The 144,179-nt window shown below is 41.8% G+C and overlaps 1 protein-coding gene across 4 annotated transcripts; it reads left to right on the top strand.

Moving 5' to 3' along the window:
- Positions 1-34,377: 34,377 nt before the first annotated feature.
- On the top strand, positions 34,378-130,630 carry LOC148028923 (putative methyltransferase PMT12). Of its 4 annotated transcripts, none has more exons than XR_015692344.1 (10): positions 34,378-35,228; positions 104,416-104,565; positions 104,640-104,910; positions 106,130-106,240; positions 106,338-106,497; positions 108,031-108,288; positions 108,883-109,005; positions 109,706-109,783; positions 129,620-129,948; positions 130,072-130,614. XR_015692344.1 is itself a non-coding variant. In XM_087687691.1 (10 exons), exons 1-10 carry the CDS (start codon positions 35,224-35,226, stop codon positions 129,825-129,827), a joined length of 1,500 nt encoding a protein of 499 aa, XP_087543817.1. In that variant the 5' UTR covers positions 35,095-35,223; the 3' UTR covers positions 129,828-130,622. The 4 variants fall into 4 exon arrangements, 3 of the variants coding, with proteins under 3 accessions (XP_087543815.1, XP_087543816.1, XP_087543817.1); XM_087687691.1 differs by adding an exon at positions 52,312-52,447 and having other exon boundaries at positions 35,095-35,228; positions 129,620-130,622; XM_087687689.1 differs by having other exon boundaries at positions 129,620-130,614.
- The last annotated feature ends 13,549 nt before the right edge of the window (positions 130,631-144,179 follow it).

The following is a 144,179-nucleotide window of genomic DNA, read 5'->3' as shown; positions in this document are numbered from 1 at the left end:
ATGTGAGAGAATATGTATTCCTGGGAGTCACTTTCTCTGGCCCAAGATTTTCATTGAGGGGGGTAGCTAAAGTGCAATTGGCACAAGGCTATGTAGCCCTAGGAGCCCTTGAGAGCCATTGTACTCATATACAATTTCAAGAACCTCGCATCAAACTATGATTGTTAATGCACTAGTCATAGCTACTCTTTTGTATGGAGTGAAGGTCTAGGGTTGTAGCCTATATCATAGACAATTGAGCTTGATCACTGACTAGACTAGCCCAAAGAGAGACCATTATGATGGTTATGACTGCATAGAGAGATCATTGACGATGATGATATCATGCATAATTAGGAGTAAGCCCTCCACCCCACTCCCTATCTCATCAAAGTAGAGTTGCGGGGAGCATCTATGATTGTGGAGGCACTCTTTAGAGTAGTGACTTTCTTACACATAATATGGGAGCTTCTATGCCACAAATATCTCAAATTGGCATTGACTTCCTCCAAATAGCTAGCAAAGGCAAGTGAGAGGGACTCTTGGTACTCTTAGATGGCCACTTGGATGAGCATACATGGACTAGACATCAATTAGCTCATGCCCTCTAACTATAGCTTGAACTATCCTACACTCCCTCTCAGTCCGCTAAATTCAATCATTAGGGCCGATGTCCTAAGAGTTGAGACAAGGAGAACTTGGATCTAGTTTTTGCTCCCTCTAGGACAAATATGGAGTTTTGCCAGAGCCACTTCCTACACCTTTCTTAGCATGGATTTATTGTTTGACCATAGTATATGGGCACATATCTCTCCCACATATATATGGGCCATTATCGAACAGATGCATGCCTCCTCCCATCAGTTGAAGATAGAGACATGCAAATGGACAAAGATTCTAGTGGAGGATAGGATATGCCAGCTCTATGATAGAGAGCTTGAGATAGAGGAGCACTACATATGTAGATATACAATGTACTATGACATATAGGGAAAGTAAGACTGCTTTTTTTGTGAGGGCTTTGAACCTCTTCATCATGTCATGGAGTATGAGGACCAAAGATGTCTAGGGCTTTTCCTCTTGGAGCTCCAAAAGTACTGCACAATACTAGTACGAGACAAGAGACCAACTCGCCCAAAGGAACCTAAGCAAAGAGTAGTGATAGATTTCTTTCATAGATCAGACTCCACATGCACTACAAGCTTAGCAACTATCTTGCCAGACTACCCTACTCCATGCCACAGAGTCACACTAGATAGGGCCATTGCACTTTGTCAAGCACAATGACCTTGACCGTGTGGCTAATGATTGAAGGGCCCATAGTATAGTCATATTAGAGCCATCATTACGAGACACAACAGCCTCGCCCCTTGATACATTAATAGGGCAACCCTACATCACATTTGGGATCATGTATTGATCTTGACACTTAGAGAGGAGCTATTATATCTAAACATTTTATATATATCAATTGTTTAGACATAAAGATCTTTAGATGTTAGCCTTACACTAAGATGCATTTTCTTTCACTTTCGTGTGATGTACTTTAGTTTTGTCTGATAGGTCACATTGGCCTTTTGTAGATGTTAATATATCTCTCTATCTTTCTTTCTTTATCTCTCTAAAGTGAACAAAAGATATGATCATGAAAAGGGGAAAGGTGAGTCTTTGAAAAATTATATGCATCTCTCTCTCTCTCTCTCTCTCTCTCTCTCTCTCTCTCTCTCTCTCTCTCTCTCTCTCTCTCTCTCTCTCTCTCTCTCTCTCTCTCTCTCTCTCTCTCTCTCTCTCTCTCTCTCTCTCTCTCTCTCTCTCTCTCTCTCTCTCTCTCTCTCTCTCTCTCTCTTCTTGGAGATAAAGAGAGATGAATCTACTTTTTAATTATACATATCAAATGATATGATATTTTAATGGTTGAACATGTGCATGTAATGTGCACATACTCTAAAAATATCCACAAATGCACATATATTCTTAAAAGAAGAGTTTAATTTTTTATTAAAATTGAACATATAGGATGAGATAATAATTCTAATGATTGACTTTTAATGGTTAGCATGTTTATGCAATATAAACATACTATAATATGATATACAAATGCACATGGACTACAAAAACACACGAACAATGCATGCATACACAAACATGTATGCACACACATGTGTGAAAACACATATGTTTTCACCAGTTTCGTGTCTTTTGAATTTCATTTGTGAGCCTGTGGGACTTGTCTATCAGTGTTTTTACTCAAATTCACTTTGTATATGATTAGATGTCAATTTGTTTGAAGTCAAGTTATACATAGATGTTGTTTGCCAAGTGGCATGGCCTTTCCTAATTAGTAAGTGGCCAAGTTAATGACCCTAGACAAGTAGCAATGGAGTTTTGGTCAATGTGATGAGCACTAGAGGCTATCTGCAATTTTTTATGTGATTGTTGGCCAATTTTCTAGGTGCCTATAGATCAAGAAAAATCCTTAGCAAGTTCGTGCTTTTTGATTGCTAAATCATTGGAAGAAAGCATGGCTAAACTAAGCTTGAAAGAGAGAAAACTTATTTGCTTGATTGATGCATGTGGAAGGACTAATTTGAGAGACTTTGGACTATTATGGACTGCTCTATTATGAGATATTAGGTTGTTTGCTACTATTCACTACTATCTTAGGAGGTTCTATGGTGATTTGGATTGATTCTATTACTTGTTGTGCTCTCGATTGTAGATGTTTTTGCAAATCGATTTGGGATTTCTATTTTCCACTAACGTAGCTAATTCAAAGCATGGATTTTATGCTAACAATATGGATCTTTGGAAGGGAAGAACATGGAATTTTTTAAAAATATGGGCTACTTTAGGTCAGATTTAATTTATGCATATTTGAAGTCATACTTTGGATTAGAAATGCATTGTTTTGAGCTTGGATTGAAGCATACCAAACTATAACTATATTGGATTGAATCAAATCAAGTTTTCTTTGAGCTATAATCTCAAAATTATTGTCTGAAAGTGATTGAATATGATGTATCAAAGCTCGAATATGATCAATACAAACTACAGTCGGGTTCTTGTCTATTCCTTATGTTCTAGCTCTTTTGATTGTTTCTTACCTTATTCTTCTATGGATTCTCTTGATTTTCTTCTAAAAGCTCGTCTTGCTATAACCCTAGTGGTTTTAGGCACCAAACATGACTAATCTCTTGACATCTTTGGTGAACTTGAAGTGAAAGGCCTACAAAAGAGTTTTGTGGGATGGGAGATGCTACATGTTCTTTGGATGATATGAGGCAATGTTTGCATACTTTTTACTTTCTATTCATAGCAACAGTAATAGGAGTTGGATTCTATTTCCAAGCGTGAATTTGTTGTCAATAAAGCTTTGCCAACTGTGGAAAGCTAGGTAAAATTGTTTGATGTGTCAAGAAGAGGATTTAGAGGTGAGAGAAGAGTGCAAAAGAGAGAGAATGAGTGAGAGAAGAGAGAAATACTAAAAAATAGGAGAGAGATGAGAGAAGCCATGAAAACTATGTATTAATAAATTGGTGAAAATTTACAAGTCTCAACACCTTATATACCTATGTCGGTGTGACATGGTATTATTTAATAGAACATACAAAAATAATGTCTCTTCCTAGCTTCTTACAATTCATCCCTTCCCAAGAGGTTTTTGCCCACAAAAACAAAATTGAAAAGTTATTATAATGCCTGAGAGTATGGGCATAATAGAGCACTACTCTATTTATAGTTGTATAAATGATAGGAAATGAATGAGAAAAATCGAATCATTGATTATTGGAATGAAGAAACAAATAGAAGTCTTTTCCATATACAACATATGGATGTCTTCAAAATAGAGTTTGAGCCTTCAACTCTTCAAGAAAAGATCCATGTAATTCCATTGAACTAGAATATGGGCATAATAGAGCACTACTCTATTTATAGTTGTGTAAATGATAGGAAATGAATGAGAAAAATCAAATCATTGACGATTGGAATGAAGAAACAAATAGAAGTCTTTGCCATATACAATATATGGATGTCTTCAAAATAGAGTTTGAGCCTTTAAATCTTCAAGAAAAGATCCATGTAATTCCATTGAACTAGACTGATTGAATTCACAACATTAAATTCTTCATGCTATCCATTAAACAATTGTAACATTGCATTTCTTCCATTGCACCAACATGGGCTCTTTATAAAGTAGGAAAAAGGTATTGCTTCCACCTCTCTACTATTCTTCAATTATCCTCCATTTTGCAGAAACTCCTACTCTATTACCTTTCTCCCTACAATTAGCGTTGTGGCACTCTCTGTCTTAAGCGTGATCTTTGCTTTGGTTCTCTTCCTCCTTCGCCTACGCCTTCTTTTGTCGATTGAGGCTGCATCTAGGTTACTAGGCCCAAGGCAATGATATGCCAGCCTACTTTGCATGTACTCTGATCATAACATGCAATGGGATAGGCGTAGCCTATCCATCAAAAGTTCCAACTCCGAATAGCCCCAGTGGTACTACTGGCATGATCACCAAACTAGAGGGTGGTTTTTGTCTAGGGCAATCGACAAATAGGTTGGTGATTCTACACCTCTAGGCATCTAAGGTCAACCTTCTCTTGATTGGTTTGCTCCCTCTCGAGACAGTGCCAAGAAATATGCCCTGGGTGACCACAACTCCAACATGCAATTGGCTCTTAGGTCTGCCTTCCTAAGCCTCTATCCCTACCTCTTTCTAGCACCATCACCGGCACTGGTCGATAGTCCATAAGAATAGGACTGCCCTCTTCATCATACGAGACGTAAGGGTTCACGTATGCTTCCTCATCATTTGACTTCTCCATGTAGTGGGTTGGGGTATAACTCAATGGTCACTAAGATTCATAATGTGTTTCATGTCAGTTAACTTAAATAGTTTTATGGCACCTAGATTGATACAGTAGATGTGTTGCCTCTCATTGATGAAGAAGGCCTCATAAAGTACATCTCTAAGGAGATCATAGGACATTGTGAGAAGAAGCTTTGCTCTAGATCTATCATTGAGTACTAGATTAAGTGGAGAGGACTACCACTTGAGAAAGCTTCTTGGAGGCTTGATTCTATTTTGGATGAGTTTTCCTATCTATGGGATGCTTTAGTGATTGAAATATAGATCTAGTTGGTGGGCCAGTTTGGTTGTAGAGAGGACATAGATAGTAGTCTATTCTAGAATATATTTTATTTTTTCCAATTTTCAACAAAGTGCCAATTACATAGGGTCACTATACTCTTTGAGAGCTTCATATTGATGTGTGGCATGCCCCGTTTGGACTACTTAATGAGAGGTTATGGTAGTTTTTGTCCAATAGGGCTTGTTCTTACAACAAGCTGTCTACTACCTACCTATATGGTCCATAAAATCTCATTAAGGATGTACTACTATATGAGACATTCTTCATCAATGGGAGACAGATCATCTACTATATCAATCTAGTTTGAGTTGATTTACATGAAACACATTATGAATCTTAGTTAAAGAGGGTAGTTCCACTCTATATACTAAGTCTCCTATGTGCTTTTGTATCTTGTATGGTCCATAAAATTTGTGAGCAAGCTTGTTGCTAGAGCCATATTTCAAGGTAGAATAGCGAGATTTAGGTACTTTCAACAAAACCAACTCTCCTTCTTGGAACTCCATAAGATGCCTCTTCTCAACAGTATACATCTTCATCTACCCTTGGGCTTTCCTAAGATTCACTTGACACTACTAAAGAAGGGTTTGCATCCTCTTTAAATTCTCTTTTGCATGAGGGTTTATCTTCTCACTTAAAAATTTTATGAACAGGGACACTTTATAAGCCGTACAAGGCCTCAAAGAGAGAAACTTCATTACTTGCATGGATAGAGTTGTTATGGGAAAACTCAACCAAGTGTAACCACAAGTCCCATGCATGCTATACATCATGACAAAAATGCCAAAGATAGGTCTCTAACCACTTATTAAACCTTTCTATCTAGCCATTAATCTACAGATGATAGGCTATAGAAGGAGTGAACTTAGTATCCATGGAGTCAAATATCACATGCCAAAAGTTACTCATGCACTTTGAATCCTTGCCATGCATAATCACTTGCAGTAATTCATGTAACTTAAACATTTTCTCAATGAACTGACCATCTATGATGTAGTGAGTTGTGTCTTTGTGGAAATAAAATGGGCTGCCCTGCTGAGTCTATCCACCACACATAGATAATGTTCCACCCCTTTTTAGTTGTAGGCAAGCTAATAATAAAATCCATGGTTATATGCATCCACTTTCCTTTAGGAATGGGCAACGGCTACAACAAACCACTTGGCTTATGAGTGACGTCCTTATTCTATTGGCATGGAATACACTTCATGACATTATCCTTCACATGTTTTCATAATCCCTTCCATTGAGAGATTTTGTTGATTTTATCACGCATCTTGAACACACCTATGTGTTTAGCTGTAGGCAAACAATGCATCTCTTGTATAATCTTTGGCTTGAATTAAGAAAAATAGGGAATAACAATCTTATCATTGAGCCAAATGAGGCCGTTCTTAAGCTGAAAATGTGAGTTATTTTCTATGAATCCTTGCAATAGCTTTTGAAATATGTAGATGAGATCTTCATCCAAAAGGTAAGCTTCTTGTAGCTCTTCAACCCAGTCATTATGTAGCTCAGTTTGTGGTTGAAACTTTATATGTCCACATCCTAGAAATAGAATCATCCACTATATTATCCTTTCCCTGTGTATACATAATATCAAAATCATAGTTTTGTAGGGTAGTTACCCACTTGCATTGTTTAGGAGTGAGGTTAGACTAAGTAAGAAAGTATTTAAGAACCATGTGATCATTGTTAACCTTGAATTGGTTGCCATACAAATAATGGTGCCACCTCTTGATCACATGGAGTATAGCCAATATCTCTTGGTCACACATATTCATAGCCAGCTCTTTATCCATGAGCTTGCAACTCTCAAAGACAACGACACCATGCTTCTATAGCAATATATCCCAGATGTTTTTGCCAGTAGCATCGCACTACTATATAGTAAACTTACTAAGATAGGAGCAGAAGTGAAAAGTTTTGTTCACTAATTGAAGCTTCTATCTACAATGACATCCCAAAAGAAAGCTTTCTTCTTCAATCTGTCAAAAAATAGAGTTGTTATAGTCACATAATGCTTTATAAATCTATGGTAGAATGATGATAGACCAAGAAATACTCTAAGAGATATAGTATTTGCAGGTGTTGGCCAATCTTTGACACTACTTCTTCTTAGGGTCAACCTAGATCCATTTCTCACTAACAATATGGCCTAAGTACTCCAACTCTATCTCCATGAATGAACACTTTATCTCCTTAGCAAAGAGTTTGTGGTGTCTTAACACATCAAATACCTTTCTCATATGTGAAAGATAGTTCTCCAATGTCTTGCTATAAATGAGTGTATCATCTAAGGATAGTAGAACAAATTTGAAGAGGAAATACTGTAATATTTTTCTCATCAGACTTTGGAAAGTGGCTGGTTAGCCCAAATGATATCACCAAGAAACGGTATAACCCACTATCTATCCTAAATGCTACTTTAATCTCGTTACCCTCTCACATGTGGATCTAATGGTATCCTAACCTCAAGTCAATCTGTGTAAAAAATTCAGCCCCCTTGAGCTCATCAAGCAAATCATCCACTCTAAGAAAGGGTATGTTTTCTTCACTATGATCTTGTTTAGATCTTTGTAAACTATACACATTCTAAAATATCCATTCTTCTTCTTTACTAACAAGATCAATAAAGTATACAATGAAGAACTAGACTCAATGAAACCCATCTCTAAAATCTCCTTGATTTACTTGGCTACTTCCTCACACTTGCATTTAGATAATCTATGGCTTATTAACCAACTTGGAGTGAAGCTCTAGGTCAATAGGGTAATCCACTACTCTCTTGGGCGATAGTATTGTAGGCACCTAAAACAAATCCATGTACTCCTTAATTAAAGCTTTCAATGCTCAATTATCACCGATTCCTTGGATTGATCTATTAGCTCTTTATTCAGTTGCAATACAAAAATTTGAGAGTACTTTTTGTACTCCTTCTTGAGTTGCTTAATGGCGATAAGCTGAAAATCTAACTTAGTATGAATTTCTTATAGACGGAGAGGTTGCCCATCAATGGCAAACTCCATGTACAATTGGAAAAAATCCAAAGTCATCAGCCAATCACACCCAAGTATTACGTCTGTGGGCCCTATTTCCAAGGTGATCAAGTTCACTTTTACTTCATAGTTTTCAAGCAACTGTATATGAACCTATGGACACATCTAGGTGCTAATTTCCTCCTTGCCATTGGATCTAGTTGAACTTTTATGAATTGCTATAAATCAATGGAAAGACAATTCAGCCTGTCAACAACTGACTTATTTATAAAACCATGTGTACTACCACTATCTATCAAGATAAACACATCTTTCCTATGAATGGTGTCATTCATATAAAGTGTATTAGGGCTTCTAAAACTTGTCCAAACATCAATGGAGATAGAATAAAGTATTGTGGTAGTAGTATGCAAATCAATCCCACTGAGATCAAATGGTAGATGCCCACTTGGGTCAAATAGAAAGCCGTCTAATGGGCCAAAGAATAATCATGTTCAATATCCTCACCATGATCCTCAAATTCAGCACATGCACCTTCAATTTGATCCTCAAAGTCTTCCTCATCAACATCTTCAAGCACAATCATGTTGTAATTTTTAGCCTTAGCATTCTTGTAGAGGTACATTTGGACGCATGGTCAACCATATACTTTTTACTGCACTTAAAATATAGACCCTTCTCTTTCCATACTCTAAAGAGATTCATAGATATAAACTTCCCACCATTGGATGAATTATTTTTGGGTCTATTGTCATCTTATTTAGGCTCAATTTTATGGCTAACTACTAGTTTTGAAGTGCTTTGCTACCTTGAACCACTAAATATAGGGTATATGGGGACTTTGGGGCTACCAATGAAGTGCTAAATCCACCAAAATTACCATCAAAGTTTCCCTATCTATTTATAGCCCTTTGTTTTCCAAAAGTGGCCTAAGTAGGGATACCTTTCTATACTTATGAGCATACCTCTCAACTAACTCTTGTAGCACCCTAGATAAGACTAGTAGGTAATGAGTACCACTTGTAATGACTTGTAGTAAAAGCCTTGTTTAAGCTTTGAAATAACTTGTACTGGCTATGATTAAGTGGGTATCAGGCCCAAAGTGACTCTTACAACCTTGTTTCATTGTAACAATCTCTTAGCATCATGTATAAGACCTAAAATAGTCTGTGGCACCTATTAATGAATAAAAATCATCCCCAAGTAATGGCCCAAGTTTCCTATTTTATTTACATGTATCTACCCCTACTCTTAAAGGCTAAAAGAACTTGAAATCCACATGTAATCCCTATAATCTTATCAATGAGTACCCATTACTGAGGTCTTCAAATCTTCAATAACTCCACTTGTAATACCTATCTGAGGAATAAAATGGTAGGACGAGCTCCCTACACGGGCTCCAAATCACCAAAATGTGGAAAAAGTTTCCCTTGGTGGATTAGTTGGTTGCACCCCTTCAAGATCTTTGATAATGAGGGCAAGTCACCTCTCTTTTTTCCCATTATTTCTCCTAGCATCTACATTTTTTCTTGGTGGAAATATCCATGGCAAGAGCATACTACTCTATAAAAACAAGGATGAAATGCATTTTTGAGATTGAGCTTTAACCTTTAATGAGATGCATGGATTGATCAATAAGAGAAACTTGAAAATGGAGAATGGGTTGAGGGTCATACCATTGCAAATCAATGACTTACTTATTGCAATGCTTATCCTTTTACAACTATTTCTTGGGCACAATAAGATCAAAGGCACAAATTAGGGTTATCCATCAAATCATGAAAGAATGGAGCTATGATTACAATTGGAATCAATTCAATGCTAAAAATTGATCTAAAAACTCTAATCAATCTAAAGAAATATTAGTCTCTAATTTATGGTTCATTGAAAGCCTGAATAAACTATTATCTCCCATTAACAATTGGATAGGCTTGAAAAAGTAGATAAATAGAGATTTCAAATATTAAAATAAAATGAATTACCTCTTTAAAGATTGAAGACGAGAAATGATTCAAAGAGAATCAAGTCTCAGCCACACCATCAAGTAAAACAAAATCCCTCATTTGGTCCATAATGCTCCATTGCCAATAATCTCCATGAATCAACCCCATCCAATGATTGTAGAGCATTAAAGCTTGAAGTAGAAGTACCTTCAGTCTTTTTGAAAGCTTAAAGGCAAGAAATTTGAGCTTTATGTGTAAAAGCACCAAAATGTTGCTCCATAATGCTTGCAATACCCAAATCCCCTTCAATGTTTGCAATCTTGATGCCAATGTTGGAGTACAATAACTGAAGGAAAGCCTTGAAGGTTATGAAGTACCAAAACTTGAAGAAATTGAAAACTTCAAGGTTCAAGCTATGGCCACCTTGTTGTACATTAAGGTTTTTGATGGTGGAGAAGATGAAGATCAAAGGCTAGAAGTTACTTAATCTTGCTAAGGATTCTTGCAACAAGTAAGTGTCCAACAATCGCTTGCTTCTCATGTAGGCTCTGCCGAGTGTTCTGCTTCATTATCATTGGTTGTTGTAATGCTCAGTAAAAGAGATGAGAAATACTTCCCCTAAGATCAAAGAAAGTGATATGACTTCAAGAGAGAAGGAGGTGAAGATCTTTGTCTATCCATCATGAAAGATTACAAAGAGCTTGAGAAGAGAGAGAAAGCCTCTTTTTTAAAAAGTAACTAAACTTCTAGCCTGACTAACTTGTATGACCTCCTACTTAGCCAAGGTACCTTCAAAATAGCTTGTTTCTTGGTCGTCGTCATCTCTCTCTCTCCCCTTTCTTTCCCCACTCTCTCTATGTGTTGTTTCTCTTTTATGTTGTGTTTTCAATAGAATTTGACTTATTTGGAGCAAGAGACAAAGGTGTTAATCTCTCTCTCTGTTTGGGCTTTTTTTTCTGTTCCTATCTTTTCAATACAACATGATGTTAGTTCTAACACTTGTTGTTTTATTATAGAGATCATTTTGGGTGACATTGCATAAGTACTCATCTCTCTCTTCCTCTCTCTTTCAATCTCTATGTTTCCTCTTTTCTACTGTTTTTTCAATATATCTTCATGTAAATACTAACTCTTACTATTGTATTTTGCAAAGATCAATTTGGGCAAGATTGGATAAGTGCTCATTTTTTTCTCTCTCCCGCGTACTCACACACTCTCTCTTTCTTCCTCTCTACATTATCCATTTTCTACTATCTTTACAATAGAGTTTGATGCTCATTCTAACTTAAGGTCAGTTGTTGTTGCTGCACTTAACACAAGGTAGAGCAGAGATTCTGTAGCTCAATTTACAGGTAAATCTGTCATATTTTGTGGTGCCAAAATTTATTCATTTAATTAGTGACTTTTATGTTTGATGGGATTGATGTTTTTTTATATCCATCATTTGAAATGGGTTTTGATCAGTAATGATTCAATCTTATCTTCAGCAAATCAACTTATAGGTAAAACAAGGCTTCGACAAGGCAACAAATCAGTTCGACGAGAGCTAAGATAGTAAGATAAACAATGTGTTCACTGTGAATGCAATTCATAATTTAAGAGAGAAAGAGAGAGTGTGCATCTATGTGAATGAGTCTTACAATTTAGGGTTATATAAAAGAGGGTTTCACTTTCTATCTTATTCATTGAGTTCTCACATCTCTTGTGTAGGAAAGATCGCTAGGTCTAAGGTAGTTGCAAATAAGCTTCTGCTCAAAGCTCCATGTCATGTTCAGCCCCTTGGAGCATCTACTAGCTCTCTGATGCATCCCCTTCTCAACCTAACCCAGCTTCCTCAAGCCGCCCTCACAAGGGTCCTCCTCAACATCCCCACAAGAAACACGAGTGGAAGCTAGGTACAGTGGCCCTGAGAGAAATCAGGAGGTATCAACGCTCTTTTGATCTTATCATTCCGAAGGTGAGCTTCTCGAGACTTGTTCGCAAGATTGTACAAAACCTCTACCGCACAGAAAGCAAGAGGTGGTTTTTGGCACAAGGTCAGGATAGACCCAATCATTTCACAAAAGAATTTCTTAATGCTCTACAGTGTGCTGCAGAGGCCTTTTTAGTTGACTTGATGACTGATGCTCAATGTTGTGCAATACATGTGAAGCACATCACTGTAACTCCCAAATACTTCCAACTTGTAATAAGAAATCTTCAAGCAGTGAAGGATGCATTCATTCCAATGGAACGAACACAGTTTGTAATGTTATCTTTTTTGGCATAGTGTTCTTCTCATGCATTGGATATATGACTATGTCCTAGTGCAAACAATTGTACGCGCCCTTAAAATATGAATTAAATTTTTACTCTTGTCTTTTTCTCTCAACTTTGACTGTGAATCTTCATTGTAATTTCAATTCTTACTTACAGTTTTGGCTAGCACTTTCAATTTTAATAGAAAAAACATGCAAAATTTTGCCCTTTCTTATTGCAGACTTTACTATTGATGTCACAATGTTGATTTCTCAATTATCAATCCATCCATAATTTTGATGTGGAATAACTTTTAAAATACTAAACTGTATTAGAATGCAATAAAACTTCACACACGCACTTGTTAGATGGCCAAGAGCCCTTTTTTTTTTTTAATGCCTGCTAGCATCTGTTTCATGGCTCCATATGCTAGACTTTGGACTAAGGGTCTGCAATCTGTTTCGTGGCTCCAGATGCTAGACTTTGGACCAAGGGTCTATATGCATTTTTTTTTCAAAAAATAATAATTTGGGCTTTTGCCCACCTATTGAGTGCGTGCGTGAAGTTTCGTCAGGAAAGTGGCTCCAGATGCTAGACTTCGGACCAGGGGTCTGCATGTTTTTTTTTTCAAAAAATAATAATTTGGGCTCTTGGCCACCTAACGAGTGTGCCTGTGAAGTTTCGTCACATTCTGATAAAAGATTATGGATTTACGATCACACAATGGACAGTGCATATGAAGCTGCATTAACACGGTTTTGGAATTTAAATGGGTTAAAAGTTTATTCTTCTTCTCATTTTCACATCTTGCTTTCTTTGCTTCATCCATTCTCACGCCCCCAACCTTTGTCTCTTCTCCATCTTGCCCTCCTCGAGCTTCTATGGCACGCATCAAAGCAAGCATGTCGCCGTTTTGGCCATGGGAAGACCTCACGCTAAGGCCCGCCACTTAGAACAAGGTGGAGCCTCCTCTAGTGCAGTAGCAAGTGCTCCCCATAGAGCACAACGACCACCATAGAAGAGAGGAGATGGAAACTGGGCACTGTTGCCCTTCGGGAGATAAGGAGAATCCAATGCCGATACGAGCTTCTTATCCTGAAAAGATCTTTTCATAAGGTTGTTCGAGAAGTCATGCAAAACTTGGAGTTGAAAGGGATGGATTTTGGGCGCAAGTGCGAGATGGCCCACTAGTAGGAAGGTGGACTGCTACAGCTATGGAGGCCCTACAAACAGCTACAGAGGGGTTTCTCATCGACTTGTTCGATGATACACAGCTAGCAGCCATCCATGCAAAGCATGTCACAATCACATATAAAGACATGAACTTTATTGTTCGGCTTCGACATGACAAGGGGACTCCTCCATAGGTTATGAGATTAATGATGCAAGGTTTTGTAATGAGTGTTATAGCACCATAGATCCTTGGAAGGCCAAAAAAAATTGTATACTCTACCACATTGAAATATTTATTTATATATACATAATATCTCATGCGATGTATACTGAATTCAAATAATTGAGTAAAGTTGTTTTGTTTTGTTTCTTGAAACGCACGACTCTTAATTTTTGTTTAACGTACGAACGCATCGAAAGTAGTAATACGTATGGATACGAGTTACGGTATTGCTTATGCACAATCGCAAGTGTAGTACTACGTTGTCATACCACTACGCGGACAAGGTGTGAAAAACTCTGGAGTGTATCATCATCTGACTTTCTTACTAATGTAGAGAGTCAATGTGATCTAAGTCGTTAGTGCTAGTGTCCGTGGCATGGATTGTCCAAAAATACTAGATTTTTGGATAATTTCAGTCTACTTTTTATATTATTTATTGTAAAATTTTTAAAAAGTTAGAAAAGCTTCTAGATTAGGATGGCATGCAAAAAGCAAGTTGCTTTTTCAGCCAGTTTTGGGATTTTTCATAAAAAAGAAAGATAGGTGAAATCGGGCAGCGTCGCTATCATAGTTGACAAGCTAAAAACTGCATTGTGAACTGGAAGAAGAAGAACGAGTGAACCGAGAGATTTCGGACTAGGTGTCTTGGGGTTTTTACCCCCCTTTCGAAGCCAACAGAGCCATTATATTTGGGATTCGAGCAGTAGAGAAAAAGTTGTTTTTTTATCCACGTTTTTTGTCTACAAGGAAGCTCCAGGAGATCTAATGCTTGGAGGCTGCTTCTGAGTAGTGTCAGACAAGGGATTTCAAGTTCTGTTGATACATATTGATTCGATTCATTGTGCTTTGTCTTTATCGTGTTTACCTCTTGTCTATTCATTTTCTCCTCTTCCATCTCCTATTTCTACTTCCTTCTACCTCTGATCCTTTGTAGATACGACCTTTCGACAAAAACCCCTCCGACGTTGGTGAACTTGACGTGAAAGGTTGTCAAGAGAAGGAAAGACAAGATGGGAGAACATTCGAACACAATCTCCAATTATGTTTTACACCAGTTGGTGTAGAATATGAATATGCTTATGCAGGTACAACAACACCAACTGGTGATGCAGGCTTCTGCTCAAATAGAAAGTGTTGTAATGAATGCTCTGCAAGCAGTTGAGCGTGAGATGAAGTTATTCAATGGTAGGAATGTATATGCATATGTACATACCTATGCTCAAAAGATAGAATTCTTTAGGGTGACTCAACTTGCATGGAGTCGATATTTTGTATGTGTTAATGTACATGAACTGAAAGTGTGAATTACTAAACTATACATGCACGATGCTGACTAGGTAGCTTTCAGGAAGACACTCAGGGAAGAATTTTACATTAAAGATACCAGTTTGATTACATGCAAGACTTTTCAGAAGTGGGTTTTACAACCCAATAAGGGTCTTGTGGCTACAGAATTGTTAAGAGAATTTGAAAGTCAATTTGAGCAGTTGGATCTTGCAGAACAACAAGCTCTTGCAAGTCAAAAAATTGAATTGTTTCTACAAGCAGCAGATCCTGAGCTTCAAGAGAAGCTTAATGATTTGCTAGAGAATCAAACTACAAAGATAAGTTTGAAAATAGAGTGGGGACATGTTAAGGAAGCTGTTACTGCACTTATGAAAAAGCATAGAAGAAGAGAAAGATTGCATGTCTCTAGATTACCCATTGTTACGGGCAAAACAGTTGAAGTATCCAGTAAGCCACTCACTTCTGTGGCTAACCCTATAGCTGTATCTATTATTGTTCCCTCTGTTAGGGAAGATGTCTTAGAGGAATTGGTCAAAGGCATGTGGGATCTTTAATTGAAGGTTGCAAAATTGGATGAAAAAGGACAAGAGAAAAGGGGACATGCAGTAGCCCCTAAGCCAGGAAAAATATGTATGTGGTGTGATAGTTTGCAGCATGAAAGAAAGGATTGTGCCACCTATCAGGAGGCCTTGACACGACAACTCATCTTTTGGAAAGATGTTAAGATCCATGCTCAAGAAATGGGATTGCCTCTTGCTTTGAATTTTGGAAAGGGAGGTATGCAGAAGTTGTTGGAAGACTTGGTTGTCCAAAATGCTTCTGCAGAGGTACATGCTTCTACTTTTGGTCTATAATTGGATAGAATGCATGGCCAAGTGATGGTTGGTCTAAAGGCTAAAATATGGACACATGCTTTACATGCAGCTGAAAATAGAAATGTTACTGATAGTGAAATATCTCGTGTAGGGCAAGACATTTGTGACATAACTGGTTGGGAATCACTGGTAGATGCATATTTAGTGTATGGCAAATGTACAAATCACGGATGTACTTGTGGAAGAGAAACGAAAGGGAGATCAAGATAATGCAAGGACATCTAAAAGAGTGACAAGAAGAAGTGTGAATCATCCTAAAGCTACAAATCAGCCATCTCCTGAGCATGTTATGGAAGAGGTCAGACGAGCAAAAACATGATAGGAAATAGGAGGGCAAAAAGAAGGGTAAACAACCAGGATATAAGTTGCAGTCTAACATTGAGACAGCCATAGATCTTAAGAAGGTTCTTGAAGAACGAATCCTAAACAATCGGGTGGAATTCACCTTAGGAGAGGTGCTTGGCATCGCCAAGCGAGAATTTCATGATAAGATCATTGACATAATTAAGAGGAAGTGTCAATTTCTTGGTGATACCACTAGTGCAATGCTGCAAATTGAAGAGGAAACTAGTTTGTTGGGTATTCGGGTTGAATATGAGCATGAAGTAAGTACTGGATTATCTATGCAAGATGCTACTAATCAGTGGACACCATGTGGAAAAGAGAAAAAGGTGGCTGAAAATGCATTGTCTTGTAGCAATATGCATGGTGGAGTAAGGTAGATGCAACAATATGGGGAAGAGACTTCACCATGAAAATAGGGGAACGTGAAACTCCTTGTGTTGCGCGTAATGCGCATATCAAGTATATGAGAGGCATGTCCCATATCTTTCATCTCAAAGCTCTTTTTCACGATGTACTCTCAGAGGCGCACAGTGGAATCGCTAGTGGGCACTTTAGCGGAGACACGACAGCCCACAAGGTGCTGCAGTCTCAGCTATGGTGGCCAACGTTGTTTCGTGATGCAGCACTATTCGTTAAGCATTGTGATGAGTGTCAGTGGACAAAGATCCTGATTCACAAGGATCAAATGGAGTTGACCCCAATCATTGCACGACAATCCTTTGAGAAATGGGGAATTGACTTCATAAGACCTATCAGCCCAACTACATAGTATTCACAAGCTAAATACATCATTGTGGCCACAGACTACCTAACGAAATGGGCAGAAGCAAAAGCGACACAAAAAAATAATGCTAGAACGACTGCCAAGTTCTTGTGGGAGCAGGTGATTTCACGATTTGGCTGCCCCATTGAACTAGTCAGTGACTAGGGCACACACTTCATCAATGAAGTAATAGCGCATCTTCTATCCACCTTTCTAATTATCCATCAAAAATCCTCTCCATACTACCCTCAAGCAAGAGGCCAGGCAGAATCCACGAATAAGATTCTTGTAAACGTCCTGACCAAAGTAATCTCTACTTTGCACAACGACTGGGATAACAAACTGATGGCAGCCTTGTGGGCTTACCATACAGCTTATAAAACAGCTATCAGCTAGACTCCCTTTAGGTTGACTTATAGAACTAAAGCAATTCTTCTTGTAGAGTTCTTTGTTCCTAGCCTGAGAATAGCACTTGAACAATGGGAAGGGAGGCATGGACACAACACCTGGTTGAGCTCAAACGTCTCTCAAAAACTCGTCTTCTAGCCACTCACGCACTCATATGTGAGAAGGCACGATGCAAGAGCTAGTTTGACAAGTATGTCAAGCAGCGCGATTTTGAATAGGGAGACTTAGTACTCCTATACTCAGTTAAGGGGCATAAGCAGAAAATGAAGTTTAGAGGTCTTGGACCTTTCAAAGTTTGTGCAATCAGCCAAACTGGCAACATTGAGCGCGAGACTCTAGACGACAAGGGCATAGGCTTCTTCAATGGTAGTCGTGTCAAGAAGTACTACCCTCCCGCGCATCCTCTGCATGAGCCACCAATGCTAGAACCCCCTATCAATGTACAAGTAGCCACAATCATGAAATGGATGATGAGGATGAGGAAGCCATAGAACCTGCATACTTACACATCACGATCACTGCCAAGCGAACATGCACTTTCAATGCCTTGATCAACGAGGGAGCAGACTTCAATGTCTTAACTCATGATCATTGGATCCAACTGGGCAAACCACCACTACAACCCACAAATTCCAAAGTAAGCCCATATGGGGGCCGCTCATACGCACTTCTCGACAAGTGCAGGGCCGCCGTTTCTATCAAGTTTGAGACTGTACAAATGATCTTCTACGTGTTGCCAAACGCTCAAGACGCAGGTACGGAATCGGTGCTAGGGCGAACCTTCAAAAAGCAAACTCACTACAATGTGGATTATGAATCGCAGCGTATCCACTCGCCATAGGCAACATTCGCATTGTTACAGCCTTCAATAAGGGCTACGCAACCTCGTCAAAGTTCACAAGACCACCGGTAGAAATGTTAGCAGCCAAGTCTAAGGAGAGGCATAGTGCTCGACCACCACCCACCGAATCCCTAGAATCGCCTCTCACAATAGCAAAGGCTAAGGTCCAATAGCCTAGGCCTCAATGGAGGCCCAAGCAACTGCAATTGCCGCGTAGGAATCGACACTCACATCCTCATAACACCAAAAACTCTAAACCTAGGAGGCCAAGGTGCAGTTACAGAGATCGACGCATGATCAAGCCAAGGTGGGTCCCTAAAACCCTCTTGCATGTGCAAGGCTACTATGAGGGAAATGCCTGGATATGGATCCCTAAGGCCCGTGTGGCCGGAGGAACTACTCGCACGCTGCCCTCAAGTTTGATCACACCAAGCCCCATAAAACCTCACAGCCAGAAGCCGCAGTGCTTTCAAGACCCATATCCATCAAGCTCATCTGCACATACGCCCAAGAAAGTCGAACAAGCCTATCGGCCCAAATGACAAACATTGTCACATGAGTCAACACCCGATAGAGCCGCTCAGACTTCCCTGATCCATACCGAAGGCAACAGTCTATCAGATGTCACTACTACTACCCCAGCCCTAATTCAAGAGGTCCAACCGCAATCTCAAGGACACCCGCAACCGCAACTATTTGTTGTCAAAAGCTCTAGTTCTATCAAACCCCAACCGCCAACAGGCCTTCGACCCCCTTATGAGCGGAAATCATTCTTAACACTGGCCGTCGATCTAGTTGAGGACATAGAGGAGGATGTGTTGATTGCATTAGATGATTCAATGCCACTTTCATGTCGTTAGCTCTGAGCTATGATCGCTTGGATTTAGGCCTACTGCAAGAGCCCTTTGCAAATGAAGTTCGAATGATGCCTTGTTCTTGGGAGACGTTTGAATTTGCATTCGCAAAAGCCTCTAACTCTGCTCTGCTGAATTGCCCACGAGTGAGTTATCCAAAGAGCAGGCCATCAAATAGTGCCTCACTTCTGCCATTACTGACCAAGAAATCACAGAATTATCAAAACTTGTTGATACAGAATCCCCGTTCTTAAGGCACTGGTACACTCTTCGATTGCAATGGGAAGTTGAAGGATGCCAAATAATGACCAATGCTTAGCAGTGCCGCGCAATCAAAACAGCAGAGTATGACCCCACTTACATCGTGCCAACCTCGTATAGAGTGTTAAAACCACTCTTCGTGGTGGCCGACCCATGGAGGAGCACATCAAAGGACACCCCTACCTCGATCGCTACTAACTGAGGAAGAGTTACATATTGCTAGCCGTGTCGACTCCGACAACTTCCTAACAGACGTTCTCACATACATCACACACGTAGGCAATTGACCCTTTGATTTAGACCGCGAACCTCAATTAGAGTACAATCCCAATTTCTATACTTGGCTCCTATGCAGGTAAATCTTAGACCGCATTGCAGAATGCCCATGACCTCCTAACTTTCAATCCTAGGAAGGATTCTTCTCAAGCTAGAAGGGGAGGGGGGTAAGATGAATCAAACCAAGACCAAGGAAAATCAAGCAAACGCATAAACACGCTTTTTTTTTAAAGTCAGATCTGAAGGGAAGAATCTACATTGGATTTAATGCTTTCATTCAATAAACACATAGAGTCTTTCTTTCCCAACAAATTATTATTTTGAAAGCACTAATGAAAACTTGGGTTCATGACAGGAATGAAAGATGCCGCAGCAAGACCATGCCCACTGGCTCCCGTTTACGGAGGAGGAAAGGATGCAATATCGCATCATCCTAGAAAACTGCGCCTACAACCAGCTCAAATTTCGAACCATCCATAACATAGAGGGTGTGGTGGCCAAGGAGGAAACAACCAAGAGAGTTGTCGAGTAGTGCAACCTCACAAAGTACCTTGAGAAGTTTGCACAAGAGACTGACCACACAAAGTGTGCAGAGTTCCTCAGGACATACAACCCAGACCAGGAGTGTGGCACCATGACGATGGGAATGGGAGAAAAGGCCAAGCAGGTGCAGGTACACTTAAATCCAGCCTTGGTGGAGAAGACATTGGGGTTGGAGCCGAATGTAGAGAAAAAGCATAAGAGAGATGTTTATGCCATGCTTAGGATGAAGAGGGAAGAAGTGTTGACCAATGACAGCATTAGCATCCAGGACATTCTTGATGCGGAAGCCCATCTACAAGAAAAGCTAGTGCATGCACTCTTCTCCAGCCGCTACAACTCCTTGATGCATCGAATTAGTGTGCCTGTGCTAGAGAATATGGCAGCTTGCACCTTGGACGAAGTCGACTGGAATGGCTATGTACGTAAGACCATTGACCAGGCAGCAAAAGTGCTATCTTTGGGCAGTAAACTAGCAAGTGGGGATTCCCCAGCATCCAAGACCACAGAAAGAAAGAAGGCCTCATCCAAAGCCTCAATTATTGGCTATGAAAGCATTTTGACTGCCCTCATTTAGAAGGCGGTAAAATAGGCTCAGGATGCAGAGGAAGGAGAAGGAGAAACACCTGAGAGATCGCCCCCTCACCAGGACAAAGAGGTATCCAGTGATAGAACTGAGAGTGAAAAAGAAGGGGAAAAACAAAAGAAACAGATAAGCAAGAAGACAACGAAGAAACCTGTTAAAAAGACGACACAAAAGAAGAAGCAGGATGAAGGCCGAAAAAAAGACAAGGATTTAGAGAGGGCAAAGAGGGAATCCCTCAAGGAGGCTGAAGAGGGGGAGAAGAAGAAAAAACAGGAAGCAAATAGATTGGGAGAAGAGTCTAGGAAAACAGAGAGAGAGAGGGAGAGAAGAGCTGCTGAAGAAGAGGAGGAGCTAAGAAGGAAGGAGGAGGAAGACTTGGCTGAAGTTACACGCCGGTTGATCAAACAACAAAGCAGAGAAGATGACCTAGGGGCTATGAGCCCGCCTAGAGAGGAGCAGCCCGGTTCCAGCACACAGATGCCAGAAATCGTACCGTCGGTCGTCACTAAGGGCAAAGGCAAGGCTCCCATCCACCCTATTCCGAGCCTCCTAGTACCTCTCACCGAAGCAACAACCCTCACCCCAAGCATCCCCACCAGCACAGATGTCTCAAACTTCATGGCGTGGATGCAGTACATTATTAACAAAGAACTGGCCCAAGGAAAGAGCACTGAGACCATAGCCACAGGGCTAAAAAGGCTGGCCACCACAGATGTCGAGTCAAGGCAGGATCCAAAGCACTAGAAAGTGGAGGCCTCGACCACTCCTAGCCACACAACAAAACAATGACACCACCTGGTAATTATGACAAGTACGTCGTTGAGCTACTCTCTCAATTGGAGAAGGCCAAGGAGGAAAGGACGATAGTTGTGGCTGAGTTGACGGCCGAAAGAGAGTCAGTGGCTGCATTATTTCAGCTCGAAAAGACCCGAGTAATAGCCATGCAGCAAAGGGAGATCTTTGATCGCAAACAGGAGTTGAAGGCTAAGGATGACAGGGAAGAGGGCTGGAGACAGCAGCTGGAGGATGAAACACAGGAACTCGTGAAGATGCAAAGAGAATACAAGCTCTTGATCATACAACTTGAAGAGTTGACTGCAAAAACCGAACAGATCGAAAAGCTTATGGCTGAGTTTACCACTAGGGACGAGGAAAGAAAGCAGGAGTTAGAGTAGCAGCAGAAAGAGATCGAAACCATGACCGACAAGGTGGACCAAGGAAAGAAAGTACAGGAAACCATGAGCAAAGAGCTAAAGGACCAAGAGCAGAAACTTATGTCCCTGGTCCAAAGGCAGGGAGAGAGCATGGAAGAGATAAAGAAGAGAGCCAAGGAACGGGCAGGGCAAAATGAAAGAAGGGTGAAGACACTGGCGCGACGCCTGGCTTTGGTAGAGAAAGAGAAGATCCTTGCAGAGAGCAAAGCAGAAGCCGCCCAGGTAGCCTTTAATACCTAGTAAGAAGGAGAGTCATTGGAGGTGGTTAAGAAGAAACTCAATATCACACACAGAGCTCTGCACACAGGGCTGCAGATGCCACCCTAACCTGCGGAGGTTAAGCTAAGCCTGGACGCAATGAGAGTACCTGTACTGGCCGACCTAACCCCCTAGGAAATTGACACAATAGGATTTGAAGAGGGAACACAACAAGGAGACCGGCAGGGGGATGAAACTGAACTTCAATTCGATATGGGAAGGTTTAGAGAAGAGGTGATCTCACAGCCCCCCTCAACGCATTCCCAAGAGCAACAACCGGTCGACACATCTGCGGAAAGATAGGCCACGCTCAAGCAAAGAAGGAAAAAATTAGCAGAAGAAACCCAAAAGCAGCTAAGAGCCAAGCCAGTTGTGCAATCGTCCGCGCCCCTCCCACCATGCCTTGATGACATTCCCGCAGGGTTCCACGCAAAACTATCAGTTTGGGAGCAACAGAAAAGAGAAAAAGAGCCATTCACTTTCAGCTTTCTCATGCCCAACAGCCTCCGGAGGGTCTTACCACTCAAGTAATGGAGGAGGTGCTTGGGATTGGTAGCCGACTAGGACAGAAGTGGCTGAAAGGAAGGGAGAAGAACCCCACTCTTTGGGGAACTGAAGAAGCCGAGTTCTGGCAAACTAAAGTGTTTGAAGTGCCACATTCCGTGCATGGTTATAACTGCCAGTCCCTTGGAGGAGGCGGGTGTGTGACATCAGCATGCTCACCTGGATGGCTTTTTGCAACACCCTGCCCTACAAGAGGAACAACCCCACATTTATGGCGTATCCTTGTAGGGTAGGAGTGGATTTTGATGCCACCCTCCATGAGCGATATGATTTTTCCATTATCTACAACTCTAATGTTGTCTCTTTTGAGCACGCCCTCATCTTCAACTCGGAAAGCTTGGATGACTCCATGACTCGCTTCCTTGCCGACTTCTCTTACCCTGATCCAGCTTTCATAACTACATGTAATTACCTTAGACTTCTTAAATTATTCCTTAAGCAGGACCCGACTCCACAAGAACGTGGCCTGCCTCCCCTCTTCTTTGATCCTAATGCCATCAACAGTTGTGCCATGGCGCGCCTGATGATGAGAGCTAGCCTCCTCCCTTTTTTTTGCCTAGGCCACATTCGCATGAATCTTAAGGGATACATGCAGAGCTTGCAATTCTTGAGCAAATCCATCCGACCCCCTTCTCCACCTAATTCAGACGATGAGAATTAGGCACTGGATGTCATCACACTAGTGTAATACTTATTTTATTTATTTATTTATTTATTTATTTATTTATTTATTTATTTATTTAAGGGGAGAAGCAAAAGAAGAAAAAGAAAGCATGAAAGGAAAAGTAAAAGGAACATCACACAAGGACATGGAAAAAATGACTCGCTTAAAGAAGCACTTAGCACCACATAAAACACGATCACTACATCTAGGGGTCCTCAAGTTAGACGTGCCCAGTGGCTTCGGTCGGCCAGCTTTGCTCCTAACCCCCTAGCCCTTTTTGATCCCCCACTTCACGCTTAGGGCCCATCAAGGGCAGGACATACCTAGGGAGGTAACACTCGCCTATGGTTAGACCTGTCACCCTAAGCTACTTGCACTGCACCTCCCTTTGCACGAATGGGGTCCTGAAGTCTGGGACGTCACCCAGGCTTGCTTGTGATTGGATCCACCTCCCCATTCCACTAGCATGAGCACGATGCACCACACGATAAGGTAGACACTCCCCTTAGGTAGCGCACCGCACATTCTCCTTTCAGGCATTACAAAAGGTGACAAACCACCAACTTCGGAGGCCCCCATCATCCACTTGACATCCAATTGGCTTTGCCGACAAACATCCAGAAGCACCCGAGTCTACATGTGGCCCTACCCTCACCCAAACAATTTTCCAACTACCTACCATTCTCCAATAGCAGCCAAAAGTGCCATGGGACTAGCACCCGTCTCAGAGGGAGGTAATGTTAACCCCAAGTCGAGATGGCGGAGAAAGATGGTGGAGAAATGAATGAAAAAGTGAAAAAAATATGAAAAAATAGCAAAAACATGCAGGCGGTCTCTAAAGATAAGTTGGGGGAAAAAAGTGTAATTTTAAATGAAATGCACCTCAAAAAGCTCTAAAGACTCTTGTAAAAGAGCGTTGGACTCCCTCCTGTGCCAATTGTAAAATATTAGACGGGTGTAGGCTCGAGACATAAGGCTAGAAGAGGGAAATAGAGAAAGGACCTTGCCACAGTGACCGGTCATGTAAAAAGGGATGGGTGCCCAGGAGAATTTAGGGTTTTGTATATAAAGTTCAAAAAGTAAATGAGAGCTCATTCTTTTGGTGCATGGCTAACAAGAGTTCTCTTCTTCTTCTCTTCTTCTCTTCTGCTTGCTTGTGTGCGCTCTTGAAAGAGGGAGTGTGAGAGTGTGGGAGTGAGGGATCAAGAGGGTGAAGCTCTTCACCGTCTCCTCTCCTCTTTTTCTCTCCTTGCTTGTGTGCACTCTTGAGAGAGGGAGTGTGAGAGTGTGAGGGAGTGAGTGTGTGGGAGTGTGGGATCAAGAGGGTGAAGCTCTTCACCATCTCCTCTTCTCTTTTTCTCTCCTCTTTTCTTCTCTTTTCGCGTGTGCGTGGCTATGGAGGATGGAGCTTGGAGATGGAGGAGGCTTGAGGATGCTTGAGCTAGCATCTAGGATCGTGGAGCTACCGGTGTATGTGAGAGAGGAGGCAACTCATTTCGGCATCAAGGTAAGCCCGTTACACTCGTAGGATCGACGGTGCGTCGGCTAGGTGAGAGATAGCCATTAGAGCTTGCTTGGAACGCTTGAAGCAATAAGCGGTCCGTGGGTCTTAGCGGTTGAGCAAAAGCTCCCACACTCTTCTTCCTTCATTTCCAAGTATTGCAACACATCTGATAGAAGCAAGTATTGTACACCATCTACTTCAATGGGCATCAAGGAGGCAAGGTTGGGTTTGTCAACTTGTGGCTATTCTGAAAAAGATGGCACCATGAGAGCCAACCCTTTCTCTGCCACCAAACCTAATGTTTCTCTTCAACATTTATGAGCTCTTCAATTAGTTCTTCTCCCATGTATGTGACAGCAACAACCTGTGGAGCTGTATCTTCATCACTCTCCTCCTCTAGGGGTGTATCCAATGAAAAGAGGTAAATTGCTAATGCGCAATCACACTCCACAAGATCCAAAGGTGTTGTACTTGGTGCACTGCCCATGGGAACAGTGCATACTCTATGCAAAGAATCCATGTGGGCTAGACACCTATTCACCACTTTTTGGTGATTCTTCACTGCCTGAAATACCATGAGCTGTTCTAGAGGCACCCAAGTCATGTCGGATCCCTCCATGGAGCATATGCAGGTAGCAATGGTGCTCACAAAGTCTTCTAAAACATGAAGATGGGGATCTTGTGATGAGAGCACACTTTCAAGGTTGAAGTTCTTAGAGAAAACTTGAAATATCCCATCACCCTGACTGGAAAAGATAGTCTCATGGATCCATTAATCAAAGTGTGTGCGAGCATCCATTGTAGTAGGTAGGAGGGATGTGGTGGATATAAAGAGATGAAGAGAGAAAGTGTGAAATGAAACAATGAAACAAGAACTAAACTAGTTCTACCTTAAAAACCTTAAGGTTTAAACCATTTAGGGTTGTTCGCATATGATATTTAGTTATGGCTTTACTTACGTCTTTGTAAATTTTACATGCATATGTAAATGTGTTGATGTGAAAAGTGTATAACAAGTGTATGATTTTGCATGAATACCATAATTTTGAAATATTGCAAGTTTGCAAGCGATAATATTCTATTGGCCAAAAGAATCCAAAAATTTATAGGTGTTGGATATTACAACTTGTGGTGTTGGGATTTTTAGGGAGACTCTACAATTTCTAAAATATGTGGAGCCACACACTTATCCACTGGTAACAGTATCCTCAGCTCAACTTCGAATTTTCCTACCATCTAGTTTAAAATAGAAGCTAACATGTGGATTTCACATTAACATTGTAATTTCTTAGCACATTATACTCAAGGGCCAATCATCCTCCATTTGCAACAATTGGGGCTTGCGGTCCTCACAAATGACAATAACATCCACAGCTACACTTTTACGCATGTCTTGATCAAGGCACAACCATTTACCCTTGAGCATCCTCCATCTGTGATACTTGAACACTAGGCATAAAGTCTGTTGTGTGACAAAGTACCTATAATTGGAAAGGAAAGTTAGCCAATTTATCCCAAAGTAAGATAATAGTCAACTAAGAGAGAAAAATTTTACTTGAAAGCCATGTCCCTTGTTGTAACTCGACACTCCATTGTGTCAGGACTGTGAGTCATTTTTTATGTCCAAGTTTTGCCTAGAATCCTTGTTACATAATCCTCTAATGCACTTTTTTTTTTCCACTCACAGCAATCCGAAGGGTATACTTCTATAAATACGAGACAAGTAGTTATATAGATATCATGAAATTTCTCATTCTTAATGAGCTGCAAATACTTACTATTTGTAATGGTTCATTGAAAGGGCATAGTGGGTGCAATATGTATTTGTTTTTGCATGAATACATGTTGTACAAACGCTTCTAGGTGAGAATCAGCATTCCTTTGTCTGAGAGCTAAAATTTTACCCTTCCAGTGCTTTGATACATCTACAATTGCATATACTTTCACCCTGAAAGCTCCCTTCATATTTGGATGTATATGTACCCAAGACGAGCAATGATACATATTAGTGATCCAATTCCCTTCTTCATCATTTCTGTTACGTACTTCTATCGAGTGAATGCTTGTTCTTCTCTCAGGCAACATTATAACCTACGTATTAGATGTAAAGAAGTATGCATTAATCCCCAAATAATAATCATTTTAAGTCTGTCTAGTAATCACCAATATGCCATACAAATCAACATAGCATTAAGAGATGTTTACACTTTCGTAAACAGACACTAACATCGATATCAAAAGGCATGTGGATATGTACATCGACACAAAGTATAGACTCAATTTCAAGGCATCACCATTTACATGAAATATAATGAAAAGAATAGCACAAGAAAACTCAGAGAATTTTGCCAAAATACATTTTATTATAATGAATAGAAGTCTAATTTGACTCAATACATTGTATGAAATGTGGTATTATAGAGTAGTTGTTACAAGGATAGCAACCACATAGCATGCAAATCTTAATAGGCACATTGGATTGACACCTGAGATATTCTATGACTCAACACATTGTGCGTTATATGGATGATATGATACAAGAGTTTCATGGATCATTGCCAATTAGCATGGAGATCTGAATGGACACACAAGACCAATAAAGTAGAGGATTTTTGAACCATCAACTTCTAGTAGATCCATATCATCCAGCACAAAGGAATCACTCACCACAACAAAATAGTCGATCAAGAATTATGTGCTTCACCTAAACCTTGTACAATACCTACATGTACAAAAAAAATATCTATATGACACTTCATTAGCACTTTCATCTGCTCTCTTTTGGGAGAGTTTAGCTTCATTCGCTACTATAATCCTATATCACCAAGATAGCAATTTGATCATTGGATTGCTACCATTCACCCCCCCACCATGATTGGTTTTTCTTTGGTATGCACCACGCGCTATCCAATGTGAATTTTCCATCCCCGGTGTGGACTGAATTTCAATGCTTCCCTTTTCTGCAAAGTATGGTCCATGTGCCTCAAGGATATGCTACAAAGACACATATCACACATGAGTAAAACTATACTCAATAATTTATACAATTCATATAATTTTAAAATATTAACTTAGTACGCACCATATAATGTGTGATAAAGCTTTTGCCCCACTCTTCCACCATGTTTTCATAAAAGCTATGCATAGCATCGATAAATTCTTGCTTATCTTCATTGTTTCTTAGCTTTGACCAACCTTGTTTTTCCTCCATTACTTCGATCAGGAACTGCAAAATGTAACTTTTTCCACCCATCATAGTCCTACGGCCTACTAACCATGACATTCCCTTTCTCATTAATGGGTGCTGAGAGAAACTTTTTAGCCTTTGCTCCTCCAAAGCAAGGCTTGTTTGGCAAGTTACTAGATTTTGATGATCTCTTCTCATCTTTTTGAATCGTCACTTAATGCTTGTGTAGCCCAATTTCTAATAGCACTCGCTACACATTCATACACATTGCAATGGCTTCTTTTTATAGTTGCATCCTATAAGCAAAGCAAAGATATTCGTATACAAGTTTCTTCATGATTTTGACAAAAGCATGCAATGAACAAATGTGAATACGATCCAATGGAATATTGAAGATGGACTTCCAAGCGGAATCTTCTCTATTGCGCGTCGATGTGGCACTTGTCACCCTTTGCCAGTTCTTTGTTCCGTCCTTTCCTTCCACCCTCTCTGTCAAGCAATATAGGCATGGATTCTTTGTATTTGCACCATTGGAGATTCCACACATGCATTTTAAAGTTTTTAAGTCTCCTGCAATATGCCATTCAACCAGGTATTGACCATACCCTTCAACCGAGAGTATCTCACCATGTTCATGACGATCGATGATGCTTGAAATACTTGTGTGCATAAAGAACAGCTACAGCACCTCAAATGTTTCCTTAGGAACTTCAAATGTAGCGAGCCACCACACATGGCACTCAAATTAAACACTAAAGTTCCCTGGGTTGTTCTTGTCGAATTGTAAAGCTCTATTCATTAGAGTTACACTAACTCTTTCAAGCTTTACTCCTTTGGCGACCTCACTTTCATCTAATTTTGTAACAAACTGCAATTTAGCATTGCATTCCTCAATAGACATTGTAGTACATTACCATTGCCGACTGTACCTTGTACAAATCTAAATAGTAAGTGTTGAGTTTGGTGAACTTCACCTCATATGCATTTTTGGTCTCAACCTTTAGTGTTTCCATGCATTGAACATGCATGGGATCTCCTATTAGCTCCAAAACCTTTGTATTAAGTTGTCGTCGGGCCTTTATTAACTTTGAAGGTTAAGGAAGAGACACAATTCCATTTCTCTTCAACACACGACCAAACCCAACCTTCACACCTTTGAATATCTTTGAGTAAGTCGTTGTGTTAATACCGGCCCTATTACAAATGGATTGTGTATCCACAGTTGAGAACTCATTTGACACATCTTTTAATGTGCACTCAATCGCCTTTTCCTTCACAGCCTTAAACTTAGGATTACTCAAAGCATTTTCCAATGTACTACAATCTACTCATACATGATTCAACCTCACCCTCACCTAGGTTCTCATTCTAAGCTACCTTACATGCTTTGATATGTTGCTTCCACTAGCTGCTATTCACAATTAACTCATTGATTGGCTTCTTCTTTCGTTTGCACTCATGTGTTAGCTTGTTGTTGATCTTTCTCAGGTCATCCAATTGTGACGTTGCCTCCTCATATGAGATACCAATGTCATGGATAGTGTCTTGCATTGAAATAATTTGATTGTTTTGTTGAATTATAGTGTCATTCAGCTGTACCACTTGTCCTATGAGCTATTGTATGTGAAGTTGATGTGTATTGTTTACTGCAGCACAGAGGAACGGAAAATGGAGCAGAAGTGCGGGAAAAATGAAAGAAGGAGATAACCAAAAAGGCACAGGACAAAGGAAGGAAAAGGCGCCCTGGATGGAGGTCAGACCCTGAAAATTTGAATGACGGTGTCGCCTCGAGAAAAGAAAAGAGTCTCGAGGTAGAGCTCCGTAGCTCCCCTCCATGTATCGATCACATCATAACAAATTTTTATGGTTGCTTGGCAAGTTGTAAATAGTTTGAACGCCTAATCATTGAGTTGCCTAGTGTAACCAAGCAACCCATTTTCACCCTCGCACACATACTTTAGCAAATTTGTGATTATTGAGAAAGTTGGAGGTCTATTGTTTAAGGGGTCAATTGGGTAGATTCCCCCATCAACCCACAAGTCCACATGTTTCAATCCCGTTTGCCTATAACTCTGCAAAACTTGAGGGTTAACACTGGTACGTTGGATTCTTTTGAATAATGGGGCGTATTCAATCTCTACCTCAATATGCAGCTCCTTCTTTCATGTGTTCATTTTACTATTAATAGAAATGGGGAGCCTACTTGGTTGTCATAAGAGGTTGAGTGGAGATGCACAGAGAGAGGCACACAAAGGTGCCAAGGGAAAGGAGGGTGTAAGTAATTCACTCTATTAATGAAGGTTGCATAAACACAAAGAAGAGGTCACAATAGAGCCATGAGAGAGTATAGATATGGGGAAAAATAGCTCAGAGGGTAGGGATGTCCAAGACTTTTTGTATTTTAGACATTTCTATTTTACCTCCAAAAACATTTCCAAAAAACACAAAATTTGACTAGTTGGTTTTTTTTTTGACCAAAAACTAGAATATAAAAATCCCCAAAATATCTTTTAAAAAAATTTTGAAATTTTATTTTCCTTATTCTCGATTAAAAAATCAATTACCTCGTATCTACTAATCATTTTGCATTGAAAATGAAGCACCACACTCTCGTAACTAACTCCTTTTTGAATATAAAATTTGGTTGAAAAAGACTTCTTGAATGAGGAGAGAGAAGGAATCTGAGTATATCTTTGTAGATAATATAAAAAAAGCAAAACGAGATTGCAAAAAAATGGAGAGAGAAGAGGATTATTTTACTATTCTTCTCTCCTTTTTTCCTTGTTTTAAGGAGGAGAGCAGGGGGGGGGGGGGACTAAAAGGCCCATTTGTGAGTTCATTTTTTTCCTAGTGTGCTCTAATACCACTTGCCAAGATGAGGACTTAGAGATGAGAGAAGAGAGTGCAAAAGAGAGAGAAAAGAGGAGAGAGAAATACTAGAAATATAGGAGAGAGGTGAGAGAAGCCATGGAGACGGTGAGAGAGAAGGTAAGATAATGAGACGATAATCTGTATATAATGAGTTGGTGAAAATTTGCAAGTCTCAACACCTTATATATCTATGCCAATGTGACATGGTATTTTTTAATAAACCACACTAAAATAATATCTCTTTCTAGCTTGTTACATGATGGCAAATATATTTCAAGATATAGGAAAATTTATGGTGAAAAGTTGGATTTTTATGGGGTTTCTCTAGACAATATGAGACAATATTTTGTGTGATTTGTAGTGCATGAGCTGCAGCTACACATAAAGCAAAATTATCTGAAAGATGCTAGTTGGAATGAGTTCAAGAAAGCTTTAAAGGAGGAGTTTTGTATTGAAGATACATATTTGGTGACTTGCAAGACTTTCATGAAGTGGGTTATGAAACCCACTAAAGGTATTGCGACTATAGAGCTTTTGCATGAACTTCATCATAGATTTGGGTAATTGGATCCTGCAAAGTAGTAGGCTCTTGAAACTAAGAGTATAAAATTGTTCTTACAGGCCGTAAATCCTACCTTACGGTTAAGCTTAGAAAAACTTTTGGAAGATGAGACTACTAAGCTAGGTTTAAAGATTGAATGGCAAGATGTCAAGGATGATGTCTCTATGCTAGTTAAGAGATGGAGAAGACGTGCTAAGATGCATGTTGGACCTATGCTTTTGGCCACCATTAGTAAGGTTATAGAGCATGTCGAAAAACAACCTGCTTCTACCACTACTCCAGTTAAAGATAATGGAATGGATGAACTAGTTAAGGGTATGCATGATTTGCAATTGAAAATTTCAAATGATTTCAAGTTATTGCACCAAGAGCCCTGATGCAAAAACAATTTGTATGTCAATGTGTGACAATGCAGAACATTGAGTGCATGGATTGCGTGAATTACAAAGACGTGTTGAAAAAGAACTTGATTTTCTTTAGAGATGGCAAGATCCATTTGCATGAGATTGGTGTACCATTTACTCCCAGATTTGGAAAGGGTGGATGCAAAAGTTAATGGATGAGATGGTTATATGGAATGTATGTAGCAATGAAAGATGCTACTTTTAATATTCAAATTGAGAAAATTCATGGTTATGTTGTTGTTTTTTTGTGAGCAAGCTAAAGTTTGGTCACATGCAATGCATTGAAAAGGGCAATAGAGAAAAAGTAGGAACATGCAAAGTCTAAGGGGAAATAGTTAGGATACAAATTGCAATCAGGCATTGAAATTGTAATGCATTTGAAAAAGATTCTTAAGAAGTACATCCCAAAAAGCAAAGTTGAATTCACTCTTGGTGAGATTCTTGGCATTCCTAAGATAGAATTTCATGAGAAAATCATTAATATTATCAAGAGAAAGAGGTAGTTTGTTGGAGAGTCTATGCATACCATGATATAGGGTGAAGAAGAGCTTGGTTTATAAACTATTTAGACAATTCAGGAAGACAATGGAGGTGCTATAATTGAATTTGCTAAAACTGAAAATACCATTGTTGATGATGGAAAGCCGATTGAAATGTCTGAAAAAGTTGTATTTTACAGCAATTCACAAAGGGGAGTGAGATAGATGTACTATAGTAATGAGGAGGCTTTATGTATGATACCTAGAAGTCATTACATACACAATCATTGGGCTTGCGACTACAAAGACAATTGTCAAGATGGGGATCTTGGAACTCCTTATATTGCACTAATTGATCATGGTTCAAAAGATTAATGTCATGGTTCATAGCTTGTATGAGAACATCAAATGACCAATAGATGTTGATCGTGGATAGAGGATGAGGGCAACCAACAATTCTCTAGGGGATTTGTGTGCAACTTGCTCGAATGTTAAGGTTACTATAGGTGATGTTCAGGATATTTTTTGCGCGACTCATTTTCTTAACCCATTATTATTGGATAGACGTACATCATTGTTGTACGTATGGAGGCAAAAGTTTTACATGATATATCAATCTATGCACGGATCAAGAGTCAAGATGGTAAGAGGACTATTCAAAAATTTTTAAATTTTTATTAATCATGCCAATATCATGATACATTGAGAGATTATCCATTGCCCCACTGAATGTAAAATAATTCAAAGGGATTTCAATGAGAGGCATTGTAAAGCAGGACTATGATGGTGCTAATTGGGAAAAGCTCTCACCTCATATAGTAGGCTAAGGTGCTTTTCTTCAAGTTTTATTGGATTTTCACCAAGAAGTTCAGTATGCTTTCAGAGAGTTGAGAACATGAATAGGGCTACAAAGCAATATGTTTTTAAGGCTGAAAAAGATATAAGAAGGCATGGATTATTAACTGCAGATGAATGTATTTTTGGCATATATGATGGGTTGTCTTATGTGGATATATTGGCTGAACTTTTAGCCATGCTAAAATATGAGCAAAAATCTAAAAATGGAGTGATACAAGTGTGTCTGTTGGACATGTACTGTTATAGCTGACTTTATTATGCAAGAGAGCCCATGCTCAAATGACATGGCTAAAGCTAGGGTCAACAAGCCTCAACTAATCATATTGTTATGATGCACCATTCATTAATCACCTTACAATTGTAAGCACTTGCATCTTCTTAGCTTGTTCTAAAAAAGCTAGGTCTTATAGTGTAATTGCACTTTTAAATTTTGAAATTTGCCTCTAAATAAAAATTAAGGGGTGAGAAAACCTTCAAACTTTGAAGAAACCTTCAAAAATCCTCATTTTATCTACTAATTTTTCTTTCAAAGGTTTTTCACTTTTTGTGAGCGAGGTGTAGAGCTTGGGAGTTATGCCAATTGTGCGAAGTGCAAGCAACGAGCCTTAGCTAAAGCACTTGCATCTTCCTAGCTTGTTCTAAAAAAACTAGTCTTTTAGCATAATTGCACCTTTAAATTTTGAAAATTGCCTCTATACTTAAAATGAAGAGGTGAGAAAAACTTGAAACTTTCAAAGATTTTAGTATAAAAACCTTCAATATACACATTTTACGTCTTAAGTTTCCTTTGGGAGTTTTTTAAAAAGTTCTTTTTCAAGCATTGCTGTTATTGATTTGATTGAAATTGTGTAGTCTCTCTAGTGAAGCCACTTGAGGAAGAGCAGCAAGTGCTTTTTAGAGCCATTGCACCTTTAAATTTTACAATTTACATCTAAAACAAAATTTAAGAGATGGAGAGTTGGGGTATCAAAACCTTGAAATGCCAGCATTTTACTTCTTCAATTATTCAGTGAAATGTTTTTTTTTCACTTTGAACTTTTTGGACCAATGCTTGGTACAGAAGGAAAATTCCCACTCTAATTTCTTTGCTGAGGCCAGCTGAGAGGTAGAGCAGCTGGTGCTACTGCAGTGAGTGTCCACTAAGGAAGCTGCCGAGAGTAGCACCGAGTGTGTACTAAGGAAGCTGCCGAGATGGCTGCTTGAAAGAACACCCTCAGATCTTCTGAGCTTGTAGCACCATGGCTGCCACCCTGCCGACCATGAAGAAACTCAGAGAGGACCTCTCCCGGAGGCCCCTTCTTGTGAAAGTACTCGGTCTCCTCCTGCTCTCCTGCCTCTGTTTCTACGTGGGCAAGCGATGGGCTACCAGATACGAAGAGATAGTGGTCTACGGTGGCGCATCTCCTTCTTCTCCAAGCGAATCTCATGTATCAATTGTGGACCTCGGCGAGACATATGAATCAGCAGGGGGCAATGGGTCAGTGGTGGATCCCGGGAATCCAGCTCCAGATTCTGCCCCCGTGCCTCCCCCACCCCCTGAGATGCTTGTCTCACCCTCTGGGGTCTTGCAGGAAGATGGGTCCATCGTCACGATAGAGTTCCCAATGGATGAACCGGCTCCTACGATGGAGGGCGATGACGCCTCGGATCTTTCTTCTCAGAGCAGCTCCTCTGCCTCGCCCAGCGGAGGTTCAGGGAAGCCCAAAAAGTTGAAGTTCAAAGTTTGCCCCCCAAGCACGAAGGAGTACATCCCTTGCTTAGACAATGTGGCAGCCATCAAACAGCTTCCCTCGACAAAAAAGGGTGAGAAATGGGAGCGCCACTGCCCTCAGCAAGAAGGGGATCTGTTCAACTGCCTGATTCCTGCTCCACGGGGTTATCGATATCCGATTCGTTGGCCCAAAAGCAGAGATGAGGTATGCCCTTCTATTCACACCCTGTATGTGGCGCCAAGTATACTCTGTGTGTGTGGTATGGAGATAACCTCTAGTGTGCAAGGTACCCCAGCCATGAGCTAATTTTGCTTCCACATTTTTTTCCATCTTTGAGTTCTATGAAAATATCAGCATTCATTGTCATGATCTTTCCCCTTATGAGAGAACATCTATAGCCCACCTTTTGTTTTTGCATGTTTTCGTCAGGAGGGATATTTTTGGCATATACATTTGTTATCCTCTCCTTGAATATGAAGAAGACACAATCATCACAAGCTGCCCCTGTGCTCAAATATGTGGAGCATTGTGCTGTACATGTGCTTGAACAGAAAAATGCAGACTTGCTCAACCCCTGACAGGGCCAAATACAACATTGCCTATATGAAGTCAACTAACACCTAGCAACTCCTCTGACTTTTGCAATGATAATCAGCCTTCAAAAGTGCATTGAAAATCTTGCATATTACAAGAATGACTTAATAGGATAATAACAGGTCAAACCAGCTTCATAGCAGTAAAACACCACAGTTTTGGAATGTATTGGCCACTTGCACTAAGTTCAACTCTAGCAGTAACATCCATCCAATACCATAGTTGCATCACCTGGTTTTCCTTGTACCCTTGTATAGTCATAGGCCTTAATTTCATTGCCATTTTCATTTTCTATCACTTGATAATCATATCCTTTCATGCACATGATGTACATAGTGTTTTGGTCATTTTGGCCTATTCAAAGATGTCAATATAGTCTTCTCTCAATAGACACATGCAAAAGAGAGAATAACAAGAGATCCCTCCAGCAAACCTTCCAAACAAGCGGAAGAAAAATTGGGCGTGCAATTGCCGAGAAAGACCATCCAAAATACTTGAGCTTTTGGGGAAAACCAAAGTAGATGCGGAAGTGTCTCATTTACACATTAGTATCGATGGCAATAGGAGACAATACCATGCTTTCCCAATTTTGTGACATAGGAAACACTTCAATAATGCATCTTAGATTCAATTTGAACTAGCCAAAAGATTTATCTAGGTGCCACAAATCATTACCATGCTTATCAATCTAAGGTGAAGGTAAATACTTGTGTATAATTTCATGGAGGAATTTGTTTCAAAGAGATAGGATGACATCCTAGGGTATTTTGGTTTAATTTCCAATTCACCATTTTGTCATTTTCAACCTTCAAAGGCACCGACAAATAAGTTGCAATGTATGAAATCTTTTTCCCAAATGGATTTGTGATGTATATGAGGTGCACGAGGGCAATATGCAACTAGAAAAGATAAACTCTTGGCTGTCCTCATTAACTACACATCACTCCAACTTATGAAGTTCTTGAATATTTTGCAAGGTAGCGATGACACTTTCCACCATTATATCCATCACAACTAGGCATGACAAAGTATATACAATCTTGCCAAACTATTACGAGGGCAACGAGAACTAAGCAAGGACAAGGATTATTGCTGCACAACTTACAAGGAATTAACTTGAAGAAGAAGAAGAAGAAGAATAACTTGATACTCTTTTGTAAGATAAAAAAATTACAACAATATACTTCTTGATATAAGATTGCTACAAGATAAGACCTCGATACAAGACAAGATCAAAGACAAGACAAGATAAGAACTAGAGATACACGGCTTGAATTGGAATTGGAGAGGACTTATTACAAGAATCTCACAACTGGTATTGGCAAGACTGAAGGGCTTGTAGCCCAAGGCCTTTATTTATACTAAGGTTGAGGAGGCTAAGGAGCAGCTTCTATTCATGACATCATTGATGACATACGCATTGTTGACTTAGTTGATGACATAAGTAATGTTGATGTAAGCATTGTTCTAGAATCTTCTAATGAATCTTCAAGAACCTTCTTAGAATCTTCTAAAAATCTCTAGAACTTTCTTAGAATTTTCTAGAACTTTCTTGAATTTGCTAAATGTTTCTAGAAGATGCTAAGTTTCTTGGTGTCCTTGACAATAGTGGGAGACGTAGCCCCACTTGACTTTCCAGGGGGAGTGAGGTAGCCATGGCTTGCTATAGTTTCTTAGCTAGGAGACCTTGGGCCTTAGTATGACACTCCTTATGTACATGGCCTGATCTTTGGGAGTGTGTGCAAAACCTTTTCTTTTCAGGGAGTTGTTGCTAGATGGGTTTGGTTTCTTTGGTATCTTTAGTTCTATCTAAAGAAGGGGTGTCACTCTTGGTTTGTTTTGCCTTCCCAACTTGAGTGTTCTTGCCACTTCTAGTGTTTCCTTTTGTAGAAGTGGATACTAGACTTCTCGTTGAATAGGAAAATGGCTTTTTTTGTGGACTTAGTCATGGAGCCTCCCGTTACGTAAGAACTGGCGTTCAAACTCATAGAAGGTTGGCAATTGGGGAAATAAAATGACGTGTTGCATAAAGTGGAAGTACTTAGAAGCAACTTGTTTAAGAAAAATGTAGCCTCATTGTCATCAGACTTCGGGGAGCCAATAGTGGCGAACTCAGTGAGTAATCGCCTATATTTGGCCAACTTGACTTTTAGATCATCCCCTTAATAGAAAACTCATGTAGCTCATAATCAAGATTGATGTGTTGGGTTTGATCTCTCACCATATAGTAGTCAAGGAAATGACTGCAATGATTAAAGGCTAGGGGAAAATGCTGTAATTGGGAATGGAACTTCGGAAGTAACCCTTGCATCAACTTGATATTTGTTGTAGCATGTTGAGCTCTCCATTGACAAATGTGGTTAGGGTGGGCCAGTTGACATGGGCTTTAAATCAACTACTAGGTCCCAAAGACCCTAAGATTCAAGCAGTTGTTGCCTAAGGTTAGACCAAGTAGTGAAATTCAACCCGTTAAAAAGAGTCTTATCCGTGAAGGCATTCTTGGCTACAACAACAAGAGTGGGTGTGTTGTTGAGGGAGGAATAATTGTTGAGTAGAAAATGCATTCCAAACTTAATTAGCTCTTAATTACACCAGCCCCAAAACTCAAAATTACCAAACTTTTATTAAAAAGAAATGTGATCCTAGAGAATGCCAATGTCTCATAAGCCAAACCCTAATTTGGGAGGACCCGTCCATCTATAAATACACAGGCTGCCCACCACTTAGTGTCAATCTTGTTTTTGTAGTTTGTAGGTGCCATCTCTTTGTTGTCCATAGCTCGTTCTTGGAGGATATCTTAGTTGAGCTGCTGCTCACTATTGTCCATCATTGGACCCTAGTTGTCTAATCCCTTAGCTATTGTTGGTGAGATTGTTTGAAGCTTGCTGTCATCACTAGAACAACTACGTTTATTATTGTAGATCATGTTCCAGCTTGCGTTTATCCTCTCCTTGCAGTCGCCAACTTTTGACGTCATCAACGAGCCATGTGTGTGCTATACTAGCACTACCTTCAATGTTAAATAGCAAGGCATCAAAAATCGATAGCTCGATGGTTGAGCGTGCAAGCTCATTTAACTCATCCCAATCTTCCTGTTCCATGTTTGCGGGTTTTGCCCCTTTGGTCTTAATCGGCTTTGCTTGCTTCTTCTGCAATAGGATATTTTAGCATTGTTTTTGCCAGACTGCAAAGTTATGTGCTCCTTCAAGCTTCTTAATGTGCATGAGATTACTGCTGTCACTATTGCCAGCCATGATTTTCAGCCCAAATGTGACCAAAAAATTCAGCAAATGCAGGCCCAAACTGTCACACAAGTGACCAAGGTACAAACAAGTACCAACCAGTAATAAATGACCACGTAGAAGCAGAAATTTCAGATCTATAAGTAAATTTTCAGAAACACCAAACCATGTGCTACAACATTCCACAACTGATTACAGCTGTTCCAAGGGCAAATACATCACATTACATGAGAAGTCCCAAATTTTGGCTGCAATTTCTGTTGTACATGCACCTACAAGCACAAAATTTCACACGCACGGTCAAAAACCCCAAAATTTTGTGCTCAAAGCATCAACCATACATCTGTACTGTCTCTGTCATGCATAGAACATGCCAATTTCACCAAGATAGAGAAATTTCAGTAAAACTCCTAAGTTTCACTAACCGATTTGTCCCAATTGCATTAATACATGTTCCCGAAAGCATAAAATGGGCAATATTAGCAAAATTTCACAAGATTTTGTGAAAGCCCCTAATTTTTGGGCCTAAATCTGCACAAATATGTGCACTGTGCTTGTGCGCGCAAACCCCTGTTAGGAAAGAGGGGTAAAAAAACTGATTTTCCCTTTTTGTTAAAAAAAAAAAGAAACGTGACCCGGGGGGGGGGGTCCGTTGACCCGCCTAGTCGCCGCTTGGTCGCCTGCTGGTTCGGTCGTCTCGTCAGCTACAGTCTTGTCTGGTCGACTGTCTGCCAACTGGTCATCACGCAGCTTTGTCGTGTGGTGTTGCACACCTGCTCCCCCACTCGACTGGTCATTGACTGTCCACTCCTCCAGTGAAGTCTGCGTCACGTTGGTCATCGCTAGCTCGTTTGACCTACCCACTGTGTAGTCTGAACTGGTCGATTGCCTCTCCTACATGCGACCCTGCCTGCGACTCTCCTGCACTTGTCAAGTGCTTCGTCTCGAGAAGCGTGTACTCCTTGCCACTCTGATATCAGTTTGTTGAGCTTCAGTGCAAGGATCGAGACACATAGTGCTTACTAGCAGTAGAGAGAGTGAGAGAGAGAGAATGCAGAGTAGTGAGGAGAGTGAACACAATTTTTGGGTACAATGACGAGTGTACCACTTTAGGTTTTAGATAGATATATATTTGAAAGTACAAGTGCTAAGGTTGTGTTCACACCCATGCATATATAAAAGGCACGAGGGCCCTTTATTCCCAACAAGTGGATGATCATTCGAGATACATGTGGGTTATTTCCTCAAGCATAAGTCCAATGCTTTCATATATTTCTGCGCTTGGATGTTGCTGGTTCATAATCAGACGGGTCATCGTATTGGTTGCACGAGGAATGATAGCGGTGGTGAGTTCATCTCCCACGAGTTTTCTGAGTTTCTACATCAACCTGGTATCTCTCGCTAACTTATCGCTACGAACTCCCCCTCTCAGAATGGAGTAGTAGAGTGTAGGAACCAAACAGAAATGGAAATGGCACGTGGATAACTTCTTTAGTTAATTCATACTAGGCCAGACTTAGCTTACTCAGTCAACATTCTTAGTCAGTATTTCATAGAAGCTAGGATGTCACATTGGATTGCATATCTTTGTGTGTTGCATTATTTACAGTGTACTTATTCTTATGGCCTTACTTATGGTTTTAGTTTATGTTTGCAGGGGTACATTGATTTTGATAGGGCAGGAGATCCTAACACTCTGCGTTCCCATGGCAGCTATCTCTTCACCTTGGTGGGCACGGCCTCCATTTCTTGGTCTAGCCGTAAGCAAGAGATGGTGGTAGCTTCCACGGCTAAGGTTGAGTATAGGGCTCTCTTTGATGGCACCACCGAGGCCATCTACGTGAGAAACTTATTGGCGGTACTTCACTTCCCTTGTGACTCTCCCACCGTTGTCTATTGCGACAACCAGAGTGCCATTGCCCTTGTGGGCAATCCGATCATCACACCATGGACGCGGCAATGGGAGTCTATTTCCACTGTTCTAGAGAGCAGGTTGAGCTAAGCACTATCCGCCTAGAGTTTGTGCCTTCATTAGACAATTTTGCAGACATTTTAACCAAAGTGGTCAACTGGCCGGTTCTTTAGTACCTTTTACCGAGGATTGGCTTGGATACACCCTCCCCTACTTCTTCAAATTGATAGGGAGAGGGTGCTTCCCTCTTGCTTTCCCTTCTAGTTTAAGAGGGGATGACTACTTCTCTTGATAGTGACAATGATGATGCTTACAATTTTTAGACATTCATTCATTTATTCTTTTGTATTGTACTTATGGACATTTGTAACTTCATCTGCGCTATCAGGATAACATGATTTTAAAAGGGCACTTAGGCAAGTGAATAATTCCCCTGTGAGGGCATTGTTTAAGTGGCACCATTGCATTGCATTTTGCGTTAAGTATGATATCTTGTACCTCCCTTTGCATTACCCCATGCATTGACATTTTGTTTATGTAAACATGCATCTTGCTGGGATAAAGGCTTGGTTTAACCCCCCGTGTATAGTACATGCACATTGTTCATGTGAATGCACCCTTACGTGTCCTAAGTATAAATACATCTTATTCTTTGTGTACCAACACATGGCTGGTACACTCTTATTGAATCGTACTTGACTCTACTCTCTCTCTCTCTCTCTCTCTCTCTCTCTAGCCAACACACTTACGCTTACTCCTCGAACTTCTATCTCTCTCAACTGAGCTCCCTAACAATTGGTATCAGAGCGTCAGGTTTTGCACGCTTCTCGATATCTGACGAGATCAACTAACGTGTTGACGAACAACATCAGATAGTTCGAGTCCCTAACGAACAACAGTAGATAGTTCGTGCTCCTGGCGTCTGGTGTGTGAGCCCTTGGCATCCAATGTGTTGGACAGTAGATGAGCAGGGCTAGGGGACTAGTCGGGTGCAGTTGACTATTGCACGACGCTGTTGTACGAACGACGACTGGCAGGCGACAACGAGCTGATGACGGGCAAGTGTAACTGGCGGATGGCGTGAGACAGGCACGGACAGTTAGACAGGCGCTGTGTGAGGCTGCAATACGCATGACAAGATGGGTAACAGGAAACGAGTCCAGCATGTGGTGAGGAGACGGGTCCAGCGCGTTGTGGACGCCAGCTACATAGTCGCGACCCATGCCACTGGGTCAATAGACCCCCCTCCCCGTCATTTTTTTTTCTAAACATTAGGTTTTTCTTTAAAAAATCCCTTTTACCCCCTTTCCTTTGACGGCGTTCACGCGTGGAAGCACAATCTCTAGATCTGTGCAAATCTGGCCCGAAAAAATTGGGGCAGCATGTGGTGAGGATACGGGTCCAGCACCTTGTGGACACCAGCTGCATAGTTGCGACCCATGCCGGTGGGTCAATAGACCCCCCTCCCCGTCATATTTTTTTCTAAAAATCAGGTTTTTCTTTAAAAAATCCATTTTACCTCCTTTCCTTTGATGACGTTTACGCGGGGAAGCACAGTCTCTAGATCTGTGCGAATTTGGCATTAAGGGTTTAGATACAGGTTATGCAATATGGGAGAAGCTGAAAACTACTTATGAGATCACCACACTTGTTAATCAGGTGCATTTAATGTGCAAGTTGGTGAATATGCGACTGGATGAGTCAAAACCTGTAGCTAAGCACTTGAGTGCATTTATAGGGATTCTAAATCAGCTCAAAGATACAGGCGATCTTTTTGATCATGACACTGCTCGACTCTTGGGAGACCTTGGTGGTTTCACTCAACAATAACCCCAATCTCTCACATGATGGGTTGAGGGGTTCTATCTTGAATGAAGAAATTAGACGTAGGTCTAGTGGAGAAGGTAGCAACTTCGCTTATAATGTAAGAGGTAGGGCTGAAAGGAAGAATGCAAATGCAGGGCAAAGAAACAGGAGCAAGAGCGAAGAAAAAGAAAAGAGTGACATTACTTGCTATCACTATGGTCGGAAGGGCCACAAGAAACCTGATTGTAGGTATTACAAGAAGGAACAAGAGAGAAAGAAGAATGCAGGAGATAAAAAGAAGAAGGAAGATAAGACAGATGTATCTGAGGCAACTAAAGGCAAAGAAAAGGCCAATGTGGCCTCCAATGTGGTCATAGAGGAGCTTTCAGATATAGAGGTTGATGTATTATGTGCAGTTGATTTTGATGCCCTTGTATGTCACATGCAGGATATGCAGATTACCAAGGCTGATGTGATTGATGCACTCTTGTCAGTTGATGATGGTGTCACTGAGACTTGGATTGTAGACTTTGGTGCCTCTTTCCATGTGACTCCTTGCTTGGAGTGTTTTGCTATGTTCAATGCAGACAATTATGGAAAGGTGTATCTTGGAAATAACCATGCTTGCAGTATTGATGGGATTGGCATTGTACACTTGTCTTTAGACAATGGTCAAGAGCTTGTGTTGAAAGATGTCAAATATGTGCATGGCATTAAAAAGATTTTACTATCTGTTGGTCACCTTGACTTGCATGGCTACACCACACTGTTTGGTGGTGGTTTGTGGAAAGTGAAAAAGGGTTCCATGCTGATTGCAAAAGGAACCAAGAAGGGCACTTTGTATTGTTTGCACTGTAAAGCCTTCAATGGCAAGTTTCTTGCATTTGCTGAAATTTGTAGCCACTTGGAGGTATGGCATAAGAGATTAGGCCATATGAGCCAAAAAGGACTTGATGTTCTTACCTCTCTGAAGAGGGTTGATGGAAAAGGCTATAAACTTGACTTTTGTAATGAGTGCCAGTTTGGAAAGCAAATAAAAAATTTCTTTTACTCTGGTGTCTCTTGTAAGTCCAATGTCTTGGACTTAGTGCATTTTAATGTATGTAGCCAATAAATGTTGAAAATAATCTACGTCCAAATGTAGACCTAATTCTTGAAAATGTTGATCATTGGGTATGCAGGTCTACGCACGTAAGAAGGCAACCACATAGGTTTGATCCCTCCTTGGATTATGTGATGCATACAGATGAGGGTGAGACTCTTACATACAAAGAGACCAAGTCATGTGAATTCAGCAGTAAGTGGGAGCTAGCTATGTTGGAAGAGATTAAATCTCTATATGCAAATGATACTTGGGATCTTGTGTCATTGCCTAAGGGAAGGAAGCCACTTCCAAACAAATGGGTGTACGAAGTAAAGCCAGTTGATGGGAAACCCAAATAGAAGGCAAAATTGGTTACCAAAGGGTATGCACAAAAGGAAGGGATTGACTTCCAAGAGGTCTTCTCACTTGTTGTGAAGATGACCACTCTACGTGTGCTTTTTGCTCTCACTACTGTCTTGGACTTAGAGCTATATCAAATGGATGTAAAAACAACTTTCTTGCATGGTGACATTGATGAGGAAATCTACGTGAAACAGCCCGAGGGCTTTCTAGTTCTTGGATAAGAGCAAATGGTGTGTAAACTAAAATGCAGCCTGTCTGGGCTGAAGCACCATGGCAATGGTACAAAAAGTTTGACACCTTTATGCTATCTCATGAGTTTACACGCAGCCATGCTGATCATTGCTTGTATATGAAAAAGGAAACAGATGGTAGCCCCATCATTCTTGTTTTGTATGTGGATGATATGTTGCTAGTTGGGAAAAGAAAGACTAGCTTGGATGCTCTAAAAAATTAGTTGAAATCAGCCTTCTCCATGAAAGATTTGGGGAATACAGAGCATATTCAAGGCATGAGGATACATAGAGATAGAATGTAGAAATTGCTGTTTTTATCTCAAGAAAAGTACATTGAAAAGGTTTTGGACAGATTTAACATGGCTGAAGCTAAGCCTTTTGGGGTACCCTTACCTCCTTATCTCAAGCTTATCAAAGCCAATAGCCCAAAGATGACATGGAAGCAAATGCTATGAAGGGAGTCCCTTATGCATCAGCTTGTGGCTCTCTTATGTATGCTATGGTTGCTACTCATCCAGACATTGCTCATGAAATGGGAGTTGCTAGCAGGTTTATGTCAAATCCTGGAAAAACATATTGGGAGGTTGTCAAGTGTATTCTTTGATACCTAAAGGGTACACAAAGAAAGTGTATTTGCTATGGGCAGGGTGCACTTAGTTTGCAAGTTTATTGTGATGCAGACATGGCAGGTGACTTGGACACTCGTAGGTCCACCAGTGGGTATGTCCTCACAGTTGCTGGTGGGGCTGTGTCTTGGTGCTCAAGGTTACAGAACATCGTTGCACTCAATATCACTGAAGCTAAATACATATCTGTTAGAGATCATCGCCTGACCAGGACTGTACAGTCCAGTCAGCCGACCTGCCTGATTTTTCGCCCTGTTTCTTGGCTATTTATAGCCGAGGTTTTCAGCAGTCTCCCACACTTTTCTACTCGTAGATTACAGACTGGTGGCACGCGCAGATTCCGTCTCTGTTCGCAGATTTTTGACAGGAGACAGTGCAGACTGCAGCGGACTTCGAGATGAACAGTAGGTTGCATCGCCGAGGTGGAGACACGCAGTCCAGCCCATTGCGCCCGTGTACATATTTGCATATCTTTGTATACAACACACTTTATACAGCAGATCTTCATCTTCCACTGTCTCTCTCTCTTTTTTCGTAAAAGGTAATTGTATTAATTACGAAAAAAATACAAGATTACTTGATTACAAGATACTGTCTCTCTCTCTCTCTCTCTCTTCTCTCTTTGCGTTCTCTCTCTTAGTCCTACGCTTCCGTACCGCTGCACTCTGACATGGTATCAGAGCAGTGTTGAAGGGCTGACTGAGTGAAGAACCAACCTGAAGAGGAGTTTCTATTGCGACACAAGGTTGCGTTTTCAGCGTTTGAGGGCAGGCAGGAGGGCTGCGCCTCGGAACAAGGTTGAAGTGAGAGTGGGCGCGTAGGAAAGGAGTCCAGGTGGTGGATTTGCTGCTGTTTTCTGCTGGTTGACGAGGAGAAAGTTTGAGTTTTCAGCTTTCAAGTGCAGGTTTTGCTTTTTCATCGCCTCCAGCGGGTGAAGAAGTTTCAGGACGCGGAAGAGCCCTAGCAGGCTGAGTTTTTACAGTCAGAGGGGGCTGCTTTTGCGTTTGTGAAGGCATTACAGGTGAAGATGTCTACAGAGATTGACTTGGAGTTCCAGACGATTATGGACCGGAAGGTGCCTATCTTACCGGCTCTTCCCGCAGATCAGAAGCTCGATGGCGACAACTACTGCATCTGGCACGTCATGATGTTGGCCATCCTTGAGTCCTATGATTTGGCGGAGCTTGTATAGGAGGAGATCGACCGGCCCTCGGTAAGAGATGAGTCCAAACTCTCTTCCGATGCTCGTGCGGAGTTGGCCAAAGCTCAGTCTCACTGGGACAAACTGAATGCTAGGATTCGTTCCTTTCTTTTTCTGTCTTGTACTCCAGCCATGATAGCTTACTCGAGCACTTGACGGGGGCTCGGGAGATATGGCTGAAGCTTGATCAGATGTACAACCGGATGACCCTTATGAAGCGGGTTTCTTTGGAGGTTCAGATGCGGACCTTGTCCGTAAACAAGTCTTCTTCGTTGCGGGAGCATATCAACAAGCTTAGACAGCTTCAGATGCAGGTTCAGAATGCGGGGAAGCCAATTTCCTCCGAAGACATGGCGATCACACTATTGTCCCAGTTGCCGCCACGATTCGGTACTTTCTACTCCGCCCTTATTGCTTCGGGGCGAGAGTCTACTCTTCGTTGGGAAGAGTTGGTTCCTATGGTCTTGGACCAAGAGGAACAACTAAAGGGACAAAATGCTTCCAAGTCGGAGGCACTGACAGGTCAAGCCTCTCAGAAGAAGGGGAAGGACCAAAAGAAGAAGAAGAGGGATAACAAGTCAAAGAAGGACAAGGACAAGGACAAAGAATCCACATGCCATATTTGTGGAAAGACTGGCCATTGGAAGAAGGATTGCCCTGACAAAGACAAGAAGGACACCAACAAGAAGGACACGAAGGATTCTGGAGCGGTGGCTGCACCCTCATCAGCTGCATTTCTTCATCTAGCTGTCATTGAGAACTCTTCACCGAATGCTTCTGATGCTGCGATGACGGCTCCCCAGGCTCGAGAGTGGATCGTTGACAGTGGTGCCTCCCGGCACATGACTCCTTCATCAGATGGTGTTGCCCAGTTGCGACCTTCGTGGGGGCAGGTTCTCATTGGAGATAGCTCTTCAGTGTCTATTGCAGAACGGGGTAAGATGCAGCTTATTCCAGATGGACGTGGTGGTACCCATACCTCCGAGGTCTTGCATGTACCAGGTTTAGGGTATCATCTTCTGTCAGTTCATAAGATTTACTCCCTTGGACTTTTGGTGGAGTTTGACAGTGATTCGGTGCGAGTCCTTGATCGTGGGTCAAGGAAGGTTCTATCATTCGGATATGAGGAGAACGATATCTATAAATTGAAGTCTTTCACCGCCCTCTCTACTCTTCTTCTTACCTCTCAGACATAGTTAGAGTTATGGCATGCTCGGTTTGGTCACCTCAACTATGATTATCTTCGGAGGGTGTCATGTGGACAGCTTGTTCGAGGGTTGCCGGATATAGTGGTGAGCCAGCAGCCATGTGTCTCTTGCATTCGTGGGAAGCAGCATAGGGATGCCATTCCCCACACAGCTTCGCGGCGGTCTACTTCACCGATGGAGCTTGTATCTACGGATCTATGTGGCCCTATGAGGAACGAGTCCTTGTGTGGGAGCTCATACTTCATGCTGATCGTAGATGACTACAGCAGGATGACATGGGCCTATTTCTTGGCATTGAAGTCAGAAGCTTTCTCCCACTTCAAGGATTGGCTTCTCTTTGAGGAGAACCGATCAGGCCGGAGATTGAAGACCTTGCGATCCGACAAGGGTGGTGAATTTGTTTCTAATGAGTTTGTTCGTTTTTGTGCAGATAAAGGTATTCACCAGGAGTTTGCTAATACCAACACTCCTCAAGAAAATGGCATTCTTGAACGGAAAAACCGCAGTGTGATCGAGATGGCGCGCACCATGATGGAGCACCGACAGACACCTTAGTTTCTGTGGGCCGAGGCTCTGGCTACTGCAGTCCATATCCTTAATCGATCCCCCACTTCGGCCGTTGATGGGATGACACCTTTTGAGGCTTACTTTGGGGCTAAGCCCGATGTTTTTTACTTTAGGGTCTTTGGGTGTGATGCCTATGTTCACATTCCCAAGGCTCACTGTGATAAATTTGAAGCAACTTCCCGAAGATAGGTATTTGTTGGCTACAGCTCCCATTCCCAAGGCTATCGATTGTATGATCCCGTCAAGCGGGATGTGTACACTAGTCGAGATGTGCGGTTTGTGGAGGTTCCGGCCATATCCACGGGTGAGGAGCATCCTGTTCTTGGAGATCCAGGGGAGAGTTGGGCTCCCGCTACAGTTCCTTTGGAGCCCGTGCCTTTTGATTTTGATTCTGTTTCTGACACAGAGTCTACTGTTCCACCGGTCACCCCCGAGGAGTTACCACCGGTGGATATCCCAGAGTCTTCAGTTGATGGAGAGCGACGAGGGGAGGTCCGGCCTCCTCCTCGTTGGGCCTGTGACACTCCGTGATTCAGGGATCGAGGGGGTCCCTGAGGAGTGGGGACCACAGGATGGTCCGCGGCGGTCCCGGAGACACCAGGCACATACTACGGAGCTTGTTTGCTCTAACTATTGTTTAATGACCCGTGTTATGCAGGATCGAGAGCCCACCTCTGTGAAGGAGGCTTTACAGTCCGCACCATGGAAGAAAGCTATGGAAGCCGAGTTGGAGGCTATTGAGAGGAATGGCACTTGGTCACTCGTGCCACGCCCCCCGAATAAGAAGGTGATTGGCGTCGAATGGGTTTTCAAGACCAAATACCTTAGTGATGGTTCTTTGGATAAGCACAAGGCTCGCCTTGTTGCTAAAGGTTTTGCACAACGCCCAGGGATTGATTGTCATGATACTTTTGCTCCTACTGCTCGTATGGCGACTATTCGAGCTGTTCTTGCCTTGGCTGGCCATAGGAGGTGGCCTGTCTACCAGTTGGATGTAAAGTCGGCCTTCCTCAATGGTGATTTGAAGGAGGAGATCTATGTCGAGCAGCCTCCTGGCTTTGGATCTTCAGATGGGAAAGTCTACAGGTTGAAGAAGGCCTTGTATGGCCTCAAGCAGGCTCCGCGTGCATGGAACGAGAAGATTGATTCGTTCCTTCATTCTTAGTTGGGATATCGGCGTTCTAAAGCCGATCCGCAGCTTTATGTTTACACTTCCGAGGATGGTTGTGTGCTTTTTGTGTTGTATGTTGATGATTTGATTATCACAGGTGATCATGCACGGCAAATCCAAGAGACGAAGTCAGCTTTACATCGGACGTTCTAGATGACGGACTTGGGTCTACTCCATTTCTTTTTGGGCCATGAGATTTATCAGTCTCAGAGGGATCTCTCAGCAGAGATATGTACAGGAGCTCTTGGTTTCTTTTGCGATGGAGGATTGTCGGACCCTTTCTACTCCTATGGATCCGAACTGGAAAGCCACTTCCCATTCAGCTTCTCCCATGGCGGATGCTTCCTGCTATCGTCAGTTGATTGGATCATTGATTTGGCTCCTCAACACTCATGTTGATCTTTGTTTTGCTGTTGGGCTCTTGGCAGGGTTTATGAGTGAACCTCAGACAGTGCATTGGCAGGCTGCTCAGAGGATACTTTGGTATTTGAGGGGGACGTCTGATTTAGGGATTCATTATCCCGCAGGGACAGATGGTCAGATCTTGTACTTGCAGGTTGGAGCGACTCGGATTGGGCCGGTGATGTGGACCACAGGCGGTCTACTACAGGTTACTGTTTTACCTTGGGTGCAGGTGTTATCTCATGGAGTAGCAAGAAGTAGCCCACGGTAGCCCTTTCGTCTACTGAGGCGGAGTATCGGGCCGCGTCTTCCACCACATGTGAGGCTGTGTGGCTTCGGAGATTGTTGGAGAAGCTTGGCTGCTCCCAGACTCGTCCTACTTTGCTGCAATGTGACAATGAGAGTTGCATTGCCTTGGCACAGAATCCTGTTTTTCATGCCCGGACGAAGCACATAGAGATCCAGTACCACTTCATCAGAGAGAAGCTTCTGGATGAGACCATCACTGTGGAGTACTGCAAGACGGAGGACAATCTTGTCGATTTGTTTACAAAGGCTCTTTCCCAGGCTCTACTTCGGAGACATTCCAGATCCCTCAGGCTTCTGCCTTGCCTAGGCTTTGAGAGGGGGTGTTAGAGATCATCACCTGACTAGGACTGCACAGTCCAGTCGGACTGCCACGTGGAAGTCTGACTGACTGCAGTCCTGTCGGCTGCATTTAATGCAGCCGACCTGCCTGATTTTTCGCCCTGTTTCCTGGCTATTTATAGCCAAGGTTTTCAGCAGTCTCCCACACTTTTTTGCTCGCAGATTACAGACTGGTGGCAAGCACAGATTCCGTATCTGTTCGCAGATTTCTGACAGGAGACAGTGCAGACTGCAGCGGACTTCGAGGTGAACAGCAGGTTGCATCGTCGAGGTGGAGACACGCAGTCCAGCCCACTGCGCCCGTGTACATATCTGCATATCTTTGTATACAGCACACTTTATACAGCAGATCTTCATCTTCCACTATCTCTTTCTCTCTCTTCTCTCTCTGCGTTCTCTCTCTCTCAGTCCTACGCTTCGGCACTACTTCACTCTGACAATATCAGCTACCGAAGCTTCTAAGGAAGCTATACGGTTGAGCAGACTTGCAGAGAATCTCGGCATGTCTATGGGTACTGTAGTTTTGGGATGTGATAGACAAAGTGTTGTGTATCTGGCTAAGAATGCCATGTATCATTCACGTACAAAGCATATAGATGTGCGATATCACTTCATCAGACAGATTTTGGAAGATGGTTAACTCACATGGACCAAGATCAAGATACAAGATAACCCTGCAGATGTTCTCACTAAAAGTCTAAACAAAGCTCAACACGAGCATTGCATACGACTAGTGGGAGTTGGTTAGTTAGAGGTTCACATCGGACCTTTAAGTGGGAGGTTGTTGGGTTAAAGGCCTGGTTTAACCCCCCGTGTATAGTACACATACATTCTACATGTGAATGTACCCTTACGTGCCCTAAGTATAAATACATCTTATTCTTTGTGTACCTGGTTGGTATACTCTTATCGAATCGTACTTGACTCTGCTCTCTCTCTCTCTCCAGCTGACACTCTCACACTCACTCCTCGAACTTCCATCTCTCTCAACTGGGCTCCCCAATACGTGTGCGCATTTTTTCCTTTTCGGTCTTTTGGAGTGGTCGACTCTGGATTCAACATATTCGTGGTATTGCGCATGGTAGTTTTTCCTAGCTTGCTTTGCTTGTCTTGCTTGCTTCATATATTTATTATATTTGTGTCACCCATATCTTAGCCATTTTCCTTTTATACCGACACCTAGTACTGGTAGGGATAGTGTGCCTGTTTTGTGAAGGTTTTGGGTTTGACCATCCCTTATCACTCTCCCATTTGGGGCACGGATACTTAATGTTAAATCTATTAAAACTACAAAGCCCTCCAAAGAAAAAAAAGAGCAAAAAGTCCATAGCTGATTCCATCCGCCTTTGTAGGGACTTGGTAGGCCAATGGGTAGCCGACGTGCACCCTTTGTCCGATGCCCTGGCCTATCTGGGGTGATCACTTGGGTTCTCTTGGTAAGATAACCATCGCTTTTGTAGTCTTAGTCCCATGCTCTGGCCTCTCTGGAGTGGTTACTTGGGTTCCCTTGGTAAGATAACCATCACTTTTGTAGTCTTAGTAGGCCATTGGGCAGCCAATAAGCACCTTTTGTCTAATGCTCTGGTTGCTTTGGGGTGGGACGCCTTGGGGTAAAAGATAAAGAAAAAAAGAAGGGCTTGGTTGGTCTACTTCTTGTGGCACTGCTATTGGGCTTGAGAGAGGGTGTTGAGCTAAAACTGCATCAGCTTCACTTAAACAGTCTCGAAACATGCTTAATTAAGGAAAAATCTTGTTTATTTAAAAAGAAATGCATTCTTAGAGAGTGTTTGTATCCCATAAGCACAAACCCACTTGGGAGGGCCCAAACTTTCTATAAATAGGTATGTTGCCCTTCATTTAGCCTTAATCTCGTTTTTGTAGATTTCAAGTATTTCAACTTGTTGCCCACACCTCGGACATGGAGGACATCGCGGTCCAAGCTGGCCATTGCTGTCTACAACAGTCTGGCCCCTGTTCTAGCCTACCACACATTGTTCGGGGTTGATTTGAGCATGGTGACTACTGCTGCTGGTTTTTTTTGCGTTTTTAGCGCGTCTCTCATGCAGCATACGTTTGCTGTTTTCTCTTTTCTGAAGTTAGTGTTTTTAGTCTCTCTCTCCTGCAACTTGCGTTTGCTATTTTCTCTCTCTTGCAGCCAGCATTTTTAGTCTTTCTCTCTCCTCACTTACATTTTTAGTCTTTCTTTGTCTTGCATTGTTGTCTACATCAGATTCAGCCTTTCTTGGTTGCGTTTGTTGGTATTCGACATTCGGAGGCTACCCTGCTATGATTCGGGATTCGTTCGGAGTACGACACACTCTCTAGCTCATTATCCTGCCTTGATCCTTGAGATACAGAAGTTCGAGGTACAATATTCATTGACTATATAGTGTGTTTGCTGCATGAGCATTGTATATTCAATAGTCATATCATTTCATTCATTCTTTGTGTTCATTGTCTTTGAGTTACCCTAACCCTAACTGTGTTTTTCTATTAGTCTATGCTTTGTTGTACGGTGTTTTTTGTGTTTCTATGTTAGGGTATTTCTTCACAGCCCCCCCTTCTCACCTCTTTATCTAAAAATCAACCACCTCCTTCAATATTTCCCTCTTGGGCTCAAGCTTGAAGCACCTTCAATACCTTCTCTTCCTCTCGAGTCTTCTCCCCCCTCTCCTATCCCTATCTCTCTTCCTCTTGCTCTCCCTTTCCCTATTCCTTTTCCTCACCTTCTCTTTCTCTCCTCTCCTCTCCTTCTCTTCCTCTTCTCTCCCTCTCCTATCCTTAATCCTCTTCCTCTTGCTCTCTTTTCCTTTCCCTTTCCCTCACCTCCTCTCTCTCCTTTCCCTCTCTCTCTCTCTCTCTCTCTCTCTCTCTCTCTCTCTATTTCATCTACCTCCCTTTTCCTCTCCCTATCCCTATCTATAATACCGAAGCCTCTTTATGAAGCTTTTGGTCTCTACACCACAAATCTTGTGAAGGCCTTAAGCAATGCAAATTGCTACCATTAGACTTGCAAGTTTTGTGGAATGATGATGACTAGTAGCATGACAAGGCTCATCATCCACTTGACCAAGGTATCTAGGATGGTCAAGGTGATCAATGTCCTTCCTGTGAAGATATGCTAGGGTTTGTATTGAGGAAACATAGTATGTACGACCAAGATTGAAATATAAAGACTTAGACAGAGACAAGCAAAACTCAAACCCTAAACTCAAAATGTAAAATGCAAAAACTTAAAACTCAAACACAGAGAGAAAAAACTCTGAAGTGAATGAATGTTGTAAATGAATATAAGAGTGTATAGAATGCCCAAGGGTAGAGCAATGCCGTGTTGGAGAGTGACGTCCACCGGAGGCGGATCCCGAGTGCTGTGACCAGCAGTCGGAGTGCGAGAAACACCAAATGCTGATTACCAATGTTAGGGAATTGAGGCTACAAGAGGAGAGGTGTTTTGCTGATATAGATGGTCTCTTGGATAGCAAAAACGTAGGTATTGCAGCAGTGGTCCGATGGGAGAGATTGTAACAGTCTATCGCCTGGCATTAGATGTTGAAAATGCAAGCTAATTAGGTGCTATGATGATGCAGTAGATGGAGACTTCCAAACAACAAGGCGATGGTTGAAAACATGCCTGGGTAGTGATGGGCTGCAGTTGATGATGGCTGGACAGTAGATGGTAGGTGGTTGATGGTTGAAATCTGCACAATAGAGTGAGAAACCTGCACCAAAGGATTAGGTTGAATGGTGGGCAGCCTGTCTATTTATAGATATTGAAGGTTGTCCCAAAACATTAAGGTTTTTGGGGGATCACTGAAACTCTCTCGAACCATGCATCCACTTTCATCCCTCAATTCACAGGTGATGAGATCATGAAGTACTATGCCCTCTCCTATCAAAGTGGCTATGTGTTATCGAGTATGACAAAAGCTCAAGAGAAGGTGGTTCCCCCTGACAGGGAAGTGGATGCTTCCAAAACACCTTCTTCTACATCTACTCCAAGACCTTCTCCTAGCCCATGCACTTGAATGGCCTCGGACTCCACTGCCACTGTTGGAAGCAAAAGGCAGTTTAGGCAAGCCTTACTACAAGAAGCTACGGGTAGTGTTTTCGATCCTTTGTCATTCCTCAAAGAGAGGCAAAGGAACGAGGAAATAGAGATTGCATGCACTATCATTGAGTGCAATATTCCATTCCACTTGCTTCAAGTGGATATTCAGAAGAGAATGGTCAAAGCTATTGCTGCGGTTGGTCCATGTGAGGGGTGGTATGGTGTTAGCTACAATGACATACGGACTAAGAAGCTAGATGAGAAGAGAGAGAATCAATAAATCTCTTTAGCCCGTGTGTGTCAAATGGGCAAAGTATGGTTGCTCCATACTTTGCAATGGATGGAGTGATCGGAAGAAATGAGGTATCATCAACATCCTTGTTTCTTTACCTCTTGGCACATTCTACTTGTAGATCTTAGCTATCTACTGCACCTACAGTGACATAGAGTTAAAGAAGCCCTTCAAGTTTCATTTTGCCGCCATGTGGTTGCTTTTAGAGCGACTATATGACATGCAAAACAAAATTCAACAAGCCATGGTCTTGGAGGAGTTCAAGGTATGGCTATAGGAGGAGCCACTTTGAAGCATGGAGAAGGGGAAAGCCATTTAGAGGCTTTGCTTTAGAGGCATTTTGGAATGATGCATGAGCGCTAGTCATCACTATTAACCCTTATATAGGATTCTACACATGACTAATATGGAGGGCGCCACCTTGGGGCTTCTCATGCAGTTCATAAGAGAGGCCATTGAGGAGATCAAGGCATGCAAAGTACTAGATGTGGAGGACACAAGGTAACTAGACTCGTTTTTGCATAAGTTATTAAGTTTAAAGTAAAGAGTTTAAATTTTCAAATTCGAATGACTAAATTAATTTTAATAAAATGTAGTATTGACATATTGAATGCCATGCCAAGGTGTGATAACATTCTTTACTTAGGGGAGAAAAGATGGAAGTGGATGAAAAGACCTATCCACCACGGATTGGCTGTTCTCTTATATCTTACTTCTAAAGCTCCACCCCTTTTCATGGATCAAGAGTTGGCAGCAGATAGAGATACCTACCTCCCGAAGTCATTGGATGAAGGCGAACATGCAACATTCTTACAAGAAATCATCAATTATAGTGACCAAAGAGGAACCGCTTTTTCCAGCACTCTATACTGGAAGAGAGTCTCTTTGGTTAAACCTATTTTTTGGCGGGAATCTTTTGGATATCAGGTATCCACTATCCAAAGATTGCCCTTAGAATACTTGCATAGGTAAGTTGCAAGTACCCACTTGCAAGTTGCCACCTAAAGCTGAATTGTCGTGTGATCATTGAATTTGAATTTTTTGTGTAATGTAGGATTGTTCGGTTGGTGCGTTAGATTCTCATGAGGATCCGAAACAAGTTGAACACACGACAGTTAGAGCGACTAATTTATTGTCACTCTAACTTGCATATGCTTGGAACTATGCATGAGATGCCCATGAATAGACATGTAAGTCAGAACTTAGAAGTAACAAGTTGTATTCCACTTATTATGCATTCTAAATAATGAGTTACATTTTAAATATGCAAATTAGCATTTTATTTCAATTAGGTGAATGTTGATGAGATCAAGTTAAGTGGGGCTACCTCGAAGAGTGTCAACAAGGAGTGAAATGAGGAGCATTAGGCCATCTTCAAGGATCTCTACATGGAGTTGAAGAAGATTGAGGGTCGAGTGTCATTCGTTGAGTTGTTGCTTGAGTTGTGAGCACTAAGACCGGCCCTACACTAGCCACATCCATCAGGACCTATATGAGGTGAGGCTTTGGGAGTTCCTCTATTTCACGTGCAATTGATGTAGAGGATGCTCCAATTAGGGAGCTTGAGTATGATGATGATGATGGGAATGTTGTAAGTGATGGCAACTTTGATGAGCCATTTGAGGCCTCTTCTTGTGAGGAGAGGACTGTTCTCCACCTTTCGATGTGTTTGAGCCTAATGATGGGTTGTCCTTATGAGCTTAGACATTTTATACTAAATCCATTTGCCATTATACATCTTGAGTCCTTTCATGAGCATTTGGCATTGATGTATCTTTTTGGAGCACTCAATACATGACTCTAGTTTCAACTCTTTAGACCTATATGGCCTTGCAATTGTTTTTTAAACTCTAGTCTCTAATTCATGAAACTTTGTGATGATAGATCTTGCCCAATCACCTCCTTCATCTCTTTGTACTTTGTTTCGTTTTGCGAAATAGGGTCGCAAAACAAAAAAGTTCTTTAAAGTCTTTCTTTTATAAAAAAAACATGTGGGCTATTTTTCTATTACAATCCACATGTTTTCTATGTCCTCCTCCTTGCACGCCCCATCACTACCGCCTCCATCTCCACCTCATCTCTTCCTCTTCTACCTTCACCTCTTTTCACACACTGCTCCACCTTGGGTCTCTAGGTCAAGTGAAAATGTGTCCCCATAAGGTTCTCACTCATGAACGTTAGTTTCTACTTTCACTTTACATTATGTATTATATGTGTGTTGCAGCCTATGCGTTTTGATTTGTGAGTCATGAATGCTAATTTCTAAATCAGTAAGGGAAATGGGTGTTTTGATTTTAGGTTTTGGACTTTAGACCCTATGATCTAGCTGAGTGAATATTTTCATTTTATGGATCTATTTTCTTCCTCTAATAATTCTATATATGGATCTATTTTTCTTCTAATATTACTAATATATAGTGACTTTGATTATTATAAATAATTTTTTCAAAACCTTGAAGCTTTAAGGTAGCTAAGGAAACGAAGCGTGAAATGAAACCTTGAAGCCTTGAAACAAGAAATAGGACGATGTTAGAGATTATTCATCCCTTTGACTAGCATTTCTCAGATTACCCTTGGTGTAGTCAGTTCTCTCGGAGGGCATTATTTCATTATTCTTGTAAGTCATTGGGCATTTTCAGTAGACATAGTGTATGGGCAATTTGTCAGGCAAGCGATGATGCCATGTGGCAGTTGGAGGATTGATTATTGATTATTTTATTCCTTTGTGCAGTAGTCGGCTGGTTTTGATCAGGTCAACCAGTTTTTTGCTGGCCGACAATAGTATTTTATTGCATTCTTTTCTCCTATTTAGGGCCAACTGGCAGCTTGCCCTACTCACTTGTTTTCCAGATGCTGGGGGGAGAGATCCGGCTTAAGGAGATACATCTACGGCCCTTGTATATCTGCCCTCTTCATTTCAGCATTCATTAATTGTAGATTTCTAGGTTCTTGTGTCTCTTTTCTCTCTCCCTTTCTCTTGTGTTCATTTTCTTTCAGTCTTCTCTATATGCTTCCGTATTTGCTACACTCTGATATGTTATTGGGGTAGCATAGAAGGGCTGATTGATCATGGGCAGACTTGATCCGGAGGATTCTTTGCGACAAAAGTTTGAGTTTTCAATGTTTGGAGGTTGTGGTGAGAAGGTTGTGTGCAGAGAAGAAGTGAAGTTGCTGTTTTTTGCAGATCCTTGCTGGTCGTGGAGGAGGAAAGGTTGCGTTACAATGTCGATTGAAATTGACATGGAGTTTTAGGCTATTATGGACCGCAAGGTCCCCATGTTGCTAACTCTTCCTTCAGATCAAAAGCTTGATGGGGAGAATTACCGCATCTGGCGTGTCATGATGCTTGCCATCTTGGAGTCTTATGATTTGGCAGAGCTTGTGATCGAGGCTATAGACCGTCCTATAGCTCTTGATGCCTCCAAGCTTTCTTGAGATGAGAAAGTTGAGTTGATGAAGGTATAGGCGCATTGGGACAAATTGAATACTCGTATTTTTTTTTTCCTCTTTCTCTCTTGTACTCCAGTCATCATTGCTCACATTGAGTACTTGATTGTGGCTTGGGACATATGGCTGGAGCTTGATTAGATGTACAATCGGATGACCGTGATAAAGCGGGTGTCGCTGGAGGTTTAGATGAGGACTTTGAGTCCTAACAAGTCTTCTTCTCTACGGGAGCATGTTAATAAGCTTCGGCAATTGGAGCTACAGGTTCAAAACGTAGGGAAGGTGATTACCTCGAAGGACATGGCAATAAATCTTTTTTCTCAGTTACCGCCCTGATTAACTGTATTTTACTTCGCCTCAATTGCTTTAGGGTGGATAGAGACTCTTCGTTGGAAGAGTTGGTTCCTATGGTTTTGGACTAGGAGGAGCAATTGAAAGGACAAAATGCTTCCAAATTGAGACATTGACAGATCAATCCTCTCAAAAGAAGGGGAAGGACCAAAAAGAGGAGGACAAATTAAAGGATAAAGAGAAGGATTTCCTTGGTCACATTTGTGGCAAGTTAGGTCACTAGAGGAAGAATTGCCCCAACAAGGAGAAGTCTTCAAAGGATTAAGGAGTAGTGGCTACTTTCTCATCCATTGCCTTCCTCCACCTAGAGGTGATTGAGACATCGACCCCTAGGGCTTTTGATGTTGTGTTGATAGCTCCACACCCTTGTGAGTGGATTGTTGGCAGTGGTTCCTCTCAGCACGTGACTCCTTCTGTAGCAGGTGCTGCACATTTTCAGCCTTCGTATGGACATATTCTCATCGGCTATAGCTCTTCTATCCCTATTCAAGGGAGGGGTAATATGTAGCTTATTCCAGATGTGTAGGGTAGTGCTTATACTTTAGAGGTGCTTTATGTGCCATACTTGGGTTACCATTTGCTTTTGGCACACAAGATTTGTACCCTTGGCCTCTTGGTTGAGTTTGACGAGGTTTCCTTTCGGATTCTTGATCATGGATTGAGACATGTGCTTACTTCCGGTTATGAGGAGAATATGTGCTTACTTGCGGCTATGCTGTCTCCTTTTGCCTTGACGTCTCTTCTTCTTACCTCTTAGACACAGTCCGAGCTTTGGCATGCTCGGTTTGGTAACCTAAATTATGATTATCTTTGGAAGGCTTCTAGGGGATAGCTTGTTCGGGACATTGTGGTGAGCTAGCAACCGTGTGTATCTTGCACTCGTGGGAAATAACATTGTGATGCCATTTCCACCAAGGCTTTGAGGCGGTCTTTAGCACCCTTGGAGCTTGTATCTATAGATCCGTGCAACCTCTCTTCTTCTTACCTCTTAGACACAGTCCGAGCTTTGGTATACTCGGTTTGGCCACCTAAATTATGATTACCTTCGGAAGGCTTCTAGGGGACAGCTTGTTCGGGATATTGTGGTGAGTTGGCAGCCGTGTGTATCTTGCATTCGTGGGAAACAACATCGTGATGCCATTTCCACCAAGGCTTCAAGGTGGTCTTTAGCACCCTTGGAGTTTGTATCTGCATATCTGTGTGATCTCTCTTTTTCTTACCTTTTAGACACAGTCCGAGCTTTGACATGCTTGGTTTGGCCACCTAAATTATGATTACCTTCGGAAGGCTTCTAGGGGACAGCTTGTTCGGGACATTGTGGTAAGCCAGTAGCCGTGTGTATCTTGCATTCATGGGAAACAACATCGTGATGCCATTTTCACCAAGGCTTTGAGGCGGTCTTTAGCACCCTTGGAGCTTGTATCTACATATTTGTGTGCACCTATGAGGACGGAGTCTTGTAAGGGAAGCTTGTATTTCATGTTGATTGTGGAAGATTTAGCAAGATGAAATGGGCATATTTTTTGCAGTTGAAATCCGCTTTCTCCCACTTCAAGGATTGGTTACTCTTTGAGGAGAACCGATTAGCCTGGAAACTGAAGACATTACGATCGGATAAGGGAGAAGAATTTGTTTCTAATAAGCTTGCTAGGTTTTGTGTAGATCATGGTATCTACCAAGAGTTTGCGAACACAAATATGCCTCAAGAGAATGACATATTGGAGTGGAAGAATCGAAGTGTGATTGAGATGGCTCGCACCATGATGGAGCATAGACAGACACCTCAATGTCTTTGGGTTGAGGTTGTGGCTACTACAATCTACATCCCTAATCGATCCTCCACTTCAGCCGTTGTTGGTATGATACCCTTTTAGGTGTATTTTGGGTCTAAGCTTGATGTTTCTCATTTCAGGGTTTTTGGGTGTGATGCCTATATCCACATTCCGAAGACACAATGTGATAAATTTGAAGTAGCTTCCGAAGACAGGTGTTTGTGGGCTACAACTCATCCTAGGGTTATTGTTTGTACGATCCCATTAAGCAGGATGTCTACATGAGTCGAGTTGTTTGGTTCATGGAAGTTCCAGCCTTAGAGGGGAATGAGGAGCACCTCGTGCTTGGAGATCCATGAGATAGTTGGGTGCCAATGACAATACCCTTGGAGCCTATGCCTCGTGGAGATGCTTCATATTCGGATGAGGATTTTACTTCACCATCGGCTTCCACCGCGGAGCCAGTGGCGGTGGATGTTTCAAAGACTTTTGTAGATGGTGCCGGCCAAGGAGAGATTCGGCCTCCTTCTGTAGATGGTGCCTGCCAAGGAGAGATCCGGCCTCCTTCTCATTGGGCATGAGACACACTGTGATTTAGGGATTGAGGGAGTCCTTGAGGAGTGGTAGTCCCAAGATTGTCCGTGTTGGTCTCAGAAGAACTAGATACATGCTAGTGAGCTTGTTTGTACTAACTATTGTTTGATGATTTGTGCCCTATAGGATAGGGAGCCCACCTTCATAAAGGAGGCTTTGCAGTCATAGCATTGGAAGAAGGCTATGGAGCAGGAATTGGATGCTATTGAGCAGAATGGCACTTGGGATCTTGTGCCTCGGCTCGTTCATAGGAAGGTGATTGGTGTTAAATGGGTATTCAAGACCAAATATCATAGTGATGGTACTTTGGATAAGCACAAGATGCGGCTTGTTGCGAAGGGCTTCGCATAGTGGTCAGGGGTGGATTTCCATGACACCTTTGCACTTACAGCTTGGATGGCTACTGTTAGAGTCGTTCTTGCCTTAGCTAGCCATAAGAGATAGCCGGTTTATTAGCTTGAGGTGAAGTTTGCCTTCCTAAATAGCGATTTGAAGGAGGAGATCTATGTTGAGGAGCCTCTTGGATTTTCCTCAAATGGCAAGGTGTGTAGGTTGAAGAAGGCCCTATACAGCCTTAAACATACTCCCCGTGCTTAGAATGAGAAGATAGACTCGTTCCTCCAAGGGAAGTTGGGATATCGACGTTCCTCTTTCGATCCCCAGTTGTATGTCCATATCTCAGTCGGAGGGCACACGTTGTTTGTGCTTTATGTGGATGATCTTATTTTAATAGGTGCCTATGTTGAGAAGGTCAAGAAGACTAAGTCGGCACTGCATGAGGTGTTTGAGATGACGGATATGGGCCTTCTTCATTTCTTTTTAGGCCATGAGATTTACCAGACTCTGGGGGGATTTTCATCTCCTAGTAGCAATACGTGTAAGAGCTTTTAGCCATGTTTGAGATGGAGGGGTGTAAGGCCATTTCTACTTCTATGGATCCGAGCTGGAAGGCTACAACCCATGCAGATTCTCTGATAGTGAATGCTATCCACTACAGGTAGTTGATTGGGTCCTTGATTTGGCTTTTTAATACTTGGGTTGATTTGTGCTTGCTTGTAGGTCTACTGGCCGGGTTCATGAGTGAACCCAAGATGGTACATTGGCAGGCTGCTATGAGGATTTTGCGATTTTTGAGGGGGATCCCTGATCTTGGTATTCATTATCTAGTAGGTACTCAAGATTCCCCTTTGGTTCTTATAAGTTGGACAGATTCAAATTGGGTCCGAGATGTTGACCACTAGAGGTCAATGACAAGATATTGTTTTACTTTGGGTGTAGGTGTTATCTCGTGGAGTAGTAAGGAGTAACCAGCTGTTGCCCTTTCTTCTGCAGAGGCCGAGTATAGAGTGGTGTCTTCTACCACCTGTGAGATGGTATGGCTTTGGAGGTTACTAGGGGAGCTTGGCTGTCCTTAGTGAGGTCCTACGATCCTTCATCGCGACAATGAGTTGCATTTCTTTGGCATGGAACCTACTGTTTCATGCTAGGTCAAATCACATTGAGATTTAGTACCATTTCATTTGGGAGAAGATCTTGGATGAGACCATTGATGTAATTTATTGCAAGGTGGAGGATAATTTTGTAGATTTGTTTATGAAGATGCTTCCTCAGCTTCTTCTACGATAGCAGTCAAGAGCCTTGAGCCTTATGCTGCGTCCAAGATCTGAGAGGGGGTATTAGAGATTATTCATCCCCTAGACTAGCATTTCTTAGTTTACCCTTGGTGTAGTCAGTTCTCTCGGAGGTACTTTGGGAGGGTATTATTCTTGTGAGTTAGTGGGCATTTTCAGCAGACACATTATACGGGCAGCTTGCCAAGCAGGCAATGATGCCACATGGCAGTTGGAGGATTGAATGCTGATTATTTTACTCCTTTGTGCAGTAGTTGGCTGGTTTTGATCAGGTCGGCCAGTTTTTTGCTGGTCGACTGTAGTATTTTATTGCATTCTTGCCTCCATTTAGGCCAAGTTGGCAGCTTGCCCTACTCACTTGTTTTCCAAGTGCTGGTTGGAGAGATACAGCTGGAGGAGATACGTCTATAGCCCTTGTGAAGATCCAATTGCTAGGGCTAGGGCTTGCATTGAGGAAACAACATGTATGACCAAAACTAAAACACAAAGACTCAAAGAGAGACAAGCAAAACTCAAACCCTAAGCGCAAAACACAAAACGAAAAACACAATCTAAAGGGTCATCAAACTCCCAAAGCTCATATGTCCATAATGACATGCCAAAGCTCCGTATTCTGCATAGCAGGCATGAGAGGAGTGACTTCCAAAGCATCATGAGATTGTCGGTCATAAGTGCATAACAAGAATAGACCCTTGTATAGGGTGCCAGATAGCTTGAGTGAAAGCTTGCTTGGAAGTGAGCTATGGCGGAGAGCAAGAGCAAGAAGAGAGAGAGACACACAAATGGGAACTCCAACAATCACAATGTGTGACCGGGCCTTTCTTTATTCAAACTGTCACTAAAATAATAAAGAATAAAGTGACGGTGACGGGCTCCCGCCACCTGCAGTGTGCAGTGGCGAGTACTGTCAGTGTAGTAATATATGGGCAGCTAGGCAGAGGTGCCTTTGCTCCCAACAACCTCCCACTTAACGGTGAATCTGCCCCAGTGAGGAGTGAAAAGAAAAAGAAAAGACAGTACAATGTACACATGTACAACAGGATAAGGAAAAACGTCATCTCATCCAACGCCTATCAATCTCTTGAGGAAGTCAAAGCTCTCAGTAGTGAGGCTTTTCGTGAGCAGATCTGTAGGATTTTCGATAGTGGAGATCTTGACAAGGTCAACAAACTTGTCCTCCACGACCCTAGGTATGAAGTGATACCTCAGCTCAATGTGTTTCGTCTTCACATGAAAGACCGGAGTCTTGGCTAGCTGAACAGCACTCATAGAATCCGAATGCAGCATAGGTATTGCATCAATCCCAAGGTCATGAACCAAACGGCCTAACCATATGGCCTCCTTGCAAGCCTTCAGCATAGGTGAATACATAGCGAGAAGTGAACTTCCTACTATTTGCATGTCTTGCATAATTAGAGTTTGTGTACCCCACAACTCCTATATCCTGGCTGCCATAGCAAATACACATATGTGCTATGCTCTTGAGATATCTCATGATACTCTTCACGGCATCCCAATGCTTCTTGCCAGGTGTAGCCATATAGCGTGCCACAACACCAATTGCAAAGGCAATATCTCGATGAGTGGCTATCATGGCATACATCAAACAGCCCACGGCTGATGCATAAGGGATCTTGGCTATCTTGGCCCTCTGCTCATCTGTCTGCGGATAGTCAGCCTGTGAAACCTTCACATAAAAAGGTAATAGATAATCAATAGGCTTCACGTCCTGCATGCGGAAACGTTCGACTTTATGAATGTACTCCCTCTGTGAGAGGTAGAGTAGTCTCTCATGCCTGTTGCACTTAATACGCATACCAAGAATGTGAGGCCTGTCCCAAATCCTTCGTCTCAAAGCTCTTCTTCATCTGAGATTTAAGAGCATCCAGCTCATCATGAGTTGTTCCTGCTATCAGCATATCATCCACATAAAGTATCAAAATAAGCAATGAGCCATTACGGGCTTTCTTCGTGTAAAGACACGGATCCATAGCACTTCTACTGTAGCCCTGTGACTGTATTAAGGTATTAAACTTATGATACCAGTCCTTAGGTGCTTGTTTCAAGCCATAAAGACTTTTCTTCAATTTATACACTAGGTGCTCCCTGCTAGGTTCTGCAAAGCCCTTAGACTGCTCCATGTATATCTCATCATGTAAATCCCCATGCAAGAATGCGGTCTTGACATCCATTTGATACATGTCTATATCAAGCTACGCGACTAAGGCCAAAACCAAGCTTAGGGTGGTCATCTTGACCACAAGAGAAAAGACTTCATCAAAGTCAATTCCATGCTCTTGTTTGAAACCCTTAGTGACAAGTCTTGCCTTATAATCTGACTTGGGGTTTCCTGGGGTACATTTCAGCTTGTACACCACACCCATTTGCATGGCAAAGCCTTCTTGCCCTGAGGCAAGGCAACCAAATCCCAAGTCATATTCTTATGCAGAGAGTCTATCTCAGACTGCATAGCCCTCTCCCAAGAGTGACTGTTACCCTTGCGCATAGCCTCATCATAGGTGAGAGTCTCTCCTGCATCTGTAACTAAGACATAATGCATCGAGAGCTCAAATCTATCAGGTGGACGTGTAGCTCTAGTAGATCGTCTCACCGCAGGCTCTACTACATGTGCAACATTCTATTCAATACCCTGGCTATGTGTACCAACTGCTGCTGTAGGCTATCCAACTGGCTGTGCAGGAGCACGTGGCTTCTCTTGGAATATAACCTTGCGTATCTCTACTACCTTCTCAGGCTGCCTATGCATCTTGTCTTCATGGAAGACTGCATCATGGCTGTGGATGACTTTCCGCGCTTGCGGATCCCAGAGGCGGTAATCCATCTCGCATGCATCTCCATAGCCAAGAAAAATGCATTTGGCACTCTTAGGATCCAACTTAGTATGCTTATCTTTGGCCACATGGCAGAATGTCTCACATTCAAAGACATGTAGCTGCGCATAAGACGGAGGTTTTCCAATCCATACCTCCTCTGCAACTTGAAAATCCAAACTACTAGAAGGTGATCTATTTATGACATGCACAGCTGTACTGATTGCCTCAGCCCAAAAGCTCTGTGGTAAGCCTGTATGGCTAAGCATACTACGTATATGCTCTTGGATGGTTCTATTCGTCGGCTTAGCCAAACCATTTTGGGGTGGGTTATAGGGGGCGGTCAACTGACGCTTAGTATCCCTCTCGTCACATATCTGCTCAAAAGCACGTGACACATATTCTCCCCCATTGTCAGTTCTAAGGCATTTCAGCCTATGCCCAGTCTGGTTCTCAACCAATGTAAGCCACCTCTGAAACAAAGATAAGACATTTGACTTAAGCTTAATGGGGTAAGCTTAGAATTTACGTGAAAAATCGTCAATGAACGTCACAAAATACTTTGCACCACCCATAGACTGACAGGGCATGGGCCCACAGACATCCGAATGTACCAATGCCAGGGGCTCACTCATGCGTGTCCTACCAGACTTATGCGTATTCCTAGTTTGTCTGCCATAAAGACAATGCTCACATGAATCAAAACATACATAGTTAAGGGGCAATAAGTACTGCAAACTAGAAAGTATTTTCATTCCTTTTAAGGACATATGGCCCAAACAAGCATGCCAAAGAGATGCATGTGGAATGGAACTGACTGACAGAACATGGTCAACACAGGACCCATCAACTATAAGAGGATAGAGGCTGCCAGCCTTGGTACGTCTAGCAAGCACCAGTCTGCCACGGGTGATCTTCCAGGCAGAATCTCCAAATGAAACATGAAACGCAACATCATCAAGTTGCCCTGCAGACATAAGATTACGTGTAACAGTAGGTACATGACGTACATCCTGTAACAGAAAAGTATTGTTAGTAGAGAACTATAGTCGTACATCCCCAATGCCAACAATAGCAAGTGACCTGTCATCACCCAAGCGAACTGAACCAGAGAGAGTGCGGTAGGAGTGAAATCACGCACGGCATGGTGTAACATGAAATGAAGCACCATAATCCAAAAGCCAGCATTGCGCATACATAGAGTGAACCTTGGCCAACGACGTAGCATCACAAGAACTAGCTGCAAGTATGTACTCCCCATTGGAGTCATCAGTCTGCATGACATTTATCTCCTCGATTTTCACATTGGATTTCGCAGGCATAATGTTGCGATCTGAGGACTTTTCTTGTACTTTGTCTTTTCCCTTCTCTTTGCGTTTCTTATTGCGCAACTCATGACACTGTGGACGTATATGACCCTTCTTGCCACAATGATGACATGTCACATTAGCATTTCTCCCATGAGACTTGCTGTGCGACTTACCATGCGACTTAGACCTAGACTTCTTCGAGACTTTGCTACGGCTATTGCCACGGTCATTCTTTTTAGTACCATATCTGCCTCTAATAGTCAAAGCATGCGATATACGAGAGGCATTCAAGTTCTTACGGTTAATCTCTTCCTGCAGAAGAGCACTCTCTATATCAGGAAAGTTCAAAATAGTAGTAGGAGCATATAAGACAATGCAGAATCTATCCCATGACTCACTCAGAGTCCCAAGCAAAAACAACTGAGTAACCTCATCATTAAAGGTAATACCTTGCGAAGTCAAGTTTTGGAGAATAGCATGGAACTCCCTTAAATGAGCAGACATTGTCGTATTCTTCTTCATGCGCAGGTCCATAAGCTGCTTCGGCCAATACATTTGACTTGTTGGACTTTTCTTGTCATAGAGGTTCTTAATTTTATTCCAAAGCTGCCAAGCACTCTGTGCTTCCTCAACTACATTGTAATGCACTTGTTCAGTGCGAGACAAGATGAGGGTGGACTTGCATAAGTGATCAAGCTCATCCCATTCGTCATCAGTCAGTTTCAGGCTGCTCGCTATGCATCCTTAGAGGCTTGATCTGAGATTTCTGCACCAATACCTTCCAAACTTGGCTCTTTCAATAGGCATAATTCGTACCATCAAGCTTAGTGATATTGAAGATAGCGGTGTCAGTGGAAGAAGATGCCATATTGCAGTCCAAAATGGTGTAGACAGTTCAAAATTGCTAGCCAAAATACCACCAAAACCAAGGCAAAATGACCACAAACTCATAGCTAATGATGCTGCCCACCAAGTACCATCAAAAGTACATAAAATCAGGATGATTCAACATGAAAATTCCACGTCAGTCCATGTATAATTGCTTGCTGTAATAAATTACAGCTAGGTACAATGAAAGCAAACTGTAGGCAAAATAAATGCACCAAGGCAGCCACTGACTGTCAAAGCATAACAAGCATCAAGCGGGCATAAATCAGCATGTGATAGTCATACGGATATCAAGCAAACACCCAAGTATGTCAAACGTATCCGTCAGTAAGCCGGCACATCCCCTATGTAATAGGGCAAAGTGTACACAACACTGGCAAAGACTTGACACAAGGAGGTGTATGCTTAGGGAGTGCAAGTACATGTATGTAGACCACGGCATATCAACCATGCAACATCCAAGTGAAGAAGATCCCAGTCTCAGAAGACTCAAGGATCAATAGCATAAACCACTTGCTTAATGTTTGTCAAGCATCCAAAGATGCTCCCATTGGCACAAAAGCAGTATGGATCAAGCCAAGAAGCTCAAGAAAGGCATATGATAGCACCAGTGACGGAAGGTCCAAGACCAAGCATCAATAAGACATCATGAGTATATAGGCTTTGTAGCCTCCAATTACAGCATCCATAGATATCAACTGTATCCCAAATACAACTTTGGCAAGCCAAGAAAATGTCCCAAGTAAGTTCCAGGAATCCAAATGCAAGCCAAGACAAGGCTAGTAGCAACGGCTCCAAACAATGTAACTAGCATGTAGTAGTGACATAGGCCAAGCATGTCAAGACTAGTCATACATAGGTAACATACATGTCATATGTACATCCAAGACGGTGCATCAAATGCATTCCAAAGCCGAGCTCAAGCTCAAACGAAGATCTGGAACCAAAGACAAGCTCGATGTTGTATCCCGAAGGTCAATACTTCATTGCATATCCCAAAGACATAGCTTGAAACCAATAGGCATAACGAAAGGCATGTAAGATAGCTTCAGCCCACTCTATTACAGCAAAGATTTACTGTTAAAACTGAGTATTTTCAGCAAACAAATCAGGCCAAAATGATGGCATAACATGTGCCTTGCATGCCCCAAACAATCAGGCATCAATAGGTACCAAACCGGTTAAGTAGAAGTGCCCAAACAAGTATAGCATTAGATGCCAATGTTACTTCTGCATAACATGACTGTAGGACTAATGTAAACAATCCTAGGAATGTAGCGATTAGACCCAAATCCAATGCCAATGATCAAGGAGGCTTCAACACATGTTAGAGACCATAGCCAAGTGCATTGCCAAGCCTAAAGAAGCATGACATAGCCATCACTAAGGAGTAGGTGTGCTGCTGTGTTATGCTGTCCAAGAATCAGCTAGAAATGGCGCAAATTTGCTGATGTGTTCTTCTGCTGCTGTACATCCACGTGGCCTCAATGGCAATGATTAGAGGCTCTAGGGGGTGCCCAAGGAGACACACAACAAGCCTCAAGTGCCCAAATGCAAGGGGAAGCAAGATATAAGCTCCAAGGGTTCGAGCTATGACTGCCTTGATTGACTGCAATCTGAGAACTGAATAAAAGCACTGAAAGAATACTTCAATACCTCTGTAACAATGCCCTAAGGGTGCCTTAATAGGCCCGGAAGGTGCTCGGGAAGCCGGGGAGTGACGAAAGCTCGGGAAGGTCGGCTATGGCTGCCGGGAAGGAGATCTACTGCTGTAGGTATTTGAATAGAAGTTGAGAATGCCATGAACCAAGCTCGGAAAGTCGGGAAGCCAAGCTTTGATACCAGTTGAAAGGTGAGAAGGATTGAAGCTTGCTTGGAAGTGAGCTATGGTGGAGAGCAAAAGTAAGAAGAGAGAGAAACACAAATGGGAACTCCAACAACCACAATGTGTGACCGGGCTTTCCTTTATTCAAACTGTCACTAAAAGAATAAATAATAAAGTGACGGTGACGGGCGCCCGTCACTTGCAGTGTGCATGTGGCGGGTACTACCAGTGTAGTAATACACGGGCGGCTAGGCAGAGGTGCCTTTACCCCCAACATTGAGTGCATAGGCCATCTCTCTATCTCTGACAATACATTTGTCATCTTCAAAGATAATTGAAAGCCATGCTTATTGAAGGTAGAAATAGACAAGTTCTTTGTAATGCTAGGTGCAAATAATACATCTAGAAGCATGAAGTTTGAATGATTTGCAACAATAATTGTGACTGTCTCCCAATGCGACAAACATCATAATTGTTGCTATTCACACATGTGACACACTTCCTAGCAGGGGCCGAATGCAAAGAAGTAAATAAGCACTTCTTGGAAGTGATGTGCTTTGAAGATCCACTGTTAAAATACCATGTTTGCTATGTTTCAGCAACACTAAATGTTGAAACAGCCATAGAAGAATCATAACTGCATGTGAGAAATGCATAATCCTCCTCTACCAAGTTGGCTAAAGCATCACCATTTACTGATTTGTTGGCTGATGCTTCTTGGACAGCCAAACTAGAGTCTTTCTTCTTCTCCTTGGCCAATCTCTTTCAGCACTCATCAATATAGTGGCTGAGCTTATTGCACTAACGACATTTTTCCTTCTTTTTAGAGTTATTTGAGTATTGGACAGCCTTGTTTGATGGTTGTATAGCATCACTCTTTTGATGATTTTGTGCATTTTGTCTAGCTTTACCCTTGCCTTTAAACTTCAAAAGCATAGCCATATCACTTGAACGCAAAGCAACATTCTTTCAAGTTTGTTTCTCTTGTAGCGAGAGGCCTTTCAACTCCACAAATGTAAGGGGTTGTTGGCCGCTCCCCACCCCCCCCAAAATGACAACATCAAAGAGGTGTGAAGACCAAGGTATGACTCTCGAAGACATTCTAGTGTGATGTTTACCAATTCAACATCCTGAATAATCTCATCAACATTGAGCAATTGCTCACACAAATCTTGTATATAAGTAAGGTGATTTGTCATGCTATCACCCTCATCCATGTTTACATTTGCCAACTCTTTGCTGCGAAGATAGGAGATCATGGCCGCATTGTGGGCAACAAACATATACTTAAGTATGTCCCATGCTAAATTTGAGGTCTTGCAAGACCGAATGTGCGGAATGATAGCCCTTTTCACCGACAAAGCTATCAAAGAAAGTGTCTAAGCATCCTTTGAATCCCATTTCCTTTGATCCTCCATAGGAGGGGGAGGAGGAGGTGTTAGAGATTGGCATTCCTTGGACATGCAAGTTTAGATCTGTTAGCTTGCTCTATTTCATTGTCAGTCTGTCATCTCCTGGCTGTGAGCTCCTGTCAGAGTTTGGCAGGAGACAGAGGGGCTCTGTCAATTTATGTGTTGTTGATTTTGTTGTGCATTCCCTTCTCGGGTGGCTATCCGCCTGTTTTAGCCCCCTTATGGGCTGGTGGCCACTTTTAGGGCAGGTCGGCCACTTTCAGGCTAGGTCGGCCAGTTTTGAGGTTGGGGAGCTATATATAGCAGCCCCCCCATCAGTCCCATTCACTGTCTTGCAGATTTCAGCACACTCTCCCTCCTTTCCCACTCCGGCTTTGGTGCTGCCACTGTTTCCAGCCTGATTTGGTGCCCTCATTGACGCTTCGGGCTGCGTGCAGGGACTGATCAGTCTACACCTTTGTATTCAGCATTCATTTCAGTCAGTGCAAATTTTCTTCCTTCATTTTTTTGCTTTCTCTCTCTCTCTCTCTCTCTCTCTCTCTCTTCTCTCTCTCTCTTTGTGTTTCTTCTTCCGTTGCGCACTCTCACATGGTATCAGAGCCTAACCGAGAGCATGGAGGAGAGCTTCCATAGAGAGATACCATCTCCTTCTTGTGCTGCTGCCTTGTGGGATCGGCTCAACTCTCGAGCCCGTGGAATGTGCAGCCTTGTGGGATCGGCTCAACTCTCGAGCCCGTTCCTTTCTCTTCATAAGTCTTCATGACTCTGTTTTTGTTTATGTTCACAGGTTGAAGATCGCGGCGGAAGTGTGGAAGAAGCTTGCGTCTTTGTACCAGCATAAGACGTTTGCCCACAAGATCTCTTTGGAGAAGAAATTGTGGATGCTCAGTCTTGATGATTCTTCTTCCATGAAGGAGAGGCTCCACCAAGGCTTTTAGTGTAGTGGCTGATTGGGCACGGAGATCGAGACAGACAGTCGTTACGTGTAGTGAGAGACAGAGAGAGTGAGATAGAGCAGAGTCAAGAGTGAGCCCGTTTGTAGGTACAATGACGAGAGAGTACCTTTAGGTTTTTAGATAGATATATATGTGTAAGTACAAGTGCTAAGGGTGTGTTCACAGCTGAGTACATTTAAAGGCACGAGGCCTTTATTTCCAACAACCTCCCACCTAAAGGCAATGTGCTTGAAGAGGAGAAAAGAATTAGCTAAGTCAAAGCTGAAATACATATATCTATCCAACTCCCATCATCTGTCCGGCAATGAGCAAACTTCTTTGCTGGAAGACCCTTTGTGAGAAGGTCTGCAGGATTATCATCTGTATGCACTTTGACAAGCTCAATGCTCTTGCTGTTAGCTACATCTCCAATGAAGTGGTACTTCACCTGTATGTGCTTAGTCTTTGCATGAAAGATAGGATTCCGTGCTAGCATGATAGCACTCTGACTATCACAATGGAGAACAGGTAACTCTGAGATGCCAAGCTCTCCCACCAGACGTGAAAGCCATAAAGCCTCCTTGCATGCCTGAGTGGCAGCCACATACTCTGCCTCTATAGTAGAGAATGCAACACACTTTTGTAGCTTGGAGATCCAAGAGACTGCTCCTCTTGTGAAAGTAAACACATACCTAGAAGTTGACTTATTGCAGTTCGTATGACCAGCATTGTTTGCATCTGTAAAGCCAACAACAGATGCCTTCTGCTTTCCAAAGCAGATGCACAACTCCTTTGTGCCTTTAAGGTATCTCATAATACCTTTCACTGCATCCCAGTGCTTCTTGCCAGGGGTTGCCATGTATCTGCTAACCACTTCCTTTGCAAAGGCAATGTTAGGACGTGTAGCAACCATAGCATACATCAAATTGCCAACAGTTGAAGCATATGGTATCTTGGCCATTTCAGCCTTCTCATCATCAGATGTAGGGCTGTCCTCTACACTAAGTTTCACACATGGAGGCAAGGGAACCCCAATTGTTTTCCCACCCTCCATATTGAAACGCTGCAAAACTTTGGAGATATACCCTTGCTGAGATAGATAGAGCAAGCCTTTCGATCTATCTCTGAGTATTCGCATGCCAAGAATGTGATTTACATTACCAAGATCCTTCATGTCAAAGCTGCCATGAAGACTTTGCTTCAATGAATCCAAGGCATGAGTATCCCTGCCAGCAATCAACATGTCATCAACATACAAAACCAAGATAATGAGGCTGTGATTTGCTGCCTTCTTGGTGTACAAGCAGTTATCCACTTGACTTCTATGAAAGCCTTGGGACTGCATGAATGTATCAAACTTATGATACCATTCTCTTGGTGCTTGTTTTAGTCCATACAAACTTCTTTTTGAGTTTACATACCATTTTTTCTTTTCCTTGTTCAACAAACCCTTCAGGCTGCTGCATATAGATGTCTTCATGCAGATCACAATGTAAAAACGTAGTCTTTACATGCATCTATATGAGCTTCATATCCTCAGCTGCAACCAAGCCCAAAATGGTTCTCAATGTAGTCATCTTGACTACAGGAGAGAAAATCTCATCAAAGTCAATTCCATGCTCCTGCTTGTATCCCTTTGCAACCAATCTTGCTTTTACTTTGGGGAGGAACCAGAAGCGACCTTCATCTTGTAAACCCATTTGCATGGAAGTGTTTTCTGCCCCTTAGGCAACTGCACCAAGTCCCAAGTGCCATTTTTCTCAAGAGATTCCATCTCTCACAACATGGCCTTATACCATTTCTTGCTGTCCTGTTTGTCCATTGCTTCCCTAAAGCAAGACGATTCACGACAGTCTGTCAACATGACATAATCAGCCACATTGTTTGCACCAGGAAAAAATTTGTCAGGTTGTCTAATAGCCCTAGACGATTTCCTAACCCAATGGTCATTGTTTGCTGGCTGTTCCTGCAAATTTTCGTTTTCAGCATGCTGTCCTGGCATTTCAGCTTGCAAATCAGCATTAACAGTTTGTTGTCCTGGCTATTCCTGCACATGTAGTGGCTTATTATCGTGGGCAATAGCTGGCTGATCATTTCTTGCATTTACATGCTCATTTACAGTAGGTATTTGTTGCTATACAGCAGGCACATTTTGCTGTCCAAAAGGTATTTCTTCCCGTAATACAACCCTACGTACCTCCTTAGTCTTTTCGGGTTGTTTGTGCATGCGATCTTCCCGGAAGATAACGTCATTGCTGCGTACTTCTTTTCTTTCCTCGGGATCCCACAATTTATACCCCATTTCACCCTTGTCACCATATCCTAGGAAAATGCATATACAGGACTTTGGCTCAAGTTTGCTGCGTTTTTCTTTATGAATGTGCACAAAAGCCTCACAGCCAAACACTTTCAGATGAGTATATGAAGGTGGCTTGCCCGACTACGTTTCTTGGGGAACTCCCCCCTCCTCCCTCCCCCCCCCCAAAGACCTGTTTGGTGACCGATTAATTAAGTGAACGGCTGTCATAACAGCCATTGCCCAAAAACGATGGGGTAATGTAGCACGAGACAGCATCGTACGGACCTTATCGTGTATGGTCCGATTCATACGCTCTGCAGCTCCATTTTGGGGCGGATTGTGAGGGGCAGTGAGTTCCCTCTTTATCCCTTTGCTATCACAAAATGCCTGAAAGGCCTTGGACACATATTCCCCACCATTATCAGAGTGAAGACACTTAAGTGTCTTATCTGTTTGATTTTCAGCCAATGCCAAGAATTTTTTAAACTTGGCAAGCACTTCATCCGAATGTACTAACTCTAGAGGAGAAGATTTCAAAGAAAGAGACTTTTTGTGAGACGTCTGTGCATGTTTGCCATAAATACAATGATCACAATACTCAAAATCAGCATAACGAAGACAAGGCAAGCAACCCAAATGAGAAAGCACTTTCATTCCTGTTTGACTCATGTGTCCCAACCGGCCATGCCACAAAGAAACGCTTGGTTGCTCGGTCACGGCAACAACATGGTCACGCACACTAGATACATGAAGTGGATACAAAATATCACTCTTGCAACCTCTAGCAATAACCCTAGATCCCTTACAGATCTTCCATTTTCCATCATCAAAGGTGGTATGAAAATCATCATCATCTAGCTGTTCTGTGCTAATCAAGCTCTTCTTGAGCTGAGGTACATGTCGTACATGTTGAAGTGTAAAGACAGAGCCATGGTGAAATTGTAATTGCACAGTGTCAATACCTGAAATGTCACATGTATAGTTGTCCCCAAGATGGACAACACCATGTCGACCCCCTGTATAGGCGATGAACCACTCATAATGAGGGGTGACATGAAAGGAAGCACCTGAATCGAGAATCCAGGTATGCATGTCATCATCCGTATCTGCAAGTAAAGCATGTGCACCAAAGTGTGAAGAGACAAAGAGTACATCACTCCCACTATCACTGTCATGAGTGACTACATTCACCTCTTCAATTTTTACACTGCTCTTCTTAGGCTGACTGTCCTTCTTCTCTTCCTTGCTATCATTTATCTTCTTGCCTTTTCCTTTCTCTTTCTTCCATTTGTAGCAATTACGTTTAAAGTGACCCTTCTTGCCACAATGATGACATTCAATATCTTTGCCACGTGATTTACTGCGTCCCTTGCTATCATATTTTCCCTTTTGCTGTGATCTGCCCCTAGTATGCAAAGCACTGGAAGACTTGCTGGATGCATTGTTCTACCGATTCATCCCTTCCATAAGTAGAGCACTCTCTACATCAACATACAAAAGGATCACATTAGAATTGCTCATAGCAGTCCTGAATGTATCCCTAATCTTTGGTAGAGTGCAAAGCAAGAAAGTAGCCTTGAATTCCTCATCAATCATGAACTTCAAAGCAACTAGCTGGCTGAAAATGGAGTTAGACTCACTCAAGTGAGTAGACATTGCTGTACCCTCTTTCATACGCAAATCCATAACCTTTTTTAACCAATACACTTTGCTTGCAGCACTCTTTTGTGCATACAGTTCTTCCAGTCTAGTCCATATAGCATATGTAGAATCCAAACCTTCAATGTTGAACAGCAAGGCATCAGAAATCGATAGCTCTATGGTTGAGCGTGCAAGCTCATGTAACTCATCCCAATTGTCTTGTTCCATGTCCACGGGCTTTACCTCTTTGGTTTTGATCAGCATTGCTTGCTTCTTTTGCAACAGGATATTGTAGTATTGCTTTTGCCAAACTGCAAAGTTATGTGCGCCTTCAAGCTTCTTTATGTGCATTAGATTACTGCTGTCATTGCTGCCAGCCATGATTTTTGAGCCCAAATGTGATCTAAAAACAGCAAATGCAGGACCAAAACTATCACTCAAGTGACCAAGGTACAAACAAGTACCAATCAGCAATAAATGACCACGTAGAAGCACAGATTTCAGATCTGTAATTAAATTTTCAGAAGCACCAAACCATGTTCTACAACATTCCACAAATGATTATAGTTGTTCCAAGGGCATATGCATCACATTACATGAGAAATCCCAGATTTTAGCTGCAATTTTCTGTTGTACATGTACCCACAGGTATGAAATTTGACACGAATGGTCAAAAGCCCCAAAATTTGCACAGATTTTGCCCAAACTGCAAAAACCCCAAATTGCATGGGGTCCAATGTGCATCAATGTTGAGAAATTGGGTAAATTTCAACCCAATTTGTGCATGTACATGAAAAGGCCCAAATGTTGGGGACAAAATGTCACAAATTCCTGCAATTTCTGAGACAGATATCAGTGTTGTGTCTTGCTCGCTTCAAATCTGGATGAATCTCCAAATTTTTCGGGTCCGGTGTGCACAAATTTCAGTGAAATTGAAAAAATTTCACTAAATTGTGAAAAGCCCCAGAATTCCCTAGCAAATGTGCACTGATTTTGCAATTTTTGAGTTAGATTGTCTAGTTCTGCATTAAAGTCCCAAATCCGAGAAAAGCCCCAAATTTCACAGGTCAATTTTGCACAGATTTGGAAACTGTGCTTCCACACGTGAATGCCGTCAAAGGAAAGGGGGTAAAAGAAAAGATTTGGGGAAAATTTTTGATTCCTAAAAAAAAAAGATGCTTGACATGAGATTCGTTGACCCGCCCAGCAGCCTGTCACGTGGCCTGTTTGCCAACGACTTGGCCATCACTGTTCGACACCACATCAACTGTTGCTTGGTTTCCCCCCCATGTGTACCTGTTGGGCCCGAACAACGCCGATCGTCAGCTTGTTTGGTCTTGGTGGCTCCTTGCATGCAACCACTGTACTTGCCTGCCTAGCAGTGCGTCAGCTGCCTGACCCGTCTGTCGACCTGCTGGACTCCTGCAACTCCTGCAAGTTCTCTTGTCGAGCTTGCCCGTGACACTTCCTACTCGCCTGCAACACATTCAACTTTCTCCTCGCCTAGCTCACACTTGACGTCTTGAGAAGTGTGCAAAACTTGATGGCTCTGATACCAGTTTGTAGTGGCGGGTTGGGTACGGAGATCAAGACAGGGTCGTTACGCGCAGTGAGAGACAGAGAGAGTGAGATAGAGTAGAGTCGAGAGTGAGCCCGTTTGTAGGTACAATGACGAGAGAGTACCTTTAGGTTTTTAGATAGATATATATGTGTAAGTACAAGTGCTAAGGGCATAGTTACTAGGAACGGGGAACGGGAATGGGAACGGGACCCCCTGGAACGGGGGGAACGTCCAAAGTGAGGGAACGGGAACGGAGGGAACGGTATATATATATATATATATATATATATATATAGAGAGAGAGAGAGAGAGAGAGAGAGAGAGAGTCTCAACACTTGTCTTAGAATCTAGAGAGAGAGATCATATCAACCATAATTCATGAAATTAGACTCTAGAGACATAATAATCAAGTTTCAACAATAATAAAGATTCAAAACATTGTAACTAGCAATGGATTGTCGCATTCATAATTCAACATTCTAATCAACAATGTTGCATAAGTCCAACTGGCAACAAGTGTGCATTGCAAAAACACAAAATATGCACTAAACTTTAAAGCCTAAATAGTAAAGATCCAAGTTAGAAGAGTTCCAATTTCCAAGTCAATACTCTAAAGTTCCAAAAGGCTAGCTACTAAGTGCTCTGATTCATGGAAGATGGCTCCACTGTGCCTGAATGCTCATCCTGCTGAACAACATCCTGCCCATCATCATCACCATCATCATCATTGTCATCTTTTTCCCAACATATAAAAGAATCAGCCTTTGCAACTGATGTACGAGCTAGCAAGCGAAGATTGGAGCTCACATAAACTAGGTCATTCGTTTTCATTGTACCAAGACGATTTCTCTTCTTTGAGTGAATGTGATTGAATGAGCTCCATAGTTGCTCTAAACAAGAAGAGCTAATTGTTTGGCTAAGAATACAAATAGCCAAACTCTGCAACTCTGGAGCTTCTGCCCCGTAGTCCTCCCACCATAAAGCAGCCCCAATATTTATCCTGTCCTCTAGTGCATCCTCTGTACCAAACATCCCTAATGTTTGCCGATATACAGAGAGTTGATTTTTAATTTTGCGTTGCATTTCACGGCTGGGATAAAGCCTTGCAAGCAATGTGTTCCAAGCCTTGCCACCTCAAGGTCTCTTTCTTGCATCTTTCCTTGAAACTCAGGATCAAGCACATATGCTGTAGCATGTATAGGAGAGTCATACTCATTCCATCTGCTGATGCATAACTCCTTGATCTGCTCATACCTATCTGCATTTGGTTCCAAACTCTCCAACCTCTCAATCATGCGATCCATACCTTCATAGATCTTCCCAATGCATGGATCCATGCCATCTGCAAGCCTCAACATGTGCATAATAGGATCAACCATTCGGTTGGTGCGATTAACCTCATCCCAAAAATCTCTATCAGAAACATATGCATCACATAACACAGCAGTAGCAGTGGCAGCCCCAGTCCAATTTTCATACTCATCACTAGCAAATAGCTCCCAAATTGCACCTTTGCAATAGTGCAATCGACCAAGCATAAGAAAATTATATGCAAATTGTGTATCCGAGTATTTAAGAAGTTCTTTGTTACTTCTCTTGCGAAACTCAGCATGCAGGTACTGATGATTACATATAAATGTGATAATCTTGTTGCCTTTCGCAACAAGAGATGCAATCCATGGCAAGTCTCCAATATCCTTCAACAAGTTATTCAAGCAATGCGCCATGCATGGACTAAAGGTGATATGTGGATACATTGCCATTAAAATGTTTCCTGCTGCCCTATTTGTAGGTTCACCATCTGCCACAAACTGCACTACATTTTTTGCCCCAACAGCCTGCACTACCTCGCACCACTCGGATGCCAATACATCTGCACTCTTTCCAGTCTCTGAAGCATCATGACTACCAATGAAGTATACATCTCCACGAGAATATGCAACAACACCATGTATGGACCTATGGCGTGTGTCACTCCATCCATCTGCTATCAATGTCACTCCATTTCTTGCCCATTGATTGCGAATATTTGCTGTTGCAATCTCTATGGCTACTTTCTCCTTTTGAAGCAATGTAGTCCTGATAGTTTCTGATGAAGGGGGCTTATATGTGGGTCCATACTCTGCAATCTTTGTCACCATATTTAAAAAATAAGGTGACCTGGCTGATTTGAATGCAATATGGTCATGGTAAAAAAAGCGTGCCATTGCTGCATCTGTTTCCTCTTTTTTCTTTGGTTCCCATGAAGTGTGCAATGAACTCTGTTTAACACCACGACCTGTTGCCATTGATGGCCCACGAGAAGGCTGCATAGCCACTAATCCTGGTGGTCTTCTGCATGAAGCACCATGCCCTGCTGGCCTTGGAGTCCATGTTGTTGGATCCACTGCTATATTTGGCGTCCTCTTGGCATGTGAATTCCCCATAGAAGTGGCTATGCGGTCAAGTAACTCCTGCCTTTTCTCAATTGATACATTGGTGCAAAAATGCACCTCTTTCCCCTCCTCATGTAGAAGATGGGCTCTCACTTTATCAGCCCCACTAGTGCGAGCATAAGGGCAAAGTTTGCATTTCCAAGGGCGAGCCCCTCCACCTCTCAATGGCACCCCTGCATCTACCTCATCCCACCATGACCAAGTAGTGCTTCGACTTCGTTCAGTTGTTGACGAAGTACCTGCTGAGGATGATGAAGATCCCATAGATGTCAATGCTGCCATCTATATAGAAGTGACAAATAATCAGTTTATTGTAAACTTCAATGAAATTAGTAATTACAGAAATTTGCAGCCAACATTTCAACATCCATGCGTCAAAGTTCAATGAAATTGCAAAAATTTCAACCAAAGTGTACCGTGTGCCGCACGCGACGTAGGCGGGAGACTCAGAGGCAGGTGGGAGAGTCAGATGCGCAGAAGTAGGCACGGCGCACGCCCATGGCCTTGGCGAGGTAGGTGTGGCAGGCCGAGCAGCCTGCAGCAGAGGAGCAGGAGCAGGCGGAGGTGCACGGAGCAGGCGGAGGAGCAGGAGCAGGCGGGGCAGGCGGGCGCGTGGAATGGCAGGCGACAGGCGGGCGCAACGGCAGGCCGCATGCGACAGGCGGGGGCGTGTGGAGCGACAGGCCGCAGGCGCAGGGGACAGGCAACAGGTGAGTGCGACAGGGGACAGGCGACAAGCGAGCGCGACAGGGGACAGGCGATAGGCAGGAGCGGGCAACATGCGAAATGTCAAACAGGAGTTTTAAAAAAAATAAATAAAAAATTACATGGCTGGAACGGCCGTTCCGAACAGGGAACGGCCAGGGAACGGGATGGAACGTTTCGCCAGGGTTTCCTGGGCTCGTACCTCTCGGAACGCATTAATCCGTTCCTATACGCCGGAACGGGCGTTCCCTGTTTCTATGGCTAAGGGTGTGTTCACACCTGAGCACATTTAAAGGCACGAGGCCTTTATTCCCAACATTTTTTGTAAGTAGCGGTGGAGGAAAGAAGCAGCAGTAGCAGAAGGAGAAAGCCAAGGATAAGAAGGAGGAGGACAAGAAGGATGTGAAGGCGAAGAAGCTCAAGTGCCCACACTGTGGGAAGGGCACTCATTTCGAGGAGAAGTGTTGGCAAAAGTACCCCCATTTGAAGCCCAAGGAGAAGGACTCGTAGGGGTCCCAGCCACGATAGAGTTGGCTTTTGTGCATGTCTTTGTTGAGGAGGATAGAACCCTAGCTTCTACCACTCAGGAGAAGCCTTGGCTCGTGGACAATAGAGCATCTTCTCATTTGACTTTTAGGAAGGATTGGCTTCAAGTCATTCGTTCAAGAGGGGGCACTGTCACCATTGGTGACAACTCTACAGATCCTGTTCGAGGCATGGGGACTTTATCTATGTTTTCCGACAAGTGATCTTCTTCCGCCAAAGTTCTTTATGTACCTCATTTGGGCTTTAATCTTTTGTATGTGCATGGTCTTACTCAGCTAGGTACTCGAGTCATTTTTACCCAGGATGCAGTCACATTGGAGGATGCTTCTATAGGTGATGCTCTTTGGACAGGTACACAGGAGGGTGGGCTCTACAAGCTCAGAGCCTTAGCTGCGCGGGCTTCCCACGAGCTTGGGCTGCTTTGGCATGCTCGGTACGGGCATCTAAATCTTGATGCTATTCGGGGGGCTTCTCGGAGGAAGGTGGTGGAGGGACATTCTGATATCCCCCCTCTTCACACTTTATGCCCCAGTTGCTTGAGGGGCAAGCAACATAGGCAGCTTCACCCACAGGTTGCTTCCAGGAGGGCTTCTTCACTGCTTGAGTTGGTTTACACCGACCTTTTCGGACCTATGGGCATGGCCTCCCTTGGGAAGGCCAAGTATTTGATATTGATTGTGGACGACTTCAGTTGCTGTGTGTGGCCTTACTTCTTGGAGTACAAGAGCAAGGCGTACGCTCGTTTCTGTGAGTGGAAGGTGTTTGTGGAGACACAGACTACTTTCAAAGTTCATGGCGTTCGAGCTGATCACGGTGGTGAGTTCACTTCTCACCTTTTCTCTCAGTTTTGTAGGGATCACGGTATTTGGGTGGAGTATTCCCATCCGAACACACCATCAGAGAATGGTGTTGTGGAGCGTGCGAATCGGACTATGGTGGAGATGACCCGATCCATGCTGGAGCATAGGAGTCTTTCTCATACCCTTTGGGGTGAGGCAGTGGCTACGGTGGTGCATATTCGCAACCACTGTCCTACTTCGGCTTTGTTGGACATGTCTCCCTTTGAGGCTTTCTTTGGGAAGAAGCCTTCCGTGTCCCACTTTCGTATCTTCGGATGTGATGCTTTTGTCCATGTGGACAAGAAGAGGAAGATGAAGCTTGACTCCAAGTCGAGACGGCCTATCTTCGTGGGCTATAGCATGACCATGAAGGGTTATCGACTCTACGACCCGATGACACGGAAGATTGAGGTGAGCAGAGATGTGATCTTCGATGAGGCGACGGCTTCTAAGGATCTGATTGATGGTTCTCTTACAGGTGATACTTCATCATCGACTGACCCCTCTCCACCTTCTCTCCCTCTTTTTCCTTCCAGGATGCCTCTTAGCACCCCTCCTTTCTCGGCTCCTCCCCCTCCTATTCCTCCTCCTTCTTCTGTACCCTCTACTATAGCTTCCCCTCCCCCTTTGGCGGATGTGACTCCTTCGAGTACTTCCACCCCTTCAGCTTCCTCTCAGGAGTCTTCTAGGGATACACAGCCATCTGTTGGGGAGCCTTCTTCAGATGAGAAGGATCTACCTTTCCTTGGTGAGGAGGAGTCCCTTTTCCCTACAGGTGCTTTGCAGGTCCCGAAGGCTACTTAGTCTCCCTCGCAGCAGGTGGACTCTCTTAGGATTCCTTTGTGGTATTGCCAGCTCATGCATGATTCAGGTGTTTCTCACTTTCTTGCTCCTTCTATAGGTCCACGTAGATCAGCCCAATTACAGCCCAATTACAGGTCCTAGCGGGATAGTTCACTCTATGTGAACTATGCTCTTATGTCACAGATTCTTCAGGATTCCGAGCCTTCCACTGTTGAGGAGGCTCTTACCCAGGATGTTTGGAGACAGGCTATGTAGGCAGAGCTCGATTCCATCGAGCGAAATCAGACTTGGGAGCTTATACCGCGTCCCAAGAAGCGGAAGGTGATAGGTGTGAAATGGGTCTTTAAGACCAAGTATCTGGCAGATGGTTCCTTGGACAAGTATAAAGCTAGGCTTGTTGCCAAGGGTTTTGCACAGTGGGCAGGATTGGATTTCTTTGAGACTTTTGCTCCTATAGCTTGGATGTCCACCATTCGAGCTATTTTGGCTCTTGGAGCTCACCACGGCTGGCCTATCTACTAGATGGATGTCAAGTCAGCCTTTCTAAATGGCGTCCTTGAGGAGGAGATTTATGTTTCTCAACCTCTAGGTTTTCTTGTGCAGGGGAAGGAGGATTATGCCTACAGGTTGTGGAAGGCCCTTTACGGCCTGAAACAGGCTCCTCGTGCTTGGTACCAGCGGATTGACCGCTTCTTTCTACAGAGTGGTTTTCAATGCTTCGATCATGACCCCAACCTCTACTTTCGGGTTGCGGGCGACCTTTGTGTTTTATTGATCTTGTATGTGGATGATCTTATCATTACAGGGAGCGACACTCAGGAGGTGGATCACACTCGATCGATAGGGGTTTGACATGGCGGATCAAGGGATCCTTCACTTCTTTCTTGGTCTGGAGATCTATCAGATGGCATAGGGCATCTTTATCTCGTAGCACAGGTACATCTCCGAGCTTCTTTTGGAGTTTCATATGGCCGAGTGTCGGCCTATTTCATGCCCCACAGACCTTGAGTCCAAGCTTGTGGCAGATGGAGGTCTCCTTACAGATGCTACCCCTTACAGGTGCCTTGTTGGCTCTTTCATCTGGCTTATTCACACTCGGCTGGATATTTCTTTTGTGGTGGCTTTGTTGTCTTCTTTCATGAAGACTCCTACATAGGATCATTGGAGGGCAGCCTTGCGTGTCCTTCGGTATTTGCAGGGGACTTGATCCTACGGGATCATGTATGGAGAGGGGGCCACTCTTTTTGGATGGAGTGATTCTGATTGGGCAGGTGATGTGGATTCAAGACGATCAACTATAGGTTATGCTTTCACCCTTGGATCCCGTACTATCTCTTGGAGCAGCAAGAAGCAGCCTACTGTGGCACTTTCTTCTACACAGGCTGAGTATTGGGCCTTATGTTCGACCTCTATGAAGGCAGTTTGGCTCTGTCGTACGATGGCAGAGATTGGCTTTCCACAGAGAGGACCCACGGAGCTGCGCGTGGACAATCAGAGTGCCCTTGCTTTGGCGAAGAACCCGTTGTTTCATGCTCGCATGAAGCACATTGAGGTTCAGTATCACTATGTTCGAGAGCAGATCGTGGATTCGGAGTTGGTGGTGGTCTACTATCCCACGGCGGACAATGCGGCTGATCTCTTCACGAAGCCCTTACCAGAGGCTTCTTTGCATCATCACATGCAGATGTTAGGTCTTCAGAGGAGGGGGTGTTAGCCTGCTCTATTTCATTGTTAGTGTGTCATCTCCTGGTTGTGAGCTCCTATCAGAGTCTGGCAGGAGATAGAGGAGCTCTGTCAGTTTATGTGTTGCTGATTTTGTTGTGCATTCCCTTCTCAGGTGGCTATCCGCCTGTTTTAGCCCCTTTATGGGCTGGCGGCCACTTTTAGGGCAGGTCGGCCACTTTCAGGCCAGGTCGGCCAGTTTTGAGGCCAGGGGGCTATATATAGCAGCCCCCTATCAGCCCCATTCATTGTCTTGTAGATTTCAGCACTCTCCCTCCTTTCCCACTCCGGCATTGGTGCTGCCACTGTTTCCAGCCTGATCTGGTGCCCTCACTGACTCTCCGGGCTGCGTGCAGGGACTGATCAGTCCACACTTTTGTATTCGGCATTCATTTCAGTCAGTGCAGATTTTCTTCCTTCATTTTTCTGCTTTCTCTCTCTCTCTCTCTATGTTCGTGTTTCTTCCGTTGCGCACTCTCACAAGATCTAGGCAGTTTTCAGTAGTTGTATGAGGCAGTCCATGTGGCAGGCAACTGATGTTAGTAGGTGGCAGGCAGAGCAAGTGAGACGTGGCAGGTTGGACAGTTGCTGTCTAGTCGGCTGCATTTAATGCTGCTGACCTACATTATTTATGTCATTTTTGTTGGGCTATTTATTGGTCCTAGTCTCCACACTCTTCTTCAGTTCAGTTCTTAGGTTTCTAGGTTGTTAACTCTGGAGACTGCCCTTAGGTTCATGGAGTTTGAGATCTTCGAGGGGTAAACATACTCTCTGGACACGTGTACATATTTGCATCCTTATACAACATTCTTCACTACGAATTTTTTGCGTTTCACTCTCTTTCTCTCTCTGTTCACTCTTTGTCTTGGTCATACGCTTCCACATTGCTTCACTCTGACATGGTATTAAAGCATTGTAGGAACTACCAAGTGTGGATCTACTTGAAGAGGAGATTTCAGTGCAACACAAGGCTGCATTTTCAGCATTTAAGGGCGAGGAGGGTTGTGCAGCAGAACAAGCCTAAGGTGAGTGTGGGCGTGCGAGAAAGGAGCGAATTTGCTGAAGCTGCTACTGATTTTTGTTGTTAGAGAAGGAAAAAGGATGTGTTTTGGGCCTTCAAGTGTAGATTTTACCTTTTCATTGCCCTCGGCAATAGGTGAATAAGGAGCAGGACGAGCGTGAAAGAGCCCTAGCAGGCTACTTTCACATAGTCAGAGGGGGACTGCTTTTTGTGTTTTGTGCAGGCATTGTAGGTGAAGATGTCGTCTGAGGTCGAGATAGAGTTTCAGGTGACCATGGATTGGAATGTGCTCATGTTATCGGCTCTTCCATCAGATCAAAAGCTTGATGGCAAGAACTACCGTATCTGGAGGGTTATGATGCTTGCCATTTTGAAGTCCTATGATTTGGTGGAGCTTGTTACAAAGGCTATTTATCATCCTTCTTTGTGAGACGAGTCCAGACTCTCTTTCTTCAAGTGATAAGTTGGAGTTGGCAAAGGCTTGTCAGAGTGCAGCGATGTGGAAGCGTAGGATTAAGACTGAGAGAGAGTGAACACAGAGAGAAGAGAGAGAGAGAGAGAAGGAGACAGTGTAAACGCAGAAAATTTGCGGTGTAGTATGCTGTATAAGAGTGCTGAAATACACAAGGGGGCAAAGGAAATATTTGCGTATGTCTCCGACTTGATGACCTCGATCTCCGTCAGCCCGAGCACAGTTTGTCTCAGCCAATAGATCTCCAAGATCAGAATTTGAAATCACTGAAGAGTGAATAATAAAGTGTGCCACAAGAACCAACTATAAATAGCCAAGAAATAATAAAAAACAGCATCAGGTCGGCTGCATTAAATGCAGCCGACAGCAAAAATCTTGCCGCTTGTGCAGTCCGACTGCACTGTTGACGTGGCACCTCCTTTGTCGTACGGTGTTGACGTGGCACTGACTGTCTAGGAAATGGCTGGCTAACAAGGCTCAGGCACATTGGAATAAACTAAATGCTTACATCTGCTCGTTTTTATTTTTGTCATGCACTACAACTGATATCTCTCATATCGAGCATTTGACTGTGGCTTGAGAGATATGGTTGGAGCTTGATTAGATGTATAATCGCATGACCGTCATGAAACGAGTTTCTTTGGAAGTGAAGATGAGGGGCATGAGTGTCAACAAGTCATCTTCTATGTGGGAGCATATTAACAAGTTGAGGCAGCTTCAGATACAGGTACAAAAGGCAGGGAAGGTGATCACTTTTGAAGAGATGGCGATAACTCTTCTTTCACAGTTACCACTTGTTTCAATGGTTTTTATTTTGCCTTGATTGCTTCAGGGTGATCTAAGACTCTTTGGTGGGAGGAGTTGATTCCTATGGCCTTGGACAAAGAGGAGCGGTTGAAAGGGACCAATGCTTCTAAATCTGAGGCCTTGGTTGGTTAGTCCTCTTAGAAGAAGGGAAAGGCTCAAAAGGAGGAAGAGGACAAATCAAAGAAGGACAAGGAAAAGAAGTCCACTTGTCACATTTGTGGCAAGACAGGTCACTGGAAGAAAGATTGCCTCGACAAGGAGAAGAAGGAGAAGGAGAAGAAAGAGAAATCTTCAAAGGATTCCAGAGTGGTGGCTGCTCCCTCATTAGTTGCTTTCCTCCACTTGGAAGTGGTCGAGGCATTGACTATGAAGGCCTTTGATGTTGCATTGATGGCCCTCTACACTTGGGAGTGGATTGTTGATAGTGGTGCCTTTCGGCACATGACTTCTTTTTTAGCAGGTGTTACTTATTTGCGGCCTTCGAATGGCCAAATTCTCATTGGTGATAGTTCTTCTATTCCTATTCAGGGTTGGGGTGACATGCATCTTATTTTAGATGGGCAAGGTGGTGCCCATACATTCGAGGTGCTTTATGTGCTGACCTTGGGATACCATCTACTTCCGGTGCACAAGATTTGTGCACTCAGCTTTTTCGTCGAGTTTGATGTGGATTCTTTTCGGATTCTTGATCGTGGATTGAGATAGGTCTTTGCTTCAATTATGAGAAGAATGGCGTCTATAAATTGCGGTCTTCTTTTGTCTTGACTTCTTTTTCTTCTTACCTCTTAAACTCAGTCTGAGCTTTGGTATGCTCGGTTGGCCACCTCAACTATGATTACCTTTGGAAGGCGTCTAAGGGACAGCTTGTTCAAGGTTTGTTGGATATTGTGGTGAGCTAGCAACCTTGTGTATCTTGCATCCATGGGAAGCAAACTCGTGATGCTATTCCCAGCAAGGCTTCGAGGCGGTCTTCAATACCCTTGGAGCTTGTTTCTACTAATCTTTGTGGATTGATGAAGATGGAGTCCCTTATAGGGAGCTTGTATTTCATGCTAATTGGGATGATTACAGCATCATGACATGGGCTTATTTCTTGAAGCTGAAGTGAGAGATTTTTTCCTTTACGGATTGGTTGCTCTTTGAGGAGAACCGATCGGGCTACAAATTGAAGACCTTACGATTGGATAAGGGCGAAGAATTTGTTTCTAATGAGCTTGCTCGTTTTTGTGCGGATCGCAATATCCACTAGGAGTTAGCCAACACAAACAACCGACAAGAGAATGGCATATTGCAGCGGAAGAATCGCAGTGTGATTGAGATGTCCCATACCATGATGGAGCATCGTCAGATACCTTAGTGTCTATGGGTTGAGGTTGTGGCTACTGCAGTTCATATTCTTAATTGATCCCCTACTTTCTCTGTTGTTGTTATGACCCCTTATGAGGCGTACTTTGGGTCTAAGCCATATGTTTCTTATTTCCGGGTTTTTGTGTGTGATGCCTATGTTCACATCTTGAAAACACAGCATGAAAAATTTGAAGTGGCTTCCAAGAGACATGTGTTTGTGGGATACAACTCACAGTCTCAAGGTTATCGATTGTATGATCTTGTTAAGCGGGACGTCTACACAAGCCATGATATTCGGTTCGTGGAAGTTCTAGCCTCAAAGGGGGGTTAGGAACACCTTGTTCTTGGAGATCCCAGTGATAGGTGGGTACCAACGATTGTTCCTTTGGAGCCTATCTCTCTTGAGGACTCTTCCTTGGATGAGGAGCTTAGTTCTCCGCCACCAGACTCATCAATTGCGCCCCAACTATTGGTGGACCTTCCAAAAACTTTAGCCGATGGAGAGCGACGAGGCGAGATCCAGCCTCCTCCTCGTTGGGCTCGTGACACTCTTCGTGGTGCAGGGATTGAGGGGGTCCTTGATGTTTGGATAAAGGTCCTTTATTTATCTCCGTGTATTGTACACGTGTATTATTTAGTTGTACATGTGAATGCACCCTCATGTGCCCTAAGTATAAATACATTTTATTCTTTGTGTACCAACACATTGTTGGTACATTCAAAAAATTAGATCGTACTCTCTCTCTCTCTCTGTCGCTCTCACTCACTTGCTCACTTCTCCAATTGCATTACTCTCTCTACAACTGGTATCAGAGCACAAGTTGTGCATGCTTCCCAAGACCATAGGCATTAGTTGCTAGCTGTAGCTCAACAAGTCAGGGGTTACCAGATCGAGACTAGCAAGGAGTGAACGGTCTAGCGATAGGGCTGCAAGTGAGGGAGGAACCAGCATGTGGCTGACAGGCTGGCGGATGGGCAGTGACCAGGTGTGGACCAGGTGGCAGGTGCTTGCAATTGGGCAGCGGGCGCCAACGAAACCAGGTTAGCGGGCTTTGACGGGGGTTCACACGTGGAAGCACAGGTTTCGGATCTATGCAAATATGGTTCCGAAAATTTGGGGCTTTTTCCAGATTTGATCCTGTTTATGCTTGATAGTGACATTTGTGTTAGAAATTGCAGAAATTGCGCGTGTTGACCTCAGTTAAATTGGGGATTTTGCCAAAGTTGTCGAAATTTCAAAGTCACCCACATAAAGGACAAACAACACACGGCCTCCACCTAAGGTTTGAATATAAAGTTAGGGATCCGCCCTTGGAACGCTGACACCCCAATTTCTCTTGGAGGAACGAGTCAATCTTCTCATTCCAAGCACGGGGAGCCTGCTTAAGGCCATAGAGAGTCTTCCTCAACCTATGCACCTTACCATTAGAAGAACTGAAGCCCCTAGAGGCTCCTCAACATGAATCTCCTCCTTCAACTCCCCATTCAAAAAGGCAGACTTCACATCCAACTGATAGACCAACCATCTCCTATGGCTAGCCAAGGCAAGCACTATGCGAATAGTAGCCATCCGAGCTGTAGGGGCAAAAGCATAATGGAAATCAATACTTAGGCGCTACACAAAACCTTTAGCAACAAGACAGACCTTGTGTTTGTCCAACGTGCCATCACTATAGTACTTGGTCTTGAAGACCCATTTGACTCTAATGATCTTCTTATGAGGAGGCTTGGGCACAAGGAACCAAGTGCCATTTCTCTCAATCGACTCCAACTCCTGCTCCATCGCTCTTTGCCAATGATCATGTTGTAATGCCTCCCTTCACAAAGGTGGGCTCTCGATCTTGTACGGCATGACCCATCAAGCAATAATTAGTGTACACAAGCTCGGTGTAGTGTGTCTGGTTCCTCTGAGAATGCCACAGACCATCCTACCGCTCCCACTCCTCAAGTATAGAGAGTGTGCTGTAGCTGGAGTAGTGAGCAGGTGAGTGAGAGAGAGAGAGAGAGAGAGAGAGAGAGAGAGAGAGAGAGAGAGAGAATGTGTTGGTACACAAAGAATAAAATGTATTTATACTTAGGGCACATAAGGGTACATTTACATGTACAACTAAATAATACACGTGTGCAATACACGGAGGTAAATAAAGAACCTTCATCTCAACAACCTCCCATTTAAAGGTCCAAAGTGAACCTCTAACCAACTCCTACTAGTCGTATGCAATGTTCAAGCCTTGCTTAGACTTTTAGTGAGAACATCTACAAGGTTGTCCTGTGTTTTCATCTTAATCGATGTGATTAGACCACTTTCCGAAATCTGTCTGATAAAGTGATATCGCACATCTATATGCTTTGTGCATGAATGATACATGGCATTCTTAGCCAGATACACAGCACTCTGGCTATCACATCCCAACACTAGAGTACTCATAGACATGCCGAGATCCTCTGCAAGTTTGCTCAACCATATAGTTCCCTTAGAAGCTTCAGTAGAGCTGATATGTATTCAGCTTCAATAGTACTCAATGCTACAATGTTCTACAACCTGAAGCACCAAGAAACAGCCCCACCACCAGCTATAAAGACATACCCGCTAGTGGACCTGCGAGTGTCCAAGTCACCTACCATATCTACATTACAATGACCCTGCAAACTAAGTGCACCTTGCCCATAGCAAATACACTTTCTTTGTGTACCTTTTAGATATTGAAGAATACACTTGACAACCTCCTAATGTGTTTTGCCAAGATTTGACATAAACCTGCTAACAAATCCCACTACATGAGCAATGTCTGGACGAGTAGCAACCATAGCATACATAAGAGAGCCACAAACTGATGCATAAGCGACTCCCTTCATAGCATTGGCTTCCACGTCATCTTTTGGGTTGTTGGCTTTACTAAGCTTAAGATATGGAGGTAAGGGTACCCCAAGAGGCCCAGCTTCAGCTATGTTAAATCTGTCCAGTACCTTTTCAATGTACTTCTCTTGAGATAAGAATAGCAATTTCTGTGTTTTATCCCTACGAATCTTCATGCCCAATATATGCTCTACATTCCCTAAATCTTTCATGGAGAAAGCTGATTTCAGCTTATCTTTGAGAGCATCCAAGCTAGTCTTTCTTTTCCCAGCTAGCAACATATCATCCACATACAAAACAAGTATGATGGGGTTGCCATCTGTATCCTATTTCATGTACAAACAATGATCTGCATGGCTGCGTGTAAACCCATGAGAGAGCATAAAAGTATCAAACTTTTTGTACAACTGCTGTGGTGCTTGCTTCAGCCCATACAAGCTGCGCTTTAGTTTACACACCAACTGCTCTTTTCTAGGAACTACAAAGCCCTCGGGCTGTTTAATGTAGATTTCCTCATCAATGTGATTATGCAAAAAAGTTGTTTTCACATCCATTTGGTACAGCTCTAAGTCCAATACAACAGTGAAAGCAAAAAGCACACGTAGAGTGGTCATCTTCACAACAAGCGAGAAGACCTCTTGGAAGTCAATCCCTTCCTTCTGTGCATATCCTTTGGCAACCAGTCTTGCCTTGTACTTGGGTTTCCCATCAATGTCTTTACTTTGTAAACCCATTTGTTTGAAAGAGGTTTTCTTTCTATGAGCAAAGGCACAATATCCCAAGTATCATTAGCATACAGAGATTTAATCTCTTCCTGCATAGCTAGCTCCCAGTTATTGCTGAATTTACATGACTTGGCCTCTTTATATGTAAGAGACTCACCCTCATCTATAAGCATCACATAGTGCAAAGAGGGGTCATATCTATGTGGCTACCTTCTTAAGCGTGTAGACCTGCATATCCAATGACCTACATTCTTAGGAATTGGATCTACATCTAGAGGTATGTTATTTTCAGCATGCTATTCATGCTATACAGTACCTTCATTTTCATTACCAACACTTGCATTTTCCTAATCAGCAAGTCTATCTTGCTGTCCATGACCTCCTTGTGTTTCTATTTGTTGTCCATCATCATCTGGGTCAAAAATAACCAGCTGATCATTAGTTTCAGCGTGTGGTATAGTATCATGAGGCTCATCATTTGAAGTAATACGTGGCTGCAAATTTTGAAATTTGACATTTTTCATGTCTTCATCAGAGGCTAAAGTACTTTTCAGCAACTTTGCCTCATTAAACACAACATTACGGCTTTGAACAATTTTCTTGGCATATGGTAACCACACTCTATAGCCAAATTCACCCTCATCACCATATGGTGTGCAAATCAGATGCTATATGCGTACGTAGCGAGCGCTGGAAGATTCCCAAGAACAAAGAACTCTACTTTAAGCTCAAAAATCAAAAGAATAGACTTACACGACATGAGACAAAAAGACCAATTGGGTTCAATCTCCCCCCATGCCTTTTGTGAGCGCTCCACAAGGCATGTATTTATAAATGTATTTATCTCAAAGCTCAAAAATAGCCCAATTTTACAAATAAGCATGCTTTAGCTTTTGTGTTTGCTTTTGTTCAAATAAAGAATAAAGCGATTGGGCGGCCCAAGAGTCAGGCTATGCCCAAATACAATGTCTAATAATGAAATGTTTAAACCATGCACCCATGCACATACAAAATAATAAATATTTGTCAAGTGCTTCAATAAATAAGCGTGCCTAAATAAATATTAGCGCCACACCTTTAATGATAAGATGTACGCCCATAAAAAATGATAATTTCTTCTAGGTAATTTAAATACACGCTATCGCCCAGTGCTTCCCAACGTCACCGCCGCCTGCTCTACACATCAACTGAAGCATTCACAATTGTTAGAAAATAATAAAATTAAACCGACAAAAGTGAATACCTGGCGGTCTTCAGCTACAAAATAAATAAATAGGTTAAAACTCCTTCCTAACCTTAATTTAATACGAGTGTACTCTAAACTCATAAATGTCCATTCATTTAAATATGTATTTTGTGGAATCACCCACTGTGGAGTCACTCACGTACACATTAAATTAATATGATGCCCGAAAAGGACAGGCGTCCCCATCAACTTCTCACACAAGGAATCCACCTTGTATACGAGCCCCAGCAAATAAATATAGTTTTACGGAATCCACAACAAAACCTCACCGAATCCACCGTGGAATATGCCTCTTGGCATCACCATAACCCATAAAAATGCCTTGGATGGATTTTGAGTCAAGTTTGACCAAACCTCCTCAGGGATGCCATGATTTAAGGACCTATTTGGAGAGTGATTGCAAATATGAACCTCGGTTTTAAGTGTCTCTCCCCAAAATTCATGAGGGAGATTAGCAGTGGACAACATGCATCGCACTCTTTCACATAAAGTCCTATTGTATCTTTCAACCACCCCATTTGAAGGGCTGTAAGGAGTTGTAAGCTCCCTCTTGATTCCATGCAAGTCACAAAAAGACTTAAACTCAGTAGATGTGAACTCACCCCCATTATCAGTTCTCAAGCATTTAAGCTTTCTATCTATCTAAGTGGTCACAAATGCATGAAAAGTTTTAAAAACAACAAACACTTCACTTTTCTTTTTCAACAAATAAACCTAAATCTTCATGGAACAATCATCAATAAATGAGAAAAAATATGAAGCACCACCCAATGATTTCACGAGCATACTGCATACATCAAAATGCACTAAGTCCAAGACATTGGACTTACGAGAGACACCACATTTAAAGGAATTTTTCATTTTCTTTCCAAACTGACAATCATTACAAAAGTTAAGTTTAGAGTCGTTTCCATCAACCCTCTTCAAAGATCTCCTGCATTCTTCTTTCTCTCTTGTTCCTTCTTGTAATACCTGCAATCGGGCTTCTTGTGGCCCTTCCGACCACACTCATAGCAAGTAATATCACTCTTTTCCTTTCCTTTGCTCTTGCTTGTGCTTCTCTATCTAGCATTTGCATTTTTCTTTTCAGCCTTGCCTCTAACATTGTAAGCTGAGTTGCTGCCTTCTCCACTAGACTTACCTCTAATTTCTTCATTCAAGATTGGACCCCTCACACCATCATATGAGAGATTGGGGTTATCACTGAGAGAAATCACCAAGGTCTTCCAGGAATCAGGCAGTGTCATGATCATAAAGATCGCCCTCAACTTATCATTAAAATCCAAATTGGCATCCTTGAGTTGATTTAAAATACCAGTAAATGCACTCAAGTGCTGAGTTGCAGGCTTGGACTCATCCAGTCGCATATTCACAAACTTGCGCATTAGATGCACCTGATTAAAAAGTGTGGTGATCTCATGGGTAGTTTTCAACTTCTCCCATATTGCATAGCCAGTATCTAAGTCCTTAATGTCTATCAAAATGTCATCAGTGACACCCATCTTTATATAAGCCACAGCCTTTTTGTTGACTCTAGCCCAATCTGCATCAGATATTTATGCGGATTTATCTTCTTGCAAAGCATCCTCACAATCCTTTAAGAACAATATGCCTTGACCATCAAACCGTTTGATTTCCATCAAACTCTTAATGTCAAAACTTGAAGAAGTTGCAGCCATTTTTATCACGAACGCAAGAGTAAATGCACTGAACTGCAAGAGCACAAGCTGAACCAGCAAATACACTGTTGTTCTTACCCAACCAGAAATAAATCTCTGCTGTTTTTACATAAACCAGCCACCACACGGGCAAATATTGCAAAAATTTGCCAAAATCTGCACAAAATCCCAAATTTCCAGGTCCAACAGTGCATAAATGTCAGCCAATCTGACCCACCTGAGCAAAACTTCATCAATACATGAAAAGCCCCAATTTTTTGGGTCCAATGTGGGCAGACAAAGGTAGCACTTCATGAGAAGTTTGAGATGACAGATATGAGACTTCTTCGTTTCTTTCTTGGTCAACAGATCTAGCAGACTCCGAAGGGGATCTTTATTTCCCAACATCAGTATATACAGGATCTTTTGACTACGTGTGAGATGGAGGGATTCAAGTCTCTTACAATTCTATGGACCCGAATTGGAAGGCTACAGCTCATTTCGATTCTCCTTTGGTGGATGCTACCCGTTATAGGCAGTTGGTTGGATCCTTGATCTGGCTTCTCAATACTCATGTTAACTTATGTTATGCTGGAGGTGTGCTAGTCGAGTTCATGAGTGAACCCAAGATGGTGCATTGGCAGGTTGCTTAGAGGATTTTTTGGTTTCTCCAGGGGACACCTGATCTTAGGATCTGTTACCTAGCAAGTATAGGTGCTACAGACTTGGTACTTATAGGATGGAGTGATTCAGATTGGGCTAGCAATGTGAATCATCGGAGGTCCATGACAGGTTATTGCTTTACCTTGAGTACTTGTACTGTTTCATGGAGTGGCAAGAAGCAATCCATGGTTGCTTTATCTTCGATTGAGGTAGAGTATCGGGTGGTGTCTTCTACTACATGTGAGACAGTGTGACTTTGCAAGCTTTTGGAGGAGCTTGGCTGCCTTAGATAGGTCCTACTATTCTTCAGTGCGACAATGAGAGTTGCATTGCCTTGGCCAAGAATTGTGTTTCATGCTCGGGTGAAGCATATTGAGATTTAGTACCATTTCATTTGGGAGAAGATTTTGGATGAGACTGTTGTTCTGGTCTATTGCAAGATAGAGGACAATCTTGCAGACTTATTTACGAAGGCGCTTTCTCAAGCTTTACTTCGACCGCTCTCCAGACCCCTTAGTCTTTTTCCGTTTCCAAGATTTGAGGGGGGGTGTTAGAGATTGGTATTCCTTGGACAGGCAGGCTTAGATTTGAGCAGTTTTCAGTAGTTGTAGGGGGGTGTTAGAGATTGGTATTCCTTGGACAGGCAGGCTTAGATTTGAGCAGTTTTCAGTAGTTGTACCAGGCAGTCCATGCGGCAGGTAGCTGACCTCAGTAGGCAGCAGGCAGAGTAGGTGACACGTGGCAGGTTGGACAGTTGCTGTCCAGTTGGCTGCATTTAATGCAGCTGACCTTTATTTATGTCATTTTTCTTTGGCTATTTATTGGCCCCAATCTCCACACTCTTCTTCAGTTTAGTTCTCAAGTTTTGAGGCTACAGATTGTGGAGATTGCCCTCGGGGTTCACAAAGTGCGAGATCTTCAAGGTGGAGACATATGCACATATACCCTCTGAACCCGTGTACATATATTCATCCTTATATAGCATTCTTCACTGCAGATTTTTCGCATCTCTCTCTCTCTCTCTCTCTCTCTTTGTTTACTCTTTGTCTTGGTCATACACTTCCGCATTGCTTCACTCTGATAGGAGGAGCATTAGTAGTGGCACCAACAACTTGTGCTTGATGTGACATTGAGGTGTTTGAGGTGCGAGACGTCTTGGTTGATGCAAGTGCCCTGTAATATAGTTCCATAAGTCCTTTGCAACAAGAAGGTTATGGACCATAAAACTCCAGAATGGGTAGGTGGAGCCATCAAGCTTGTTCTCTTGAGTCAAGACACCAAGGATGTTGCTCTGATTATTGTTTCCCTGAAGTGCATGGGTGTAATATATATTGTACTGTACTGTACAGATTGTATTGTATGGATGAGTCGACACTACGTACAGAGGCAACCTTGGTTGTCTCCCAGGTTAACTCCACCCAATGAAGTAATGCTATATCCTCTATTATGAGATTGAGTGAGTGTGAGGTCCATGGAGTCCACACGATTGTGGAATAGTCACTCTGAACATACTTACCCATCTTTTTGAGCATTATTTATTATGACTTGTATCATATATTGTGCCTCGATCTCATGTATGGCCCTCTTGATATGGGAGCAAATCCACTCCCTAGTAATGCTTAAGCTAGGGGTTGAAGCATCTACTATATGCAACAATGTGGTATTGGCACACCATGATACCAAGATATTAATCATGTGTTGGCGTCTCTGGGAGTATTAAGAGACAGTAATTATCATCAATAACTACTTATGGTCGACTTCATGTATTTAAAAATTAAAAGTAGAACAAGGAGCATGCAAATTATTTTTAAAAACCATTGAATAAGTAAATTTACTACTTTACCTATCTCTCGATCCATTGGATAAAATATTGCAACGATATTTATGCCAACATGACTTTAATCCAATCAACTCATTTTGGATGTAAGTCACTCCATTATTTAAGTGAACAATCCTTAGGATTACCAATTGTGTTGGCTGTCAAAGTCTGAAACCACCCTAAAGTCGAAATAGGTTAGGGTGGAGTTGGGAGTCGAAACCGGATAGAGAGATAAGACAAACATAGCCTTAAATGAGACGAGAGCAAGAAAACGACTTAAACTTGAAGGGAAACTCTCTAGATTGCCTCCAGGATGATTCATGTCAAAACATACTCTCTAGAAACAGTTTTAAAAAAGTAAAAAATTTGACCTTAAAAGTTTCATTTGGCGACCCCATTTTGTAGAACGAAACAAAAGGTTTCGTTGGTTTCAAGGTTTGGTGTTTCGTTGAAACATGCTTTTTGGTAACTATGGATTCTAAGTGGAGTGAGGGGATATCCATCATAGACATCTTAGGGTAGGTAGGTGTGCTCACTTGTAGATGTGTGTGAGGCACAATGTTAAAGGGTTGCTAATGATGTACTAGGGTGCAAAGTAAACTATGAACTAGAAATACCAACTCCATACCTTTTTGGTTCTAGTTTTGGATCTAAGAGGGGGTGTTAAGCTGAAAATAAAAGCAGGGCAATGAACTTCTATGGAAGATGCATAGTTTTATGTACGAAGGCTTAGGCAAAATTTCAAGAGTTGATAAACAATCATAGCTGGAGATTGAACTGTTCACCTATGCCTCGGTGTAAACGCCCCGAACAACGTAGTTTGCTTAACAATTATGATATTCGCTTGTTTTCGAGATTTAATATAAAAGAGAATGAACACTTAAAGCTGAAAATGAAAATTACTCACAAAATTACAGCTATGAAAATGTAAAAGTAATGGAGACAAGATTGAGGGTTGAAGATGGGCAACCCCCCCGAAGGAATGTATTTCTACTCAACCCAAGTCCCTTAGGGAAGAGCTCAGTTACAATCAACTTGAGAGTGAGAAGAAGTAATTCTCACTCTCACAAGATCATGCAAAGATGTACAAACACACATGCATTATCTATTATGCAATGATAAGAACTGATTTCTTTATAGTATGAGAGAAGAAAAAGGGGAATTCAGCCTTTCTCCATCGTTGATCAGCAGTACATGGATAGGGCTTACTTCTTGTAGCTAAAATGGAAGAAAGAGCTCGAGAAGGAGGTGCTGTAATGAATTTACAGGCTTGCTGACTTGTAAAAAAAAACAGTGATAGAAGAGGGAATATGGAGGAATTTGATAATGGAGAAGTGGGGAATGATGATGGGGATGGATGGGGCCAGTTTCTGGCTATCTGTGGGTGCTGTTCATGAGTTTACAGCAAAGAAAAATGATGATGAATGAAGAAAAACGAGCTCTTATTTATAGGAGAGGGGAGAGCTAGTACAAAAGGGGAAAGTGGAGTAGCACAAGACAAGTGTCCAGCCACATGTCATGAGATGTGACAAGTGGTGGGACACTTGGAAACTTGTGTGACAAGTGTCTTGACACTTGTCTCTTCTCTATGGCCTTCCTTTTTGGGTTGAATACTGTCAAGAATAGAAACAACCAAATTTAGTAAGCACAGTCAGAGTACAGAACTTACTATTTTTAGAATGACATCCCTATTTTTTAGGACTAGCATTTTTAGGCTAATTCGAGGCTCCTAAAATTTAGGGATCTCCTAAAATTTAGGGACTCCCCCAATATGGGTATCATATGAAAGCTTTTTCCGTATACATCGCAAAAATGGTATCCGAATCTTCATGTGACTTTCCTATGCAAAGAAATGTGCATTTCAAGCTTTCAGCCCACACATGCACATTATACAAGCATTTCATGATCATGCCATCTTATTGATTGTAACTGTCTGTTCTGGTGGATCTAGCCCACACTTCAAGGCATCAATCCTTTCTGTGTGCGAGTCTAACCCTGATATGCGTGAGTTCTAGTCACAGGCGCCCAATCGGGTCATATAGGTGGAAGTGTGAACTATCTTTTCTCTAACCCACCACGTGGGTCCACCATAACCTGTGACCACTCATCAGTGGCCAGCTCCAATGCACTTTTCTTTATATCTAATTAGTGCAAAGGAAATAAATTTAATAAATCATTATATAGACAAATTAATGAAAAATAAATCATTATATAGACAAATTAATGAAAAAGGATACAAATTCTGTTTCTATAGAGTTGTGACACTCGGGTTCCTTCGGCCTAGGAAAGATCTGAGACATGAGCATCAAAGAGTCCTTAAGGTATTGTTTGAGTTTTTCCAAGGTTTTTGACTGAAATATTCCTCATTAAATTAGGGTATTGTTCTTGAGGATTACTTGGATTGTATAGCGCTTATAAATTATAATACTCACAGTTACTTCTTGGATTCAATCACATTTTATCTTCCATCTTGTTTGAACTCATTATCCCCTGTGGTTAGTGGTTGGACACAACTCCCAGCAATGTCATCAACAACCCATGGTGCCTTGTCCATTGTTGTTGTTGCCTAGTGACTCTAACTACTGATGACTAGTTTTTGCTCCTCTTAACAGCTGCATTTACAGTTTGAGCTGGCCGCCTTGCTATCCAACCACTTCGAGTGCATATTGTAGCTTACGTTTATTGCAGTGTTGGCCTAGCCAGCATTGCCTTCACCTTCTTTTGCTGTCATCGAGCTGCTTATAGCTTCTAGTGATGAGCTGCCATCATCTTTAGGCAGTTACATTGCCGCAAACTTTCATTAACAAAGAAATGCGTTCCTAGAGATTGTCTGTCCCATAAGCCAAACCCTAATTTGTGTGGACTCATCCATCTATAAATAGATAGGCTACCCACCACTCAGTCTTAATCCTTTTTTGCAAATTGTTGGCACCTATGTGTGCTATCCACACCCCATTTGCGGAGGATATCTTAGTGTGGGCTACTAGCCACTGTTGATGTACACTTGGTGTCTACTGTCTAGGCCTCTCCACTTGTAGGCGACTGTTGTCAGCCTGTCTACATTAGGTAGCTGGCTGTGTTTATTGCTGCAGATCATGTACCAGCCTGTGTTTGACTCAGTTTTGCTGCCGCTTAATGCTGATCTCATATTCTACTGTTGCATTTATTGTCCAGCCTGGTCATACAGCTTGCCACGTCATCTCTAGAGCTGCATTTTGCTGCAACAACTATTCCTTGTCTGTTCTGGGCTATTTCTCATTGTTCGGCTGTTCATCTAACATTGCTTCAGCCTCACATTGCTGCATTTTCTGCTAGTAGACATCTCTCGTGTGTGTTTGTTGCATTTGGGATCCGTTAGAGCACAACATACTCTCTACCTCATATTTTTTGACTTGGTCCTTTGTTCGGAATAAAGGGTTCACCATGCCTTTTACGGTGTTTGGGTGTGCATGCACCCTTACACATGTACTGTATATATATTATCAAAAACCTAAAGTGGTACTTTGAGATTATACCCACATTGAGTCTTGTGCTCTCTCTCTCTCTCTCTCACTCTCTACTTTGCACTCTCTCTCTCACACTATGCAAACCATAGCATCGTGTGTCTTGATCCTCGTGCACTCTGTTGACAAATTGGTATTAGAGCTTAGGTTGCTGGAGCTACGTCAGGAGAGTGGTTAGAGCTGCATCAAGATAGTTGCCAGGATTGCATTAGGACAATCGTCAGGTTGCATCGGACAGTCTGTCAGATTGTGTCAGTCCGTTAGGTTGTGTCAAACAATCTGTCAGACTGCATTAGTTCATTAGACAGCTCAGATTGCAAGCGGCAGTGCAATCAAGGTAACGGGACAGATTTTTCATTATTTTTCAGAATTTCAAAGGTTTTTTGAATTAAACCTTTGGTCCACTAACGAGCATTCGGATGCTAATCACAATGTGAAATTTTGAGCTGAAAAATTGGGGCTTTTCTCAGATTTGGGGGTTTTGATATAGAACAGGACAATTTGATTCAGAAATTGCAAATTTGGTGCACATTTGCTTGGGAAATTTGGGGATTTTCACATTTTAGTGAAATTTTTTCAATTTCATAAAATTACCCGGTATATACACTTGGGTACATGTATTGATGCAATTTGGGCAGATTTGTCTTTGAAAATTTGGGGCTTTTGACTGCAATCGTCAAATTTGTGCCCGTGAATGCATTTGGAACAGAAATTGCAGTAGAATTTTGGGGATTTCAGATGCAATTGGTGCATTGGCCTATAAATCTGGCTGTACATTTGGTAGTTTTAAGTTTCAAAATGAACCGCTGCTCTATTCTACATGCATAGCAAGACGTAGTTTGTGCGTATAGAATTAGGTTAAGGTTATCGGATGGGGCACAAATGACATCATACAGGGTGTTTGTAGTATTGCATTGTAGTCAAGGCTTCAGGATTTTGCCTTGATTGTATTGACTTTTTGGTTTTGGAGGTAGGTACAATTGTATTTGGGTGGGTTAGAGTGCAAAGCGTGTGAGCTATGGATCTCATAATGTTGGCCTAAGTGTGGAGCAATTGTACTATTAATTTAATGGAAAATGAAAAAGAATGAAAGAATCAATCAATGCACAACAATACTTGATTACTAATGAAAGACTGTGCAATAATGAGTGAGAGAGAGTACAACGCTCGAGGCGATCACATTGAATAATGCCACACTTATGTGCATATGAGGCATGAAGGGTCTTTAAATAATAAAAATGAAACCCTAACGACTTAACTGTCATAGGAAACTTGAAAATAAACCCTAACCGTAGTGTTCTTAGTGCCTAGGACTCTAGGGACAACAATTGCATTTAATGACAGTTTAAATGCTTAGGGAGCCTGGATAATGGATCAAAGGGGATCAATGCGTAGCCCACAAGATGGCCTACAAATTCCTCCCCCCCCCCCCCCCGAAATGGGCAGATTGATCTAGGGAAAATGACAGAATCCTAGATAATAAAAAGAAATATAAGGTCATGGTTGCACAAGTTTATCCAAGTGGATATAGCAACCTATGACAATATAGAGTATGATAGATCATGGAACAAATGGAATCAAGTTTAAGGCTTGCCAAAAAGCCTAGAACTTTGGCCGAGGAAGAGCCTTCGTGAAAAGATATGCCAAGTTGTTTTCAGTGGATATGTAAGATAACTCTATTTCTCCAGTTGATATCCGCTCAGAACATAGTGGTAATGAACTTCTGTATGCTTTGTGTGGGCATGAAACACTTGGTTCCGTGCAATAGCCATAGCTCTCTGGCTATTAGTGTAGATAAGTGTCGGAGCCATTTGGTGCACATGAAAATTTGCAAGTAACTTGCGGAGCCAAACATACTCCACTGTGGCTTTGAACATTGCTCTATACTCAACTTCAGAATTGGAGGTAGCAACTATAGTTTGTTTCTTGCTAAACCAAGAAACAAGAGATGTACCCAAGAAGAAATAGTTGCCACCATGAGAGAGGCGAGAATCTGAACATCTAGCCTAATCACTGTTAGAATATCCATATAAAGAGAATAAAGAATCTTGGCCTTATAGAAAAGGCCAAGATCCTATGTGCCTTTAAGATATTGAAATACATGCTTCACCTCTTGTCAATGAAGTACTGAAGGGCTATGCCTATATCTATTCAACTGGGAGACAACGAATTGAAGATCGGGCCTTGTATGACATAGATAAATCAAGCATCCAACAGCTTGCTGATATAAAGTAGTATCAAATGATCCGCTACCGTCTTTAGAAGTAAATTTGAAACTAGGCTCCAAGGGACTAGACACAGGCTTGTAATCCTCAATCTGAAAGTGCTAAAGAAGCTGTCCCATATGCTTGGATTGTGTCATAATGATTCCTCCCTCAATGGTGGCAAATTGGATACCCCGATAATAGTGAAGTAGACCAAGATCTGTCATGGCAAATGTTTGCTGTAAATCAGCCTTAATGTTGGAATTTGACTAGCATTGGTCCTTGTGACAAGCATGTCATAAAGCACAAGAATAATAAAATTAGATCCTTGATGTCAAATGTAAAGAGTAGCCTTGGTAGGGCTATTCTAAAATCCAAGATGCAATAGATGAGAATGTATGTGGGCGTACCAAGGATGTGGAGCTTTATTTAAACCATACAAAGCCTTCTTGAGGCGATAGACTTTGTGCTCATAGCCTTTAATTGCAAATCTTGGAGGATGAGGAATATATACCCTTTCAACGAAATATCCATGGAGAAATGTGGTCTTGATGTGTAGTTGATGTACCTCCCATTGAAAGTGGGTAACAAGGGCAATAATACTCCCGATGGTGGTGATGTGAGAGGTAGGGGCAAAAGTATCCTGAAAGTCAATTCCTTGCTCTTGGGCATAACCCTTGAGAGCAAGGTGGGCTTTGTACTTGTCAATAGAACCATATGATTTTCTTTTAATTTTATAAAACCTTTTGGTACCTAAAGCCTTTCAAAAATTTAAATTAAAAAATAGGAAGGGAGCTTGTGTTGATTGAAAAGAGACAGGCAACAAATTTGACGAATCTGACGTGGCAAGTCGGCAGCGACAACTGATAGATGATGCGGCTAGTCAATGAGGAGGGGATGTTTGACAGATGATGCGGTTGGTCAATGAGGAGGACACAGATAGGCGATCAGCAGTTTTTGTGCTTGACAGGAAGGTGGCGATTGCAACGCATGGAGGTGGAGCATGATGATGGGTCGTGAGGCGGTAGGTCCACGCAGTAGGGATGTGTTGGCAAGAAAGTGGAATTGGTCGCGATTGGCTGCGGTTGGTCAGATAGGTGGCTTGGCGACAGGCAGCAGGTCTGGTTGAGCTAGGTGGGACACATATGATTGGTTGGGGGAGGCAAATCAAGCAGCAGGTTTGTTCGTCGTTCACCTAGCGGTGACAAAGGCAGACAGCTTAGTGACCAGCAAATGTGACAGACTGGGCAGCAGGTTATTCTTCTTGTCGATTGGCAGGTGGCACTTCAACGCATGTCGGTAGGTTGGCGATAGGTCCAGCAAGTCATTGCGGGATGATTGGTGTAGACGGGCAATGATGATAGTGGGATGAAGTGCAGTCACCAATGACAAAAATGGAGCCGATGCAAGAGCAATGGCTCATGGGTCAGTGGGTTGAGCGGGAAGAGCTCAATGGCAATGGCTGGTGTTGATGCGATCTGGAGCGATGGTGAGGGTGATGAAAGAAAGCTGTTGTAATATCATTGCTGGTCCAAGAGCAATTGTGAGGTTAATTTAATGGAAATTGAATGAGAATGAAAGAATTAATCAATGCACAATGATACTTGATTACACATGAAAGGCAGTGTATTAATGAGTGATCACATTGAATAATGCCACATTTATGTGCTAATGAGGCATGAAGGGTCATTAAATAATAAAAATAAAACCCAGATGGCTTAACCATCATAGGGAACCCGAAAATAAACCCTAACCCTAGTGTCGCTTAGTGCCTAGTGTCACTTTGTGCCTAGGACACTAGGGGCAACAATTGCATTTAATGATAGTTTAAATGCTTAGGGTGCCCGGATTATGGATCAAAGGGCATCAATGCATAGCCCACAAGATGGCCTACACACAATAGGAAAGATGCTTGAAGGGAGCTAACAGTCTAGAGCTTGGTAAGCTTGTTTTCAACTTTTTTGTAGGTAAAGCTCTAAGTAGGTACCTTATGCTTCGGAATAGTAAAGAACAGTTTTTGCGTATGCCAAGCTCTTTGAAATTTGTGCTAATACTTTACCTTTTCTTTCATCTGAAAGTGTACCCCCACTATCTTAAATTGTTTTTTAACATGAATGCTCTCAGGTTTGGTACAGTAATGTTCCGCACACAAGATTAGTAGAAGACAAGGGAGGACAGAATTGGATTGCTATCAAGGGCGACAAATTTATATTTCCTGGAGGTGGGACACAGTTTGCTCATGGTGCAGACCAGTATCTTGATCAAATGGCCAAGGTATGGGCGACTTTCATGTCATATTGTCATCTGTTATTTTGAGTTGTCTGATAAACTTCTCTCGTGTGTGCCAGATGGTCCCTGAAATTGCATTTGGAGTTCGTACGCGTGTTGCTTTGGATGTAGGATGTGGAGTGGCTAGCTGGGGAGCATATTTGATGTCTCGTGATGTGCTTACGCTTTCTATTGCCCCCAAAGACGTGCATGAAAATCAAATCCAGTTTGCACTTGAGCGTGGGGTCCCTGCAATGGTTGCTGGACTAGCCACTCGAAGGCTTTTGTATCCAAGTCAGGCCTTTGACATCATACATTGTTCACGGTGCCGTATCGAATGGACTCGTGATGGTACATTGCTAAGCAGGTTTACTCTTGTGAATTGTGGAGTTCTCAAGAAAACGTTTTTCAAAATTGTGAGACCTTTAATAGCTGCATTTTAGATTAAGTTTCGGCAGCACCTGGTATCTTACTATAGCACGTTTCTTTCAGCATCACAAGTTCGCAGACACTCACAACAATGTTTTGTCTGCAAAAGGTATTCGCTCTTTTGTGTAATGAAATATGGAGCATGATCAGACCTGTTCAGTGTTCAAGCAGCCACTAGTTTATTAGTGCATCGACACTTAGGGCCAGTAGATATGGACCAACACTGAGGCTGTAAAGTAGTATTGTGCCGAGTATTTCAAAGCTTGCGGGTGATTTGATGAGTGGCGTTTTTCAGAGTCTTGCAGTAAGAAAAGTGGTGTTTTTAAGAGTCTCTCAGTAAGAAAAGTGAGGGCACTTGCAATTCAATCAAGCAGAAAGTAGTGTGTACGATAGTCTACCTTCAGGTGAACCATCTAGACATGAAGTTTCCTCTTTGATACCATGACTCTAAAGGGGACTTTTGTGAAATTTGTGTTTCCTGTGGAGGCAAATAATCTAGGGAGGCTTGACCTCAATACATGAACAAACAACCATTCGTCATACTTTCACCCCTTCTTTGTTAATAGTCTTTGATTGGTAGCTCCTTGTCATGATTTATGCACCCACATGCCCATTTCAAGGTAGTCAATTGAACTTCTTTGGAAGGATTGACTCCCTGTCCTCACAGCTTTTTTGAATCTTGTGAGCAGCTTTTTGCGCGCCCAGTTGATCCATCTCAATTCTGCAACTCTTGTAATGGGAGGGAGTAGGGAGGAGGGATCACTAGCACTCTAGAACTGCACACATGCTACATTTTGTTGGATCAGTTTAAAAAGCATCAGTTGTATAACTGAGCTCTTGAATGAACTGGCATGTAGCACAGAAAACAGAAGCACATTTAACAAATTTTAACAGAAAAACCCTTTTCAGCACCACCCCAAAGAAAAGTAGTTTTGTCAATCTTGAATTTTAGTGTATGCTATGCATGAATTTAGCAGTGCATCATGCATGCTACTTAGTATAAGTAAATAGGATGTGGAACCATAATTTCAACTTGGTTTACTTGAATGAGAGTGTTGTGGCATATGCCTTATTTAGAGCTCTTTGTGCCTAATTATTGTATTGTTAGTGGCTATGTTTTTATATATCGTATTGCCTGCAGGGGGAATTCTTCTGCTTGAAGTGGACCGACTTCTGAGAGCAGGGGGGTTCTTTGCGTGGGCTGCTCAACCAGTTTACAAGCATGAGGGAAACCTTCCAGAAGAATGGCAGGGTAAAATGCAATCACAATTATTGATGTGAATAGGCAGAAAGTGTGTGGTATATACTTTTATGTTACTAAGTGTTTTATTGTCTTATACCAATTGCAGCCATGCACAATCTTACTAAACATCTCTGCTGGACATTGGTTGCCAAGGAAGGGTACCTTGCAATTTGGCAAAAGCCAACCAACAACTCTTGCTATGAAAACAGGCCTGTTGGAAGTCAACCACCCGTATGCAATGAAGATGATGATCCTGACAACATCTGGTAAGCTAAATTGGAGTTCACAACATTTTATTTGTCCTATTGGATGCATTTGTCCTCTTTTGTGGAGTTTTCAAGTTGTCTTTGCTGGGAGAATTGGTGACGGGAAAGTAGAGCCCAAAAAGTGGTGGGCTGAAAGTGGAATGCACTGCCATAAATACAAGTCATTTAAATTTATGTACGATATCAGTCTTCTACACCTGGTTGGATGATCTGTTTTTGCGTGAGATTTACTCCTACAATATGGCACTAGTTTCCACAGCAGTTTTGGAAGAATATTTTGTTATGCAACACACTCTCTGGGATATTTGCATAGAGGAGCATGTGGTTTCATCAGAGTTTCAATGCAGTTAGCTTACCATTGATATCGATTTTTGTAGCCTTTAAGGTTATGGGAAAGTAATATGATTTGCTCATGCTGGGTCTATCATGTAAGCAGCGCATCTTCAAGGCTCTTTTTTCTCCCATCTGAGTCCCTTGGGACTTGCATGTTTTTACATCACACATAGTGTGCGCACTTGAGGTGTAGCCACTTTGGTCTTTTTGAAAGAGGCTGGACCATTCCAGCAGGCCAAATATGTCTGGCCCATACTGTGAAAACAATTACCATTTAGCATACTAGTTGTCTGTGTGCCTTGCTTAAGGTCATTGTTTGGAGGATGCCAGTGCTCTTGGGCAAACAATCGATTGTGTATCAAATGCCACAGTATCTAGACTTGTTAGAACAATGCATCAATCTTTGATAAAGATGCTCCAAAATTACATGTATTATGTTGCCGGTGCTGATGGTTTATCCAAGTGATCAACATGCCGTGCATTCTGTTCACATTTCTCCAGATGTTCCTGTAGTCCTGGCTGCTGTCATGAGGGGTGCCAAATATCTCTGCTGGGTTCATTGTTTTGTTGAAGCCAAAGCCCTTGAGGATCCTTGCTCTCAAAGAGCACTTCGCGTGCTCATACAACCAACAGTTGGTGCTGATTTCCTGGGAAAGGGCATGGAAATCGTTCCACGTAGGCATGACCTCCATAGATGTGGCAGCACAAGGGAAGGTATGATACTTGAGTTCAGCTGTTAAATACCAAGTAAAGATGCTGCCAGCCAAACTTCAAAGATTGAAGAGAGACACAGGATTGGGTTGTTAGATTTCACTCTTGCAAGTGGGTAGGCAATTTTCATCTCAATTAGAGATTTGCAGAAATGGCTGAGGATAAAATGCCAGGCCTGGTACAAACTGTTGTGCTTCTACAAAAAAGGTCAAAAGTCCTATGAAAGAAAACAATTATTTTCCAAAGTTCCTGTGTAAGAAAACAACGCTTTTCCAATATGAAAGATGGATTTTTGTGATTTTCTGTCTGTGGGCCCCCCGGGTTTTTTTTTTTGGGGGGGGGGGCGTATGATGATTGGTACCACAGAGGTTCCTTGTAACTAATTTCAACTTTTATTTTTGGGGACTTAACCTGCATTTTCGTAGTATTATCTTATCTAATAAGTGCTCTATGATTGTATGAGTGTATTGAAGTTATTTGCTTTGCCAGGTATGTTCCTTTGACATCATGTCTGATGCAACCAACTGACGAGAAACCCTATCATAGTCTGCCTGATTGGCCAGCTAGATTGCATGTTCCACCAGACCGGTTGCAGGACTTAGAGTTGGATGCAATGACAGCTAAAGAAGAGGCTTTTCTTGCTGACCAGCGCTATTGGAAAGTGGTAGTGGAAGGCTATCTGCGTGGTCTTGGCTTGAAGTTGGAGGAAGTTCGGAATGTTATGGACATGAATGCTGGTTATGGCGGGTATTTCCTTTTCTTTTTTACTGCATTCATTGGCAAACCTTTCAGAAACAGCCAGAAACTGAACTCCTGCCTGTGTGGGGTTTTTCCCTTTATGAGTGTGGTCAGAGCTGTCTCTGAAGCTAGCACACTCTATTGCAGACGCTTTTTTTTTTTTGGAAAGTAGCGTCTCATTTGTCCACTACATGCCTGTGGCTGCACAAAGAACACACTATAGCATATGATCTGGAAATTAGACTGGAAATTAGGAATATATGTCGTTATCTGACATTTGGTAAAAGGTTGCCTCAATTCTGCCTTCGGATGCTATCTGCCTGCCTTTCAACCTGATTTTACGAGCCTCTCCTTATCTTGGATAATGCCTTGAAATGTTCTTTGGAGAAAATTTACTAAATAGATTGTCAGGAATGTATGCCTGCCATTGGTGAACCAAATGGTTTTATTCCCTGAACTGCACGATTGTTCATGGCCTTTTTTTTAGTTGAAAATAATAGGAGCTGCATGAGATTTTTAACTCTGCAGACCTAGAATAAGAAAATGTTTGAATGTATCGTATATGGATTCTTGCATGGTGACAATATCTTACTCCTTATGCAGGTTTGCAGCAGCAATTGTGGTTTCAAAAGCTGATTGGTGGGTCATGAATATTGTTCCTGTGAATGGCCCAAACACATTACCTGTCATCTATGACCGAGGGCTTATAGGTGTGGCTCATGATTGGTATGTGGTTCATGTTGCCCCTCATCTAAATCATTTTCTGTGTGCGCCTGTGCACGCATGTCTCCACCATTTTTTATTAGAGTGTGGGTTCACCCCATCACGAAGTCCAAAGATAAACAGATGATAATGCCCTGCTCAATTCATAGGGAAAGGATTAATGGTAAAAGGAGAGAGTACAAAAACCTGCTCTTGCTTATAAGAGTAGGCAGGTAAAAGCTTTCTTGGTGGAATTTAACCAGTGCCAGTAACACTCGTGCATGCACACAAGTTGTTTGCGATTCCATTGATCTGATAGAGTTACTGTACAAGTGTGAACAGCATTACAAAGAGTGTAGTAGGCACTTGCTTTTCTTTTTGGTAATGCCTATGATGCATCCATGCAGTCACACATGCACACAGTTATATATACATATGTAGTGTATATAAAGAATACAGCGTATACATGCATGCACGTGCAGACACACACAAACATGCTTACACCTGAGAAAAGCAATCTTCCGAACACTTTTGAAAAAGAAACAAGTATTGCAGTACAGGTGCTACATGGTTGATTTGAGTTTGGAAGATCGACCTTTCTCATGTAACTTTCTTCTGTTAAAATTTATTATATCTACTTCGAAAAATTCATGTACTTTGTTTTTCTTGCACCCTATGCATTTGGTATTCTTCCATTTTACAGACGAACCCAGGACTTTTGCAGGTGTGAATCTTTTGATACCTATCCTCGAACATACGATCTTCTTCATGCATCTGGCTTATTTACTTTGGAAAAGAACAGGTACAAATTGGTTTGTTTGAATAAGTACCATGATCAAACTATGGCAAATTTTAAAATTTCAATACAGCATATGTAGGTAGGTAGATGGGTTTATAAACACACATTGGGATAAATGCGAGTAAATTTTCTGTTTGTATATACACACAGAAAGGGAAAAGGTTTGTTAGGCTTAAACGAGTGGTGTGTTACTGTTTGGTAGGTTAAAGTATTTACTTTTCCAAGGCTTTTATTGTTATCAATCTCATGTCTCCTTCTAGGATATTTTTCGTTGGAACAGTGTTGCTTTCAGCGTGTTAATTGCTTGGGAGGTCAACTGTCCATCTTGGGTGGACCTGACCAACAGCGCGAACATACACCTTCATTGTCCCTAGTTTATGTGGTCTCCTTTTAGAGAGCTGATTGGCGTATCTTAGTCGGATCTCAGATCTCTTGTATGACAATGCATCTTCCAATTGCACATCAACACAGACTTGTTGCTAGACTAGCAGTAAGTAGAATAAAAATTACAGATTATGTTAGATATGCTCAATACCTCACTCTCATAAGGTGCCACCAATGATCCATGGTGCTCTAAGTTGTAAGGCCCCCATTATGAGAAGAAGCCATGTGTAAGCACAGACATTGGGTGGGTCCTTACTTGTATGCCAGATGAGGTCTATGTGATTGGATGGCAAATAGGTGGCTTTTGTGGATCTAGCCTTTGGGTTTGATAGAGTAGTTATGCTGGTAGCAACTCGAGGCACAATGCATGGAGTTGCAGGGTGTAGGAGTTATCAAGGGCTCTTATTTTGGGGTCCGAGTGTTGTGACGATAAAGGAAATATTCCTTGGCCGACTAGGGAAGGTTCATAATATGGTTGGACTTGCGGACCAGACTACCTTCTCGGGCTATAAATGGAAGACCCCTCTAAAGCCATCGTCAATCCATCTCTCGCCCAATTAGAGTTCTTCTAGCTATCCTAAGCTTTTCATCTATTATTTGTCTAGATCGCCATCTAAGCTTCACATTGGAAGTGCACGGGTGGATAGAGCCATCTTTGTATCGGTTTGTTTGAAATCAAAGCAATCTCTATTCTTCTTATATTTAGTGTGTATTCTCTACTCTTTACTTAGATTTTGTCGACTGTGCCGTGTAATTTCTACATGGTATTAGAGCCTAGGGGGCTTTGAAAAGTGAAGAGTATGGGAGAGGCAAGGGTTTCAATAACGAAGAGGAGAAACGTTGTTTGTTGCATCAAGTGGTCGTGATGCTGTATTGGCAATTCAGACACTGAGGATTCGTCCACCAACCTTCAGCGAAGGTAAGTTAGATGATACAAACTATACTTTGTGGAAGTTTAAAATCACAACTATGGATGTGATGGAGTTTTTGCAGCTTTTCATCAAATTTTGATTGCGAATCTTAGTTTACTAGTGGATTTTGATAGGCTTTGTTCTATGACCTTGGCATGGAGGTACCATGCTCCACCCCCTTTCACTACAAACCATTGGGCAAATGGAGAATTTCAATCCCATCATGATTACTATGCTTTTTTGCCATTGTTAGAATCATTATGTTGCATGGGAAGAGTATTTACTAGTGGTTGATCATGTGATCAATGATATGGCTCCACTTCAATCAAGCGTTTACCATTTTAGATAGCTTATAGGTGGATGATTAGCAATACCTCAACTTGATCTTGAAGATCTCTACCAAGAACTACATCTTGGATCAACTAATTATGGACATGGATCAACTGTTGAAGTGGATATGTGAAAATATCAAATGGGCACAACAAGAACAAAATGAAGTTGACATGCAACAACATGATCAAAAGAGTTGTGAGATAGGAAAGATCGAAGCTCAAGTGAGAGTACACAGTTGATAGTGAAGAGAGTGAGAGAGTGAAGACATTACTCCCAATGCAATTACCAAAGAGCGTAATGAAAATACAAAGTACAATCCTTAAACCTTGGGGTTGTTAATGTACATTCACACCCGAAAGGCATAAAACACGATAAGTGCTTGAACTGTGTAGCATAAGCATATAAAATAAAAGATAATATAATTGGGAATAAAACCGCTCATAAGGAGAGTAAAAAGTGCTCTAGTGTCCTACCGCGGATTATCGACACTCCTTTATGAGCGTAGGCATGAGTCATATCCAACAAATTTCCTTGGAGTGAAAAGTGATAAGCATACATGGATCATTCACCATCAAAGGGGATCGAATTTAAAGCATTGTGAAATGCTTCAAATTTGTCACGAGGAAGAGCTTTGATGAAGATGTTTGCCACATTATTGGTAGTAGGTCAATAGACAAGGCTGATGCCTCCTGCATGTAGCCTCTCTTTGACAAAGTGAGTGGATCTCTATGTGTTTTGTGCATGTATGAAACACTGGGTTGTGTGCCACTGCAATGTCAGTAAAGAAAGGAATAGACTTCGTGACAAATATATCAAGATCAGCCAACAAGTGTATCAGCCATACACATTCAATTGTGGTAGTGAAAGCTGTCTTCTATTCAGCTTCACAAGACAATGTGGCAATAGTAGCGAAATCATAAGCTAGTGGCACAAGGTTCCTGTCAGAGTGCAGCGGTGCGGAAGCGTAGGACTGAGAGAGAGAGAGAACGCAGAGAGAGAGAAGAGAGAGAAAGAGACAGTGGAAGATGAAGATCTGCTGTATAAAGTGTGATGTATACAAAGATATGCAGATATGTACACGGGTGCAGTGCGCTGGACTGCGTGTCTCCACCTCGACGATGCAACCTGCTGTTCACCTTGAAGTCCGCTGCAGTCTGCACAGTCTCCTGTCAGAAATCTGCGAACAGAGACGGAATCTGCGCGAGCCACCAGTCTGTAATCTGCGAGCAGAAAAGTATGTGTAGATTGCAGAAATCTCGGCTATAAATAGCCAGGAAACAGGCGCCAAAAATAGGCCTGTCGGCTGCAGCTGACTGTGCTGTGCCAGGTGCCACGTGGCAGTCCGATTGCACAGTCCGACTGCGCAAGATCTGATCTGCTAACACCCCCTCTCAAAGCGTGGGCGGGGCAAAAGCCTGAGGGATCTGGAATGTCTCCGAAGTAGAGTCTGGGGAAGGGCCTTGGTAAACAAATCTGCAAGATTGTCCTCCGTCTTGCAATACTCCACAGTGATGGTCTCATCCAGAAGCTTCTCTCTGATGAAGTGGTACTGGATCTCAATGTGCTTCGTCCGGGCATGGAAAACAAGATTCCGTGCCAAGGCAATGCAACTCTCATTGTCGCATTGCAGCAAAGTAGGACGAGTCTAGGGGCAGCCAAGCTCCTCCAACAATCTCCGAAGCCACACAGCCTCACACGTGGTGGAAGATGCGGCCCGATACTCCGCCTCAGTAGTAGACGAAAGGGCTACCGTGGGCTGCTTCTTGCTACTCCATGAGATAACATCTGCACCTAAGTTAAAACAGTAACCTGTAGTAGACCGCCTGTGGTCCACATCACCGGCCCAATCCGAGTCGCTCCAACCTGCAAGAACAAGATCGAAACCACCTGTGCCTGCGGGATAATGAATCCCTAAATCAGACGTCCCCCTCAAATACCGAAGTATCCTCTGAGCAGCTTGCCAATGCACCGTCTGAGGGTCACTCATGAACCCTACCAAGAGCCCAACAGCAAAACAAAGATCAACACGAGTGTTGAGGAGCCAAATCAATGATCCAATCAACTGACGGTAGCGGGAAGCATTCGCCATGGGAGAAGCTGAATGGGAAGTGGCCTTCCAGTTCGGATCCATAGGAGTAGAAAGGGTCCGACAATCCTCCATCGCAAAAGAAACCAAGAGCTCCTGTACATATCTCTGCTGAGAGATGAAAATCCCCCTCGGAGACTGATAAATCTCATGGCTCAGAAAGAAATGGAGTAGACCCAAGTCCGTCATCTCGAACGTCCGATGTAAAGCTGCCTTCATCTCTTGGACCTTCTGTGCATGATCACCTGTGACAATCAAATCATCAACATACAACACAAAAAGCACACAACCATCTTCGGAAGTGTGTACATAAAGCTGCGGATCGGCCTTAGAACGCCGATATTCCAACTATGACTGAAGGAACGAATCAATCTTCTCGTTCCATGCACGCGGAGCCTGCTTGAGGCCATACAAGGCCTTCTTCAACCTGTAGACTTTCCCATCTGAAGATCCAAAGCCAGGAGGCTGCTCGACATAGATCTCCTCCTTCAAATCACCATTGAGGAATGCCGACTTCACATCCAACTGGTAGACAGGCCATCTCCTATGGCCAGCCAAGGCAAGAACAGCTTGAATAGTCGCCATACGAGCAGTGGGGGCAAAAGTGTCATGACAATCAATCCCTGGGCGCTATGCAAAACCTTTAGCAACAAGGCGAGCCTTGTGTTTGTCCAAAGAACCATCGCTAAGGTACTTGGTCTTGAAGATCCATTTGACGCCAATCACCTTCTTATTCGGGGGGCGTGGCACGAGTGACCACGTGCCATTCCTCTCAATAGTCTCCAACTCGGCTTCCATAGCTTTCTTCCATGGTGCGGTCTGTAAGGCCTCCTTTACGGAGGTGGGATCTCAATCCTGCATAACACGGGTCATCAAACAATAGTTAGAGCAAACAAGCTCCGTAGAATGTGCCCGGTGCCTCCGTGACCGCTGCGGACCATCCTGCGGTCCCCACTCCTCAGGGACCCCCTCGACCTGAATCACGGAGTGTGTCACGGGCCCAACGAGGAGGAGGCGGACCTCTCCTCGTCTCTCTCCATCAGCTGAAGACTCTGGGATATCCACCGGTGGTAACTCCTCGGGGGTGACCGGTGGAACAGTAGACTCTGTATCAGAAACAGAATCAGAATCAAAAGACGCGGGCTCCAAAGGAATTGTTGCGGGAGCCCAGCTCTCCCCTGGATCTCCAAGAATGGGATGCTCGTCACCAGTTGCTATGGCCGGAATCTCCACGAACCGCATATCTCGACTGGTGTACACATTCCTCTTGACGGGATCATACAAACGATAGCCTTGGGACTGGGAGCTGTAGCCAACAAAAACCTGTCTTCGGGAAGCTGCTTCAAATTTATCACGATGAGCCTTGGGAATGTGAACATAGGCATCGCACCCAAAGACCCTAAAATAACAAACATCGGGCTTAGTCCCAAAGTAAGCCTCAAAAGGTGTCATCCCATCAACGGCCGAAGTGGGGGATCGGTTAAGGATGTGGACTGCAGTAGCCACAGCCTCGGCCCATAGAAACTGAGGCGTCTGTCGGTGCTCCATCATGGTGCGTGCCATCTTGATCACACTACGGTTTTTCCGTTCAAGAATGCCATTTTCTTGAGGAGTGTTGGTATTAGCAAACTCCTGGTGAATACCTTTATCTGCACAAAAACGAGCAAACTCATTAGAAACAAATTCACCACCCTTGTCGGATCGCAAGGTCTTCAATCTCCGGCCTGATCGTTTCTCCTCAAAGAGAAGCCAATCCTTGAAGTGGGAGAAAGCTTCTGACTTCAATGCCAAGAAATAGGCCCATGTCATCCTGTTGTAGTCATCTACGATCAACATGAAGTATGAGCTCCATCGCAAGGACTCGTTCCTCATAGGGCCACAAAGATCCGTAGATACAAGCTCCATCGATGAAGTAGACTGCCGCGAAGCTTTGTGGGGAATGGCATCCCTATGCTGTTTTCCACGAATGCAGGAGACACATGGCTGCTGGCTCACCACTATGTCCGGCAACCCTCGAACAAGCTGTCCACGTGATGCCCTCCGAAGATAATCATAGTTGAGGTGACCAAACTGAGCATGCCATAACTCTGACTGTGTCTGAGAGGTAAAAAGAAGAGTACAGAGGGTGGTGGAAGACTTCAATTTATAGATGCCGTTCTCCTCATATCCGGATGATAGAACCTTCCTTGACCCACGATCAAGGACTCGCACCGAATCACTGTCAAACTCCACCAAAAGTCCAAGGGAGCAAATCTTATGAACTGGCAGTAGATGATATCCTAAACCTGGTACATGCAAGACCTCGGAGGTATGGGTACTACCACGTCCATCTGGAATAAGCTGCATCTCACCCTGTCTTGCAATAGATACTGAAGAGCTATCTCCAATGAGAATGTGCCCACGCAAGGGTCGCAACTGGGCAACACCATCTGATGAAGGAGTCATGTGCCGGGAGGCACCACTGTCAACGATCCACTCTCGAGCCTGGGGAGCCGTCATCGCATCATCAGAAGCATTCGGTGTAGAGTCCTCAATGATAGCTAGATGAAGAAATGCAGCTGATGAGGGGGCAACCACCGCTCCAGAATCCTTCGTGTCCTTCTTGTCTTTGTCAGGGCAATCCTTCTTCCAATGGCTAGTCTTTCCACAAATATGGCATGTGGAATCTTTGTCCTTGTCCTTGTCCTTCTTTGACTTGTTATCCCCCTTCTTCTTCTTTTGGTCCTTCCCCTTCTTCTGAGAGGCTTGACTTGTCAGTGCCTCTGACTTGGAAGCATTCTGTCCCTTTAGTTGTTCCTCTTGGTCCAAGACCATAGGAACCAACTCTTCCCACCGAAGAGTGGACTCTCGCCCCGAAGCAATAAGGGCGGAGTAGAAAGCACCGAATCGTGGCGGCAACTAGGACAAGAGTGTGATCGCCATGTCTTCGGAAATCGGCTTCCCCGCATTCTGAACCTGCATCTGAAGCTGTCTAAGCTTGTTGATGTGCTCCCGCAACGAAGAAGACTTGTTCACGGACAAGGTCCGCTTCTGAACCTCCAAAGAAAGCCGCTTCATAAGGGTCATCCGGTTATACATCTGATCAAGCTTCAGCCATATCTCCCGAGCCACCGTCAAGTGCTCGATGTGAGCTATCACGGCTGTAGTACAAGACAGAAAAAGAAAGGAACGAATCCTGGCATTCAGTTTGTTCCAGTGAGACTGTGCCCTGGCCAACTCCGCATGAGCATCGGAAGAGAGTTTGGACTCATCTCTCACCGAGGGCCGGTCGATTTCCTCCTGTACAAGCTCCGCCAAATCATAGGACTCAAGGATTGCCAACATGATGATGCGCCAGATGCAGTAGTTGTTGCCATCAAGCTTCTGATCTGCGGGAAGAGCCGATAAGACAGGCAACTTCCGGTCCATAATCGTCTGGAACTCCAAGTCAATCTCGGTAGACATCTTCACGTGTAATGCCTTCACAAATGCAAAAGCAGCCCCCTCTCGCTGTGATAACTCAGCCTGCTAGGGCTCTTCCTCGTCCTGAAACTTCTTCATCGACCGGAGGCGATGAAAAAAAAAGCAAAACCTGCACTTGAAAGCTGAAAACTCAAACTTTCTCCTCCTCAAATAGCAGTAAACAGAAGCAAATCCACCACCTGGACTCCTTTCCCGCGCGTCCACGATCGCTTCAGCCTTGTTCCTGCCTGCCCTCAAACACTGAAAACGCAGCCTTGTGTCGCGATAGAAACTCCTCTTCAGGTGGGTTTTGCACTCAGTCAGCCCTTCTACACTGCTCTGATACCATATCAAGGTGCAGCGGTGCAGAAGGGTAGGATTGAGAGAGAGAGAACGCAGAGAGAGAGAGAAGAGAGAGAAAGAGACAGTGGAAGATGAAGATCTGCTGTATAAAGTGTGCTGTATACAAAGATATGCAGATATGTACACGGGCGCAGTGCGCTGGACTGCGTGTCTCCACCTCGACAATGCAACCTGCTGTTCACCTTGAAGTCCGCTGCAGTCTGCACTATCTCCTGTTAGAAATCTGCGAACAGAGACGGAATCTGCGCGAGTCACCAGTCTGTAATCTGCGAGCAGAAAAGTGTGTGTAGACTGCAGAAATCTTGGCTATAAATAGCCAGGAAACAGGTGCCAAAAATAGGCCTGTCGGCTGCATTTAAAGCATTAAATGCAGCCGACTGTGCTGTGCCAGGTCGGAGTGCCACGTGGCAGTCCGACTGCGCAGGATCTGATCTGCTAACAGTTCCGCCTTTGAGCTTGATTAGGCACCCGACTCACTAAACAAAAACAAAGACGATGTAGCAACATTGGATTGTTTCTTGCTAACCCAAAAGATGCAAGATGAGTCAAGATAGAAACAATTTTCACTCGTAGAGTGACGTGAATCAAAATCACCAGCCCAATCTGAATCACTATAAGCATGTAGTTGCAGTGGCTCCTATTTAGCATAAAGCAATCCAAGAGTCCTATTACTCTGCAAGTAACAAAAAATATGCTTCACAGCTTGCCAATGTGACATGCGTGGGATGTGCATATGTTTGCTCAGGGCTGAAACTGCAAACTAAATATCTGGCCTTGTGTTGCATAAATAAATGAGACATCCAATTGTTGGAGCATATGTATGGATGTCAAACGAATCACTGTCGTCATGCAAGGACAACTTGAGTTGCGTCTCCATTGGTGTGCAAACTGGCTTGCAATCCTGTAAGCCAAACCTCTCAAGGAGTCTATCAATATATCTAGATTGTGACAATCCAATGCCTCCAGCATCATGTATGAACTGAATGGCCAAATAGTAGTGCAAAGGCCTTAAGTTTGACATCTTAAAAGTTTGCTGCAAATTTTTCTTGAATGCTGAAATTTGATCAGCATGTGTCCCTATGAGTAGAAGATCATCTACATAAAGACATATGACCAACAAGGATTCCCCCTCTTTACATACATAAAGAGTAGACTTTGATGAGTTGTTAATGAACCCTTGGCTGAGTAAAAAGGCATCAATTTTTGCATATCAAGCTCGGGGAAATTGCTTCAAACCATATAAAGATTTTTTCAGCTTACATACCAAGTGTTTGGATCTTTCAATTGCAAAACCAATAGACTGCTGTACATACACTTCTTCTTGAATTTTCCCATGTAAAAATGTAGCCTTAATATCAAGCTGGTGCTTAGTCCAACCACGATGAGCAGCCAAAGCAACCATAGATCGAAGGGTAGTCATACGGGATATAGGAGCAAATGTCTCCTCATAGTCAATGCCTTTCTTTTGTGTGTAGCCTTTGGCCACAAGCTTGGCTTTATACTTATTGATGGATCCATCCTCATTTCTTTTCTAGATTCACTTTGTATTAATGGCTTTCTTTCCAATAGGCAATTTCACTAATCCATATTTGATTCTTTATGATAAAATCAAATTCAATTTGCATTGCTGCCATCCAATGCACACTTTGTTGTGCATCCTCAAAACATTCAGGCTCCTCATCGTCAAGTGTGTGTGCTGCCATAGCAAACTCCATTGTATTAGCATGATCATGCAGATGAGCTTATCTTCTAGTACAACCAGCAATAGGAGCATCCAAATGACTATCCCTCATAGTCTACAAGTACCATCTAGGCATCTGCCTGGCTTCCTGATTGTGTACAAGCTCCTGCTGAATCTCAAATTTAGTATCTTGCTAAATATTCAGATCAGCCATAGGTTGAATTTTTGCGTTGCTCAATGGAGCAACTGGCTGAACATTGTGTCCATTTATTGAAGCTCTAGGTGTATCATCAAAAGAAATGGGTAGTAGCCCTTTAAACACATCATTTGTAGCGTGACATGTATTAAAACTAGCAAGGGATAATTCTGATTTTTCATCAAAAACCACATCTCTACTGACAAAGACTTTCTTGGAAACAAGATCATACCGTCTATATCCTTTTCTCTCATTGTTGTAACCTACAAAAATGCATTTAACAGCCTTGTTGTCCAACTTCTTTCTTAGTACTTTGGGAATATGAGCATACACAAGATACCCAAAAGTACGAAAATGGCCAACTGAAGGTTTTTGGCCGTACCAAGTCTCAAAAGGCGTAATATTTTTTAATGCCTTGGTAGAGCACCTATTCAAAACATGACAAGCACACATAACTGTTTCCATCCAAAAGCCATGTGACAAACTCTTAGCTTTTAGCATACATTTGACCATCTCCACGAGTGTTCGATTCTTTCTTTTTGCGATCACATTCTGTTGTGGAGTATATGCAGTAGTATACTGATAGACAATGCTTTTCTGCTTCAAAAAATTATTCAGCATCATGGAAGAGATGTATTCCCCCTCTTGGTCTGAATGAAGAGTCTTAATCTTGCAGCCAGATTGATTTTTAGCAAGTGCAATAAAAGCCAAAAATGCATCATACACCTCTGACTTTTTCACCAATGAGTAGACCCAACAAAAATGAGTAAAGTCTGCTGGGTTCGATTCATGCCTACGCTCACAAAGGAGTGTCAGTGATCTTTAGTAGGACATTGGGGCACTTTTTACTCTCCGTATGAGAGGTTTTTTCCCCTAGATTTATTTATTTTATTTTATGTGCCTATATTACACAGTTTTAGACACTTATCGTGTTTCACACTCTTCGAGTGTGAACACCCTCTTAGAACCCTAAGGTTTAAGGATTGTACTTTATACTTGCATCTTACACTTTAGATTATTGTATCAGGTGTCGTGCTCTCACACTCTACACTGTCTAGTGTCTTCTTAGCTAAGCTTCGATGTGTTCTTCCTCTCACATTTGGTATTAGAGTTGAGCCTCAGCTTAGCTGATCTCACAGCCATTATCTCCGGTTCCTCTGCCATTGTCAGCAGCTCCACCGCCTGTAGCTACAGTCATCGCCAAGCTCCTTGCGCTCAAGGTAGCACTTCTGTGGTGCGCCTTGTCCTGACCAGCTACCTGTGTTACGATCTCTTGCTTTTGTCCGCCCCCTACTCTAGACACCGTCCGCCTGCTGCCAGCATGCCTGAGTAGAGGCTGCTTGCTTGACCTGTCCATTCCACTTGCTTGTGCCTCCAATTGAGCTGCCCACTCAGCCAACTTTGCTACTAGGACACCACCTACTTCGACAGGCTTTCCAAGTCCGCCCGTCAGATTCAGCTGTAGAGGTAAATTTGTTTAAAAATGAGTTTTAATTGTATTTCTCTCCAAGAGGCTTGTTGCTTGGGCAAGCATTTGCAGTTCCAGTACGTGTCTAGGACACAAGTATCGCAGAAATTTTGTGGATTTTGGGCTAGACATTTGGGGCTTTTGCAGTCAGCTCAGTGATTGACACATGTACATCTATGACAATCTGAAATAGACTAATTGCGTGCATTTTGGGACAAGAAATTTTGGGGCTTTTACATTTTCAATGCTGCTGAGCACTTTTTGCACCTTGGACAGCATGCATTTCAAATAGTTTTGACGAAGTGTGATTAAATTTGCTAATTACAACAAAGCACTTGCTGTAATTTTTGGAAATTCTAAGATTTCCAGGTTGTTCCAGCTTGAGATATTACTCTTTTGCTCTCCGATTAGCAACATTTATCATGGCAAATTAGGGAGGTGATGTATTTATATACGTATCCAAGGAGGATAGGTTGGATGGTAACAACTATTCCCTCTGGTCCTTCATGATGAAGAATGTGCTGATTGGAAAGAATCTTTGGGATTATGTCAGCGGTGAAGAAGTTAGGCCTAGAGTTGTGGCTCTTGCTACTCTTCCTCCAAGAGGATGTGCACAACGGGCAACTCAGCCTGTTCAGCCAGTTCCTTAAAGATTAGCAACACAAAAGGCATGGGATACTTGGGATGCACAGGCTTTGTCACTGATTGCATTGGTAGTTCAGCGGTCTATCATCCCTCACATTTGGTCTGCAGGTTCTTCGTGAGAAGCATGGTTGATCTTAGAGTAGATGTTTATTGAAAAGAACGAGACATGCATCTCTTTCTTGAAGAAAGAGCTTGAGAATGTGAAGATGAATGAGAGTGATTCTATGCGGGATCATCTAAATAAAATTTAGGACTTGCGTGAGCAGCTTATGAATGTAGATGAGTATTACTCATATGTGCAGTTGATATCTACTACCTTGAATTCATTGCCGCCCTCGTACTTGACCTTTCATATGGCCTTGAACCTCACCATGAGGATTTTCCCACAGCCACTTACTTTTCTTTATCTTTAGTTGGTTAGTTTGCTCTTAAAGGAGGAGCAGACACGAAAGAACAGTGGTGTGGATGTTATAGCCTCTGAGCAAGCTTTTATGGCAAGGCAGAAGGGTAAGGGCAGCCAAGCAAAGAATGCTCCATAGAGCTCTGGGACTTCAAGCACTTCACTGGGTAGCAAGAAACAGGCGGGCACGTAAGCCAAGAAGGGCAAGTGCCACTATTGCAAGAAGCCAGGACACTACATCATTGAATGTAGAAAGTACATAACCAAGGAGGAGTTAGGAATGTCTGTTTTTGATGCACCTTCTATTGTTATTGAGTCTGCTTCCTTTGTTGTAGATAGGGTCTATTATTTTTACACATGCAGTTATGACTCTTCTGCGCTGATAGAGTATTTAGCTCTACTGAGGATGTGAGCACATGGTTTTTTGACAATGGTGCTTCCAAGCACATCACATCTTGCAAAGTTTTGTTTGCTTTTGTTATTGCAGCCTTGGTTGGCAAGTCTGTAGAGCGTGTCAACAATGCATCATACCTTGTTAGAGGTATTGGGGAGATTGAGTTGATAGTCATTGATGACTCTATTCTTCACTTGCAAGATATCTTGTTTGTGCCAGGTATAAATAAGAATTTGTTATCTACTTCTTCTTTGGCAAGGTGTGGTTTGTAGGTCACCTTTGATGATGACAGATGTATGGTGAGAGATAAGGATCACATGACTTTGGTTTTGACTTGCACTCTATGTCATTGGTTATATAAGTCGAATGCTTTTTCAGTTGATTAGTCAGTTTATCTAGTGTCCACGCATACTCTTGCTATATCACAGGTGGAGTTATGGCATGCTTGTATGGGGCATGTAAACTATGGTAGCTTGATGCTTATGCAACGTACACAGATGCTTGATGGTTTACCTCTCTTGGAGAGACCTTTTGAGCACATATGCGAGGGATGTATTTTGGGAAAAATGCATCATTTTTTGTTTCCCCGTGATGTTGCTCTTAGAGCAATTACAAGGTTATAGATTGTGCACTTAGATGTATGTGGTCCTATGCAGACAAAGTCATTGGATGGCTGTTACTATTTTGTCACTTTCATTGATGACTTTACTTGTTTTTGTTGGGTCTACTCTTTGGTGAAAAAGTCAAAAGTGTATGATGCATTTTTGGCTTTTGTAGCACTCGCTGAAAATCAATTTGGCTGCAAGGTAAAGACTCTCCGTTTGGACCGAGGGGGGGAATATATGTCCTCTTTGCTGAATTCTTTTTTGAAGTAGGACATTGTTCATTTATACTCTAGAGTAGAACGGGGTTGTAGAAAGGAAGAATCGGTCACTCATGGAGATGGTTAGATGTATGTTGAAAGGAAAGAGCTTGCCACACAATTTTTGGATGCCATGTCTTGAATAGGTGTCTCACCAAGGTATTAAAGAATGTCATGCCTTTTGAGGCTTGGAACAACCAGAAACCTTCTGTTGGGTATTTTTGTAGTTTTGGGTGTCTTGCATATGCACACATTCCCAAGGTAATTAGGAAGAAGTTGGATATCAAGACTGTTAAATGCATTTTTGTGATATACAACAATGAGAGCAAAGGATATAGATTATATGATCTTGTCTCTAAAAAGGTATTTGTCAATAGGGATATGCTTTTTGATGACAAAACAGAATTATCCCTTGTTGGTTTTGACACATATCAGGCTGCCAATGATGTATTTGAAGGGTTGTTGCCCATTTCTTTCGGTGATACAGTTGGAGCTTCAGCAAGTGAATTTAATGTTTAGCCAATTGCTTCAGTGGTGGGTAATGCAGAAAATCAGCCCATGGCTGATCTGAATATTCAGCAAAATGCTGAATTTGAAGTTCAACAAGAGCTTGTACACAGTTAGGAGGCTGGACAGATGCCTTGATAGTATTTGTAGACTATGAAAGATAGTCATTTGGATGCTCCTATGACAAATATAAGGCTAGGCTTGTGGCCAAGGGCTACGCACAAAAGAAAGGCATTGACTATGAGGAGACATTTGCTCCTACCTCCCGTATGACTACCATTAGGTCTATGGTTGCTTTGGCTGCCCATTATGGATGAACTGTGTATCAACTTGATATAAAGATTGCATTTTTACATGGGGAACTTCAAGAAGAAGTGTATGTACAACAGCCCATTGGTTTTGAAGTTGAGGGATCCGAACACTTGGTTTGTAAGCTGAAAAAGACTTTATATGGTTTGAAACAAGCTCCTCGAGCTTGGTATGCAAAGATTGGTGCTTTTTTACTCAGCCAAGGACTTATAAACAACTCATCAGAGTCTACTCTTTACGTATGTAATGAGGGCGGATCCTTATTGGTCATATGTCTATATGTTGATGATCTTTTGCTTACAGGGACACATGATTAGATTTCAGGATTCAAACAAAATTTGCAACAAATTTTTGAGATGTCGGATTTGGGACCTTTGTACTATTACTTGGGCATTGAGTTCATTTATGATGCTAGAGACATTGGATTGTCACAGTTGAGATATATTGGTAAACTTCTTGAGAGGTTTGGCCTACAGGATTGCAAGTCAGTTTGTACACCAATGGAACCTGGATTGAAGTTGTCATTGCATGATGACAGTGACTTGTTTGATATCCATACATATGCTCCAGTAGTTGGATGTCTTATCTACCTGTGCAACACAAGGCCGGATATACAGTTTGCAATTTTAGCTTTGAGCAGATATATGCATTAGCCATGCATGTCCTATTGGCAAGCTGTCAAGTGTATTTTCCGTTACTTGCAGGATACCAAGACTCTTGGATTGCTTTCGTGCCAAGGGGAGACCACTGCACTTACATGCTTACAACGATTTTGATTGGGCTAGTGATTATGATTCTCGTTACTCCACTAGTGGCACTTGTTTCTTTCTTGGGTCATCTTGCATCTCTTGGCTTAGCAAGAAACAATCCGTTGTTGCCACATCGTCATGTGAAGCTGAATACAAGGCAGCTTTCATTACCACAGTAAAATGTGTATGGCTTAGATGCTTGTTAGCCAATTCAGATGTACTTGTCACGGAGCCTACTCCTTTGTTTACTGACAGTCAGAGTACCATTGCAATGGCACGGAACCCAGTGTTTCATGCACGCATGAAACACATTGAGATCCACTATCACTTTGTCAGAGAGAGGCTACATGCAGGTGATATCAGCCTTGTCTACTGTCCTACTATTAGTAATGTGGCAGACATCTTTAGTAAAGCTCTTCCTTGTGACAAATTTGAAAAATTTTGCAATGCTTTAAATTTGATCTCCTTTGGTGGGTGACCCTTGTATCTTGATCACTCTTCACTCCAAGGGGGTTTGTTGGGTTTGACTCATCTTTACTCTCAGAGAGGAGTGTCAGTGATCTTCAGTAGGATATTGGGACACTTTTTATTCTCCGCACGAGAGGTTTTTTTCCCCAGATTTATTTCTTTTATTTTATGTGCCTATATTACACACTTTTAGGCACTTATTGTGTTTTACACTCTTCGGGTAAACACCCTCTTACAACCCTAAGGTTTAAGGGTTGTACTTTGTACTTACATCTTACACTTTAGATTATTGTATCGGTTGTCGTGCTCTCACACTCTACACTTTCTATTGTACTCTCAGTTGAGCTTTGATCTCTTCTTCCTCTCACAAAGTCATCAATGAAGGTGACGAAATAATAACATTCACTCAATGACTTTGTCTACATGGGTCCACACACATCCAAATGCACAATCTAAAATTTGGCGGTTGTCTTAAAATCAACATTACGAGGAAATGAGATGATGCATTTTCACCAAAATGCATTCCTCACAAATATGCTCAGGAGGTCTCTCTAAGAGAGGCAAGCCATCTAGCATCTTAGTACGCTGCATAAGCATCAAATTGCCATAGTTGACATACCCCATGCAAGCATGCTATAACTTTGCCTGTGACAGAGCACGAGTAAGAGTAGATATAAAATAGACCGATTGATCAATCAAATAAGCATCTAACTCATAGAGTCTATGATATAATGTGCCAGTCAAAACTGAAGTCAAGAATTCTTTATCCTTGACTATACATTTGTCATAATCAAATGTGACCTGTATACCACACTTTACTAAAGAAGAAATCGATAACAAAATTTTCTTTATGTTTGGCATATATAATGCATCTTGTAAACGGAGAGTAGAGCCATTAATGGCCGTCAAGACAATCTCCTCAATACCTCTAACAGGGTAAGATGCATTGTTAGTACACTGCATAAACTTGCCAAGAGGAGCTCCAATGACAGAGGAAGATAAATCCCTGTGGCATGTAATGTGCTTAGAAGCACCATTATTAGAGAACCAAGGGTTAGCATCCTCAGTAGAGCTAAATGCTCTATCAGCCCAAAAAGATTCATGACTGCAAGTGCAGAAATACTAGTCACGGCCTACAACAAAAGACGCAGACTTTGTAGCAGTAGAAGTGTATCGGAAATAGAGATCCCTGACTCCTTGGCAATGCCCTTTTTACATTCCTTGATGTAATGACCTGGCTTCTTACAATAGTGATACTTGCCCTTCTTGGCTTACGTGCCCCCCTATTTCTTGTTGCTCTGTGAAGTACCTAAACTTTTAGAACTCTGCGGAGCATTTTAGACAAGCTGTCCTTGCCTTTTTGTCTTGCGATAAAAGCTTGTTCAGAGGCTATTACATCCACCCCAATGTTCTTTCTTGTTTGCTCTTCTTCTAGAAGCAAACTAACCAAGTGAAGAAAGGTAAGCGGCTTGCAGAAATTCTCATCGTGAGATTTAGGACCGTATGAAAGGCCAAATAAGAGTGCGGCAAAGAGTTTAGAGTAGTAGAGATCAATTGTGTATTCGAATAATACTTACCTACATTCATTAATTGCTCATGCAAGTCTTGAATTTTGTTAAGATGATCCTGCATGGAATCGCTTTCATCCATCTTCACATTCTCAAGCTCTTTCTTCAAGAAAGAGATACATGTCTCATTTGTTCCAACAAACATTTGCTCAAGTGTAAGCCATGCTTCACGTGAAGAAGCTGCAAACCGTATATGCGGGATTATAGACCGCTAAACTTCCAATGCAATCAGTGAGAATGCTGAAGCATCTTGTGTGTCTCAAGCCTTTTGTGTTGCTGATCTCTGGGGAAGTGGTTGAGCTGGAGTGGGCCTTTGACTACATACTCCTATAGGAGGTGTTGCAAGAGCCACAACTCTAGGATGGACTTCCTCACCACTAACATAATTCCAAAGATTCTTTGCAATCAGTACATTCTTCATCATGAAAGACCATAGAGAATAAATATTGCCATCCAATCTATCCTCCTTGGATACATATGTGAATATATCACTCTGTCCCTGATTGGCCATAGCAAATGTCACTATTTCAAAGAGCACAAGAGCAAGAGCTAAAGCTGGAACAACTTGGAAATCTAGAAATTTCCAGAAATCACAGCATGCACCATGTTGTAATTGACAAAATTGTGTCACACTGTCCAAACTGGCCGTTGTCCAATGCACAAACAGTGCTCATCAACACAATCAATGCAAAAGCCCCAAACTTTTGTTGTCCAAAATGCACAATTTTAGTCTATTTCAGACTGAACTTGTAGTGCATGTGCCAATGCCTGCAGTCAACCAAAAAGCCCAAAATTTTTGGCTTGCTTCCCAAGAAATTACTGCGAGAAGTGTGTCCGAGACATGAGACTGCCCGAGCAAGAAGAGGCCCCTTGCTGAAATTCAAAAATTTGAACATTTTTTAAAAAAAGTGTCTATGTTACCTTTTTTGTGAGCTGAGGATGCTAGTGCAGTAGCAACCTGCAGGAGGAGACGCTGGTGGGCCTGGCACCGATGGCGCAGTTGGCAGCTGGGGGCAGATCTGCAGGCGCTGTAAGAGCTGGAGCAGGCGGCGTTGGTGGGCATGCGACAGGTGGCTAGGTGGATGAGCTGAAGTAGAAGGCACAGCTTGCTGACGTGCTGGGGCAGGTGGTGCTGGAGAGGGAGCAAGCAGTGGTGCATTGGGGGCTGCAGATGACTGCGGAGACAGCACTGCAGGCAGTAGCTAGAGGCGGCGCTCAAGAGGCAAGTGGCGGAACTAGCATTGCTGCTCTACTGACCAGGGTGCGGGCTGCAGTCTGTAGACAGCAGGGCTGAGCTGAACGAGGTGGTGATAGCTGCTGTCGGGGGCAGTTGGGCTGTAACAAGACGAGGTGCAGGAGCTGACGAGCTTTGGGCTGGATAGAGCCTAAGCTGAAGCTGAGCTGAATCCCTGCTTTGATACCAAATGTGAGATGGGGAGGATCGAAGCTCAGCTGAGAGTACACAGTTAACATTGAAGAGAGTGAGAGAGTGAAGACATGACTCCCGATGCAATTACCAAAGAGTGTAATGCAAGTACAGAGTATGAGCCTTAAACCTTAGGGTTGTTAATGTGCGTTCACACCCGAAAGGTGTAAAACACGATGAGTGCCTGGACTGTGTAGCATAAGCACATAAAATAAAAGATAATATAACTGTGTGGGGGGGCAACCTCTCATAAGGAGAGTAAAAAGTGCCCCAGTGTCCTAATGCAAGTCACTGACACTCCTCTATGAGCGCGAGGGTGAGTCATACCCAACAAGAGCAACGCTTGAGTTAGCACAAACCCTAAGATACACAAAATCCCCCAAGATTACAGCCTTTTGCTGGAAATGCAAACATCAAAGTGACATGGAGTGTCTCAAATTTTCATGTTTTTATGCGCAAGGTTATTCATAAATCAGGCCATGGAAAACTGCACTGTTGTAAGGCTAGGTCATAAATGCACAACTCAAGGAAACGAAAAGAAAATCCAAAAGGTGGAAGAGATCCCCCAAAATGATATTACAGTAAATAAAGATTTGTACAGGGTATAGGCTCCGACAGTTCAAACTCAAACCAACATTCTTCACTTCGAATTTTCAAAACCACCTCACTATACTATCTAAGACAGATCTTCTATACCTGCCACTATCTACCATAAACCAGCCTCAAACAGCCTTCAACCACGATTAAGCCACAAACACTGCAGTCGGCTTCAATCTACGAACACTCCAGCTTGCTAGTAGGACACTTGATTGCTCTACAACAAAGCACAATCTCTTTAGAAGATGTACTTGCTGATTTGCTGATCACGGCCTCCAGCCAAGATGATGACACCCATCATGAACATTTCCATGACGATCCAATGCATACTAGCATGATTTTAAATAACATGTCATCTTTAATTTTGCAGCACTTCTTGAAAATTTCTGACTATTGATTTTTTTTGGACCCAAATATTATGTGCCACATCAGATAAAAGTTAATGACTAGAGGAAAAACAATGATCAGCTGTCCTCAAGACAGTCCAAGTACACACACGATTGATGCCATGACCCCCTGCACACATCAGCCATCACTTGTCTCAAGGCACTCCAACTATGTCATCCCATTGCCCGTCCAATGTATGAGCACAAGGATGTGAGTGATGCCCATGTGATTACATTCTCCCCCACTAGAACTTCTCCAAGTTGTGAGGCCTCCTAGTAGATTTGGAGCAAAGGCAACAAGTCATCGCCAAACTGAGACTCAGCTAACCACACTCCCCCATGCATGGGGTAACCCTAAACTAAAGCAAATATTGAAGCTCCTTCCACCGTGCACCTTCTTCTACCTGTAAAGCAACACTTGTTCTGGCTCCAACAACTCCAAAAAGCCCATCAGCATCTATTAAGGCTTCTAAAATTTTGCAGTTACAGTAGGAATAGGCCTGACTACTCCACGATATTCCTTACGTTAAACATCAAATGCATCTTCCAATAGAGGTTAGCTCTGACTGGTAGTCAATTTGGTCTACTAGTCTCAATGCTGTGGGTTGACATTAAGCTGATTGTTGTTCTATGTTTCAACACCTGAGTGCTTGTGCCTTTTGCAGATGCGCTAAGAGTCAGATTATTGTTGAAATGGACCGCATCTTACGTCCTGCTGGATGGGTCTTGGTTCGTGACTCAGTGGACATCATCAATGAAGTGGAAGTGTTGGCAAGAGCAGCAAGATGGACAACCAAAGTTCTTGAGACAGAAAGTGGGCCGTTTGGAAAAGACAGGCTACTTCTCTGCAAGAAGCCCCTTTGGCACACCTGAATCAGGAAAACAGAGCGATTTCAACACAGTCAAATTGGTCCATTCTTTTGTAGCTTGATTAGGCACTGTTGATTTAGGGCGAGTCTTTCAGGAGATGTTTCAGCTGAAACAGCTGAGAAATGTAAATTTTCTGATCTTGTATAAAAATTTTGCTGGGAGTCCATTTCTTTGTTCACATTTTTTTCTGAAGGATCTGGGATGCTGCTACTAATGCAAGCAAGTACTCTTTGTGCTTTCGGTACAGGGATATATGCATTCTGTACTTTCTTACGAGCAAGAGACTTCAGTATGAAAAGGAGGCAGTAATCTCACACACAAGGTATCATCTGCAAGTCTTTAAACTCGTTGAATCATCAGTCTTGATTTGAAGCTCCGAGTCTTTCAACCATACATGAGTGAGAATCACATTTGGTCGTAGAATTTCTCATCAATTGTTTCGTGAGAGAACAGGGACATACAGAAAGAGAACCATCCGTCGTACAGAGTGATTCCCCTTATGATAGGATAGAAAATATAGGAAATCTAATACGTTTTCTTAATAAGAACTCTTTGAGACATGGAACTATGTAGTGGGAATCTCATTAATCCATTCATGCATGTCACTCATGAGATAACTAGGCATTCGGCTACCTTTAAGAGAATCATAGTTAGTCTATTCATGCGTGCCACAAATTACATGATGAGGTATTTGGCTACCTTAAGAGAGTTATAAAATGCCTCCTTAAGAGAGTCATAGTTACTTACGCTTGTTTAACTATGCTTGGTTGACGACACGATAGTAACACCAAATAGAGGGATTTGGAGGCTAGTTTTTGAGTTTTGGGCTGCCAGACAGATTCTTGATTGCATTTACACGCACATTAGTTCTAAGTTGAGAAAGCACTTGATTACATTTCCTTTGTTTTTGTATGTTTTTCACACAAAATTGCATAATGACATTTACAGGAAAATAAAAAGCATACAAATGAAACAGCAATGTAAAAAGCAAAAGCAAGCTTGCTCATGTAATCTTAATGTACATGCCCGCCGTCTTAGTGTATGGCGTCGTCAATTTTCTAATCTTTATGTTCTTTCTCATTAATATTATAGTGATTATACGTTAAGCTAATACAATCAAAGTTAATAATATAAATAATATTAGGTATATTTTTTAGTTATTATAATATCAATGATTCCTTGTAAGCTTGGTTCTTAAAATGTATTTAATTTTGTTATTAATAAATCAATTATTTTTGGCTATAAGATTACTTACTAGTATTAGCTACAAGCTTAGGCGTAGTTATTAGTATTAGATATAAGCTTACTAAGTAGTATTAGGTATAATCTTAGTTATTTCTCGTTAAAATATTAGTTATTAGTTTGTTGGTTAGTTAGTTATCAGATATTAAGAAGTTCTACTTAGATTAGTCAGTTAACTTTAGTTAAGTGTAGTTTTATTATAGTTATTAGGATATGGTTTAATGCATTTGCAACATAGTACTTAAATTAGTTAAGCTATAGTTATTGAGTTATAGTAATACTTTTAAGCAGAGGAATATGATGTAAAAGCATAAGAATATGATTTAAGCTTTGGTAAAAGATGAATTATATATTTAGAAATGATGTAGTTGGCCCATTTAGTTCATTCTCATGGTTACAAGCTTAACTATTGTAAATTCAAGTGTGTGATCTTCATAAGTGTGATCGTTGCTAAGGTTAGAATTTACTTTAAAAAGTATGTTTTCACTAGAATCTATCTTAGCGATATTAAATGGTGAAGAAAAATTCGTATCCTTATTGAAAGCATATGGCAAAATGTCAACTTCACCCATAATTAGAAAACAACAAAGATAATTATAAAACAACAAAGAGACTTATACTAGCTCTTCAGCATGCTACTTGTATAGCACATTCATGTGTTGTTTTGGATTTTACAAAGATACAAGTTAATCCTTATCAAGAAAAATAGTAAAGATGTCAAAGCCACTATAAACTTACTTGGTTTGTGTTTTGTGTTTTGTAGATACTCTGTTAAGAGAAATACAAGTTTTTGATCAAGTCTTGTTAGCTTCAGAAACTTCTGAGTGTTTTTCATCTCATGCATACTTTTAAAAAACATATTCCATTCTCCTAGATATGGGTAAAAGCACATTCAATATGAATCATTGATAAACATACATTCAATTTTCCTAGATATGGTTAAAAGCACGACCAATTCAACAAGATTAATATGATTCATAATGTAAATAGTTATAGTTAGTTAATCATGCATTAGTATCACAAGTAATATGTGTACTTATAATCTTTGAGCAAAGAAACATCAGTTAAACTTGATGAAAATATTCTAAGCCAAGTAGCTTTAGATATATATAGAGAGATTTTAAAATCATATTTAATCATGGAATCATACATGAATAAATGCACCTTGTTATGCTAGCAAAATATATCATACTGATAAGTTTTATACAATTGCTCCATTGTTGAGTCTCATTAAAACCTTCTAAGAAAAAAAATAACTATGGCTTTTTAAAAAACATTGCTAAAATCACATATAGAAGGTTGGTATGATATATGCATATTGAAATCATCTTGGCCAACTAAACATGCAAGCATAATTTCCACACTAACAATATGCACAACTTGTGTGATCGCAATGCTACATCACATTACTATCTCACAAAAGAGTGATATATCTACAAAACAAATAGAAGTTTTGACAACTTTCTCAAGCACGATCCTCATTCTTGTGTGGTCACAATGCAAGATCAAACCACTATCTCACAAGAGTGTTGTATCTATAGAACAAAATTGAAGTTTTAACAGCTCTCTCTAGCATTATTTGTCTTCATGCTTATTAACAATGTAGAGTGTACATCATAATAAGGAAGTGTAGATCACGTTGTATGAATAAAGATCGAAACATGCATATTGTTTTGTTGAGATATTGAGCTCTACATGAGCTAGCATCCATTATGTGCCTTGGTGATGTGGCACAATATTATTTACTAGCATGTTAGGTGATCGACATGAGGTTACACGTGTGATTCTACGGTTGGACTACATCCATGTAGTCTATCCTTGGTTATGACACATTCATTGTCACCTTTTTTTTCATGCGGATTCACACTTAGTGATTGCATGTACATATGTTGTGGTACTTTCATATTAGTTTTTTAATCATGTTGTAGACTTAGTTTTTTTGTGTGGAAGAAGAATAAAGAAGAAAAAGAAGATTTTAGCCCTATCTTTGTGTCTTCTAAAGTCTCCATTACTTTTGTGTGTGTGCTCTTGGGTGCTTTACCTCTCTCTCCTCTCGTATGTTTTCATGGTATCAAAACCGTTCCACGGCTACATGGAGCTTGTCTGAAGGGTAAGATGAAGGTGTTGGAACATAAAAGAAAGTAAGCAAGCAACGAGTAAGAATCTCTTTTATCTTGCTTGATTTGCCTTAGATTATAGCTATAGGAGACTTGTGAGGTTGGCAAAGTTGTAGTTTTTGATTGTAGTGAAACTTGATGAGTAGAAAAAACAGTGTATATATTGCAAATAAGAACTTAGGGCTTGTCTGCCATGATTTTTGGCATCTGAGGTCATTTTGAACTTCGTTCTGGACCTCCAAGTGGTTCCAATAGTATTTTTGGGGTATATAACAATTTCAATTGTCTACTGCTTACATGTATATATCTTATAGATTTCAAATCTATAAGGTTTCAAGTGTTTTGGGTTACAAACACAAAAGACATTTGCATATAGATTACAAATTATTGTAGTTATTGTTGTGCAATTAATGAAAAAGATAGTGTGTTTAGTTGTAGTGTACTTGGTATCAACTTGCTTGTAGATTACAAAATTTTTACAAGATTTTTGATTTTGTCAAAATGTCAGATAACTTCAATTTATTTGTTAATGAGAAGCTTGATAAGAATAATTATCTTGCATGGAAACCGAGGATGACAAATTTCTTGAAGAGCAAAGGAATTGAAGGAGACATTGTAGTAGCACCTGAAGTTTTCGCACAAAATGCTATTGTAGAACATATAAAGGCTATGAAAGATTGGGAGCAAACACAACAAAGTCATATATTGGCTGTTTCTTAGTATCATAGATAGCATGATGGGCTATTTACAAGAATCTGAAACCCCCACTATTCCATAGAAGAATTCGGCAAGGCTATTCGAAGTAAATTAAAGGCCAGATTGTTGTAGCTCAAGTTAGAGCTAAACCAAGTGAAAAGAGGAAACCTGTCCATTAATGATTATGCCTTGAAGATTAATAGCATTGTTAAAGCTCTTGGATCCATCAATGTGGTATTTGATGATGATGATGCTGTGTGTGCATGCTTAGATGGACTTGGAGATGAATACAAGAGCTTTAGGTCATCTATGAATACAAGGGATGATATCCCTAATTTTGCAGACTTGATTTATGTGGTGATACTTGAGGTGAAGAACCTTGGCTTAGATTCCTCTTCTTCTCAAAGCAAAAACAAGTTTGAACAAGTATATTACTCTACTACGAGAGGCAGAGGTCGTGTCAGAGGCCAAGGTGACAGTTGTGGTTAAGGTTATGATGCACAACAAAATAGAGGAGAATAGTCTCGAGGTAGGAAGAGTCAAAGAGGGCAAGCTGCAGATCCTAATAAGTAATAGAATTTTCGTGATAGCAGAGTGTTAGCATTGTGGTAAAAAAATGCCATATTTCTAAAAATTGCTTCAAAAAGAAGGCACAAATTAGAAATGGAAAAAAGTAGCAAAGTAATTATTTATCTAATTATAGAAACAATAACGATAGAAGTAAACAAATGTTTGTTATGCAGCACTTTATGAATATTATGACCACTGATGGTTCATCAAAGAATGACGTATGGTATGTAGATTTAGGTGTCTCTAGCTGCATGACTTCTTATGGAGAGGTTTAGAGAGATGCGCAGTCCAAAGTCTCCGGGCTATGTAGAGACATGGGATGATACAACTCACCCCATTACTTGTTGGAAATGTTCATTTGAATATGCAGGATGGCAAAACTAAGTACTTGGTTGATGTGTTGTATATATCAAATATTACAAAAAGCTTGGTTTCTATTGGTTAGATGGTAGAATAGGGATCGTAGGTCCAGTTCACATCTTATGGTTGTTATATAGAAGATCTCAAAAATGATTCCAGGGTGATTGCAAACAAAAACATATTGGCAAATTGTTTACTCTTGATGTAAGTTTGCCTAAAATGGATGCTACCATGTTTGCACAAGGTTCATGTGTTGTGGTTGATATTTAAACTTGGCATAAGAGTTGGTCATGTGACTGTGTAGTAGTTGAAAGACATGCAGCCAAAACAGATTGTGTATGACTTGCCTAAGTTTAGGATTGATGGGACACATAAAGTATGTAAAGCATGTCAATTTGGAAAGCAAGCAAGATATGCATTTCCACATGAAAAACATTTATACAAGAAGCCACTTGAATTGATACATTCTGATGTGTGGGATCCTACAAAGACTGTAACTTTGACTGGCTGTAGGTATTATGTTTACTTCATTGATCATCATACTCGCAAAGTATGGGCTTACTTTATGCGTGATAAAAGTGAGGTGTTCACTCACTTTAAAATCTTTAAGGCTTTAGTTGAGAAGGGGACATGGATGTATATTAAATGCCTAAGGTTAGATGGAAGGGGAGAATATCTCTCCAATGATTTTTTTGATTCTTTACAAAAGAATGGTATACAAAGCCAATATACATGTAGATACACTTCGTAGCAAAATGGAGTTGCTGAGTGAAAAAACATGCATATTGCAGAGGTGGCTTGTGCACTGATGTCACAAAGAGACTTACCTCATTACTATTGGGTTGAAAAAGTTGCTATTGCTATATACATTATGAATATGACATCCACTACTATTATACATGGTATGATATCCAAAGAGAAGTTTATGGGTAGAAAGCCAAATCTATCCCATTTGAAATTATTTGGATGTATTGATTATGTGCATATTCTTGATTAGTTATGCGGTAAATCCAAAAGCAAAAAAATTATTATTTGTTGGATATTCTCTTAAGAAAAAGGGATATAGATGTTATAGCCCCATTACATTTGAGTTGAGAGTTAGCAAGGATGGTGTTTTTGATGAAATGAGTGGCAAGCATAGTAATATGTAGAATACATTTTGGGTTGATGAGCATTAGAGTGTGGCTGTGCAAATAACATGTCAGCAGCAGTCAGAGATATGGAGTGGACCACAAGAGTCTCTTAGTCATGGTTCTATTGCCAAGATCTTGGAGTGGTAGATTGAGATCACATGTTACTCCACCAAGTATATCATTGATATCAAGAAAATGTAAAGAGAAAGTTCGTGACTCACCTATTGTGTAGATGTATCATCATGGTTCTCTCATGTTGACGCTAATAGATGGCTTTGAGTAGAGCTTGGACGAGTTTAGGATTTTGTCTATTAAAACACTTGGTGTGCGGAAGGCATAAGAGGATGCTAAATCACTTGGTAGTGATCCAAGTCCACGCAAGCTAAGTAGAGTGAAAAAGCCAACGTAGTGATTGATATATGATAGCTATGTAGCTCATTGATATGCATATATAACTAAGGTTGTGTAGGATGTGGAACCACTTGTTTCGAGGATGCAATGTGTAATGAATATTGGGATTGTCCTATGGATGAAGAAATGATAGCACTTATGGATAATGACACTAGGAGTTAGTGCCCTTACCTGAAGGCAAGAAAGTTATTAGTTGTAAATGGGTTTACAAGGTCAAGCATGAGTTAGATGGATCTATTGAGCGCTATAATGCATGATTGGTTGCTAAAGGATATGTGTAGACTCATGATATTGATTATAAGGAGACCTTTGCTCCAATAGCTAAAATGACCACTATAAGAGCTGTCATAGCAATGGTTGCTTCAAAAGCTTGGATCATGCATTAAATGGATGTTAAGAATTCCTTCTTGTAGGGGGAGTTGCAAGAGGAAGTTTATGTGGAGTACCCACCTGGTTATGTGAACAAGAATCATCTAGATTATGTATACCAACTTCGTAAGGCCTTGTATGGGTTGAATTAAGCATCTAGGGCATGCCACTACTAGATTAGGGAATACCTTCTTAGCATTGGATTTTGTAGAGCATAGGTTGATCACTCACTCTATGAATGTGAGAGTGATGCAAGTATTGTAGTCATTACTATATATGTGGATGATTTGATTATTGTGGGTGATAGTGAGACAAAGATTGACAATGTGAAGGGTCTTCTCAAGGCTCAAATTGAGATGAAGGATTTGAAAGAGCTACACCATTTTCTTAGCATAGAGATAATCAGGACTTCGAAGGGTATATGGTTGTCATAGAGTCTACAGTAAGCATTGGATATGTTGAAAAAGTATGGTATGGATGATTGAAAGCTTATTTCTATACCTTTGGATGTTAATGCTAAGCATAGTGCACATGAGAGTGACTTGATTGAGGATGTCACTATGTATCGGAAGATTGTGGACATCGTTATCTATTTGACGATCACTAGGCCTTTCCTTTACTACACAGTTGGTTTGGAGAGTTAGTTTATGCAGTTTCCATGGAAGCCACATTTGCAATGTGGTGCACATTATGCTATGTCAAGTCCACATTGGACTATGCCTTATTTTATGATGTAGGTGTACCATTGGATTTGCATGGTTACACAAATGCAGATTGAACTCGTAGTACTTCAAACAAGAGATCTACCTGTGGTTTATGTTTTCCTTTGGGAGTGTTGATGTTACTTGGAGTAGCAAGAAACAATCGATAATTGTATGTCTTGTACAGAGGTAGAGTATAGAGGTGCTGCAATTGCCACATGTGAGGTAGCTTGGTTATGCAAGCTACTTGGTGATTTGGGGATATACGTGGATAAGAAGATTATCATCTATTGTGATAACCTTAATAGCATTCAATTGGCTAGGAACCTATCCCATCATGCACAAAGAGATCGATTACCATTTCATTTGGGAGCAGGTTATAGTAGGTGATATTGACTTGGTTTATATTAGCACCACACAGAGGATCAAGATGTTGACATTTTCACCAAGGCCTCGGGAGATGAGAAGCTTCAATGCTTCAGGACTATGCTTGGAGTCTATGAGCTCATATTGAGCTTGAGGGGAAATGTTGAGATGTTGAGCTCTACATGAGCTGGCATCATCCACTATATGTGCCTTGGTAATCTGGCACAATATTATTCAATAGCATGTTAGGTGATTGACATATGGATACGATAATGATTCTACAGCTGGAATACACCCACATAGTCCATCCTTGGTATTGGCACATTCGTTGTGTCACCTCTTCTTTTCTAGCGGGTTCATACTTAGTAATTGCATGTACATACATTGTGGTAATTTCATATTAGTATTTTATCATGTTGTAAACTTAGTTCTTTTGTGTGGAAGAGGAAGATTTCATCCTTATCTCTCTGTGTTCTCAAGTCTCCATTGCGTTTGTGTGTGTGCCCCTCTTGGGTGCTTCATCTCTCTCCCCTCTTCTCTATTTCCATGTTCAAGACTGAGAAGTGCCAAGAAGAGGAAGAGAAGAGAAAGAATAAGTTGAGGTTGTAGAGGAGGAAGAGAACGAGGCAAAAGTCTAGTCCTAGACTTTACAAAAAGGATTCTCTCTATTGATCCACTGCAACTACACCTTTTGAGTATCATTGATGTGTCAATTTCAATATATCGAACAAGAGTAATTGCTAATAGAACCATGGACCACAATTTATTCTCAACAATCATTTGATGTTTGGAATAATGCACTATCTTCTTAGCTACAAACCAGACTTACCTTGTTGAAATCTAGCAATGTTGATGTGCTCACATTCAAAATGCTATATGATCTAGTGATGTAAAAACATGACAATAGTAGAATATCTACATTAAAAAAAATACGAACCAAACTTAGCTTATTGAAATCTAGCAATGTTGATGTGCTTACATTCAAAATGCTATAGAATCTAGTGATGTAAAAACATATTCTAGAAGTATACCTTGAAAACCCCATTGGATGAAATGCTAGAGGTAGAGAATGCAACATGTTATAATTTGCTTAACAACATAGTCAGGGTAGTTTACAACATTTATTCCAAAGAGCTGATCAAAGTTTGTATGCATCATCTTGCAAAACAACAATTGGCTTCTAAAAAGAACAAAAATATTCAAATTACATGGTTTGCTTGTAATGGACCTATCCTTCCTGGATATCACCTTGGAGAATACATTGTTGATGTTCCTCTTCCCATTTGGTTTTGGCACATATGATAGTAACACATACCTTAGTTAATATATCAAGATGCACATGCCAATCTCATTCTCCAGCTATATTATGCACAAGCCTTATACTAAATCTGCATAATAAAAAAAGCCATTCATGATTGCAAATAGCACAACCACAATATGTTGCAAAGAGTCGTTGACAATTATAAGTGATCAAACAATAACAATGCAACAAGGAGGAAGTCATGCACATACTCTCAAGCATTCCTCCATTAATATGAAGCTCCACATCAAAACACCCTTGTAACTTGAAGGATATTATTACAATAGTTGATGTGTGGGGCATTCATTGCAGATGAGGTGACTAGTACAAAGTGGACTAATATCGATACATTGAAACTCATAGCAAAGGAGTTCAATTTATAGTAGGTTTCACCTTTTCTTCAATCTAAATGTGCTGAAAGAAGCCATCAGGTATAAGATTCAATCAAATATACACCATGTCATTAGGTACGAGATTCAATATAGGGGTCCATTACATACATGTCATTGTTTGGCTATATGAGGTGGCAAGCATTGATAATTAGCACAATCTCATTTGATATGCAAGAGAATCAACAAATTCAAACTCAAGTAGGAAGACATGTAGAGCATCCACTACAAGCAACCACAACACATGTACTACTAGATACCAAAATGAACATGATCTCCACATACACAATTAAGTCACCACATTATCAATACATCTCCCTCTAGGCATTGATAGAAGATGATAAAAAAGTAGTTGTCATTATCAATCACCTTTTTGAGGTTTACAACATGATTTGTATCGTTAATGATTCTATTCTATTCTCTAAGCAAATTGTTTTCGAGTATCCACTTGGCCATATCCATCAATATTTGGAACTCATCATAGTTTTTATAGCCTTCAACATATACCAATGGTTCTTGCCCAATGATATTTGCCATTGTCATTTGGGGCGTTGTTAGGTACTTGTGGCATCATATGTCCACTCGCTCTTGCTGCATACATCTTGAAGGCTATATGTAGAGTCCGATGTGGTCAAATTTCCTTATATTGTTGTGAATCTATAAATATCACCTATTATTTCTTATGTGTGTACTTCTCTTGGATTCATCTTTGCCTTTTTAGGTCTTGCTTATCTGTATACAAAAGAAAAAGAAATCACATAAGTATGGACTTTGATACAAGTAACTGTCTCTGGAAGAGAAATCGATAGGTTTTATTTTCTTATAAGAAGCATATAAGGTTTTTCTATGGCACACATTATTGTTGTTTGATTTGTGTTGGTCTTGTTGGTGTGTGCCAATTGGGCATTTGGAATGAAGGCTGATGGATCCGAAAACTTTACTTTCCACATGTTTGCTTTTTTAGTTACTTAGGGGAGCATCACATATACCAATCCCGAAGCAAATGTTTCTCTTATGTGTAGAAGAGCTTTGAAAGTGATTGCAACTTCTTGTGCTTTGTGATCGGTGAAGTGTGTGAGAACGTGGACTTGTGGAATCACTCTCACTATTTAGTGCCTTGCATTGATGTTTACCTCATTGCAATGCTAGCTACTAGTTGGTACTATGTTGGTTTGATTTTGATTTGTATGGATTTCTCCTTCTGTGTGTAGTAATTATGCAAAAGTTGTTTGTTGTAGTTGTAAACATTTTGTTTGTGTTTGCATTATTGTTGTTTTTGGTCCTATGAAATCTAAGATGTCCTTCTAATCGATGATGAATTAGTGTAAGAATTCCTACATTTCTTCCTTTGTTAGACATTGGTGCCTAATTACTTGTAGGAATTAGAGAAATGGCTAGTCACCATATGTGTGGCATTGAAATATACAAGGGGTGGTATTATCCATGTGTCCAATATGCTAATGATGTAATGTGACATTGTTGGCACCTCTTGGTTCAATAGTTGTAAATTGATGGGACCTCTATTAGGTTTTTGAAGGATATCACAAGCTTGTTATTGAATGGTTTGACTACCGAGCCTTAGTAGATGCTGACTATTAGGTGGACTAATATGTTGAATGTTATTTGTGTCAACATTGGACTGTTATCAATGTCCACCCCATGCAACCATAAGATAATGTGTGCATCCATCTCATCCATGATGATTGGGGCTAGACATATCCAATGAAAGAAACTTGTCCTAGGATATATTGATTGATGAAAAGCTAAAAAATTGTGTGAAAGAGGAGAACAAACCTAATTAGGAAGTCTTTTCATAAGATGTATGGATTGAACTCCTTTGCTATGGATTGCAATGTATTGATTTTAGTCCACCTTGTTCTCATCACTTCATTTGTGAAATGAATATAAGAAAGAAGTGAGGTATACCCCACACATCAACCATTGTGATAAGGCCCTTCAAGTTATGCCATTGTCTTGATGGGTAGCCTGGTATTGGTGCCTAATATACCGCACGCATCGACCATTGTGATAAGGCCCTTCAAGTTATGCCATTGCCATGATGGGTAGCGTGGTATTGATATTGCAAGTGTTTGAAGTAGAGTATATACTTAATCATGTGCTCATTGAAAGTGTTCTTATTTGCTTGCCTATAGTTATCAATGTCTCTTTGCGAGCATGTTATGGTTATACTATTGTCAATTGACATGATAGCTTGTTTTAATTGGTATAGAATTAGAATGTAAAGCTTGTATATGGTGTAGATGGAGAACATGGTTGATGTGCGCATCTTGATGTATTAGATACATATGTGCCACAATCAAATGGGAAGAGGAGCAAAAACAAGAATAATGACTTCTCCATTGTGATATTTGGGTAGGATGAGCCCATTTCAAGCAAACCATTTGTTCTTTTTAGAAGCCGGTTATTGTTCACCAAGATGATGTATACAAAATCATGTTGTTTGACTCTTTGAAATGGTTATTCATCGTCGACTAGTCTCAATTATGTTGACAACAAAATATAATCTATGTAATTTTTACTTGTAAGCATTGTGTCGAATGAGATGTCTTCATGTTGTACTTTTAAATCCTTTAGATTGATTACTTTTGTTAAGGACATCAAGTCCTATCTTTGGATGTAGATGTTTCGCTATTGAAATGTACTTTTGCATTATTAGATTATGCACAAATTCAATGCAAACATGTTAGCAATGCTGGATGTCATCAAGTAAAGTCTAGTTGATGGTTGAGCAGATGATGCATGATTCCAAGACATCAAAGGATTTCCAAGAACTGATTATCAGTCCAATGTTCCAGTTGTTATTTCTCTTGTTGTTTTGGACACTAAAATCTAAAATCAACATGTTGATGATGCTCTGAAGTTATCACTCCAATGGATCAGTGCAAAGAATCTCTTTCATGTAGAGCTACATGCTTGTTTTGATCTTCTTTTGCACACACAAGCCCCATTTCCTCATCATGGTGTCCACTCTATGCTGTTGGCAATAAAGAATAAGGAATGCGCTCAAGAGAGTTGTCGAAACTTTCATTTGTTCCATACATGTAGTACTCTTTTTAAGAGACATGTTTGATGTTGCATTGTGACTATAGTGCTGCATACTGTTAGTGCACCGATGATGCTTGCACACTTGCTTGCCCAAGATGATTCCAGTTTATATATATCATACAAGCTTGTGGTGCATGGTTTTAGTAATGCTTTGATTTTATGATTAAATATTGTTTCAAATCTTTATCTATATGTTTAAAGGCACTTGGTTTAGAATGTTTTTGTAGAGTTCCATAATAGTACATACTTTGACTACAATGTCAATGAATGTAATAACTTAATTAAGTCTAACTATTTACATAATAAATCATATTAATCTTGTTGAATTAAACATGCTTTTAACCATATAGGAATTGTGAATTGATTTTTTTCAAACTATTCATGAGATGAAGAACACTCAATAAGTTTTGGAAACTAATATGATTTGATCCGAAACTTGTCCTAGAGGTTGAAACATTTTAGTGATGACGAGTAGATTGCAAAGCATACAACAAAAAGCAAGCAAGCTACTTAGCCAAAGTCTAAAGTGTAGTGATTTTGATATTTCACTATTTTCTGCCAAAAGATCTTCTCAAGTCATCTCATCGTGCTACCACGGTAAAGCACTCCAAGTGAGTGTGCAAGTCTCTGTAGGCATGCCTGGTTTCTATCCATACATCAACTTAGCTGGCAAATAACTTGTGGTCACACTGTGAGTAGTGCAATTAGCCCATAAGGCGTAAGGCAACAATCTAGGCCACTCCTTCACCCATCCACCGCATGCTTTGGCCAAGGCTTTCACAATTGGCGGATGACCTCTTTTTCTCTTCCCATTGCCTTCTCCATTATATGCTAAAGTTAAAGCAAGTTTAATGCTAAGGCGAGAGAAAAACTCTTAGCCTCATCAACATCCAACTCACCTCTATCTGCTGTAATTTTTCCAATGCAACCATACTTGCAAATAACATCCTCCAATAGAAACTTACAAACCACAAAAGTAGTATTTGTCCTCAATGCTCTTCCTTCCACCTGATTTGTGAGATCCTCTCATGCCAAAACAATGTAACGCATCTACCACAATCCAATAGGCATAGTAATCAAATCAAGAACCCACTTGTGGTAAATACATAGTGGGTAAGTAGGGTGAGGCTCATCTCTATGCCTCACTGAAGAAAACAACTGACAATCAGTGCATGTCTCAACAAACTATGAGATATCTTTGTACATGCCTCTCCACCAGTAGCGCTCTCTAATATTCTCATAGAGTGCCCAAATAGCTCTATGTCCTACCCAAAGACTTTCATGAAACTCTCTCATGATTCACACATGTGAAACTCTCTCACATACAACTCTCAATGACTCTCCTTCCTTCTTACTTCAATGGATGCTTCAAAAGCAGCCCACTCTGTAAGAAGAAACCATAAGATTTCCTCCTGATCTTCTTGAAGTCTGCATCAGCCCATCATCCTGTCTAGACATGGTACTCAAATAATGGCTAATTTGCAAATACTCTCTTGTATAGAAAGACTCATCAAAGCTCTCCAAAGAAGATTCATGATAAGTATGATCAGCATGCATGGCTGAAAGATCATCCTCATCACTAACATCATCAATGCAAGAAGAATCCATAGCATCATACCTTGCTCAGCTATTGGG

Source organism: Lygodium microphyllum, chromosome 11 (genome assembly GCF_053477565.2).
Source record: "Lygodium microphyllum isolate KBCC chromosome 11, Lygodium_microphyllum_v1.1.10, whole genome shotgun sequence".
NCBI lineage: Eukaryota > Viridiplantae > Streptophyta > Polypodiopsida > Schizaeales > Lygodiaceae > Lygodium > Lygodium microphyllum.
The sequence above is the reverse complement of the archived record's forward strand: the minus strand, read 5'-3'. Positions and strand labels throughout refer to the sequence as shown.

Bases quoted from the DNA above. Each gene is read 5' to 3' on its own strand.
- LOC148028923 (XM_087687689.1), top strand. From the start codon at position 34,551: ATGGCTGCCACCCTGCCGACCATGAAGAAACTCAGAGAGGACCTCTCC. The intron at 109,006-109,705 runs GTATGTGGTTCA...GGACTTTTGCAG, and splicing joins ATAGGTGTGGCTCATGATTG to GTGTGAATCTTTTGATACCT. The intron at 109,784-129,619 runs GTACAAATTGGT...TGCCTTTTGCAG, and splicing joins TTTACTTTGGAAAAGAACAG to ATGCGCTAAGAGTCAGATTA.